The 144,179-nt window shown below is 51.0% G+C and overlaps 1 protein-coding gene across 1 annotated transcript; it reads right to left on the bottom strand.

The window, feature by feature from the left end:
* Positions 1 to 45,224: 45,224 nt before the first annotated feature.
* dpt (dermatopontin) lies at positions 45,225 to 120,897 on the bottom strand. Its single transcript, XM_072513814.1, has 4 exons — positions 120,552 to 120,897; positions 91,136 to 91,261; positions 58,407 to 58,514; positions 45,225 to 47,179 (listed from the first exon to the last, which is right to left on the bottom strand). The coding sequence occupies exons 1-4, from the start codon at positions 120,872 to 120,874 to the stop codon at positions 47,113 to 47,115; spliced, it is 624 nt and encodes a 207-aa protein (XP_072369915.1). The 5' UTR covers positions 120,875 to 120,897; the 3' UTR covers positions 45,225 to 47,112.
* Between the last annotated feature and the right edge of the window lie 23,282 nt (positions 120,898 to 144,179).

Here is a 144,179-nt window from a genome sequence, read left to right on the forward strand (position 1 = left end):
CGCAGGGAGAGACACAAGACGGGCAGCGGAATTCACGGACTGAGGAAGTTGACCCTATTTGAGGAGACCCAGAAGGAAAAACTAGTAAAATGAGGAAATAAGAAAACTAGTCCGAATCATTTTGTCCTTCTGGGGAGAGCCAAGGAGCTCACAGGGGAGGACCAGGGGTGGGCCTGCACAGATACTAGTCTGCGAAAGAAAAGTGAGTAGCCACTACACCTTCATCCAAATGGCCAGTCTCAAGTGAGAATTTTGTTGTACAAACCCTTGTCCAGGCCATGCACTAAAACCATGTCCCTTGACTTGCAGGAACAATCAACATATGAGCCTCGGCCATCAACCAGCAGTGCCCCCATGGCTACCCTCAACACCACCTCGGAGATCTCCAAGGAGGACATGGATGACACGTTCCAGCCATCACCCGCACCATCTACCATTGCAAAGTCAAGCATCTCGGTGGGCAAACCTAGTAGACAGGATTCTGGGTCGCTATCTGGTGAGCACCACACTGCTTCTGATGCACATCTGGGATCAGACAGTTCGAGGTCTTCTGGATCCAGGACTTAGCTGTGCCTCTGGACACATTCATCCTTCAGCTGCTGGAGGTGCAAAGGCAGAGCCGGGAATACCTGGACGGGTTGTCACTGACATTCCTGTGACTGCAAGGCCGAATGGAGGAGCCCCAAAGCCTTCAGTTACAGGAGATGTTGTCAGTGTTGTGTAGCACCCAGGCCAACAGTGCAAGGGTAGCACCTGAAGTGAAAGCCTGGGGCAAGACATCAGCGCCATGAATGTAGAGCTCCAAAGCATGGCTCAGTTCCTGAGGACCATGGCTGAGGGGTTCAACATCATGGAGCAACCAGGACTGGCAGCACTAGGTGACATTAAGGCTTCTGGAGCTCACTCCAGCTGCTCTTCTGTCCCATGGAGTAACCCAGGGGGCCACAAACAACCAGAGAGAGGAGGAACTGGTGGAGGGCTGGAGAGCCTGGGAGTTACCAGCCCTTCTAAATCCCTCTTCCTGATACTGGCGCATCTCAGGCGCAATAGATGTGGCAACAACAGTGCCACTCGAAAGTTGACCGGGGCCCCCTAGGTCCCAACCCTTCAGGGGGCATCCGCCAAGGGCATCTCAGGAAATAGGGGAAGGAATTAAATACAGTTGCCTCACATCCTTGAGGTCTCACTCTTTTTGTATGTATGGCACAGCAGACCATGACGATGCAGGAGACCCTCTAGGGACTGTGCAGCGGGACTCCACCAGCCCTGTCGAGGCAGCAGCGCACATCTTAAGCAGCCCACGCACCACTCAGTCACAAACCTGGGGCACTGTGAGCCTCGTTATAATAATAATCTTTATTAGTGTTACAAGTAGGCTTACATTAACACTGCAATGAAGTTACTGTGAAAAGCAGGCTGCCTTCACTTATGATGTACAGCTTGGGAATGCATTGAGACGTAGTGGGAGGGTTCAAAAGAGTAAGAAATTGTAGGGGCACAGAGTGGGCATGGGTGAAGTTAGGCAGAGATAGTTGGAGGTCATAATGAAGTGTCACAATTACACTTGTCACCTTAATAAAACCTCTTGTTATTCACATTCTTGAGGTCTCACTCTTTTTGACTCTCCTGCCACTGTGATAGGTTTTCACCCCACCTTGATGTGGTTTTACTCACAGGCCCTCAATATAAAAGGGGAATGGTTAGGCCCACTCACACCCAGCGTAGCAGACATCCTGGAAGAACTCTGGCATCAATCAGTCAACTCTCTACCCTCGCCCTAATCTACCACTAGTGCTGCGTGACAAAGGGATGCAGGCCCACCTGAACGTCACTTGCACATGAGCCAGGGAGGCAGTGTGATGCTAGCAGGCAGATAGGAGTCAGATATAAAGCTGAGGAGCATCAGAGTTTTGTCATTGCAAGTTGTCAACGCCCTCCTGCCTTGACTGTGTGAAGCGGTAAGCAATGAGGGCATCCCTGGTCCTCCTGGTGAAGCAAACCCTCACGCCCAGCTGGCCTCCGTCCTCCGGCTTCTCTTTGGCCTCTCCCTTCACTCCATCCTGGACTTCCTTCCCATCAGAGAACATGTTCCGCACCTCCTTGTTATCATCAAGCACATCGCCCCTCTGCTAAGCCAAGGTATGTATGGCACAGCAGACCATGACGATGCAGGAGACCCTCTAGGGACTGTACTGCGGGATTCCACCAGCCCTGTCGAGGCAGCAGCGCACATCGTAAGCAGCCCATGCACCCTCAATCACAAACCTGGGGTACTGTGAGCCTCGTTATAATAATAATCTTTATTAGTGTCACAAGTAGGTTTACATTAACACTGCAATGAAGCTACTGTGAACATCCCCTAGTCGCCACACTCGAGCAACTGTTCGGGTACACAGAGGGAGAATTCAGAATGTCCAATTCACCTAACAAGCACATCTTTCGTGACTTGTGGAAGGAAACCGGAGCACCCGGAGGAAACCCATGCAGACACTGGGAGAACGTGCAGACTCCGCACAGGTAGTGACCAAAGCCGGGAATCAAACCCGGGACCCTGGCTCTGTGAAGCAACAGTGCTAACTACTGTGCTACCGTGTACCGGTCCTCCGCATAAGGCACAGGCCTCTGCACTGGCATCATCAGCCAAGACCTCAATGGTATCCATTGTCCCCAACGAGCCAACCCTGCAACATGGGGGCGACCCTTGAATAACCCAGGGATTTGCGATTGCCCAAGGATAAAGCTATCATGCATGCTCCCTGGAAGGTGTGCACGCACAGACATGATCATCTGATGGTCACAGACCATCTGGACATTAAGGGAGTGGAACCCTTTTCCTGCTAATAAACAGGACTCCCTAATGCCATGGAACGTGTAGAGACACATGAGTGCCATCGATGGTCCCCCACACCTGTGGCATGCTAGCTATGGTCCCAAATCCCACAGACCTCTCGCCCTGGTGTGCCTGATCCAGATCAAAATGAATGTAGTTCGATACCCTGGCATAGAGAGTATCCATGACCTCATGGATGTATTTTTTAAAAATTCGTTTATGGGATGTTGGTGTTGCTGGTTACTTCATTGAGGTCACAGTAACTTAATTGCAGTGTTGATGTAAGCCTACTTAGAACATAGAACATAGAACAATACAGCGCAGTACAGGCCCTTCGGCCCACAATGTTGCACCAAAACAAAAGCTATCTAACCTACACTATGCCATTATCATCCATATGTTTATCCAATAAACTTTTAAATGCCCTCAATGTTGGCGAGTTCACTACTGTAGCAGGTAGGGCATTCCACGGCCTCACTACTCTTTGCGTAAAGAACCTACCTCTGACCTCTGTCCTATATCTATTAACCCTCAGTTTAAAGTTATGTCCCCTCGTGCCAGCCATATCCATCCGCGGGAGAAGGCTCTCACTGTCCACCCTATCCAACCCCCTGATCATTTTGTATGCCTCTATTAAGTCTCCTCTTAACCTTCTTCTCTCCAACGAAAACAACCTCAAGTCCATCAGCCTTTCCTCATAAGATTTTCCCTCCATACCAGGCAACATCCTGGTAAATCTCCTCTGCACCCGTTCCAAAGCCTCCACGTCCTTCCTATAATGCGGTGACCAGAACTGTACGCAATACTCCAAATGCGGCCGTACCAGAGTTCTGTACAGCTGCAACATGACCTCCCGACTCCGGAACTCAATCCCTCTACCAATAAAGGCCAACACTCTATAGGCCTTCTTCACAACCCTATCAACCTGGGTGGCAACTTTCAGGGATCTATGTACATGGACACCTAGATCCCGCTGCTCATCCACACTTTCAAGAACTTTACCATTAGCCAAATATTCCGCATTCCTGTTATTCCTTCCAAAGTGAATCACCTCACACTTCTCTACATTAAACTCCATTTGCCACCTCTCAGCCCAGCTCTGCAGCTTATCTATATCCCTCTGTAACCTGCTACATCCTTCCACACTATCGACAACACCACCGACTTTAGTATCGTCTGCAAATTTACTCACCCACCCTTCTGCGCCTTCCTCTAGGTCATTGATAAAAATGACAAACAGCAACGGCCCCAGAACAGATCCTTGTGGTACTCCACTTGTGACTGTACTCCATTCTGAACATTTCCCATCAACCACCACCCTCTGTCTTCTTTCAGCTAGCCAATTTCTGATCCACATCTCTAAATCACCCTCAATCCCCAGCCTCCGTATTTTCTGCAATAGCCTACCGTGGGGAACCTTATCAAACGCTTTGCTGAAATCCATATACAGCACATCAACTGCTCTACCCTCAACTACATGTTCAGTCACCTTCTCAAAGAACTCAATAAGGTTTGTGAGGCATGACCTACCCTTCACAAAGCCATGCTGACTATCCCTGATCATATTATTCCTATCTAGATGATTATAAATCTTGTCTCTTATAATCCCCTCCAAGACTTTACCCACTACAGACGTGAGGCTCACCGGTCTATAGTTGCCGGGGTTGTCTCTGCTCCCCTTTTTGAACAAAGGGACCACATTTGCTGTCCTCCAGTCCTCTGGCACTATTCCTGTAGCCAATGATGACATAAAAATCAAAGCCAAAGGTCCAGCAATCTCTTCCCTGGCCTCCGAGAGAATCCTAGGATAAATCCCATCAGGTCCCGGGGACTTATCAATTTTAAGCCTGTCCAGAATTGCCAACACCTCTTCCCTACGTACCTCAATGCCATCTATTCTATTTACCTGGGGCTCAGCATTCTCCTCCACAACATTATCTTTTTCCCGAGTGAATACTGACGAAAAATATTCATTTAGTATCTCGCCTATCTCTTCAGACTCCACACACAATTTCCCATCCCTGTCCTTGACTGGTCCTACTCTTTCCCTAGTCATTCGCTTATTCCTGACATACCTATAGAAAGCTTTTGGGTTTTCCTTGATCCTTCCTGCCAAATACTTCTCATGTCCCCTCCTTGCTCGTCTTAGCTCTCTCTTTAGATCCTTCCTCGCTACCTTGTAACTATCCATCGCCCCAACTGAAACTTCACACCTCATCTTCACATAGGCCTCCTTCTTCCTCTTAACAAGAGATTCCACTTCCTTGGTAAACCACGGTTCCCTCGCTCGACGCCTTCCTCCCTGTCTGACCGGTACATACTTATCAAGAACACGCAGTAGCTGATCCTTGAACAAGCCCCACTTATCCAGTGTGCCCAACACTTGCAGCCTACTTCTACACCTTATCCCCCCCCAAGTCACGTCTAATGGCATCATAATTGCCCTTCCCCCAGCTATAACTCTTGCCCTGCGGTGTATACTTATCCCTTTCCATCATTAACGTAAACGTCACCGAATTGTGGTCACTGTCCCCAAAGTGCTCTCCTACCTCCAAATCCAACACCTGGCCTGGTTCATTACCCAAAACCAAATCCAACGTGGCCTCGCCTCTTGTTGGCCTGTCAACATATTGTTTCAGGAAACCCTCCTGCACACACTGTACAAAAAACGACCCATCTATTGTACTCGAACTATATATTTTCCAGTCAATATTTGGAAAGTTAAAGTCTCCCATAATAACTACCCTGTTACTTTCGCTCTTATCCAGGATCATCTTCGCCATCCTTTCCTCTACATCCCTAGAACTATTAGGAGGCCTATAAAAAACTCCCAACAGGGTGACCTCTCCTTTCCTGTTTCTAACTTCAGCCCATACTACCTCGGAAGAAGAGTCCCCATCTAGCATCCTCTCCGCCACCGTAATACTGCTCTTGACTAGCAGCGCCACACCTCCCCCTCTTTTGCCTCCTTCTCTGTGCTTACTAAAACACCTAAACCCCGGAACCTGCAACATCTATTCCTGTCCCTGCTCTATCCATGTCTCCGAAATGGCCACAACATCGAAGTCCCAGGTACCAACCCATGCTGCCAGTTCCCCTACCTTGTTTCGTATACTCCTGGCATTGAAGTAGACACACTTCAAACCACCTACCTGAACACTGGCCCCCTCCTGCGACGTCAAATCTGTGCTCCTGACCTCTATACTCTCATTCTCCCTTACCCTAAAACTACAATCCAGGTTCCCATGCCCCTGCTGCATTAGTTTAAACCCCCCCAAAGAGCACTAACAAATCTCCCCCCCCAGGATATTTGTGCCCCTCAGGTTCAGATGTAGACCATCCTGTCTGTAGAGGTCCCACCTTCCCCAGAAAGAGCCCCAGTTATCCAAAAATCTGAATCCCTCCCGCCTGCACCATCCCTGTAGCCACGTGTTTAAATGCTCTCTCTCCCTAATCCTCATCTCACTATCACGTGGCACGGGCAACAACCCAGAGATAACAACTCTGTTTGTTCTAGTTCTGAGCTTCCATCCTAGCTCCCTGAAAGCCTGCCTGACATCCTTGTCCCCTTTCCTACCTATGTCGTTAGTGCCAATGTGGACCACGACTTGGGGCTGCTCCCCCTCCCCCCTAAGGACCCGGAAAACACGATCCGAGACATCACGTACCCTTGCACCTGGGAGGCAACATACCAAACGTGAGTCTCTCACGCTCCCACAAAATCTCCTATCTGTGCCCCTGACTATAGAGTCCCCAATTACTAATGCTCTGCTCCTCTCCCCCCTTCCCTTCTGAGCAACAGGGACAGACTCCGTGCCAGAGGCCCGTACCCCATGGCTTACCCCTGGTAAGTCCCCCCCCCCACAAGTATCCAAAGCGGTATACTTGTTTCTCAGGGGAACGACCGCAGGGGATCCCTGCACAGACTGCTTTTTCCCAGTCCCTCTTACAGTTACCCACCTATCTCCAATCTTTGGTGTAACTAATTCCCTGAAGCTGCTATCTATGACCCTTTCTGCCTCCCGAATGATCCGAAGTTCTTCCAACCCCAGCTCCAGTTCCCTAACTCGGTCTTGGAGGAGCTGGAGATGGCAGCACTTCCTGCAGGTAAAATCAGCAGGGACACTAACTGCATCCCTCACCTCAAACATCCTGCAGGAGGAACATTGCACTACTTGTGACACTAATAAAGATTATTTTATTATTATCTGCTGCTCTTGTCTTTCTAGATGGTAGTGGTTGTGGGTTTGGAAGGTATTGCCAAAGGAACCTTGGCGCATTAATGCAGTGTATCTTGTAGATGGTACTCACGACTGTCAGGTTTGTCGGTGGTGGAGGGTTTGAATGTTTGTGGAAGGAGGAGCAATCGAGTGGGCTGCTTTGTCCTGGATAGTGTTGAGCTTCTTGAGTGTTTTTGGAGCTGCACTCATCCAGGCAAGTGGAGAGTATTCCATTACACTCCTGACTTGTGGCTTGTAGATTGTGGACATGTTTGGGGGGAGGGGGCGGGGGTGCAGTCAGGAGGTGAGTTACTCACAGTAGGATTCCTAGCCTTTGACCTGCTCTGGTAGCCACAGTATTAATGTGGCTAGTCCAGTTCAGTTTTGATCAATGGTAACCCCCAGGATGTTGATTGTGGGGGATTTAGCAATGGTAATGCCATTGAATGTTAAGGGACAATGATCAGATTTTCCCTTGTAGGAGATGGTCATTGCCTGGCACTTGTGTGGGATGGATGTAACTTGCCACTTGTCAGCCAAGCCTGGATATTGTCCAGGGCTTGCTGCATTTGGACAAAGACTGCTTCATTATCTGAGGAGATGCGAATGGTGCTGAAAATTGTGCAGTCGTCTGAAAACATCCTACTTCTGACCTTATGATGGAAGGGAGGTCATTGATGAAGCAGCTGAAGATGGTTGGGCTTAAGACACTACCCTGAGGAACTCCTGCAGTAATGTCTTGGAGCTGAGATGATTGACCTCCAACCACCACAACCATCTTCCCTTTTGCCAGGTATGACTTCAATCAGCGGAGAGTTTCCCCCCTGATTCCCATTGACTCCAGTTTAGCTAGGGCTACTTGAGGCCATACTCGGTCAAATGCTGCCTTGATATCAAGGGCAATCACTCTCACCTCTGGCATTCAGCTCTTTTGTCCATTATTATTATTATTATGTTTGAACCAAAGTTGTAATGAGGTCAGGAGCTGAGTGACCCATGCGGAACCCAAACTGAGCATCTGTGAGCAGGTTATTTCTTGATAGCACTGTTGATGACTCCTTCCATCAGTTTGCTAATGATGGCGCGTAGACCGACAGGGCGGTAATGGGCTGGGTTAGGCTTGTCGTGTTTCATGTGTACAGGACACACCTGGGCAATTTTCCACATTACCAGATAGGTGCCAGTGTTGTAGCTGTACTGGTACAGATTGGCCAGGGGTGCGGCATGTTCTGGCGCACAAGTCTTCAGTTCTATTTCCGGAATATTGCATAGTCTTTGCAGTATCCACAAGTGCCTTCAGGCATTTCTTGATATCAAGTGGAATGAATCATTTTGGCTGAAGACAGACATCTGTGATGCTGGGGACCCCCGGAGGAGACCGAGATGGATTATCCACTCGGCACTTCTGGCTGAAGATTGTTACAAATGCCTCAGCCTTGTCTTTTGCACATATGTGCTGGGCTCCTCCATCATTGAGGATGGGGATATTTGTGGAACCTCCTCCTCCAGTGAGTTGTTTAATTGTCCACCACCATTCATGGCTGGATGTGGCAGGACTGCAGAGCTTAGATCTGATGCGTTTGTTGTGCTTAACTCTGTCTATTACTTGCTGCTAATGCTGTTTGGCACACAAGTAGTCTTGTGTTGTAGCTTCATCAGGTTGACACCTCATTTTTAGGTATGCCTGATGTTGCTCCTGGCATGTTCTCCTGCATTGTTTATTGAACCACGGTTTATCCCCTGGCTCGATGGTAATGGTCGAGTGGGGGATATGCCGGGCTATGAGATTGCAGATTGTGGTTGAGTACAATTGTGAGTACACGGTGGTAGTGCCACACAACACAATGGACAGTATCCTCAATGTGAAGACGGGACTTTGTCTCCAAAAGGTTTGTGCGGTGGTCACTTCTGCCGATACTGTCATGGACAGATGCATCTGTGGCAAGCAGGTTGGTGGGGCTGAAGTCAAGTATGTTTCTCCCTCTTGTTGGTTCCCGCACCACCTGCTGCAGTCCCAGTCTAGCAGCTATGTCCTTTAGGACCCGGCTAGCTTGGTCTGTGGTGGTACTGCTGAGCCACTCTTGGTGATGGACATTGAAGTCCCCCATACAGAATATATTCTGCGCCCTTACCACCCTCAGTGCTTCCTCCAAGTGGTATCCAACATGGAGGCGTACTGATTCATCAGCTGATGGTGGCCGGTACGTGGTAATCAGCAGGAGGTTTTCTTGCCTATGTTTAACCAGAAGCCAAGAGATTTCATGGGGTCCAGAGTCAATATTGACGACTCCCAGGGCAACTCCCTCCTGACTGTATACCAGAGAGCTGGATTTGCCATTATCGTTTCCGGTGTCTGGGTTGATGCCGGGTCGTCTGTCCGATTTCATTCCCTTGTCGTGTTTTTGTAGCAGTTGAATACAACGGAGTAACTTACTAGGCCATTTCAGAGGGCATTTAAGTGACAACCGCATTGCTGTAGATCTGGAGTCACATGTAGGCCAGACCATGTAAGGGTGGCAGATTTCCATTCCCTGAAGCACATTAGTGAACCAGATGGGTTTTTATGACAATCATCAATGGTTTCATGGTCATCATTAGTCTTTTACTTACTGATATTTTATTGAGTTTAAATTCTATTACCTGCCGTGGTGGGATTCGAACCCAGGTCCCCAGATCATTACCTTGGTGTCATGATATTTAGATCAACATATCATGGTGCAATCACACACTGATGGACATGCAGTAGGACCAACCAACACACACACAACATCGCAGCCAATCACCAGTGAGAGCACACGCACTATAAAAACAGGGGACACTACAGTTCCCGCTCATTCCAGCAGCAGCCAGCTCAGAGCACCGAGCTCAGAGCCTGCCACTCAGACATTCACCATGTGCTGAGTGCCTCACCCAGATAGTGATAGGACAGGGTCCACAGATTAGCTGGCAATGCACGTACCCAAGTTAGCAGTGAGCTGTTACAGTTGAGTAGTTAATAAAATTGAGTTACACCATCTCCAGCCGTGTTGGATCGTTTGTACATCAGAACACCCAACACGACACTTGGGTCTTTGGATTATTAGTCCAGTAATGGGTGGATGATTGTGAGATGCCATATAGGCCACACATTGAGCCTTGGAACAATCCTATGGTGTAGAAGTTTAGGACCAAAAGGACCGGGTGCCATTGTCCTCCCTGTGGCGTCAAGTTGGCAAGAATGTTGTATACATGCCGCACTTGTTGAAGGTGAGTCTCCTGTGGCACATAGTGTTCAACAACTCCATGAAAGACACTCAGATCTTGTAAACCCTCTCTCTTTCTTTGCCTTTGAGCCCTCTGTTTGGCTTGTGCTGCATCTGGCCCTTGAGCCTGCCCTGCAACCCCTCTGGCCTCCTGGCACTGGGTTTTCCCTGGTGTGACTGTTCATTGCTGCTGGAGTCTGTGCTCCTCCAGCGTTGTTATAAGCGGAATTTCCAGCACCACTGGAGCCATCTCAAAATCTCTTGGAAAGCTTTTGGAAAACAGTATTTACTGTTGAGAAAGGCACGAATGTTAGGGAAATTGGAGAAATAAAAAGTGATGTCTTGAGGAGTGCACATATTACAGAGAAGGAGGTACTGGAGGTATTAAAGCACATCAAGATAGATAAATCCCCAGGACCTGATGAAATGTATCCCAGGATGTTGTGGGAGGCTAGGAAGCAAATTGCCAGCACCCAGCTGAGGTATTTGAATCATTGACAGCCACAGGAGAGATGCCTGAAGATTGGAAGGTAGCAAAGTTTGCGCCCTTGTTTAAGAAGGGCTGTAGGGATAAGCCTGGGGATTACAAACCGGTTAGCCTTACTTCTGTAGTGGGTAAATTGTTAGAAGGTATTCCAAGGGACAGGATCTACAGGCATTTAGACAGGCAAGGGCTAATTAGGGAAAGTCAGCATGGCTTTGTAAGGGAAAAGTCATGTCTCATCAATTTGATTGAGTTTTTTGAAGGGGTAACCAAGAAGGTAGTTAACTTTACCAAAGCCCTTGACAAGGTACCGCATGGTAGGTTGGTGCAAAAGGTTAAATATCACAGAATCCAGGGTGAGGTAGTCAATTGGATACAAAATTGGCTTGGTGACCAAAACCAAAGGGTGGTTGTGGAGGGTTGTTTTTCAAACTGGAGGCCTGTGACCAGCGGTGTGCCTCAGGGATCGGTGCTGGGTCCACTGTTATTTGTTATATATATTAATGATTTGGATGAGAATGTAGGAGACCAGGGGCGTCATTCTCCGACCCCCCAGAGGGTCGGAGAATGGCTGTTGGCCGCCGTGAATCCCGTCCCCGCCGGTTGCCGAAGTCTCCGAAGGGAGAAAAGTCGGCGGGGCGTTGATGTCGCCGCTGCCGTCGGAGAATGTCACGGGTCTGCGCAAGGCAGCCGATTTTCGGCCTGCCGATATTCTCCCTTCCGGATGGGCCGAAGTCCCGTCGACGTGATGACCGTTCACGTCGACGTAAATTAAACCTCCTTTTCATCGGCGTGACCCTGTGCTCCAGGTTCACGCCGACCAGCGTGGAGGTGAGTGACGGCCTGGGGGGTTGGCTCTGGGCAGGCGATGGCGTGGCCGCAGTCTGAATGTGTTAGGAGAGGTGTGGACCCCGGGGGAGTGCCGGGAGGGGGGTCCGTGCCGGGGAGGGGGATGGGGAGTTCCGTGCCGGGGAGGGGGATGCGAGGTTCGTGCCGGGGAGGAGGTTGGGGTCCGTGCCGGGGAGGAGGTTGGGGTCCGTGCCGGGGAGGAGGTTGGGGTCCATGCCGGGGAGGAGGTTGGGGGGGGGGGGGGTCCGTGCCGGGGAGGGGGATGGGGGGTCCGTGCCGGGGAGGGGGATGGGGGGTCCGTGCCGGGGTGGCGGTTGGGGGGGGTCCGTGCCGGGGAGGGGGATGTGGGGTCCGTGCCGGGGAGGAGGTTGGGGGCCATGCTAGGGAGGAGGTTGGGGTCCGTGCCGGGGTGGAGGTTGAGGGGGGGTCCGTGCCGGGGAGGGGGATGGGGGGGTGTCCGTGCCGGGGTGGAGGTTGGAGGGGGTCCGTGCCGGGGAGGGGGATGGGGGGTCCGTGCCAGGGAGGAGGTTGGGGGGGGGGTCCGTGCCGGGGAGGGGGATGGGGGGGGTCCATGCCGGGGTGGAGGTTGGGGGGGGGGTCCGTGCCGGGGAGGGGGAAGGAGGGTCCGTGCCGGGGAGGGAGATGGGGGGTCCGTGCCGGGGAGGAGGTTGGGGTCCGTGCCGGGGTGGAGGTTGCGGGGGGGGTCCGTGCCGGGGAGGGGGATGCGAGGTCCGTGCCGGGGAGGAGGTTGGGGTCCGTGCCGGGGAGGAGGTTGGGGTCCGTGCCGGGGAGGAGGTTGGGGTCCATGCCGGGTAGGAGGTTGGGGGGGGGGTCCGTGCCGGGGGGGGGATGGGGGGTCCGTGCCGGGGAGGGGGATGGGGGGTCCGTGCCGGGGTGGCGGTTGGGGGGGTCCGTGCCGGGGAGGGGGATGTGGGGTCCGTGCCGGGGAGGAGGTTGGGGGCCATGCTGGGGAGGAGGTTGGGGTCCGTGCCGGGGAGGAGGTTGGGGGGGGGGGGTTCCGTGCCGGGGAGGGGGATGGGGGGTCCGTGCCGGGGAGGAGGTTGGGGTCCGTGCCGGGGAGGAGGTTGGGGGGGGGTCCGTGCCGGGGAGGGGGATGGGGGGTCCGTGCCGGGGTGGAGTTTGGGGGGGTTGCGTGCCGGGGAGGGGGATGGGGGGCCCGTGCCGGGGAGGGGGATGGGGGGTCCGTGCCGGGGTGGCAGTTGGGGGGGGTCCGTGCCGGGGAGGGGGATGTGGGGTCCGTGCCGGGGAGGAGGTTGGGGTCCGTGCTGGGGAGGAGGTTGGGGTCCGTGCCGGGGAGGAAGTTGGGGGGGGGGTTCCGTGCCGGGGAGGGGGATGGGGTCCGTGCCGGGGAGGAAGTTGGGGGGGGGGGGGTTCCGTGCCGGGGAGGGGGATGGGGGGTCCGTGCCGGGAAGGAGGTTGGGGTCCGTGCCGGGGAGGAGGTTGAGGGGGGGTCCGTGCCGGGGAGGGGGATGGGGGGTCCGTGCCGGGGTGGCAGTTGGGGGGAGTCCGTGCCGGGGAGGGGGATGTGGGGGATGTGGGGTCCGTGCCGGGGAGGAGGTTGGGGTCCGTGCTGGGGAGGAGGTTGGGGTCCGTGCCGGGGAGGAAGTTGGGGGGGGGGGTTCCGTGCCGGGGAGGGGGATGGGGGGTCCGTGCCGGGAAGGAGGTTGGGGTCCGTGCCGGGGAGGAGGTTGAGGGGGGGTCCGTGCCGGGGAGGGGGACGGGGGGGTCCGTGCCGGGGAGGGGGATGGGGGGGGGACCGTGCTGGGGAGGAGGATGGGGGGTGGGTCCGTGCCGGGGAGGGGAATGGGGGGGTCCATGCCGGGGATGGGGATGGGGGGGGTCCGTGCCGGGGAGGAGGATGGGGGGGGGTCCGTGCCGGGGAGCAGGATGGGGGGGGGGGTCCCGTGCCGGGGAGGTGGATGGGGGGGTCCGTGCCGGGGAGGAGGATGGGGGGGGTCCGTGCCGGGGAGGAGGATGGGGGGGTCCGTGCCGGGGAGGAGGATGGGGGGGCGTCCATGCCGGGGAGGGGGATGCGAGGGCAAGTGAGTTGGTCCACCTGGCCAGGTGCCAGCCTCCAACAGTTGGACCCATGCGGTCCATGCCACCTGGCTGGGGGGAAGGAGGGGATATGGGCAATGATGACATGTCGCCCCCCCCCCCCCCCCCCCCCGTCCCCCCCCCCCGTCCCCCCCCCCCGCACCAGGACGCCATGCTTTCCGGTCAGCCAGCGTGTTGGCCGCCGTGGCGGCATCCGCTAATGTCTATGTTGCCCTGGATGAGGAGGAGAAGGAGGAGCGTGCCAGAGAGGCGGCGCAGGCTGCCGCAGAGGGGCAGGCAGCAGTCGCCCAGGCTGGAGGGACACCTGACTGACAGGACGAGGAGGGGGTGGAGGACGTCGCGTCCACGGCAACGGAGGCACCCGAGGGCGCCCCATGTGTACCGGCCCCGGCAGTCATACCAGGACCTCACGGACCGGGAATGCAGGAGGAGACTCCGGATGAGGCGGGAAACCGTGGCACACATCTGCCACCTGCTGGCATACCTGTCACCGCGTGGCACTGGCGGGGGACACCCTCTCCCCGTGTCCGTCAAGGTTACGGTGGCCCTGAACTTTTATGCAACGGGGTCATTCCAGGCACCGAGTGGGGACCTGTCCGGCATATCGCAGACATCGGTGCATCGGTGCATCCGGGCAGTGACAGATGCCCTATATGCCATGGCGCACCACTACATCCGCTTCCCTGTGGACCGGGCCAGCCAAGATGCCCGGGCCGTGGGCTTCTCTGCCGTGGCCGGGTTCCCCATGGTCCAGGGCGCGATTGATGGGATGCACGTCGCCGTGCGGCCACCTGCAGATAACAGGGCCGTGTTCACCAATAGGAAGGGGACCTATTCGATGAACATACAGGTGGTCTGCGACCACCGCATGATGATCCTGCACGTCTGCGCCCGTTACCCGGGCAGTGTACACGACTCATACGTGTTGTCGCGGTCATCCATCCCCGGCATGTACGAGGGACGCCATCGCCGGCTGAGGGGTTGGTTGCTGGGCGACAGGGGCTACCCATTGCGATCGTGGCTGATGACGCCTATACGGAGGCCACACAATGAGGCGGAGAACCGCTACAGTGATGCCCATGTAGCGACAAGGGGAGTGATAGAGAGGTGCTTTGGCGTGCTGAAGATGCGTTTCAGGTGCCTGGACCTCTCTGGGGGCGCCCTCCAGTATCGGTCAGATAGGGTCGGCCGCATCATTGTGGTGTGCTGCGTCCTGCACAACATAGCCCAACAGAGGGTCGATGTGCCGCAGGCAGGGGAGGGTGGAGTGGAGGAGCAGCAGGAAGAGGAGCAGTGCTCCCCAGATGAGGGGGATGGGGGTAATGGTCAGGGCAGACGGGCTAGACACAGGCGGGTGGCTGTCCACTGTTACCGGCTGGCCCAGCGGGCACGGGACAGACTGATAGCCGCCCACTTCACTGACTAGATGGGCGTGGGAATCGGGTAGTGTGGCCACAGACCGCACACCATGGCAACAGCCAACCACCCACACCCCCCACCCATCCACCCACCCAGCACCCTCACCCCCCTACCCAACCCCACCCACCCCACCCGCATGCACACCACCCCCCCATTGCCGATCCACCTACGGCACAATGGCCGGGCTCACACAGTTGCGGGTGGACGCGTGTCTATTGCAGGCCATGGAGGATGATGACAACCCGCCCTGCGATGAGCTCCTGGCTCCACATCGTTGGACTATGTCTGACCCATGGCCACAGTACCACCATCCACCCGGACCATCCCTGCATGCGGCTGTGACACTGCAGCGCACGGTCCCGTCCTCTGCCCGGGGGGATGTTGATGGCGGCCTAGGGGGAAGGGGGCAGACTCACCTGAGGCTGAGGTAAGACCACCCCTCACACACACACTTGCGCTCAACGTACATGACACCCCCGCACGCTTTGGACAGAGCACAAAGGCAGCTTCTGTAGGTGTAACATTGACTTTAATAACCAAAGGAGTTCATGCACGTGCCCTAGCCCCTAAAACTCATCTGTGCCCTGCACCCGTGCCAACTTACTCAGTGTCTAATTGTTTGGCCTTACGGGCCCTTTGACTACGTCTTTCCCCAGAAGGTACAGCAGAACTGGAGGTGGACTCCTGTGATTCCTGCATTCTGACAAAGGATACCTTTTTGCGGCCGTTTCCTGGGGCGTCCTGGCCTAGATGGGCCAGGCTGCGGCCCGGGCGACTGGGATGGCGAGCTGCCAGCCTGTCCTGCCCGTTGCCCACCCGATGCACCTGGGACGGAAGGGGGGGGAGTCCGAGGTGTCGCGGAGTTCCGGGACCTCCCCTACAGGGGGAGCCGGGATGGACTACACCACCTCCTCCTCCCTCGGGGTGCCCGATGGCCCCCAGGCCTCTACATGGGTGGGGGATGCGAACAGACTGGCCATCCGACGCCCCCCCCGACATCTGGCGCTGCCAGTCCTGGAAGCCCGTGCTGGTATCGACAGGGGTCTGCAGGTTTGCAGCGATGGAGCCCAGGGGGTTGGCAAACCCCGTCTGTGACTGTGCGACGCCGGCTCGCACATGGCCACTGGCGCCGATGCCCTTAGCGATGGCCTGCTGAGACTGGGCCATGGGGGGGGGGGGGGTGGTGGCAGCGGTAAATGGCAACAGTGTTAGGCAGGTATATGAATGCACGCCATCGGTTGCGCGTGTATTGCAGAGGTTAAGGTTAGGGCTGGATTCACTTGGGGATATGGGGGAGGGGGGATTTGGGGGAGGGGGGATATGGGGGAGGGGGGATATGGGGAGGGGGGATATGGGGGAGGGGGGAATATGGGGGAGGGGGGATATGGGGGAGGGGGGATATGGGGGAGGGGGGATATGGGGGAGGGGGGATATGGGGGAGAGGGGTATGGGGGAGAGGGATATGGGGGAGGGGGCGATATGGGGGAGGGGGGATATGGGGATATGGATATCGGGCGGGGGAGGGGGAGCCTCACCCTGCCTGCTCTGACGAGGTCGTTCACCTTCTTGTGGCACTGGGTGCCTGTCCGTGGTGTCAGGGCCGCAGCGGTGACGGCCTCTGCCACCTCCCTCCACAGACGCTGGCTGTGGCGTGGGGCAACTCTGCGGCTGTGCCCGGGATACTGGGCCTCCCTCCTCTGCTCCACCGCGTCCAGGAGCGCCTCCACATCCCGTGACTGGAACCTCGGGGCTGAGCGGCGGCCAGCCATCCAGTCGGGTGTTCCGGCCGGGTGTTCCGGTCGGGTGGGGGGAAGCAGCGCGTCCTTATGAGCCGTCACGCCGTGCGGCATGTTTGACGCTGCACAGCGTGAACCATGTGCGCAAGCGCGGATCCCATCATGTCGCTGCTAGCCCATTTCGGGCCGGAGACTTTGCAACGATTTTTCCGGCGTGACGCAAGTCAGATTTGCGCCGTTTTTTGCGCCGATCGGCGGACTTTGCGCCGATAACGGAGAATTTCGCCCCACATTCATAGAACATAGAACATAGAACATTACAGCGCAGTACAGGCCCTTCAGCCCTCGATGTTGCGCCGACCTGTGAAACCACTCTAAAGCCCATTTACACTATTCCCTTATCGTCCATATGTCTATCCAGTGACCATTTGAATACCCTTAGTGTTGGCGAGTCCACTACTGTTGCAGGCAGGGCATTCCACACCCTTACTACTCTCTGAGTAAAGAACCTACCTCTGATGTCTGTCATATCTATCTCCCCTCAATTTAAAGCTATGTCCCCTCGTGCTAGACATCACCATCCGAGGAAAAAGGCTCTCACTGTCCACCCTATCCAATCCTCTGATCATCTTGTATGCCTCAATTAAGTCACCTCTTAACCTTCTCTCTAACGAAAACAGCCTCAAGTCCCTCAACCTTTCCTCATAAGATCTTCACTCCATACCAGGCAACATTCTGGTAAATCTCCTCTGCACTCTTTCCAATGCTTCCACATCCTTCCTATAATGCGGCGACCAGAATTGCACGCAATACTCCAAATGCGGCCACACCAGAGTTTTGTACAGCTGCAACATGACCTCATGGCTCCGAAACTCAATCCCTCTACCAATAAAAGCTAACACACCGTACGCCTTCTCAACAACCCTCTCAACCTGAGTGGCAACTTTCAGGGATCTCTGTATATGGACACCGAGATCTCTCTGCTCATCCACACTGCCAAGAATCTTACCATTAGCCCAGTACTCTGTCTTCCTGTTATTCCTTCCAAAATAAATCACCTCACACTTTTCTGCATTAAACTCCATTTGCCACCTCTCAGCCCAGCGCTGCAGCTTATCTATGTCCTTCTGTAACTTGTAACATCCTTCCGCACTGTCCACAACTCCACCGACTTTAGTGTCATCTGCAAATTTACTCACCCATCCTTCTACGCCCTCCTCCAGATCATTTATAAAAATGACAAACAGCAGTGGCCCCAAAACAGATCCTTGTGGTACACCACTAGTAACTGGACTCCAGTCTGAACACTTCCCATCAACCACCACCCTTTGTCTTCTTCCAGCTAGCCAATTCCTGATCCAAACTGCTAAAACTCCCTGAATCCCATGCTTCCGTATTTTCTGCAGTAGCCTATCGTGGGGAACCTTATCAAACGCTTTACTGAAATCCATATACACCACATCAACTGCTCTACCCTCATCCACCTGTTTGGTCACCTTCTCAAAGAACTCAATAAGTTTTGTGAGGCACGACCTACCCTTCACGAAACCGTGTTGACTATGTCTAATCAAATTATTCCTTTCCAGATGATTATACACCCTATCTCTTATAAACCTTTCCAAGAGTTTGCCCACAACAGAAGTAAGGCTCACTGGTCTATAGTTACCGGGGTTGTCTCTACTCCCCTTCTTGAACAAGGGGACAACATTTGCTATCCTCCAGTCTTCTGGCACTATTCCTGTTGACAAAGATGACTTAAAGATCAAAGCCAAAGGCTCAGCAATCTCCTCCCTAGCTTCCCAAAGAATCCTAGGATAAGTCCCATCCGGCCCAGGGGACTTATCTATTTTCACCCTTTCCAGAATTGTTAACACCTCCTCCTTATGAACCTCAAGCCCTTCTAGTCTGGTAGCCTGAATCTCAGTATTCTCCTCGATAACATTGTCTTTTTCCTGTGTGAATACTGACGAAAAATATTCATTTAGCACCTCTCCTATCTCCTCGGACTCCAAATACAACTTCCCACTACTGTCCTTGACTGGCCCGACTCTTACCTTAGTCATTCTTTTATTCCTGACATATCTATAGAAAGCTTTAGGGTTATCCTTGATCCTACCTGCCAAAGACTTCTCATGTCCCCTTATGCTCTTCTTAGCTCTCTCTTTAGGTCCTTCCTAGCTAACGTGTAACTCTCGAGCGCCCTTCTGAACCTTCATGTCTCATCTTTACATAAGCCTCCTTCTTCCTCTTGACAAGTGTTTTGACTGCCTTAGTAAACCACGGTTCCCTTGCTCGACCGCTTCCTCCCTTCCTGACAGGCACATACTTATCAAGGACACGCAGTAGCTGTTCCTTGAAAAAGCTCCACATTTCCATTGTGCCCATCCCCTGCAGTTTCCTTTCCGATTGCTTTGAGAAAGTGGTGGTGAGTTGCATTCTTGAACCATAGCAGTCTTAAAACCACCCACAATGTTTTTAAGAAAGGAGTTCCAGGATTCTGATCCAGCAACAGTGAAAAAATTGTGATTGTTTTCCAAGTTAGGATGGTATGTAATTTGGAGGGGAGATTGGAGGTGGTTGGGCCAGATATTTGTAGAAGAGGCGCGCAGGTCAAGTTGGGAAACTTCCTTGGAGTACAGGTATCAATTTATTAAATCTACTCTGCGTTCCCTCCAAGGTCAATCTATCCATCCCCATTGTGTGGAGCCCAGAACTGTGCTCCAAGTGTGTTTGGATTTGGATTTGTTTATTGTCACGTGTACCGAGGTACAGAGAAAAGTATTTTTCTGCGAGCAACTCAAACGATCATTTAGTACATGAAAAGAAAATAAAGTAAAAAGAAAATACATAATAGGGCAACACAAAGTACACAATGTAAATACATAGACACCGGCATCGGGTGAAGCATACAGGAGTGTAGTATTAATCAGATCAGTCCATAAGAGGGTTGTTTAGGAGTCGTAACAGCGGGGAAGAAGCTGTTTTTGAATCTGTTCGTGCATGTTCTCAGACTTTTGTATCTCCTGCCCGATGGAAGAAGTTGGAAGAGTGAGTAAGCCGGGTGGGAGGGGTCTTTGATTATGCTGCCCGCTTTCCCCAGGCAGCGGGAGGTGTGGATGGAGTCAATGGATGGGAGGCAGGTCCGTGTGATGAACTGGGCTGTGTTCACGACTCTCTGAAGTTTCTTGCGGTCTTGGGCCGAGCAGTTGCCTTACCAGGCTGTGATGCAGCCAGATAGGATGCTTTCTATGGTGCATCTGTAAAAGTTGGTAAGAGTCAATGTGAACATGCCGAATTTCCTTAGTTTCCTGAGAATGTATAGGCGCTGTTGTGCTTTCTTGGTCGCAGCGTCGACGTGGGTGGACCAGGACAGATTGTTAGTGATGTGCACACCTCGGAATTTGAAGCTGTCAACCATCTCCACCTCGGCCTTGTTGATGCAGACAGGGGTGTGTACAATATTTTGCTTCCTGAAGCTCTTTAGTTTGAGGGAGAGATTGTTGTTGCTACACCACTCCACTAGGTTCTCTGTCTCCTTCCTGTATTCTGACTTATCGTTGTTCGAGATCTGATCCATTACAGTCGTGTCGTCAGCAAACTTGTAGATGGAGTTGGAGCCAAAGGGAAGCCATCCCTGAGGTATCCATCAGGTTTTGCATGCCCTGGACCGTGCACTGGCAGGCTTCCTGTTTTGTGTAAATAAAATTGCAGCTTTTGCAAAAATGATTGTTTCTGAGAGAGTTCCTGGCTGTGTATTTGATATGGTTTATCACCAGCTCACGGAGACATAACCCGCTGTCTCCTGAAACAGGTGAGTAATTACTGTAAACTGTGAGGAGGCAAAACAGAAGGCATGTGGTACAAGTGAAAGATTGTGCACTGTTATACAGAAAACATACAATTATGTTGCATTTCTGAGATTGGAGATATCTTAAAAGCTCTGGTGCACATTGGTGAGTTTTTTATTTGTTTGTACTATAAGTAATCAAAGTGACTTGGGTCCGGCATGCTCTATAAAAAGAATCATCTCAATGTGAGTTCCTATTGTTATGATATCTTGTACAGCAATCTATAGTCATAATAAAATGTAACATCAGGGGTGGGATTCTCCCCTACCTGGTGGGGCGGAGGGTTCCGCACCTTTAGGGGCCAAGCCCTCACGTTGAGGGGCTAGGCCCACGCCGGAGTGGTTTCCGCTCTGCCGGCTGGCGGGAAAGGCCTTTGGCGCCACGCCAGCCGGCGCCGAAAGGTCTTCGCCGGGCGACGCATGCGCGGGAGCATCAGCATCAGCATGCGCAGGGGAGGGGGTCTCTTCCACCTCTGCCATAGTGAAGACCATGGCGAAGGCGGAAGAAAAAGAGTGCCCCCACGGCACAGGGCCGCCCGCGGATTGGTGGGCCCCGATCGCGGGCCAGGCCACCATGGGGGCACCCCCCGGGGCCAGATCGCCCCGCGCCCCCCCCCCAGGACCCCGAAGCCTGCCCGCGTCGCCTTGTCCCGCTGTTCAAAAGGTGGTTTAATCCACGCTGGCGGGACAGGCATTCCAGCAGCGGGACTTCGGCCCATCGCGGGCCAGAGAATCGGCGGGGGTGGGCCCGCCGACTGGCACAGTGCGATTCCCGACCCCGCCGAATCTCTGGTGGCGGAGACTTCGGGACACAGCAGGGGCGGGATTCACGCCACCCGGCGATTCTCCGACCCGGCGGGGGGTCGGAGAATCCCGCCCCTCAGAAAATATTTATGCATCAGAGTAACACCATTGGCTGGTGTAATATCATGTCTTATGCAATTACATCATTGGAGTGTTTTGCGGGCTTTTGTGGAGTTCACTATTGTACTTTGTCTGAGCAGCACCTTGTAAATAAACCCCTTTCACTATGTTATACGAACTTGAAGTGTACTACCTCTGGGGCGAGATTCTCCGATCCCCCGCCGGGTCGCAGAATCGCCGTGGGCTGGCGTGAATCCCGTCCCCGCCGGTTGCCGAAGTCTCCGGCACAGGAGATTCGGCGGGAATCGCGCCACGCCGGTTGGCGGGCCCCGCACGATTCTCCGGCCCGGATGGGCCGAAGTCACGCCGCTAAAATGCCTGTCCCGCTGGCGTGGATTAAACCACCTACCTTACCGGCGGGACAAGGCGGCGCGGGCGGGCTCCCCGGGGTCCTGGGGGGGGAGCGGGGCGATCTGGCCCCGTGGGTGCCCCCACGGTGGCCTGGCCCGCGATCGGGGCCCACCGATCCGCGGGCGGGCCTGTGCTGTGGGGGCACTCTTTCCCTTCCGCCTCCGCCACAGTCTCCACCATGGCGGAGGCAGAAGAGACTCCCTCCACTGCGCATGCGCGGGAATGCCGTCAGCGGCCGCTAACGCTCCCGCGCATGCACCGCCCGGAGATGTCATTTCCGCGCCAGCTGCCGGGGCACCAAAGGCCTTTTCCGCCAGCTGGCGGGACGGAAATTCGTCCGGCGCCGACCTAGCCCCTTAAGGTTGGGGCTCGGCCCCCAAAGATGCAGAGCATTCCGCACCTTTGGGGCAGCGCGATGCCCGTCTGATTTACGCCGTTTTGGGCGACAGTCGGCAGACATCGCGCCGCTTCCGGAGAATTTCGCCCCTGATTCTTTCTCTTTGCGACAACAACAAAGAACATTACAAAAGAAAAACTGGCGACACGATCTGGGCGGTAAAACAAAACGATCTGGGCGGTGAAAAACAACTTTCGATGACAATTTTGTGAGCCAGAAGAAAGAATAATCCACCGAGAGCCGGATCCATACACCAGCGGGAGTGAGGTCGGGAGAAATCTCGTCGACTTCCAAGGCTAAATCATTGTTGTGGCAAGTAAAAATAACTCTTCAGTAAATCTTTGGGCACTGTACAGTTTTTAGCGGGACATCGGCAAATCATTTGGTCGTTCGCAACAGCTGCTAGCGCAAACAAAGTTTTTTTTTAAAGAATGCAATCGGAACTCTGCGAGCTACTGGAGGCTTACTTCAAATGGAGGATCGAAGTTTCCACTATATTTACCGTTATAGTGCACAGAGCAGCGGAGGCTGCATGCAAGGCACTCAAACGGGAAGCGGGAACGGGGCTGCTGACTCTACGATTTACTACCCAGGAATCGATAGTGAGGCACAGAAACAGTTAGTCTGCTTGTGCATTGTGAGTTTGCCTGAAACTGAGAAAATAAATGGCAGGGGAGAGAGGCTGAAGGTTGAGTAACGTAGATCAGGGAGCTGCAATTCAAAAATGACTGGAAGAAAAGGAACCATGGATGAGTTTGAGGAGGAGGAGACATGGAACTCCTATGGGGAATGGTTCCAGTCATTCCCGAAAGCCAATCAGATGCCAGCACACCTGCAAACTGCGACCTTTCTCAGCTCATTTGGGAAGAAAACATTCATGTTGCTACAGAATTTAGTACACCCAGCTAAACCTGGAGACAAATCATATGGTGAGTTAATGACTGTCTTGCAAGAACATTTCTCCCCCCGTCCACTAGTAACAGCTGAAAGATTCCATTTTCACCATCGTGCACAGGAGGAAGGGGAAAACATTTCACAATTTGTTGCATCACTGCAAAAGCTTGCAAAGTATTGCAAATCTGGCCAGACTCTGGATGATACACTCTGCGACTGATTAGCCTGTGGCCTCAGGAATGAAGCTATCCAAAGGAAATTGTTGACTGAGGGTGCATTAACCCTAAAATCTGCTCTAGAAATCTGCACATCGATGGAACTTTCTGCGAAAGAAGCCTCAACGATTGGAGTTCAAGCGAAAGTCCATGGGAAGCAGATCCACCAAGAACCTACCTTGTCATTGCTGCAACCAAATGGGACATATGTCTGGAGATTGTTGGGGCAAGGAGAACAAATGGAAAAATTGTGGTAAGGTTGGTCACATTGCCAAGGCATGTTGGTCACGCCAACCTTCAACAGCACAAGAGAAGTGTACCAAGAAAAATACTGCACAGTCTACAGGGCGAGTTTAACCGTTAAGTAATCCAACTGAAGATTCACCGAGTACCAAAATGTCAAGTCAGCTTAAGGAATTTAAGCTTGCTGTTCGTGCTGTACAGGGAAACCAGCAATGATGTTTGGTCTATCCAACATTAAATGGGACACTATTGCGATGTAAGTGGATATGGCGCTGCAGTATCATTCATACCCAAATCGATATGCCACCAGAAATTTAAGTGATACCATTACAACCATCTGATATGGTCTTGAGGAAATATACTGAGGAGGTTGTGCTGCTGAAGGACTTCATCAAGGTGACTGTGGAAGTTAGCAAGCAGAAAGTGGAGTTGCCTCTTCACATTGTTCAAGGAAACTTTCCAGCATTGTTTGGGAGATTTTGGTTAAGGAAGATTAAGCTAAACTAGGCAGTCGTGAACCAACTTGTTGATTCTATGAATGATCTTCAACCACTTCTGAGAAAATATGCAAACGTATTCGTGGAATCATTTGGGTCAATGACTGGGGTTGAAGTGAAACTCAAGATAAAGGCAGGCAGCGTGCCTAAGTGTTTGAAAACGCATACCGCACCCTATAATATTTGCTCTAAAGTGGAAGAAGAACTCGAGAGGTTATTGAAGACAGGAGTCATTGAGCCTGTTACCACCAGCGATTGGGAAACCCCAATCATCCTTGTCTAATAGAAGGATGATTCAGTTTGAATATGCAAGGATTTCAAAATGGTTATCAACTCTGTGTGGGATTTACTGGCTGTTCACGCCGGTGGGAAATTCTGGTTCCATGCCGGTGCACGGGTTTCCCGGCATTGAGGGGTGCTGTCACCGGGAAATCCCATTGACAACAGCGGGGTTGGTAGATCCCGCTGGCGGGTCGCCTCCGCCGCCAAGAAACACGCGGCGAGGTCGTTGGTGATTCCCGCCCCTGTATTATGTGCTGATCAGTACCCTCTACAACTTATTGAAGATCTTTTTGCAGGTCCCTCAGGCGGCCAAAATTTAGTAAAACTGATCTCTCCCAAGCTTATCTGCAAATGAACGTAGCTATTGAGTCTTACCCTTTACTGACCATAGTAACTCATAGTCGTCTGTTTAAGTATCAAAGTCTTCCATTTGAGATAATATCAGTACCGGCTCTCTTCCAACAATCTATGAATCAGATCTTGAGTGGGCTATCCAGTGTGTAATGCAACCTAGATGACATTTTGATTACAGTTGGGAATGATGTAGAGCATGGAAAGAACCTAGAAGCTACTCTTGCAAGACTGAAACAACATAATCTCAGGATCAAGAAAGAGAAGCGCGACTTTAGAAAATCTTCTATTCACTATCTTGGACACATCATCAACCAAGACAGTCTTCACAAAGAACCTAAGAATATGTAGAAGATCCTGGATGATCCACGACCATAGAACGTGATTCAGTTAAGGTCATTTGGGCAGCACGGTAGCATTGTGGATAGCACAATTGATTCACAGCTCCAGGGTCCCAGGTTCGATTCCGGCTTGGGTCACTGTCTGTGCGGAGTCTGCACATCCTTCCCGTGTGTGCGTGGGTTTCCTCCGGGTGCTCCGGTTTCCTCCCACAGTCCAAAGATGTGCGGGTTAGGTGGATTGGCCATGCAAAATTGCCCATAGTGTCCAAAATTGCATGAGCACGGAAGGAATCCAGACCTTAAACCCTACTTTACCAGGCATCTTGAGTTGACAGTACAAAATTGTTGTGGGGTATTAGAGTAATTATTTCACCATGTCTACGAAATAGAATCCTGGAATAGCTGCACGATGGACATCCCGGTGAAGTTAGAATGAAGGATTTGGTAAGAAACTACCTCTGGTGGCCCAGGTTGGATGTCCAATTAGAGGAGAAGGTGGGGTTATGCCTACCCTACGCTGTGTTAAGAAATGTACTTCCACTGCAACTTTTGCATCCATGGGAATGGCCTACCAGGCCATGGCAAAGAATCTATGTTGATTATATGGGACCAGTCAAATGCACAAATGTTTGGTCATAGTTGATGCTTATTCGAAGTGGCTAGAGGTTGCCATCATGAAATCGAGAACTATGGAACAGACCATAGAAAGGCTTGATGAGGTATTTGCAAGATTCAGGCGATCTGAACACCTCGGGAGCGATAACGGTACTCACTTCACATCAGCCGAATTCGATGACTACTTGGAGGGATATGGCATCCACCATATCAAATCTGCCCCCTACCATCCAGCTACCAACGGCTTTGCTGAACATTTCGTACAATCACTCAAACATGCAGTGAAGGTTTTGAGGGATAAAGCCTCTCTACCTAAACCTATCAATAGCTTTCTTATGACATATAGAAATACTGCACATTCAGCAACACCAGGTTCACCGGCTATACTGATGGTAAAAAGGAAACTATGTACACACTTCGACCTTTTGACTCCTCCTTCAACTTCAGAGATAGCCAGACAGCAATATCAGACACAAGTGGCTAGAAGGGAACAGCGTTCTAAAAGCAGAATCTTTGACCATGGGGAATGTGTCCTTGTGACAAATTGCACCTCAGGTGAAAAATGGATCCCAACAATTGTACTAACCAAAATGGGTCTGATTTCATATCCTGTACAATCTGACAATAAACAAATTTGGCAGTGGCATGCTGACCAATTAATGGCTGCACGTATTGAGAGTATGGAATCTGTACCAGATGTTTTCACCACAGAGAGTATGGGCATTGACATGCCAGACTGAGGACTATAACTGCTGAAATTACAGAATCTGTTATGACAGAATAATCCATACAACCAGAGACAGTTCCTGAGTTGGTTCCGCCAGATGTAATACTGAGCAGTGTACAGGAAGACACTCCTCATGCCCTAAGAGTCAAATTCCTGAATGTTGTGTTCTGCAAAAAAGAGACAAATGACCACCCAAGAGACTGTATTACTAATGTGTGCATATATCCATAACATAACGTGTTAGTTATGGCATAATGTGCTAAATCTGTGTTAAAGTGTTTGATTAAGTAAAAATACTGGGGACACGAAAGGAGTAAAGAGGAAGGGGTGTTGTATATCAGAGTAACACCATTGGCTGGTGTAATGTCCCATGTTATGCAACAACATCATCAGTGTTTTGCAGGCTTTAGTGGAGTCCACCATTGTATCCTGTTTGAACAGCATCTTGTAAATATACCCATTTCACGATGTTATATGATTGCGACGTGTGCCACCTCTGATTGTTTCTCTTTCCGACTACAACAAAGAATAATACAATATAGAGATGATTTTTATGCTTAAAATCCATCTATAGAAATTGCAGATCATTATTCTGTAAAGTCTTTCACAGATTTGTGCTTTAGTGCCTGTGCCTGCCTGACACACATAGAAAAGCATGAATTAAAGGATATTCTGTGCAAATTACAATATTTTTTATTTCAAAAGGGGGATGAAATCACCTTGTGTGATATTAGCGTATGGATTTCATGCAACAGTAATTGATAAGAGTCAGGGCAAAATTCAGCTTGTCTGCCAATGCCCTTCAAGCAAATTTTTTGATTGTGGCAACTTCAATATCAACATTCTAAATTTGAAAATAATATCACTACAAAATCATAAACATTACTGATGGAGAGGACGTGAGAATATGATACATTTTCCATTACTTCTAACTGCTATGCACACAGTTTGGATTGTAAATAATGGAAATCCTGGGTGGGATTCTCTCAGCCCGGGGCCGGGCCGGAGAATCCCCGCCACCAGCGCGAATCGCGCCATGCCACCCCGAAGCGAGCACGCGATTCTCCGCTCTGCGGAGAATCGGCGCCATTGGCGCCAGCGTGGTTGGCACGTCGCTGGTCGCGGGCCGCTCTATGCGGCTGTCCCGCCGATTCTCGGCCCGGGATGGGCCGAGCGGCCGTCGTGAAAACGCCGAATCCCGTGGGCGCCGTCCACACCTGCTCTCAACCGACGGGACCTCGGCGTGGAAGGGTCGGGGGGGGGGTGGCCTGTGGGGTCGGAGGAGGGTCGGGCCTCCGATGTGGTTGGCCTGCGATCGTGGCCCACCGATCGGCGGGCCGGCCTCAATGGCTGGGGCCTCCTTTCCTACACGCCGGCCCCTGTAGTCCTGTGCCATGTTGCGGCGTGGCCGGCACGTTGAAGGAAACCAATGCCTTAATGAAGGTAAGTGGCGCGATGGCGCCGGCGCCACTGCGCATGTGCGTATCCCGCAGTGCCCAGTTCGCGGCGGGATTAGCAGCTGGATTTTAACTTACCCGCATGTTGAGCAGGGCATCAGTCAAATTGGAAGCCAATATTCGACAGGGTACAAAGTGAATCAGTCTCAGTCTCATTTTCACTGGCTAGGTTAGGGTGGAATCAGTATTTTTAAAACATTAGCTTGTGTTTTTATATCAGTTGTATTTTTACAAATTATTCCTTCGAGAAAATTGTGAAGGTTCTAAACTGGTATGGTAATTTAGCTATTGGAGTACCTTTATTGCTCCATCCTAGATATGTGCGAAGGCATTTGTTATAACCCCACGAGACACAGGGACAACCCAATTAATCTCCCAATGAGCCATGTCAAGTACAAACTCCCCTGCTAATGGGCGGAGGCTCATCAGCGGGCTAGTTAACTCATAAATACTTTACTTTTGGTAATAAACTATTCTTTTGACTCTTGTGATGATTTGAAGATTTTAAGGAAAATTGGATTCTAATTGTATTGGGCAATTTAAGGGTTAAGAGCCTGGAGTTAGAATGTGTTTTATAGTAATGGTCATGTCTTTTTAAAGGAGAGTTCTGTTCTACAGGGTATGGGTAGTTTTAGCAGCCAGCATATGAAATTGAGTAAGGAATGTGTTTATCAGTCTCCGCTAATGCCTAGTGGTTTGCCGAGGGAAGACCCTGGGGAGTCAAAGTGCTTTGCAGCCTGCAGAGAGAATTTGTTTTTTTTGCTTGGGATGATGAGGTCATTGCTGGGTGGAGCAAAGGAATGGCGAGAGACATTGAGAAGCTGTGGAGAGAGGCAGTTTTGGAGAAAGCTATGGAGAGACACAGGCCGGGATTAGAATCCCAGGGGAGGCGCGAATCCCGCCCCGCCGTCCCAACGCCGGCATCTCTATTCTACACCGCCGTTTTTCGGGGGCTGGCGGGATTCCCGCCACACCGGCCGGGGGCCGTAGGCAGCGGCCGCCTTGGCGATTCTCCGGGCCCCGATGGGCCGACATGTTTTGCACAGTCCCGCGGGCATGAATTAATCACCTCACACACGGCGGGACCTGGCAGGTAAGTGTGCAGGGGCCGTCCTGGAGGGTGGGGGTGGATCCGACCCTTGGAGGGGGGGGACCACAGTGTCCTGGCCCGCGATCGGGGCCTACCGATCGGTGGGTGGGCTGGTTCCATGGGGGCCTTCTTTCCTCCGCGCCGGGCCCCTGTTGGGCTCCGCCATATTGCCCGGGGGCCGGCGCAGAGAAGGGAACACACGCGCATGCTCGGAAATACGGCGGCCATTCTGCGCATGCGTGGAAATACGCTGGCCGATCCGCGCATGCGCGAACTCGTGCCGGCCCTTCGGCATCGGCAAAACTGCCACCAACCACTCTGGCGTCAACCTAGCCCCCTAGAACATAAGAACTAGGAACAGGAGTAGGCCATCTGGCCCCTCAAGCCTGCTCCGCCATTTAATGAGATCATAGCTGATCCTTGTGGACTCAGCTCCACTCTCCGGCCCGTACACCATATCCCCAAATCCCTTTATTCTTTAGAAAGGCATCTATCTTTTTCTTAAAAACGTTTAAAGAAGGAGCCTCAACTGCTTCACTGGGCAAGGAATTCCAGAGATTCACAACCGTTTGGGTTGTGAGACTTCCTCACTTTCGAGGACCGTTGACGCCAGAGTGGTTGGCGCTGGTTTTCACGCCAGCGTGGGGACATCCCGCCCACAGAGTTTTGGAGAAAGGGTTTTTGGATGTGAAGTCTGATCTGGCAACCCTTGTGTTTTTTTAGACCACATATAAAGGCAGTTTTCTTTCCCAGTAGTATCGGGGAATAATAGTAATACTAGTTTAAAAGAAGAGAATCCTTGTCTGAAGACAAGGAAGAGGCGGAAATAACCACGTTGAGGCAGCTATTTGAAGATATTCAGCCATAGTCTGAAGCAGTTCTAACAAGAGCTAGAATTTGTTCTGTGCCACAAGTGTTGCTAACTTTAGTTGGCTCTTAATTCGTTGCCCGTTGGGTCTTTACTGAATTTGCTCTGTTTCTATAACCTTTGCTCTAGAGTCGCCAGGTATCTTTATGATACCGCCACGAGGTTCAAGTTCAAGTACTGATCAATAACTCAACACACCAATTAGTAAGATTCAAATCAAAACACATTTATTATACACAGTAAATCACTACTCATGCATAAACTCTACTTTCTAGACTATTCTCTATCACTAAAAGGCCTATACTTAGCTTCGGAATTGGCCCACCAGGTCAGGGGAACAAATGGCCTTTTGTTTGATCTGAGTCTGCAGGATTCAAAAGCTGGTATGGACTGGTAGCTAGGAGCGCCTATCTCGTAGCGTGTGTTGACTGGAGACTTACTTGGTTGATGCGGCAGCTTAGGCAGTTCACTCTCAAGAGTTGATTCGAGTTGCTGAGTGACCCTGCCAAGAAGGACAATTTGAACTTGGGAACTCTATTTTATAGTCCCCAGGGGCTTCCCGCCATTCGGGGCGGACCCCGTATCTGGTTCCAAGTGATTGGACTACGTTCCGATCACTTGGATCGATTTCTCCAATACTGGAGTTGTTCCCTGATCACTGGGTGGTCCCGAGGTGTCCGTTGGCCTTCCTTTGTCTTGGCTCCTGCTGGCACCAAGGAGTCTGGCTTGGCCTTATTCGCCTTAAATGTTTTGATTGTTCCCGGGGATTGCTCAGTAGTATGCAGATGGCTGTGAGTTTCAGTGCTGTCTGGGCTTTTGCAAGTTCTAATACACAGGATTTTTGCACTTGTTAGTTTCTGCCTGTGTTGGCTGAATTTCCCTGTAGTCTTTGCGGAACTCCATTTTAAGTCGGGAAGTGGCCAACCCAGGTGGCTACACTCCCTCCTTGTGATCCCTAAAGCGAAACGTGAAGGATCACATAACTGCGTTGTCTTCACTTCCTGACCCAGCGAGCACTCTTCCATGGCCTCTACACTGACCATAACTATACAATGAAAATTTTAACTAACAATTCTAAGTGGCTCTATGTCAGACAGGGACATGCATTACAACAACAAAAAAACGGTACCTCTAACTATCCTCAATAAACTATTCTCACTCAAACAATCAAAAATAATCTACAACACTTTAAATGTACAAATAGCAGCAACACAAGTTTGTCTGGCTTGGCAGTCAAGCACAGAGGTGTACAATATTACCGCTGTAAACAAAACACATTTCTTTATTTGCAAAAGATGCAACACAAATGTTCTTTATTGTAGCTCAAGGGGTTCGGGGTCCTGGTGATAACCGAAAATAAGGGATCTTACCCTGTATACCGGGGTGCGAGAGTGGTAGGCTCTCCTTCGCCATTTCCTCATGCGGATAGTCTGCATGATTCTGCAGAGTATCGCCAATACTAGAAGGGATTCAATTACGTATGATAGTGAATACCAGGTTATAAACCTATCACACCATGATTGTGTGTCGGTGACTATCTCGGGGTTAACTATTTCAGGGTGTAGTGTATGGTAGGGGTGGGAATCATTCATGGCCTGTATGGTAGGGGTCAGGGGGTTCGCATTCACCCGGAACCGGATACGAATTACAATAACGACGAAAAATACGTATGACGTCATCATTGTTGTCTTCTTTCCTTTTCGTCTCTTCCTTTCTGTTTCTTCTCTCTTCCTGGAGCTTCTGGAATTCTGTGGATCAAGCATAGTTTCTGATACTATCTTGGTTAATATCTCATGCGTTAGCATGTCTGTCTTGTAGTGCCAATTTCCCTTTATAATTTGTCACCATGTGTGACTCCCTCATTTTTCTTTTTAAATCGAATAGTCAGGACAAGGCGCACTTAAAAAAAAATACTGAAACAGTGCGAGCCGTCTCGCAGGCTGTGCGATTTACCATCCAAATGTTTGAGGATGTAAATAGCAGAGGGATGGCAACCGAAGGGTTGCCCGAAAACATAACAAAACGTTTTGAACCAAGAGTGCCAAAATGAGGTGCGTATGGGCCGCGAAGGGTAAGATTTGGATGGAATCCCCAGGTAGGACGGTGATCAATGCCGCATGTGCTCTACCCGAGCGTAGTTGACCAGAGGGGGTTTCCTCAGGCAGGGCGGAGACCAGTGCCGTTTCTCCACTGCCTGAGCAACCGGCAAGAACGGGCAAAAATGTAGCCATCGTGGGGGGTTGCGGTAAGGGTTCTACCGTCGAATCAGAAGAGCAGTTATGAACGGGGGCTGGCAAGCTCTCAGCGGTTTCTGCCGATAAGCGTGCCGGCAAGTTTTCACCGGTTTCTGCCGACAAATATGGCGTGTGGCCGTGGAACGTCCGAGTGTACAAACAACACATAACAATAACACTAACAAACAAACATTGAACAACATGCTGCAGGTTCCATCAGAAAGGACACCGTTTCTCCCAAGCGGTTCCTTTTTTAAAACATCATCTGGACACCTCAGTTATCAGTTGCGAACAGGGTCGCAAAGGGGTTCTCGTTTTGGGAGTCAGACTCAAAGTCATCCTCTTCTCCCGGATGCCATACTCTGGAATGGATGAGGGTTGATAAAACTGCATGGTGTGACTTAGGGTCCATCTCGTCGTTTCGGTCGAGCCTGTATGAATTGTCGCGGTGCCAAAAGGTTGTGTCTAATTCTGTGGGGACGGAGTCGGGGTCGTCATTGTAGGGCGGTGGTCTTTGGTGGGGTTTGTTGAGGAATGTGATCAGGAAGGGATTATCATAGATTATCATAGAATTTACACTGCAGAAGGAGGCCATTCAGCCCATCGAATCTGCACCGGCTCTTGGAAAGAGCACCCTATCCAAGATCAACACCTCCACCCTATCCCCATAACCCAGTAACCCCACCCAACACTAAGGAGAATTTTGGACACGAAGGGCAATTTATCATGGCCAGTCCACCTAACCTGCACATCTTTGGACTGTGGGAGCACTCTATCAATCTGAACACTCGAATCTTGTTCAGATTCGCTGGGTGTGGGTCCTGTTGCATGGGGATAATAGGGAGGCGTGCTGTGGCTATTGTCTGTGTCACAGTCGCTGTCTCTGCTGCTGCTGTCTGTGCGTGTTCTGGGGCGGAGTCTAGAGTTCGGGGGTGGAGTCGACGGCGAGTCCGTTAGGTGGGGTGGACGTGTGGGGGGAGGGTAGGGGTACGTTGGCTGTGGGCGGGGTGTGGTATGCTGCGTCGAGCATGACGTGGTGTGAGTGGTTAGACTGCGAGCCACATGCCTTGAGCTGGTTAATATGGAACCACGCAGTCTTCCCGTTGGGGTACTTAATTTTATAGACGGAGGGGCTTACTTTGTCCGCAATGGAGTACGGACCCGAATACTTCGGTGACAGGAATGTGCTGGGGTTGTAAATGGAGACCATGACCTGCTGTCCTACCTCAAACTCAGTCGCATGCACTGTCTTGTCGAGGACAAGCTCAGCTGACTGGAAGGCCTCGGTATTATCCGGCCGGTATGGTTTGCTGATTGGGCAGCATTGGTAGTCCCAGTTCTAAAGCCAGGCAACACTGCCTGTGCAGTGATATAAGTTGACCTTCAACAAAGCCTCCAGTCTGGACAAGTACCCAATGCTGTACACGAAGTAATCTGGGGACCATTCATTTTCCAAGCTCGACATAAACCATGCCGATCTCCAGCAGGAGCTTGACTCTGATTCCCAGCATTAAGTAACGATTAATATGCACAGGGGCCTCTACGAATACACAAGACTGTTTTCTAGAGTGTCATCGGCTTGTGCAATGTTTCAGCACGTTACCCGGTCTCCTGGGTCGGAAATCACCTGGGCGGGATTACTGCAGGTCACACCAAATGTCAGCCTGGCATGGTGGTCCTCACGGTCAACCAAGGATGGAACGCCTTGAGGGAGTTGCCCCCAAAGTCCTTCCAATGTCCACCCTCCCCTCAACAATGCAGTACCTGCCCACCCCTCCTCTACCAACCCCCCCCACCCCCCACCCCCACAAGAGACCCCCTTATTAGGGAGACTCAATGGGACCCCCTAATTGAAGGAACCCCCACATAGACCCCCCAACTGTAGGGACCCCCCAAAGGGATCCCTACCTGAAGGAATCCCCCATAGATACTTCTGAACTAAAGGAACCCCCCACAGAGCTCCCATAACTAGAGGGACCCTCACAGAGAACTTCTAACTAAAGGACACCCCCCACAGAGCTCCCCTAACTAGAGGGACCCTCACAGAGCTCCCCTAACTAATGGAACCCTCCACAGAGATACCCTAACTAGAGGAACCCTCACAGAGCTCCCCTAACTAATGGAACCCCCACAGAGATCCCCTAACTGGAGGGACCCTCACAGAGCTCCCCTAACTAAAAGAACCCCCCACAGAGCTCCCCTAACTAGAGGGACCCTCACAGAGCTCCCCTAACTAAAAGAAACCCCCACAGAGCTCCCCTAACTAGAGGGACCCTCACAGAGAACCTCTAACTAAAGGACACCCCCCACAGAGATCCCCTAACTAGAGGGACCCTCACAGAGAACCTCTAACTAAAGAACACCCCTCACAGAGATCCCCTAACTAGAGGGACCCTCACAGAGCTCCCCTAAATAAAGGAACCCCCCACAGAGCTCCCCTAACTAGAGGGACCCTCACAGATCTCCCCTAACTAAAAGAACCCCCCACTGAGATTCCCTAACTAGAGGGACCCTCCCAGAGAACCCCTAACTAAAGGAACCCCCCACAGAAATTCCCTAGCGAGAGGGATCCCACAGAGACCCCCTAACTAAAGGGCCCCCCCACAAGGAACTCTTGATGAAAGTGAACTTCCCCCCTTCCAGCAACCCCCCCCTCAGAAAAGAGACCCCTGTCTGGAAACTAGAGAGCACTCCAAACAGGAGCATAGAACAAATTACAGCTGAACACGCATCTGGATCTCCATGTGTCCATTCCTGCAAGGAGAACAGCTGTGAGCTGTGTTTAAACCCCTTATCCAATAGCTGCAAGCCATTCATTCATTTTCTGTGGTGGGCTGCGATTGACAAAAAACAGCTGCACCCTTCATTCACATCTCCCTTCATGGATGAGTGACTCTCGGTGCTGAAACCCCAATGTTTACAAACATCAACCACATCTAAGAGTGGTGAGTGCATTGCAATCACACGCTTCCAACCACGTTGTCCTGACACATGGCGTCCTGGGGATTTCGACCCTGTGGGCCTTGACACTGAGATACGAGAGGTGGTACACTCCAACTCTGAGATGGAGACCCAGGCATAAAGTCATAGAGTCATAGATGTTTACAGCATGGAAACAGGCCCATCGGGCCAGCTTGTCCATGCCGCCCAGTTTCTGTCACTAAACTAGCCCCACTTGCCTGCATTTGGCCCTTAGCCCTCTATACCCACCCTGCCCATGTAACTGTTTAACTGCTTTTTAAAGGACAAAATTGTACCCGCCTCTACCACTGCCTCTGGCAACCTGTTCTAAATGCTCACTACCCTCTGTGTGAAGAAATTTCCCCTCTGGTCTCTTTTGTATCGCTCCCCTCTCACCTTAAACCTATGCCCTCTAGTTCTAGACTCCTCTACCTTTGAGAAAAGAGGTCGACTACCTACCTTATCGCTGCTCCTCATTATTTTATAGACCTCTATAAGATCACCCCAAAGCCTCCTGCGCCCCAGGGAAAAAATTCCCAGCCTATCCACCCTCTCCTTATAATTCAGACAATCAAGTCTTGGCAGCATCCTTGTAAGTCTGAGGCTTCTGACGGCAACCTGGCTAGGGATCAGTAGCCAGGGGTTCCCCCCAAGCCGGTCATCGAGGAAACGACGTTGCCTGCCACTCTGCACACGCCCCGGCCCAGCCCTGCAGCCACTGAAAGTGCAGCCGCCGGCAAAGTGGAGCAGGCGCGCTCCTGCTCTCCCTTCTTCAGAGGGACTTACGCACTTCGGGAGGAAGGGATGTTATAACCCCCATGAGACCCATGGGGACGACGTGAATAATCTCGCCGTGAGCCCCGTAGAGAACAAGCTCTCTCACTGAGGGGTGGAGGCCCATCACCGGACTAGTTACCTCAGTGTCTTAAAAACTGGCCCAGGTAGGAGCCAAGCTGTAGATTAGTCCCGGCTGGGATGGATACTTGTAAATACTATACTTTTGGTAATAAACCATTTTTGACTCTCCTTTCTGGACTCCTCCATGTTTACTAAAGCAGTGATGGGCCCTATTTCTGAACCACTATAGTCCTTGTGGAGGTGGTACCCCTTCATATTGTTACATAAGGAGTTTCAGCCATGATGAAGAAATAGCAATGTATATCCCAGCCAGGATAGTGTGCCTTATGGAGGTGATGCTGCTCTCATATTATTATTGTCTTTGTCCATTCTTCAGGTAAAAATTGCAGAGGTGGCAGGTGCTGTTGAGTAATCTGGGTAACTTGCTATAGGGTGCGATTCGCCGGCCTCGTTATGCTCTCGCTTGAGTGAAACAAGGCTGATGAATAGTGGGCCAGGCACGAAACAGTTTGTGTTGCAACAGGCCCACTCTCGTAGGCGAAATCGGTATCTCGCCGTAGCATGGCGAGAAACAAATTTTCACCATTTAAGCCCTCTTTACATAAAATTAACGAGAGTCACCCCATATCCAACGGCCTCCTAGCATTCATCAGCCTCCCCAACAAGTGATCATACAGGTCCCAATTAGTACTCCTTTTGAAAAACATGAGCTTGGCATAAGGGCTGCTGTGGGGAGCTGAGGGGGTGAATAGCCACCTTTGCTCACAGGGAAAGAACCCGGGGGTGCTGGGCTTGCCACCCCAGTGCTCGACGGGGAGTGGGGGACCCTCCGCAGGGGTGGGTCACCATGGGAATTTGGGGGGAAGGCGCTGGGGAGCAACTTGGGGGTGACCACGTGCTGGGACCCCGCTGGGTCCTGAGATCCAGCAGACCTCAGACTGGTGTGGATGACCCTCCAGGACCCTTGGAGGAACAGGACATCCCTCCTGGCCTCCACTGCACCTAGGTGCCTGGCCAGATCTGCATCCCTGAATCTTAGGGCTGGTCTCCTGGGTGCCATGGCTGCGAGCTGGCTGGGGTTGGCTGTGCAAGAGCTGTTTAAGTGCTGCTCTACCTTGTTAACGAGGGGCTGACGAGTGCGGTGCTGGTGAATCAGCTGGCGAGACTTCATTTGTTGCAAGAAGCCTGCGGGGCCTCTTTAGTGGACTAATTAACGCTGAATAGTGTTGCCAGCCTTGCTGGGCCAAGCGCTGGGAAGCTCGAGGCAGTTCCTGCTCGCTACCACACTTAGATATCTTTCCGGAGAATCCCGCTCATAGTGCTTGCTGTAAATAGTATACACTGCAGCTGCAGTGTACCAGTGGTGAGAGTGAATAATGGGGCAGTGCAGGGATAATGATTAAGTCATCTGCTTTGCCCCGTGAGTGGATGAGCTGCTTTGAGTGTTATTGCACCAGCGCCCATCCAAGTGAGTGTTGAGTGTGCCACCACTCTCCTGACCTGAGACTTGTAGATGCTAGAGAGGCTTTGATGGCTTAAGAGGTGAGTCACGCATTGCAGAGTACCTAGCCTCTGCAACCTCTTGTAACCATAGTAGGTATGGTTAGTCCATTTAAGTTTCTGATCAGTGTGATCCCCAAAACATTGATGCTGGGTGACTCAGCAGTGATGGTAATGTTGACGATCGGGGAGAGATAGTTGGGTTTCTTGTCGAAGATGGTCATTATCTGACAGGCGATCCAAATATTATGTACCACTTGTCAGCCCAAGACTGAAAGTAATACTGAAGACTGATCTAAACTGTTGCATTATTGGAGGAGTTGTAAATGAACACTTCAAAATCATCAGAAAACAATCCCACTAATCACTTCATAATGTCCTCAGACTTTGGGTGAATGTTCCCTGACAATCATGATCACCTCCCTGCAGAGTTTTCTTCTTATGTGATGAGGGCCAGAATTCTCCAGTCGTCGGGATTAAATGTTCCCGCCGGCAGCAGAACCCCAGCAGCGGGATCCAGGCGGTGTTGGGGTGGCTTCAATGGGAAATCCCATTGACAAGTGGCAGGGAGACAGAATCGTGCAGCCAGCGAATGGCACGCTGCTGAGAAATGGCTGGGGGACCGGAGAACCCAGAGGTGTGAAGCTGACTGGATATGTGGTAATCTGGCCTAGATTCAATGAGCAGTTAATGGTGAATAGCTGTCCCTTGGGTGCACAATTTATGACTCTTTGTATCACCTTATTGATGCTTTGGAGGGTACATGAATTATTGGCTTTTTTTGTTTTAGATTCCTTATTTAAGGAAGGATATAAAAGTGTTGGAGGCGGTCAGAGGAGGTTATCTAGATTGATACCTGGAGTGAGCAGGTTGTCTTATCAGGAAAGGTTACTCTGACTGGGCCTTTTTCCACTGGCGTTTAGAAGAATAAGGAGTGACTTGATTGAAAATGTAAGATCTGTGGTGATATGCCTGTAAGCAATATCATAGATGGATGGATGCGACCTCCAATCAGCAGGTGGTCATGTGACCAGGGACGCCCATATAAAGGGAGACACATCCGGCCATCACCAGATGGTTGCAGGAGATGATAGTAAGACACACAGTTGAACAGTCGTGCTAGGTGTAGTTCCAGAGGAGTACAAAGAAACTCCATGATAACGTGTTCTGTAACTGATTGCTATCTTACCACGTCCGATTCAATAAAGATACTGGATTGGACAAGTCAAGGTGTTTGGTGGATTCCTTTGCAAGGCATAGAAGACCAAACACAAAAGATCCTGAATGGTATTGACAATATATATCACTCGATGGATGGAGTAGTGATAGATTGCAACACAGCTTCAAGTTACAGCACTATGGTTAGTTCCAACTCCCTTAGAGTTGAAGGTGCCTACAGCAATGTGATTATCCTTAAAAATAATAACCGCCAAGTTATAGGAATGGTGCTCAGATTTTAAATGAGGCAAAATCTATAGCCACTTAAAATCTCCTCTAAAAATATAATGGCTTGTTTGCCGCAGGCGCAAATCCCGTTATGACCACTAAATCTCACGAGAGGGCCAAAACAGGATTTTCGCTTGCGAGGTCTCGGTTTGAGATCTTCTCAGCCCCACCAATGATATGATCAGCTATAGGCTCAGAAAAGGCTGAAACCTGCAGATTTCAATTGGAATTAATTGGAATTAATTTAAATGTACTTAGCATCTACCCACGATGGATCCTCTCCCCTGGTGATAAGACGTCACACTGGCACGAATCAATACTTGTTTTCAAAATAGAAAGCCAGTCATGATGACCATGCTGTGGTGCAGAGGTACTTGGGGCAACAAGGATTGAGGGCCAAGGCTGGGCATTGCCTCTAGCAGTGCCAAGTGGGCACTACCAGGGGGTAACCCTCCTCCACTGGGGGGCCGAAGGGGAGATTCCCCTTACGTGTGGTGGGGGCCGGGGGGAGCCCTGATGACAGCGCAGGGGGACGGGAGAGTGCCCCGATACTTCCATGGTGGCCCTATCAGGCCCCGCCCACCAGAGTGATGGTGTAAAACAGGCCCTCAGACTTTCTGTGCACTGAGTGAAGTCTGGTTTGAAAACTCAGCAGTGTTTCTGGAGAGAGACCATAAGACCATAAGACATAGGAGCGGAAGTAAGGCCATTCGGCCCATCAAGTCCACTCCTCCATTCAATCATGGCTGATTTCAACTCCATTTACCCGCTCTCTCCCCATAGCCCTTAATTCCTCGAGAAATCAAGAATTTATCAACATCTGTCTTAAAGACACTCAACGTGCCGGCCTCCACCGCGCTCTGTGGCAATGAATTCCACAGACCCACCACTCTCTGGCTAAAGAAATTTCTCCTCTTCTCTGTTCTAAAGTGACTCCCTTTTATTCTAAGGCTGTGCCCCCGGGTCCTAGTCTCCCCTGCTAATGGAAACAACTTCCCTACGTCACACCGGTTTAAGTCAGAGCCTGACACTCTGACACACTTTGGGGAAATTCTGTCCATTGTATCAGAAAATTAGACCCAAGTTCTGTTTTCATACAAATTATGTAAGTGCTGCATTCTCTTCTTCTTTGGTAGTTTATTGCGATTGAGGATGAATTGCTTCCACTCTGTGTTGAGTGGTCTGAGATGGCCTTATGTCCAATTTGTAATTGCAGATTCTGCCATATGTCAGGCAGATAGTGCTTGAAGAATCAGACAGGTGAGGATTTTGGAGGTTTGACTTCACCTTTGCATGCTCCTGACAATCAATGTCTCTTGATGTGGTCATTGCCTTTCCAAATGAGTCTTCTTCATTTTGATTGGTCGCAAGGCAGAGGGTGTCATGAGTTGGCAGGAATGTTTGAAATTTTCTGGGATGCTATAAGGGAATCCCTAAAGTGTGTCCGCTGTCCTCTTGGGAGTTTCCTGCCGTGAGTTCCGACTAGAAAAGTTATTTTGGGAGTCTGGTGACAACATAGGAGTGACATGCCTCACCCAGCAGAGCTGGTTTTGAATGCTGGAAAGGTTGGCGCAGGAGAGGATACTGCTGTTGACCACCTTTCTTGCCACTGGATTTGAGGATCTTATGAAGGCACCACTGATTGTACTCTCCAGTGATTTGAGGTTCCTGCAGTGGGATGTCCAAGTCTCCGAAGCATATGGGAATGTGAGGATCACCCAGTAAACCATAACCTTCATCTCGAATTTGAGATCCTGAGCCTTAAATGCCCCTTAGTCTGCCAAAGCAGATTCTGTTGGCATATTGCAGGCGTTAATGAAGTGCTGTGTACAAACATAAAGGCTCACCTGATATTCCAGTGAATGAATACTCTGTCTGGTCCCAGGAATTACGCCATGCAGGCCTGGTTTAGCCCAGTTTCGGTCCCTGGTGTGTGTTTAGGTACTCTCAGTTGTCATGGTAATAGAGATCCTAAAATTGGCTTCAGTGCTTTTGGCTCAAAAGAGGAAATCAAGTAAAATTCCCACTCCTACCCGTTATCAGTAAGTCTGTTGGAAAGTGCAAGATCAATCTTAGCGTTATGGCTTATTAATTGATGAGGCTCACATACTAAAATGAAGTGAAGTAGAGAAAGGCTGCTGGTGGTCATGACATCTGTAACAGTCACTGTTTTAATCACCAGGCTGCAGAATGATTGCCATATGTTAATGTTTTACTTTACCAAATGCAAATTATATACTAGAATGGAAAATGCTGGGAACACTCGACAAGTCAGCGGTATTTGTGGACGAGAACAGATTTAGGGATGGATTCTCCAATTTTGCGGCCATGTCCGGAGGAAGCGTCTGGTCTTATGACTAAAATGTCGGCTGTGCCCCCGCACCGATGCTCCACCTGGTGGGGGGGCTAGTAGCCACGCCATGTAAAGCCCCTGGCTTTACCTGCAGATACGGACGCAGAATGGCTGGGTCCGTGGCCATGCATGCACATGGTGGCGGCCTGCCGCAGCTGTGCTGTACAACATGGCGCCGGCCACGTGCGGACCCCGCCTGACAGATAGTGCCCCCCTGTAACCCCCCTCGCCACCCCCGAACAGCCCCACCCAGCAGTACCCCTAGCCCCCGCCGAACCCCCCCCCCCTCCGATTGTGGCGGTGCAGGACACAGTCCGCAGCCGCCGCGCCAGGTTCATAAAATTTGAGAGGACTCGTGTCCCACGCTGTCGTGAAGTCGGCCCATCGGGGGTGGAGCATCGGGAGAAGGCCTCGGGTGACATTTTTGAGGGGGCGGAGAATCCGAAAAACGGCACCGCTCCCCGATTTCGGCATCAAAAAAAGAAGGTTTCGGGCCGATCGCCGAACGCAATTTCAAGGTATTTTCAATCATGGATTGGTTTCCTTTAATATTTTCAAGCTATGTGAACCTGCCAGTTTTTAATTCCTTCTAACCACCCTGCAGCCCATGCCCCATCCTTTTAGCTCTTCAACATTGAATTATGCCTTTAATTTCTTTGATTTCTCTCATTATGGTCTGGACTTTCATCTCTGAGCAGCTGTGGGGAAAGTTCAGCCTTCCCAACTTGAGAGAATGTGGCCACAAAGACAGGACCTTCACTGCCAGGACATGGGTTTGAACTGCAATTGGGTCAGCAAGGAAAGAGCTCGGAGGCAGCCAAAGCCACTCCAACCTGGCCAGTTCCATTGTGGGGATAGGCATGTCCAATTCTTTTGCAGTTGTGCCACTGAGTCATAGCCCCAGCATCTAAGAGGTGTCATGAACTACCATCAAGGGAATTTTTGAAAGGTAATTTCAAAAGGTTCTCCTCATGTCAAACCATGCCCCTTCATGTCCCCCCCAACCCCAGCCCCACTTTCCAAGCCTAATTATGTATTCTTGGGTGAGAGCCAATGGGCGAGATTCTCCACTCCCGCGCCGGTTGGGAGAATCGCCTGGGCCGCCAAAATTTCCCGGGACGCCGGTCCGACGCCCTCCCGCGATTCTCCCAAGCGGCAGGAACGGCCCCGTCGAGTTCCGTGGGCCGCAGGCCGGAGAATCGGCGGAGACACCCAAAATGGCGATTCTCCGGCACCCCCGCTATTCTCAGGCCCGGATGGGCCGAGCGGCCAGGCCAAAACGGCGGGTTCCCCCCGGCGCCGTCCACACCTGGTCGCTGCCGTCGGGAACTTCGTGGGAACGCTGGGGGGGCGGCCTGCGGGGGTGGGAGGGGGGATCCTGCACCGGGGGGTATCTCAAATGTGGCATGGCCCACGATCGGCGCCCACCAATCATCGGGCCGTCCTCTCTGAAGGAGGACCTCCTTCCTTCCGATGGCGGCCCCGCAAGATCCGTCCGCCAGCTTCTTGCGGCGCGGACTCCGAGAGGACGGCAACCACGCATGCGTGGGTTGGCGACGGCCAACCCGCGCATGCGCGGGTGATGCCAGTTATGCGGCGCCGGTCACGTCATCTATGCAGCACCGCCTTTACGCGGCGAGAAGGCCTGGCGCATGTAGATGATGCGGCCCTAATCCTAGCCCATTGTCGGGGCCTGAATCGGTCGGGATCGGCGCTGTTTCGCGCCGTTGTGAACCTCGACGGCGTTCCCGACGGCATGGGCACTTCGGCGTGGGAGTGGAGAATCCCGCCCAATATATCCATTATTCTAATGAAAAGCTGAGTTCAGGGAAAACATTGCTGAATTGTCCGCTCTGGCTCTCTGATCTCTGCTGTCAATTACACAATGTTTATTCACACAAGTTTAAAGGGTTTTACATCTTGTAGTTTCTGTTTCTGGTACCTGAAAGAGTCCGAATGATTGACACTGTTATTGCATTGACGTGAAAGGGTTTGTTAAAAAAAAACCTAGTGGAAAATAATGAACAAAAAGCTGATTTTAAAAATATTTTTTCACACATCCTATTGTCACTCTTGGGTTCATTTATATTGTACAGTGGGTGAATGAGCATGCAAGCACCACAGTTTGGCATAGGAGGTGTGAGGAGGCAGAGGAAGTCGGTGGGGACCATAATGTAGCATGGGGGGGGGGGCATGAGGACCTTTTGAAACCCCGACTCTTTAAAAACCTGGCCCAAATCTACTAAAAAATTGTGGAAGGCTCGGATATGCCTATCCCCTCAATGGAGCCAGACAGGTGCGGGCTTTTGAATCCAATCAATCTGCATCCTATTTTTTAGGGGCGACCCTAGACCTGGAATGTTTCAGTCCCCCAATCAAGCCTAACCCCCTGAGGAATCCCCCCCTCCCCCAAGCACTGGGCAAGGAGCTCCAGTGCCCTTGAGCTGCATGTCCGAAAATTGAAATGGCTATTCACCTCCTCAATTTCCCTCAACAGCCGTTGCACCAACAGTGTCCATGTAAATATCTCGCTGAGGAGCTGGTTAGTTCCTGGGAGGCCATTACACTTGACTTCAAATTCGCTAATGAGATTGATATTAATGCAAATTGGGGTTAATGATATGCTCGCCATTTGTGGGAGAGATCATTGAACTCACAATCAGGAGCGGGCTGGTTAGATAGCACGCTGATTCACTCCCAGCGCAAGGCTCGATTTTGGCCTTTCCTGCAATGTAACTGGCGCGTCCAGGTCTGCACCTGGCGCAAAGCGGTGATTAAATCACGGCCATAAAAACTGTCACCATGTGCAAACTCAAGTATTAATTCAAAAACCGACTCAATAAATAATGCAAACAACATTAGAACTAATTGCAATTGTGCATTCCTTTAGTGCCTGTCTTCTGTGCAACGTGAGCTTTCCTTTTGCTCCTGTGAGACTGCAGTATAGCAGGTTGGAAGCTGCTGTCTTTCAGTGGGAAGACTGCTGCTGACCTTGGAGGATGAATGCAAGCAGCCCTGAGCCTAGAGGGCCTGGATTCAGATGCATCATCTGGGCTGCAGTCTAGCTTGCAACTTGCTTAAAACCTTCCCTAGCATTTGTTTCTAATTTTTCTTTTAGGCCTTGTTGCTGTTTCAATACTCTAGAAAAAAATTATTATGATTTTCTTTCCAGGATCAAAGTTCTTTTTTAAAAATATATATTTTAATTTTTCCAATTTTGGGGCAATTTAGCGTGGCTAATCCACCTACCCTGCATATCTTTGGGTTGTGGGGGTGAAACCCACAGAGACACGGGGAGAATGTGCAAACTCCACATGGACAGTGACCTGGGTCCTGGATTGAATCCATGTCTTCGGCGCCTCGGCGCCATGAGGTAGCAGTGCTAACCACTGCGCCGCCGTGCTGCACCGCCAGGATCAAAGTTTAATGGAAGAAATATCTGTTCGTAGATGATAGAGGCAGTTAAACAATTTTGGCTGCTGTTGTTTTTGGTTTGTTTTCTGTTGTCCTATCCTGTAGATCAGGTTGAATATGTGCTGTTATTGTGGTCTTTCGATCCTGGAACATGGTGACTTTGGAACATTACATAATTGCTGAAGCTGAAATAAGTGTGGTATCATTTGATGGCATATTGCATAATTCTATTGCTCATCAAATTAACAAAAAGCAACAAAATATTTAATTTGTCGGTTAAACAAATAACTCTTTCATAAACGTTTGGCGACTGGTTGTCTATTCAAGCAGATGGATGTAATTACTTGGCAAAAAGTTTAATTCCGAACCCACCCTGGTAATGAATGCATAGCCAGAAAATTATTGGAATAATGAGTGGGTCATCATGATGAGGCCTCACAAACCTATTATAATTAGTGCTCCTTTTCTGAGAAAAGAATGAATGTACACTGAGAAACAAATACCTTTAATTTTATTTAATTGAGCAGAATAAAGCAAACTTCAGAGAACTATAGGATACATGTGAACTACAGCCAAAAATAAGTTTTAACAAAGTTGTAATTTTCTTGTTCGTTTAAACGTCACTTAAATGAGAATACTACGTGAGTAACTACTATATATATATATATGTATATATTTGCAATTGCTGGTGAGTGCATATAATTTAGGGAGTGCATGTGGAATAAGTTGTTAACGTCACTTTGAATTCTAAAAGGTCATAATTAGAAATCTATTGGGTTTGAATTTCCCATTGGCCTCCTCCGCAAGCTGAAGTGCAACAAAACCCTCCAGAACCAACACCCTGGATCCCATCCCAGAATGCCATTCCTGAGGACAGACTGGACAGAATTCTTACAGACATTTTGCTTTGACTTAAAGGGGAAAAGGTCCATTCACAGGCCCTTCCATTAGAAAATCACACTCTATGCCATGGAAACACAACAAAAAATACAGTTTCCACCTAATTTTATGTGAAGGCCCCTTGGAATTTTGCCTTGGCCACAATTGTAATTTAAGGCCACTGAATTTCTTGAGCAAGGCTTGAGGCAGCTATGGAAATTCTTTGATTAACAATGTGTGTTAAAAAAGTTACTAAATCAAATGCCTAACAAACCACTGGCTATGCCAATGATGATATCATTCTTCCCATATTAAAAACTGGATTGACTTTTGACTCCGATAATAATTTTGGATGATATTGTGCAACATGACATTAGGATAATAAGTCTGGAGAAATTTATTTTGCTCATTATATTTCTAGAGGTTAATTCAATTTTTTAGGTTAACTATCTTTAAAATCACTGGAGAGAAATTCAACACAAATGGGTACATTACTAATGTCACAGATCACGTGATATTTTGCTATCATATGCAGCCTACTTGAGGCGTATGCACCTGCCCTGCTCCGAATGTTTGGACAGTCCAATTTAAAGGGAAGATTATTGTTTCACCAAGGCGGTAAGAAGCCCTCCTAGTCTACTCTAATCTGCAGCTAAAAGCAACAGCAGTTTCCAGTGAGGTTATTTTTATGCAATGTAAGCTATGCAGTCTTGATGCATCCTTATCAAAGCTGACTTTTCAAGGTCAAGGCTGTTTATTGTAGATGTGTATTTGAGTTTGATTTATCTTTGGGACAGTGAGGAGCAATGATAACGTTTCCATATATTTTTTTCAGGAGATAGCAAAGGCACATAACATTGTTTAAAATCTAGAAAGATAACATTATTGAACAGATTATACCGGGTTTACAGTTCATGACCATCAATTGAATGGCTTCATGCAGACAGTTTATTTACATAATACATTTCTGGTTTCAACAAAAAATTCATAGCTACAATGTACCATTGGCAAAACAAACTTTGAGCCTTCATAATCAGTAAAGTGGTAGATATAGATGTACGAGGGGAGATTTTCCTATGCTTGCACCCAGTTACGTTGTATTGCTTGTGCACAACAAATATCAGAAAAAAGAGCATGCATTTGTCAAGCAGCCTACTCCATTTTCTTTCATTTCAACTAATGGAGAACTGGGTGGATTTCTTTACAGATGTGTGCTTTGACCTGTCAGATTCTCCAATGTTCAGTGTGCTCTTCAATCAGTATGCTAGGAAAACCTTCCCTGTATTTTCTAGTTAAAGGATGATCATGTTCAAACAACAATCGCAGGCCAACTACATTCATGCCAGAAATTACTTTATTTTACCATGGTGCTTCTCATACATTCTGCACTTTGTATTTTAAATAAACTATGTATAGTTTACAGAGCAGAAAAGATTATTTTTAACAGGAGACATCTCAGCTAAACATATCCTTGTTCGAGAGCCAGTGTCAAGGTTTGACTCATGACTCCTACAGATTGTCATAATCACAGTCATAATCTGTCATCCTGCAGATTATATATTTCCACTGACGGTCCCTGAAAATAATAAGTAAAAAGTGTGTATAAATGTGATGCTGCTTTATTAAAGGAAAAAAAACAATTAGAACAGAGAAGAAAGTTAGTGCACAGAACACTGGTTAATAATAATCTTTATTGTCACAAGTAGGCTTACATTAACACTGCAATTAAGTTACTGTGAAAAGCACTTAGTCACCACATTCCGGAGCCTGTTCGGGTGCATGGAGGGAGAATTCAGAATGTCCAAATGATCTAACAGCACGTCTTTTGGGACTTGCGGGAGGAAACCGGAGTACCCAGAGGAAACCCACGCAGACACGGGGAGAACATACAGACTCCACACAGACAGTGTCCCAAGCCGGGAATCAAACCTGGGACCCTGCCGCTGTGAAGCAACAGTGCTAATCATTGTGCTACCGCGCTGCAAACATCAGTATGTACGCAATTAATATTGTAGGATCAATTAATTTGGTTTGCTCTCCCAACACTGTGAATACCAGACTTACTTTGTTTGTCTTCAAGCAAATAGTGCAGAAATAACTGGAAAAGAAACTTGTTCAGTGCAGAATTAAAAACTATTGAAGTCTCAGCAATGTATGGAATGGTGCAAAACAAGTACAACACAAAAACTGGGCATGAACCATGTTGGTGCTGAACATACTGGTATCAAGTCTGGCCCCTATATTAGTACTGCACAGATAAATCAAATATATACTCAACTGCAAGGCAATTGCAGACCTAGCCTAGCCCATAAATTGTTCCACAGGTTACAATGCGTCCAGCAGCTTAATTGAATGGTGTTAAACTCCCAAGGGCCTAGAGGATAAACATCAATGTAGTATAAATATATACAGACCACAAGGTCTCAGATTCAGTTCATGGTCATTGCTGGGTCAACTGGAGAAGAAAGTGAGGTGCTATCATTGTCCCTTGGTTAGGGAGGAGCAAGTGAGTCAGAGTTCCCTTTCCTAATTCATATTCATTGTGCGAATGTCAGAATTGAGCTCAATTTTAATGTCCTCCAAAGTTGATTAACCTGCCAGGAGTCTCTATTTAGAACCATGCTGCCTTTTAATTTGCATGATGTAGTATTCAGCCAAACATAACCTGCACTGCTGACTTCAACAGGTGGTCCAGCAGAATGTATGGCCCTCTTATGTTTTTGATAGTTTGCTTCTCTATAAGGCATCTTGCCCTTCATAAAAAGGAGCTGCACCCATTGAAACAAGCTGTTGCTTAATCTCTCTAATGGCTGCAGTTAAAAGCTGAATAATTAGAGCATCAGGGAAGAGAGAGGGATCAGAAGTTATGGGTATGGTGCTGGAGGTCTTAGGGGTGGAGCCGACAAGAGGAATGAGACCATGGGCTGGATGCTCCTATTCTCAGGCTATGTCCTATGCCGGCATGGAAACGGTGGCATTTTATGACCGGAAATTTGGCGCAAAACGGCCACCGATCCTCCATTTGGTTGGGAGCTAGCAGGAAGGCAGCGTAGAGCACCCGATCTAGCTTCCATCACAGCCCGGAGATTTGCCGTGTCCGTGTCCACGCATGCGCACGGCGACGGTCGGCAGCGGCTGCGCTGTGCAACATGCGCTGGCCGCGCCTAGACCAAGACTGCAAAACAGCGCCCCCCCTTTGGCCGGCTCATGAGCCGCAGCCCACCCCCAACAGTGCCCCCGGCCCCTGGCAAAGTTCCCCCTGCCCACGGATCGGCCCTCCCCCGACTGTGGTGGTGCTGGACTGAGTCCGCAGCCACCACGTCGAGTTCCCGAAGGTTGATAGCACACGCGACCGATGCCGCCGGGAACTTGGATGGTTGGGGGCGGAGCATCTGGGGGTGGGCCTCAGGCAATGTCCTGAGGCCGTCAATACAGCGCGCGGCGTACTTTGCAAGTACACCGTTTTGGAGGGGGCAGAGCATCGCGAAAGCAGCGCCGCCCCCGATTTGGTCAGAAACAGGTATTTTCCGGCCAATCACCAAACGCGATTTTGGTGTCGCCAACCAGAGAATCCCGCACCACGTTTCCATGGGGGACCAGAAAGCTCTCAAGAAACATCCTCCAAAGGGAACAGGAGCATTGATGGCAACAGGTCAATTCCTGGAATCACACCCCAAGGTCCCAGCGGCAATGCCGCAAAATGTTCAATTACCTCATGTGCGCCAAGATCAGTGAATGCACCTTGACATAACATTCCATCCCCATTTCACTACCAGCTTTCAAATGTCCCTAGCAGTCAGAACTCAGTCAAAAATTAAGTTACTGTACCTCATCCTCACACACCTATATAGCCAGCCTCACAGTCACCCCTCACAATCTCCGTATACTTTGAGTTAATCAGCTATGGCAGGTACATCACTGCAGCACAGTCACTAATGTTCTTCCCTCTCACATGCACACAAAGCCATGCACAATCACAGAGAGGAGAGTAAAATGGACAGGTACACCTTCATCACTGCTGCCTCACAGTTTCAGAGTCCTGGGTTTGATTCTGGCCTCGGCAACTTTCTGTGTGGAGTTTGCACACTCCTCGGGCGGAATTGTCCCCCCCACGCTGGGTGGGAAAATCGCTGGGACGCCGCGCGTCTCCTGCCACGCCGCCCCGGTGCCCGCACGCAATTCTCCCACCCACCCGAAACCGGCGCGGCGAGAATCACGGCTGGCCGCTAGGAGAATCGCCGCTTGCTGTTTGCAATGGGCGAGCTGCGATTCTCCAGCCTGGATGGGCCGAGCGGCCTGCCCAATACGACGGGTTCCCGCCGGCGCCGTTCACACCTGGTCGTTGCCGGCGGGAATGCTGGGGGGGCGGCTTGTGGGGGGGAGGGGGGTTCCTGCACTGGGGGGGCCTCAAATGGGGTCTGGCCCGCGATCGGTGCCCACCGATCTGCGGGCCAGCCTCTCTAAAGGAGGACCTCCTTTCCTCCACCGCCCCGCAAGATCCATCCGACATCTTTTTGCGGGGCGGCCTCGGGGAGGACGGCAACCGCGCATGCGCGGGTTGGTGCCGGCCAACCCATGCATGCACGGGTGATGTCATTTACGCACTGCCGGCCGTGTCATTTCGCGGCGCCGCTTTTACGCGGCACCAAGGCGCGTAAATGAGTCGACGTCGCTCCTAGCCCCCCGGGGGCGGGAGAATAGGGGGCTGGGAGCGGGCTCCGACTCTGGAGTGAAACGCTCCGGTTTTCACTCCGGCGTCGGCACTTAGACTCCTGATGGGAGAATTGCGCCCCACATGTCTGCATGTGTTTCCTCCGGGTGCTCTGGTTTCCTCCCCATGTCTGCGTGTGTTTCCTCCGGGTGCTCCGGTTTCCTCCCCATGTCTGCGTGTGTTTCCTCCGGGTGCTCTGGTTTCCTCCCCATGTCTGCGTGTGTTTCCTCCGGGTGCTCCGGTTTCCTCCCACAGTCCAAAGATGTGCTGGTTAGATGGAGTGGCTATACTAAAGTGCCACTAGGTGTGGTTATGGGGATAGGGTTGGGGATTGGGCCTAGGTAGGGTTCTCTTTCCGAGGGCCAGTGTAGACTCATTGGGCCGAATGGCCTCCTTCTGCACTGTAGGAATTCTATGATTCTCTCTGCTGCAGCCACGCCTGTTGCATCTGTTGTTGCCAAGAACAATGAGAATGATGATCTGTCCCTACTTAATGTCCCTTCTCAACTCCTACCTTACCCTTGTCCTGTGATTCAGTTCTCTGGGTGAGAACCTGATCAGGCCAGCACAGCAGGCCGGGAGAGTCATTATGAGTTTGACGCCTGGCAAGAATCTTTTTTTGGCACTCACACCCAATTTAATGATCAATCATGAATCCCACCTGGAGCTAGCAGCCCCGGAGAATCATGGCCATGTATTAAGAGAGAAGGCAGCTCTCACAGATCTGCTAGAAGCATTTGGCTTTAGAAGGCTAAAGAAGGAACATCTCTCTCAGCCTTGCTAGAAGAAAAGCCATCTTATGAAGTAATGTCTAAGAAAACAGATGTGGGAAAACTAAAGTCCAGCTAGTTAAGGAAAATAGAGAAATGAAGAGAAGTGTCCAAGAAGTCTAGAGCTAAGTAAACAGAGAACAAGATATAGTCCAGAAGAATTCAGAGAAGAGTAAACAAAGTGTTCTGAATGAAAGAAACAATTGTAGTAACCAGATTTAAAGTTGGACAGCAGCCTTCAAAGGTAAAACAAACATCTGATGCCATTTTAATACAATCTGGGAATCGAGAGCTAAAGCGATTATGAACAATTTCTACAGCAGTCAAGGTAAAGAATTCCTAAAGAAGTTGGTGTGAAATCCTGGACTGAATTTGCTGTTAAAAGTAGAGTGGAAGCTTCATTTAAAGAGTCATTTGGAAAACCTCGTCTGGATTCCGGAGTACAAATTGACAAAGGAAAGTATAATTATGAGAGAAGATTTTAAAGCATGTTTTTCGGAGTGGAATTTGGAAACTCTTACGTGCCAATCATCTGGGGAAACCTCGCGAGATTTACCAGCTTTGTCACACCTCACGAGATCGATCTCGCTAGGCATCGCGATCTAGATCCCACCCATAATGGGAGGGATCCAGATTTGCATATTCATGAGAGCAGTTAGGCTCACTTGAATATGTCTGTACTAGAGTTACTCAAGACACAGGATCTAACAGCCTCACCTCGCAGACCTTGAGTGGACGCCGTTTAGGACTGGTTTCCACAAATGTGAATCAGGTGATTGAGGGTTCCTGGGTGGTTGGACTCGGGGCAGGGTGGTACCCTGGCAGCCCAATGCCACTAAGGCACCATGACACTGATAACCTGGTACAATGGCACTGCCAGCTGCACACCCTGGCAGTGCCACCTGGGTGCCACACTGGCAATGTCAGTGACCCAGGCGTTACTGCCATGCTGGCAGGGGTGCTGCCAGGGTGCCAGCATATCAGTGCCAAGATGCCGAGGTGGCATATTTCCCGTGCCGGGGATCGGGTCCAGGGATGCACTGCCCTAATGAGGTGGGACATGGGGGTCTTGAAGACCCCTTAATTAGTAAGTTGGCGCATTGGGGGGGGGGGGGGGAGGGGTCCAGAGGTTGCGATGGGGAGATCAGAGATCAAAATGGCACTGATGAGCTGAGCTCATTGGTGCAGGAAATGAGCCTAAATGCGGCCTTGGCAGGCGTTCCTCACCGAGGTCCAGAAAAAATGTAGAGACATACGAAACGCACAAAAGCCACACAGAAACTAACTGCCATCTTCTGTGGAGATAATGGGAGCTGATTATCCTCTCAGGAAGGATGATATCCTGTGAGCAAAGTCCTATACCAGTTTGTGGATTATCATCATGCAGGATTATACAAAGACTATGATGAAAAGCCAATTGCAAAACTTGGTCAGTGTCAACAGGGTGCTGGTTGTGTCAGTGTGTGACACAGGAGGAAAGACAGCAGCAGAGCCCTGCAATTTCTCACATAACTCTCTCTCTCTGATTGCTGCAGCAAACCAAGTTAGCAAGGCTACATCAGTAAAGGAAACAGGGCTGCTTCCCAGACAAACTGCAGCAGAACACTGGAATCTCAAACCGACAATCCACCTGCTGAAGTCAGAGCTGCTGGAATCACGAATTGTGACGTCCACAAATTTCCTCCATCTACTCTTCATGGAAAAGTCAAAGAAGGATTTGTATTTTTTTTAACTTACTTTTGGACTCAATTCTCATTTCTAAACTGTGTGAATGTTTATGCATGTGCATTTATCAGTTTTCTCGCCGTTAGTAGTTACTCTTTTTTAACTCAAGAAAGCCTGGTTACATTGGCTCCTTTTAAAACTTAAATATTGAAAAAGGTATCTATGCAGGAAGGGATCCTTTTAAAATTAATCTTGTTGCGACCAACTGAGGGAGTTGAATAAAGAAAGGGAAACAGTTTATCCCTCCTCTCCCAGGATAAGAAATTTGGGAAACTTTGCCCAGGGTCCGATTGCAGCAGCCTGAAACATACTCCTAGAACATAGAACATAGAAAAATACAGCACAGAACAGGCCCTTCGGCCCACGATGTTGTGCCGAACCTTTGCCCTAGATTAATCATAGATTATCATAGAATTTACAGTGCAGAAGGAGGCCATTCAGCCCATTGAGTCTGCACCGGCTCTTGGAAAGAGCACCCTACCCAAGGTCAACACCTCCACCCAACACTAAGGGCAATTTTGGACACTAAGGGCAATTTATCATGGCCAATCCACCTAACCTGCACATCTTTGGACTGTGGGAGGAAACCGGAGCACCTGGAGGAAACCCACGCACACACGGGGAGGATGGGCAGACTCCGCACAGACAGTGACCCAAGCCGGAATCGAACCTGGGACCCTGGAGCTGTGAAGCAATTGTGCTATCCACAATGCTACCGTGCTGCCCTTAAGAACAAATTAATCTACACTATATCATTCTACCGTAATCCATGTACCTATCCAATAGCTGCTTGAAGGTCCCTAATGTTTCCGACTCAACTACTTCCACAGGCAGTGCATTCCATGCCCCCACTACTCTCTGGGTAAAGAACCTACCTCTGACATCCCCCTATATCTTCCACCATTCACCTTAAATTTATGTCCCCTTGTAATGCTTTGTTCCACCTGGGGAAAACGTCTCTGACTGTCTACTCTATCTATTCCCCTGATCATCTTATAAACCTCTATCAAGTCGCCACTCATCCTTCTCCGTTCTAATGAGAAAAGGCCTAGCACCCTCAACCTTTCCTCATAAGACCTACTCTCCATTCCAGGCAAAATCCTGGTAAATCTCCTTTGCACCTTTCCAATGCTTCCACATCCTTCCTAAAATGAGGCGACCAGAACTGTACACAGTACTCCAAATGTGGCCTTACCAAAGTTTTGTACAGCTGCATCATCACCTCACTGCTCTTAAATTCAATCCCTCTGTTAATGAACGCTAGCACACCATAGGCCTTCTTCACAGCTCTATCCACTTGAGTGGCAACTTTCAAAGATGTATGAACATAGACCCCAAGATCTCTCTGCTCCTCCACATTGCCAAGAACTCTACCGTTAACCCTGTATTCCGCATTCATATTTGTCCTTCCAAAATGGACAACCTCACACTTTTCAGGGTTAAACTCCATCTGCCACTTCTCAGCCCAGCTCTGCATCCTATCTATGTCTCTTTGCAGCCGACAACAGCCCTCCTCACTATCCACAACTCCACCAATCTTCGTATCGTCTGCAAATTTACTGACCCAGCCTTCAACGCCCTCATCCAAGTCATTAATGAAAATCACAAACAGCAGAGGACCCAGAACTGATCCCTGCGGTACGCCACTGGTAACTGGGATCCAGGCTGAATATTTGCCATCCACCACCACTCTCTGACTTCTATCGGTTAGCCAGTTCGTTATCCAACTGGCCAAACTTCCCACTATCCCATGCCTCCTTACTTTCTGCAGAAGCCTACCATGGGGAACCTTATCAAATGGCTTACTAAAATCCATGTACACTACATCCACTGCTTTACCTTCATCCACATGCCTGGTCACCTCCTCAAAGAATTCAATAAGACTTGTAAGGCAAGACCTACCCCTCACAAATCTGTGCTGACTATCCCTAATCAAGCAGTGTCTTTCCAGATGCTCAGAAATCCTATCCTTCAGTACTCTTTCCATTACTTTGCCTACCACTGAAGTAAGACTAACTGGCCTGTAATTCCCAGGGTTATCCCTAGTCCCTTTTTTGAACAGGGGCACGACATTCGCCACTCTCCAATCCCCTGGTACCACCCCTGTTGACAGTGAGGATGAAAAGATCATTGCCAACGGCTCTGCAATTTCATCTCTTGCTTCCCATAGAATCCTTGGATATATCCCGTCAGGCCCGGGGGACTTGTCTATCCTCAAGTTTTTCAAAATGCCCAACACATCTTCCTTCCTAACAAGTATTTCCTCGAGCTTACCAGTCTGTTTCACACTGTCCTCTCCAACAATATGGCCCCTCTCATTTGTAAATACAGAAGAAAAGTACTCGTTCAAGACCTCTCCTATCTCTTCAGACTCAATACACAATCTCCCGCTACTGTCCTTGATCGGACCTACCCTCGCTCTAGTCATTCTCATATTTCTCACATATGTGTAAAAGGCCTTGGGGTTTTCCTTGATCCTACCCGCCAAAGATTGTTCATGCCCTCTTTTAGCTCTCCTAATCCCTTTCTTCAGTTCCCTCCTGGCTATCTTGTATCCCTCCAGCGCCCTGTCTGAACCTTGTTTCCTCAGCCTTACATAAGTCTCCTTTTTCCTCTTAACAAGACATTCAACCTCTCTTGTCAACCATGGTTCCCTCACTCGATCATCTCTTCCCTGCCTGACAGGGACATACACATCAAGGACACGTAGTACCTGTTCCTTGAACAAGTTCCACATTTAATTTGTGTCCTTCCCTGACAGCCGATGTTCCCAACTTATGCACTTCAATTCTTGTCTGACAACATCGTATTTACCCTTCCCCCAATTGTAAACCTTACCCTGTTGCACGCACCTATCCCTCTCCATTACTAAAGTGAAAGTCACAGAATTGTGGTCGCTATCTCCAAAATGGTCCCCCACTAACAAATCTATCACTTGCCCTGGTTCATTACCAAGTACCAAATCCAATATTGCCTCCCCTCTGGTCGGACAATCTACATACTGTGTTAGAAAAGCTTCCTGGACACACTGCACAAACATCACCCCATCCAAACTATTTGATCTAAAGAGTTTCCACTCAATGTTTGGGAAGTTGAAGTCACCCATGACTACTACCCTGTGACTTCTGCACCTTTCCAAAATCTGTTTCCCAATCTGTTCCTCCACATCTCTGCTACTATTGGGGGGCCTATAGAAAACTCCTAACAAGGTGACTGCTTCTTTCCTATTTCTGACTTCAACCCATCCTACCTCAGTAGGCAGATTCTCCTCGAACTGCCTTTCTGCAGCTGTTATACTATCTCTAATTAACAATGCTACCCCCCCCACCTCTTTTACGACCCTCCCTAATCTTATTGAAACATCTATAACCAGGGACCTCCAACAACCATTTCTGCCCCTCTTCTATCCAAGTTTCTGTGATGGCCACCACATCGTAGCCCCAAGTACCGATCCATGCCTTAAGTTCACCCACCTTATTCCTAATGCTTCTTGCGTTGAAATATACACACTTCAACCCATCTCCGTGCCTGCAAGTACTCTCCTTTGTCAGTGTTCCCTTCCCCACTGCCTCATTACACGCTTTGGCGTCCTGAATATCGGCTACCTTAGCTGCTGGACTACAAATCCGGTTCCCATTCCCCTGCCAAATTAGTTTAAACCCTCCCGAAGAGTACTAGAAAACCTCCCTCCCAGGATATTGGTGCCCCTCTGGTTCAGATGCAACCCGTCCTGCTTGTACATGTCCCACATTCCCCAGAATGCGCTCCAATTATCCAAATACCTGAAGCCCTCCCTCCTACACCATTCCTGCAGCCACGTGTTCAGCTGCACTCTCTCCCTAGTCCAAGCCTCGCTATCACGTGGCACCGACAACAAACCAGAGATGACAACTCTGTCTGTCCTGGCTTTTAACTTCCAGCCTAACTCCCTAAACTCGTTTATTACCTCCACACCCTTTTTCCTACTTACGTCGTTGGTACCAATGTGCACCACGACTTCTGGCTGCTCCCCCTCCCCCTTAAGGATCCTGAAGACACGATCCGAGACATCCCTGGCCCTGGCACCCGGGAGGCAACATACCTTCCGAGAGTCTCGCACGCGACCACAGAATCTCCTATCTATTCCCCTAACCATTGAATCTCCTGCTACTATTGCTTTTCTATTTTCCCCCCTTCCCTTCTGAGCGCCAGAGCCAGACTCAGTGCCAGAGACCTGGCCGCTAGGGCCTTCCCCCGGTAGGTCATCCCCCCCCAACAGCATCCAAAACGGTATACTTGTTTTGAAGGGGAACGGCCACGAGGGATCCCTGCACTGCCTGCCTGTTTGTTTTCTTTCCCCTGACTGTAACCCAGCTACTCTTGTCCTGTACCTTGGGTGTGGTTACCTCCCTGCAACTCTTCTCTATCACCCCCTCTGCCTCCCGGATGATCCGAAGTTCATCCAGCTTCAGCTCCAGTTCCCTAACACGGTCTTTGAGGAGCTGGAGTTGGGTGCACTTCCCGCAGGTATAGTCAGCGGGGACACCGGTGGTATCCCTCACCACCCACATCCTACAGGAGGAGCATGCAACTGGCCTAGCCTCCATCCCCTCTTACCTTACAGAATATAGCTGCCCTGTGGACCAACTGGACCTCCGCCCTCCGACTCTGCTCCCAGTCAGCTGCACTCTCTGCAAACTTCCGGCTCCCTTCACCCTCTTTGAGGAAATGTAGGAAATGGAAATGAAAGGAGCACCTTACTCCCTCCTCACCTAACTCCCTCAGTCACCAAACTCTCACTATAGCACTCAAATGCACTAAATTCAGCACTCCCTCAGTCACCAAACTCTCACTATAGTACTCAAATGCACCCAAATTCAGCACTCAATGCAAACAAAGTCTGCACTGTAGTGGATCACTTTTATACTGTGAATCTAGCCTCTGAAAACTGGCCTAATCCAATTAACTAATTAACAAGCTCCAGCTGCAAGTACCTACAAGTAGAACCTTTGTTTAAAGCTGATTGAAAATTCACCTTCTTCTAAACCAAACAGCAACTTTTAAGTTAATTAACTAAGTAAAAGAAAGACTAGACTTTAGATAAAAATGAAGCCTTATACTCCCTCAGTCACCAAACTCTCACTATAGTACTCAAATGCACCAAATTCAGCACTCAGTGCAAACCTACTCCAAGGACTTATCCTGGTGTATGGTTCCAAAGCACATAGCACAAGCAGTGTTGTCAAAGTGATCAATTTTCTATCATATATGAACCTAGACTATGTCAGTCGCCTATTTTATCATGGGGAAAATCACACGACTGCAATCCTGCTCTCTCCTAACCTTCATTCATGCTTAGTTTCTGATTCCTCGATAGTGATCAAGATTATGGGTCTCAACTAATTGCCTCCTTTCATATCTCACAAAATATTGACTATTTGTGGCATCTCTAGTGTCCCAGCATTGAGTAGAAAAGGAACATGTGGTGGCAGAATTTCCACAGAATTTTTCCTATCTGCTGCCATAACTTTCATATTAAATTGGAAGAAAAAAGGCAATTCACAAGGTTATGGTGGAAGATCAGGAAATAATTTTTAGAAATATCTAATAATACCAACCTTTGGACACCACTAAAGGTGGTGCTAGCTCCTCTGATGAAAAAACCGTAGTTCTGCATCACGAAATGTCCCTCTTCTTCATACTGCTCAGGAACATCAGTTGTCAACCTTCAAAACACACAAAGAAATAGATTACTAATGACAATGAATAATTAGCACCTTTAACATAATTAAACGCCCCCAGGAACTCTACAGGAGCACTATAAAACAAAGTATGATATTCTGAGCCTTATTAGGCAGTATTGAGCGAGATTTTGCTCCCTCTTTGTGGCATGCCCTGCTGCGGTGGAGGGCAGTTCGCTCGTGACGGGTGGCAGGATCTTCTGGTCCCATCTTGTCAATGGTATTTCCTGTTGAACGCACCCCTCGCCACCAGGAAACCCCCGGTTTCGTCGAAGAGGTAGATTTTAAGAAATGCCTTAAAAGAGGCCAGTGAGGTAGAGAGCTGTAGAGGTGTGGGATGGGAATTCCAGAGCATGGAGCCTAGAAAAATTAAGGCACAGCCACCAATAGTGGATCAGTAATGTTCAAGAATGCACAAAAGGCCAGAATTAGGGGTGCACAGGTGCCTGGGAGGATTCCGGGGCTTGAGGAGAATACAGAGATAGTACATTGGAGGGAAAGAAAGTACAATGGATACTGTCATTGAGAATCATTAAACAAAGCAAAAAAAAAGCCTCAAATTGATGGAAACACCTGATCCAACCTGTCAAGGTCATCAAATGGAAATTTGTTCTCAGTGAAGACGTTAATTAGCTCTGTCCTGTATCTCAGCCACAAAGTGAAGTTTTAGCTCAGTGTTCCTAGTTCCATCTCACCACTAGGAAATAAAACAATCTGGTCATAATGGTACCGATCAAAACCGGGGGCAATTTCAGAAAGGCTCAGGTATGTGGTTTTATTCAGCCCTCAGTTTTCTTGAGACAATAGGCTCCAATGGTCTCTGAGGCTCCCGGCCTGGTCATCATGTCTGGTCTCCGGTGCTGGAGACAAGTAGTGACCCCTGCTGCGCCAGCGGAAGGGGAGAGGGGGGGACAGTGGGAGACTACCAGGAGCCAGGAGAAGCCGGCTTTAAACTGACAAATGCTTATTTAAATATGCTAATCTTGCACATGCCCAGCGAGGGCATGAACCAGACTACATCACCTGTGGTGGGCTGTTTGGCACCCGGCGTGAACTCCATTTAGGTGCTCTCCCGCTATTCACCCAGCATAGGGGGATGTGCACCGGGCGCAATGTGGCCTGAGAACCGCCCCCAATATGCATATAACCCACCTCCCATCTATTGACTCCATCTACACCTCCCGCTGCCTGGGGAAAGCGGGCAGCATAATCAAAGACCCCTCCCACCTGGCTTACTCACTCTTCCAACTTCGTCCATCGGGCAGGAGATACAAAAGTCTGAGAACACGCACAAACAGATTCAAAAACAGCTTCTTCCCCGCTTTTACCAGACTTCTAAATGACCCTCTTCTGGACTGATCTGATTAATACTGCACTCCTGTGTGCTTCACCCAATGCGGGTCTCCATGTATTTATATTGTGTACCTTGTGATTCCCTATTACGTATTTTCTTTTCATGTACTAAATGATCTGTTTGAGCTGCACGCAGAAAAATACTTTTCACTGTAAACGTGACAATAAACAAATCCAATCCAATCCAATCCAATATGATGACCATCAGTCTCTTCATTTCTTTTAAAGATATGGGGCGTCATTCTCCGACCCCCCGCCGGGTCGGAGAATGGCCGTTGGCCGCCGTGAATCCCGCCCCCGCCCCCGCCGAAGTCTCCGAAGGGAGAAAAGTTGGCGGGGCGTTAATGGCGCCGCTGCCGCGGAGAATGTCACAGGTCTGCGCAAGGCAGCCGATTTTCGGCCTGCCGATATTCTCCCTTCCGGATGGGCCGAAGTCCCGTCGACGTGATGACCGTTCACGTCGACGTGAATCAAACCTCCTTTTCATCGGCGTGACCCGGTGCTCCAGGCTCACGCCGACCAGCGAGGAGGTGAGTGACGGCCTGGGGGGTTGGCTCTGGGCAGGAAATGGCGTGGCCGCAGACTGATTGCCTGAGGAGAGGTGTGTCTCGGCTTGTGTGTGTGTGTGTGCGGCCGTGGGGGGGGGGGAGGGGGGGGGGGTGGTTAGAGTAGGTTGGGCTCCGGGGGAGTGCCGGGAGGGGGTCCGTGCCGGGGTGGAGGTTGGGGGGGGGGGGGTCCGTGCCGGGGTGGAGGTTGGGGGTTGGGGGGGGGGGGTCCGTGCTGGGGTGGAGGTTGGGGAGGGGGTCCGTGCCGGGATGGAGGTTGGGGGTTGGGGGGGGGGTCCGTGCTGGGGTGGAGGTTGGGGAGGGGGTCCGTGCCGGGATGGAGGTTGGGGGTTGGGGGGGGGTCCGTGCTGGGGTGGAGGTTGGGGAGGGGGTCCGTGCCGGGATGGAGGTTGGGGGTTGGGGGGGGTCCGTGCTGGGGTGGAGGTTGGGGAGGGGGTCCGTGCCGGGGTGGAGGTTGGGGGTTGGGGGTGGGTCCGTGCTGGGGTGGAGGTTGGGGAGGGGGTCCGTGCCGGGATGGAGGTTGGGGGTTGGGGGGGGGGTCCGTGCTGGGGTGGAGGTTGGGGAGGGGGTCCGTGCCGGGGTGGAGGTTGGGGAGGGGGTCCGTGCCGGGGTGGAGGTTGGGGGGGGGCGTGCCGGGGTGGAGGTTGGGGGGGGGTCCGTGCTGGGGTGGAGGTTGGGGAGGGGGTCCGTGCCGGGATGGAGGTTGGGGGTTGGGGGGGGGGTCCGTGCTGGGGTGGAGGTTGGGGAGGGGGTCCGTGCCGGGGTGGAGGTTGGGGAGGGGGTCCGTGCCGGGGTGGAGGTTGGGGGGGGGCGTGCCGGGGTGGAGGTTGGGGAGGGGGTCCGTGCCGGGGTGGAGGTTGGGGGGGGGGGGTCCGTGCCGGGGTGGAGGTTGGGGGGGGGGGTCCGTGCCGGGGTGGAGGTTGGGGGTTGGGGAGGGGGTCCGTGCCGGGGTGGAGGTTGGGGAGGGGGTCCGTGCCGGGGTGGAGGTTGGGGGTTGGGGGGGGTGTCCGTGCTGGGGTGGAGGTTGGGGAGGGGGTCCGTGCCGGGGTGGAGGTTGGGGGTTGGGGGGGGGGTCCGTACTGGGGTGGAGGTTGGGGAGGGGGTCCGTGCCGGGATGGAGGTTGGGGGTTGGGGGGGGGGGGGTCCGTGCTGGGGGAGGAGGTTGGGGAGGGGGTCCGTGCCGGGGTGGAGGTTGGGGGTTGGTCCGTGCTGGGGTGGGTGATGGGAGGGCAAATGAGTTGGTCCACCTGGCGAGGTGCCAGCCTCCAACAGTTGGACCCATGCGGTCCATGCCACCTGGCTGGGGGGAGGAGGGGATATGGGCAATGATGACATGTCGTCGTTCCCCTCCCCCCCACCAGGCCGTCATGTTTTCAGACCATCCAGCGATGTTGGCCGCCGTGGTGGCAGCCGCTCATGTCTATGTTGCCCTGGATGAGGAGGAGGAGGAGGAGGAGCGTGCCAGAGAGGCGGCGCAGGCTGCCGCAGAGGGGCAGGCGGCAGCCGCCCAGGCTGGAGGGACACCTGACCGACAGGACGAGGAGGGGGAGGAGGACGTCGCGGCCCCACGGCAACGGAGGCACCCGAGGGCGCCCCGTGTGTACCGGCCCCGGCAGTCATACCAGGACCTCACGGACCGGGAATGCAGGAGGAGACTCCGGATGAGCCGGGAAACCGTGGCACACATCTGCCACCTGCTGGCAGACCTGTCACCGCGTGGCACTGGCGGGGGACACCCTCTCCCCGTGTCCGTCAAGGTTACGGTGGCCCTGAACTTTTATGCAACGGGGTCATTCCAGGCACCGAGTGGGGACCTGTCCGGCATATCGCAGACATCGGTGCATCGGTGCATCCGGGCAGTGACAGATGCCCTTTATGCCATGGCGCACCGCTACATCCGCTTCCCCGTGGACCGGGCCAGCCAAGATGCCCGGGCCGTGGGCTTCTCTGCCATTGCCGGGTTCCCCATGGTCCAGAGCGCGATCGATGGGATGCACGTCGCCGTGCGGCCACCTGCAGATAACAGGGCCGTGTTCACCAATAGGAAGGGGACCTATTCGATGAACGTACAGGTGGTCTGCGACCACCGCATGATAATCCTGCACGTCTGCGCCCGTCACCCAGGCAGTGTACACGACTCATTCGTGTTGTCGCGGTCATCCATCCCCGGCATGTACGAGGGACGCCATCCCCGGCTGAGGGGCTGGTTGCTGGGCGACAGGGGCTACCCATTGCGATCGTGGCTGATGACGCCTATACGGAGGCCACGCAATGAGGCGGAGAACCGCTACAATGATGCCCATGTAGCGACAAGGGGAGTGATCGAGAGGTGCTTTGGCGTGCTGAAGATGCGTTTCAGGTGCCTGGACCTCTCTGGGGGCGCCCTCCAGTATCGGTCAGATAGGGTCGGCCGCATCATTGTGGTGTGCTGCGTCCTGCACAACATAGCCCAGCAGAGGGGCGATGTGCCGCAGGCAGAGGAGGGCGGAGTGGAGGAGCAGCAGGAAGAGGCCCAGTCCTCCCAGATGAGGGGGATGGGGGCAATGGTCAGGGCAGACGGGGTAGACACAGACGGGTGGCTGTCCACCGTTACCGGCTGGCCCAGCGGGCACGGGACAGACTGATAGCCGCCCGCTTCACTGACTAGATGGGCGTGGGAATCGGGTAGTATGGCCACAGACCGCACACCATGACAACAGCCGACCACCCACACCCCCCACCCATCCACCCACCCAGCACCCTCACCCCCCTCCCCAACCCCACACACCCCACCCGCATGCACACCACCCCCCCACCCCCAATTGCCGATCCACCGGCGGCACAACGGGCCGGGCTCACCCAGTTGCGGGTGGACGCGTGTCTATCGCAGGCCATGGAGAATGATGACAACCCGCCTCCGATGAGCTCCTGGCTCTACATCGTTGGACTATGTCTGACCCATGGCCACAGTACCACCATCCACCCGGACCATCCCTGCATGCGGCTGTGACACTGCAGCGCACGGTCCCGTCCTCTGCCCGGGGGATGTTGATGGCGGCCCAGGGGGAAGGGGGCAGACTCACCTGGGGCTGAGGTAAGACCACCCCTCACACACACACTTGCGCTCAACGTACATGACACCCCCCGCACACTTTGGACAGAGCACAAAGGCAGCTTCGGTAGGTGTAACATTGACTTTAATAACCAAAGGAGTTCATGCACGTGCCCTAGCGCCTAAAACTCATCTGTGCCCTGCACCCGTGCCAACTTACTCAGTGTCTAATTGTTTGGCCTTACGGGCCCTTTGACTACGTCTACGTGGTTCCCCAGACGGTACAGCAGAACTGGAGGTGGACTCCTGTGATTCCTGTCCTCTGACACTGGATCCCTTTGGCGGCCGTTTCCTGGGGCGTCCTGGCCTAGATGGGCCAGGCTGCGGCCCGGGCGACTGGGATGGCGAGCTGCCAGCCTGTCCTGCCCGTTGCCCACCCGATGCACCTGGGACGGAAGGGGGGGAGTCCAAGGTGTCGCGGTGTACCGGGACCTCCCCTACAGAGGGAGCCGGGACGGACCACACCACCTCCTCCTCCCTCGGGGTGCCCGATGGCCCCCAGGCCTCTACATGGGTGGGGGATGCGAACGGACTGGCCATCCGACGCGCCCCCGACATCTGGCGCTGCCAGTCCTGGAGGCCCGTGCTGGTATCGACAGGGGTCTGCAGGTTTGCAGCCATGGAGCCCAGGGGGTTGTCGAACCCTGTCTGCGACAGTGCGACGCCAGCTCGCACATGGCCACTGGCGCCGATGCCCTCAGCGATGGTCTGCAGAGACTGGGCCATGGCCTGCAGAGACTGGGCTATGGCCTGCTGAGACTGGGCCATGGCCTGCTGAGACTGGGCCATGGCCTGCTGAGACTGGGCTATGGCGTGCTGAGACTGGGCTATGGCGTTGAGCGCCTCTGCCATCTGGCGCTGGCACTGGCTCATGGCCTCCTGTGAGAGGGCAGCCATTTCCTGGGCCACAGACGCCGCCTGCACGGAAGGCCCCAGGCCTCGCAAACCGTTCCCCATGTCTGACACCGTCGCACCCATTGCCTCCACCGCGGACGCCACCCGTGCGGTGTCAGCCTGGGTGGCACGCATGACCGGGACCACTCCCAGCTCCTGGACGCGGGTGGACTCCTCCACCTGTGACCGCAGCCGCCGCAAGCCACCCGTCACCCTATTAGCTCGTCTCCGTGTCAGTGGTTGCATCGGATCTATGTGTGGGTGTGGTAACTGCAGGAACCCGGGATCCATCTGGGCGGCAGATGTTCGCTTGGCCTGGGCTGCCCTCCGACCGCCCGGTCCCTCTGCTGCTCCTACCTCCACCTGCTGTACCGGGACGGCTGTGTTGTGCGCACCAGTGAGTGTACCAGACGCCTCATCACTAAAGTGCCCAACCGTGGTGAGTGTTTCTGCGATGGTGGAGGGTGTTGGTGACAGCAGTGGCGTTGTGTCGTGCTCTTCGTCCCACTCTGAGTCCATGGCACTTTGGGGTGGGGGTTCGTCTCCACCCATCCACTCTGAGTCACTGTCCGGTATTTCGTCTTCCCGGGTAGGGGTGTCCTGGGTAGTGCTGTCCCGGGTAGTGCTGTCCCGGGTAGTGCTGTCCCGGGTAGGGGTGTCCTGGGTAGTGGTGTCCCGGGTAGGGGTGTCCTGGATAGTGGTGTCCTGGGTAGTGGTGTCCTGGCTCGGGTGTGACGGGGGCCTGTGGCTGCCCCCCTCATAGCTGGGTGGTCGCTCCCGCACGTGACGGGGGTGTCGTCTCCCTGTTGCTCCAGGTCTCTCCGTCTCCCGTGGTGTGCGAGGGGCAGCCTGCGGGCGTCGCATGCTGGAGGGTGCGGGTCTCTCCGTCTCCCGTGGTCTCCGAGGGGCATCCTGCGGGCGTCGCATGCTGGAGGGTGCGGGTCTCTCCGTCTCCCGTGGTCTCCGAGGGGCATCCTGCGGGCGTCGCATGCTGGAGGGTGCGGGTCTCTCCGTCTCCTGTGGTCTCCGAGGGGCATCCTGCGGCGGTCTGCATCTGCGGGGATGGGTGCCTGGACGTTTGGTCCTGCGATACACAATGAAGCATGCATGGTTAGACATCAGGCAGTGATCAGGTGATACGGGAGAGGGGGATATAGGGGAGGGGGGATATGGGGACGGGCTGTTGGTGGCTCACTTGCTCGTGGGGCCCCGACCTCTGCATCAGCAACCTCCCGGTCCTCAGGTCCGCCAGCCAGTTCCAGGGCCCTTTCCTCGTGTACGGTCAGTGGCCTCTCATCAGCGGGCCCTCCTCCAGTCCTCACATGCTCCCTATTGTTGTGTGCGCGCTTCTCCTGGGGGGGGGGGGGGTGGTGGCAGGGGTAAAAGGCAACAGTGTTAGGCAGGTATATGAATGCACGCCATCGGTTGCGCGTGCATTGCAGAGATTAAGGTTAGGGCTGGATTCACTTGGGGATATGGGGGATATGGGGAGAGGGGATATGGGGGAGGGGGGATATGGGGAGGGGGGATATGGGGGAGGGGGGATATGGGGGATATGGGGAGGGGGGATATGGGGAATATGGGGGAGGGGGATATGGGGGAGGGGGGATATGGGGGGATATGGGGGAGGGGGGATATGGGGGTTATGGGGGAGGGGGGATATGGGGGAGGGGGGAATATGGGGGATATGGGGGAGGGGGGATATGGGGGAGGGGGGAATATGGGGGAGGGGGATATGGGGATATGGGGGAGGTGGGATATGGGGGAGGGGGGATATGGGGGAGGGGGGAATATGGGGGATATGGGGGAGGGGGGATATGGGGGAGGGGGATATGGGGGAGGGGGAATATGGGGGATATGGGGGAGGGGGGATATGGGGGAGGGGGGATATGGGGGAGGGGGGAATATGGGGGATATGGGGGAGGGGGGATATGGGAGATATGGGGGAGGGGGATATGGGGGAGGGGGGAATATGGGGGATATGGGGGAGGGGGGATATGGGAGATATGGAGGAGGGGGGATATGGGGGAGGGGGGGGATATGGGGGATATGGGGGAGGGGGGATATGGGGGAGGGGGGGATATGGGGGACGGGGGATATGGGGGATATGGGGGAGGGGGGATATGGGAGAGGGAGGAATATGGGGGATATGGGGAGGGGGATATGGGGGATATGGGGGAGGGGGGATATGGGGGAGGGGGGATATGGGGGAGGGGGGAATATGGGGGCTATGGGGGAGGGGGGATATGGGGGAGGGGGATATGGGGGAGGGGGAATATGGGGGATATGGGGGAGTGGGGATATGGGGGATATGGGGGAGGGGGGATATGGGGGAGGGGGGAATATGGGGGATATGGGGGAGGGGGGATATGGGAGATATGGGGGAGGGGGATATGGGGGAGGGGGGAATATGGGGGATATGGGGAGGGGGGATATGGGAGATATGGGGGAGGGGGGATATGGGGGAGGGGGGGATATGGGGGATATGGGGGATATGGGGGAGGGGGGATATGGGGGAGGGGGGGATATGGGGGAGGGGGGGATTTGGGGGAGAGGGGATATGGGGGATATGGGGAGGCTCACCCTGCCTGCTCTGACGAGGTCGTTCACCTTCTTGTGGCACTGGGTGCCTGTCCGTGGTGTTAGGGCCACAGCGGTGATGGCCTCAGCCACCTCCCTCCACAGACGCCGGCTGTGGCGTGGGGCAACTCTGCGGCCGTGCCCGGGATACAGGGCGTCCCTCCTCTGCTCCACCGCATCCAGGAGCGCCTCCACATCGCGTGACTCGAACCTCGGGGCTGAGCGACGGCCAGCCATCAAGTCGGGTGTTGCGGTCGGCTGTTCCGGTCGGGTGGGGGGGAGCTGCGCGGCCTTATGAGCCGTCACGCCGTGCAGCGCGTATGACGCTGCATGGCGTGAACCACTGCGCAAGCACGGATCCAGTTACGTCGCTGCTAGCCCATTTCGGGCCGCAGACTATCGGCCCATTTTTATGACGTGACGCAAGTGGGATTTGCGCCGTTTTTTGCGCCGATCGGCGGAGTTTCCGCCGATAACGGAGAATTTCGCCCATGTTCTAATTTGTGATATTAAAACAATCTTGGTGATCTCAGTGCAGGGAAATTCTACACAACTATAATTACTGTTGCTTATTTGAATATTTTAATTAGTAGGAAATAATGATTACATTAGAATGATTAGTAGGCAATAATCTAATTGATTATTTAGATATTACAATTTAAGAATAAACATCTATAAACATTATTACTGCCATAAATCAGTCAATGATGTCTTTGTTTCTTGCATTACTTATATAAAGTCCAAAGTTTTCATTTCTTAAAATACATTTGTTCCATTTTGTTCAGCAACAGCTCCTAGTGCAGATGTTAACAACCAGTGGATGTGTTTGGATACCCGTACAAAAATGGAGATGTGTCATTTGATTGGAAGCTGGTACGCTGACTGAGATGAAGTGAGCTCCACTTGGAGGGGGGCGGGGGGGGAAGAGACCTGTAAACTCTAGTGATTGAAAAGAAATAGACTCCCTCCACCCCCAGCCCCTTCCCACCTTTTGCACCTCACATAGAGAGCTGAAATAACATTGCATGTGGTTGAGTAGTCGATTGGGTAACAATCCCTTCCAAAGACAGAGACTGAATTTCCAAGCTGCACGGGATGGGCAGGTGGCAGAAATGTGCCATTCATGCCATGGGCTCCTGCCAGCCTTAGCAAATGAAGTGCCCTCCAACTGACTGAAATATTCCAGTAGTGTCAGTAACAGTCTGCTCAAATCGGCTTGCACTTGGAATTATTGTTCAGACCATGACTCATGAATTTCCTTAAAGGCAGCAACTTGTGTTGGGATATCACAGCTGATCAGTATTCATCCAAATCAGTGATTAAATCATTTTTCAGATATGGGTTAAGACATCAATAGTGAGTGAATTGTTTATTTAGTGACCAGGCCACTTGAGGGGCGTAAAGAAATCGACTTTTATTGTAAGGTAACTATTTACACAATGAACTTCAGGTCCCAGCCGGGACTACTCTGTTCAGCTCCCATTTGGGCTGAGCTTTTATACATAGGGTCCATTACTCCGCTGATGGGATTGAGAAACTGCGACTCACATTTAGCACACAGTCCCCCAGAGGTGTTTGTTACTGTCAACGGCATGCCATTTACTAGCGAAGTGTTCGGAGGTTTCATGAAGTCAAATGCGGTGTGACACATCCGCATGGCCCCGTACCACCCGTCCTCAAATGGGCTGGCCAGAAGTGCGGTGCTAACTTTTAAGTGAGGCTTGAGGAGCCTCAGGATCCCTCGCCACACACCTGGCCAGATTCTTTTTTTTAATAAAATAATTTTTATTAAAGTTTTCACAAAATATCAACAACAAAATGTAAAAGGAACCCAATAGAATTAAATACAAAACAAAACAAAACAACCCCGTGCCCCCCTCCCCCCTAAACATAAATAATATGTTAACAACCGCCGAAACACATAGCAAATATCTACACCCCCTCAGATCCCCCAGTATAGACAAACAAAAATAAAATAGAAACCCCCCCCCACCCCCCCGGGCTGCTGCTGCCACTGGCCATTGTCTACCGTTCTGCAGGAAGTCCAAGAACGGTTGCCACCGCCTGAAGAACCCTTGCACCGATCCACTTAAGGCAAATTTCACCCTCTCCAATTTAATGAACCCCGCCACATCGTTGATCCAGGATTCCACGCTTGGGGGCCTCGCATCCTTCCACTGAAGAAGAATCCTTCGCCGGGCTACTAGGGACGCAAAGGCCAGAATACCGGCCTCTTTCACCTCCTGCACTTCCGGCTCCTCTGCAACCCCAAATATTGCAAGCCCCCAGCCCGGTTTGACCCTGGATCCTACCATCCTCGATACCGTCCTTGCTACGCCCTTCCAAAACTCCTCCAGCGCTGGGCATGCCCAGAACATATGGGTGTGGTTTGCTGGGCTCCCTGAGCACCTAACACACCTGTCCTCACCCTCAAAAAAACGGCTCATCCTTGTCCCGGTCATATGTGCCCTGTGCAGCACCTTAAACTGTATGAGGCTGAGCCTCGCGCACGAAGAGGAAGAGTTCACCCTCCCTAGGGCATCTGTCCACGTCCCCTCCTCGATCTCCTCCCCCAACTCCTGCTCCCAGTTACCTTTCAGCACCTCCGTCGAGGCCTCCTCCTCCTCCTGCATCACCTGGTATGTTGCCGAGATCTTCCCCTCTCCAACCCACCCCCCCGAGAGCATCCTGTCCTGTACCGTGCGTGGTGGCAGCAACGCGAATGCCACCACTTGCCGCCTGGCAAACGCCCTTACCTGTAGATACCTAAAGGTATTTCCCGGGGGGGGAGCCCGTACATCTCCAGCTCACCCAGGCTTGCGAACTTCCCATCCACAAACAGGTCCCCCAACCTTCTTATCCCTGCCCTGTGCCACCCCAAAAGCCCTCCATCTATTCTCCCTGGGACAAACCGGTGGTTCCCCCACATCGGGGTCCACACCGAGGCCCCCACTTCCCCCCTGTGCCGCCTCCATTACCCCCAGATTTTGAGGGCAGCCGCCACCACCGGGCTCGTGGTATACCTCATTGGAGGGAGCGGCAGCGGCGCCGTTGCCAGCGCCTCCAGACTCGTACCCTCACAAGGCGCCGTCTCCAGACGCTTTAATGCCGCCCCTCCCCCTCCATCATCCACTTGCGCACCATCGCCATATTGGCGGCCCAGTAGTACCCAGAGAGGGTGGGCAGCGCCAGACCCCCCCATCCCTACTCCACTCCAGGAACACCCTTCTCACCCTCGGAGTCCCTCGCGCCCACACAAACCCCGTTATGCTCCTGTTGACCCGCCTAAAGAAGGCCTTCGGGATAAGAATGGGGAGGCACTGGAACAGGAACAAAAGCCTTGGGAGCACTGTCATCTTGACCAGGCCAGATTCTTATTCTGTTACTGTACCACCCCACATGCCGCGACCGGCATAGCACCAGCAGAACTTTTAATGGGGGTGGCATGGTGATGCAGTCGTTAGCGCCGGTGCCTCACACACCGAGAACCCGGGTTCGATTCCGGCCCTGGGTCACTGTCCGTGTGGAGTTTGCCCATTCCCCCCCCGTGTCTGCGTGGGTTTCAACCCCCCAACCCAAAAAGATGTGCAGGGTAGGTGGATTGGCCATGCCAAATTGCCCCTTAATTGGATAAAAATAATTGGGCACTTATTTATCAAAAGAAAGAACTTTAATGTGCTGGAGACTTTGCACCCACCTCAGCTTTGCATTCCGGGTATATCTGGGTGATGCACTATCAATTACGACGAGACGAGAGTAAAATGTAATCGAGGCTTTATTACACAGAGATGTGTGGCCTCCTACAGCAACTTACAAAATGGCTGCTGTTCGGAGAGCACACACATTTATACTCCACCTCCTGGGGGGAGCCAGCAGGCAGAGATCTACCCCCGTACCTGTAGTACAGGGGCCTTACCGTAATACCCATATATACAATATAATACAACAGTGGTGACTACCACACTGGGAACACTCAAATGTTCATGTTCCGTTGTTCCTGTGGCCAATATGTCATCCAAAAAACCACCACATGGGTAGGCCCCACAGAATGTTATCCATAACACGTTGGAAAATGGTGCAAGCCGACAATAGTCTGAAAGTCTGTCTCGTATACTCAAAGAAGCCCCTGTGGGTATTTATGGTCACATATTGTCTTGATTTGGAGTCCAACTCCAGTTGGAAGTATGCGTGTCTCATGTCGAGTTTTGTGAATGAGTAGCCTCCAGCCAATTTTGCATTTAAGTCTTCAAACTTAAGGCTATGACAGGTGAGGACCTTGAGAGGATTGATATCACCAAGGAGGTAGTGATGGGCAAGCTAATGGGGCTAAAGGTAGACAAGTCTCCTGGCCCTGATGGGATGCATCCCAGAGTGCTAAAAGAGATGGCTAGGGAAATTGCAAATGCACTAGTGATAATTTACCAAAATTCACTAGACTCTGGGGTGGTCCCGGCGGATTGGAAATTAGCAAACGTGACACCACTGTTTAAAAAAGGAGGTAGGCAGAAAGTGGGTAATTATAGGCCAGTGAGCTTAACTTCGGTAGTAGGGAAGATGCTGGAATCTATCATCAAGGAAGAAATAGCGAGGCATCTGGATGGAAATTGTCCCATTGGACAGACGCAGCATGGGTTCATAAAGGGCAGGTCGTGCCTAACTAATTTAGTGGAATTTTTTGAGGACATTACCAGTGCGGTAGATAACGGGGAGCCAATGGATGTGGTATATCTGGATTTCCAGAAAGCCTTTGACAAGGTGCCACACAAAAGGTTGTTGCATGAGATAAAGATGCATGGCATTAAGGGTAAAGTAGTAGCATGGATAGAGGATTGGTTAATTAATAGAAAGCAAAGAGTGGGGATTAATAGGTGTTTCTCTGGTTGGCAATCAGTAGCTAGTGGTGTCCCTCAGGGATCAGTGTTGGGCCCACAACTGTTCACAAGTTACATAGATGATTTGGAGTTGGGGACCAAGGGCAATGTGTCCAAGTTTGCAGACGACACTAAGATAAGTGGTAAAGCAAAAAGTGCAGAGGATACTGGAAGTCTGCAGACGGATTTGGATAGGCTAAGTGAATGGGCTAGGGTCTGGCAGATGGAATACAATGTTGACAAATGTGAGGTTATCCATTTTGGTCGGAATAACAGCAAAAGGGATTATTATTTAAATGATAAAATATTAAAACATGCTACTGTGCAGAGAGACTTGGGTGTGCTAGTGCATGAGTCGCAGAAAGTTGGTTTTCAGGTGCAACAGGTGATTAAGAAGGCAAATGGAATTTTGTCCTTCATTGCTAGAGGGATGGAGTTTAAGACTAGGGAGGTTATGCTGCAATTGTATAAGGTGTTAGTGAGGCCACACCTGGAGTATTGTGTTCAGTTTTGGTCTCCTTACTTGAGAAAGGACGTACTGGCACTGGAGGGTGTGCAGAGGAGATTCACTAGGTTAATCCCAGAGCTGAAGGGGTTGGATTACGAGGAGAGGTTGAGTAGACTGGGACTGTACTCGTTGGAATTTAGAAGGATGAGGGGGGATCTTATAGAAACATATAAGATTATGAAGGGAATAGATAGGATAGATGCAGGCAGGTTGTTTCCACTGGCGGGTGAAAGCAGAACTAGGGGGCATAGCCTCAAAATAAGGGGAAGTAGATTTAGGACTGAGTTTAGGAGGAACTTCTTCACCCAAAGGCTTGTGAATCTATGGAATTCCTTGCCCAGTGAAGCAGTAGAGGCTCCTTCATTAAATGTTTTTAAGATAAAGATAGATAGTTTTTTGAAGAATAAAGGGATTAAGGGTTATGGTGTTCGGGCCGGAAAGTGGAGCTGAGTCCACAAAAGATCAGCCATGATCTCATTGAATGGTGGAGCAGGCTCGAGGGGCCAGATGGCCTACTCCTGCTCCTAGTTCTTATGTTCTAAACCGCGGCAATGGATATCTGTCCAATCTGGAGGCCCTATTCACTGTCAACATATAGTCGCCACAAAGTGGAACAGGTTTATCTGGTTTAAGGCGAGGACTACTGGTCCTGCCCAGTCGGCGAATTGAACCGGCCTGATGATCCCAAAGTCCTCTAATTGCCCGAACTCTGTAACCTTTGCTAGTATCGCGTAGGAAACTGGGCGGGTTCAAATGTATTTAGGCTGTGCCTCAGGGTCTATGTGAAATTTAGCCATGGCTCCTTGATGTCCCCAACCCAGTCTGGAAAACCTTTGGGTATTTCCCCAGTACCTCATCCGGAGCCCATCTGGAAAATCCACTGCCAATCAAGTTGAAGATGCTGCAGCCTGGCTTGCTACACAATAGGGTATTTTCTTTGGATACTTTAGACACAAAAGAATCTCCAAGGTGGCCAAGATTGGTTCTTGAGCTGTAATAATAACTTGTCGCTTCCTTTAACCCAAGACGTCATCTTGGTGATAGGTTTTAAGTGCACACTTAGAGTGACCACCCAAGGTTCTTATGGCCTATCCTGACTGAATAAAGGTACTACATTGTGCCACATTTGTGCAGTGAGTGATGGGGATGCTTGTGGTTGAGTAATACGTATATTTATTGTGTCGATTATTTCAACTGAAATTTACCCTTTTAGTTAAGTATCATTTGCCTGTAAATTCATTTTTAATTTATATCGGTTCTGATTCATGCAAAAGTAAAATCTCCAAAAAGTGGAATCTTGTTTATCAATTCTTTATTTTTTAGTCATTCAGTAAACATAGTATTTTTGGCTCGTGATTTCTCCACAGGGATCCTAATACCAAGGATTAATTAATAATGAACAATTAGACCCAACATTGCAGGATTAAATCAATTTTTAAAACAGAAATGTATTAATAGTACCACACCCACCCAGTGCCTGTTTTCACCATTTCCCCAGAATGACTCCAATGCTTTTACCGAGCCATTGAAAGATAATTTATGCTCCAACAGACAGTTTTAAAAATGAAAATGTTCAAACAAAGATCAGTCTGTCTGACCTTGTGAGCTAGAACACAGCTAACAGATAAATAGTATTTATTGCCACTAATGTGCAGAGCTCTGATACTGAAAGACAGACCAGAAAACCTTCATTGTTCAGCTCAGTTTAACCTTTCTCATGGTAACAATGTTTTCTAGCTGGTACCACTTGGGATAAACAGTGAGACTAGCACATGTGCTAAATGGCATTGTTCAGACACACTCAGAGGATGAAGCCATGGTGCCAGAGATTATTGGCCGGGATTCTCCCCTACCCGGCGGGGCGGGGGAATCCGGCGTAATGGCGAGACGGGAATCACTCCGGCGTCGCGCCACCCCAAAGGTGCAGAATTCTCCGCACCTTTAGGGGCCAAGCCCTTACCTTGAGGGGCTAGGCCCGCGCCGGAGTGATTTCCGCCCCGCCGGCTGGCGGGAAAGGCCTTTGGTGCCATGCCAGCCGGCAGCGAAACGACTTTGCCGGGCGACACAGCGCGGGAGCATCAGAGGACGGACACAGCATCCCCGCGCATGCGCAGTGGAGGGGGTCCCTTCTGCCTCCGCCATAGTGGAGACCATGGCGAAGGCAGAAGAAAAAGAGTGCCCCTAGGGCACAGGCCCGCCCGCCGATCGGTGGGCCCCGATCGCGGGCCAGTCCACCGCGGGGGCAGCCCCTGGGGCCAGATTGGCCCGCGCCCCCCCCCCCCCCCAGGACTCTAGAGCCCGCCCGCGCTGTCTGCTCCCGCCGGTACGGTAGATGGTTCAATCCACGCCGGCTGGCGAGGGTTGACATCGGCGGGACTTCGGCCCATCGCGGTGCGGAGAATCGCCGGGGGGTGCCCGCCGACCAGGTCGGCGCGATTCCCGCCCCCGCCAATTCTCTGGTGGCGGAGAATTCGGGACACGGCGGGGCGGGATTCACGCCAGCCCCTGGCGATTCTCTGACCCGGCGGGGGGTCAGAGAATCACGCCCAATCACTTTTTTACAGACCGAAACGGGGCGACATTCTCCGACCCCCCGTCGGGTCGGAGAATCGCCAGGGGCTGGCGTGAATCCCGCCCCCGCCGGTTGCCGAAGTCTCCGGCACCGGAGATTCGGCGGGGGCGGGAATCGCGCTGCGCCGGTTGGCGGGCCCCCCCACTCGATTCTCCGGCCCAGATGGGCCGAAGTCCCGCCGATAAATTGCCTGTCCCGCCGGCGTAAATTGAACCACCTACCTTACCGGCGGGACAAGGCGGCATGGGCGGGCTCCGGGGTCCTGGGGGGAGCACGGGACGATCTGGCCCCGGGGGGTGCCCCCACGGTGGCCTGGCCCGCGATCGGGGCCCACTGATCCGCGGGCCTGTGCCGTGGGGGCACTCATTCCCTTCCGCCTCCGCCACGGTCTCCACCATGGCGGAGGCGGAAGAGACTCCCTCCACTGCGCATGCGCGGGAATGCCGTCAGCGGCCGCTAACGCTCCCGCGCATGCGCTGCCCGGCGATGTCATTTCCGCGCCAGCTGGCGGGGCAACAAAGGCCTTTTCCGCCAGCTGGCGGGGCGGAAATTCCTCCGGCGTCGGCCTAGCCCCTCAATGTTGGGGCTCGGCCCCCAAAGATGCGGAGCATTCCGCACCTTTGGGGCGGCGCGATGCCCGTCTGATTGGCGCCGTTTTGGGCGCCAGTCGGCGGACTTCGCGCCGTTTCCGGAGAATTTCGCCCCAGAAGAGGGCTTGTTTTACTTCATGAGCCAGCTGATGAGATTACAAAACTATGCGTTAGAACATTGAACTATGAGATTACAGCTTTGTTGATGCTTATTAATTGGGGGAATAAAACACGCATGCTTGATTGTTTTGTTCATTAAAGAGGAATTTCACTCCAAATGTTGCTTGTCCAACATTGCAGCATTCTTGCTCTTGGCGTCCTTACGCTAAGAAAGAAGTACATTAGCCAGGGCTTGATGTGGTGGGTGCTCTGGATCCATGGAACACATACAGGCCACCAACACAATGTTAGATTAAACTAAAGACCTATGCCTGTCCTAACCAGTCTATGCACTCAGCACATGGTGAAGATCTGTGCTGTAAGCTGTGAGCTCTGTCCTTCTGAGAGGCTGCATCTCGAATGAGCGGGAACTCTGATGCCCCCTGTCTATATAGTGCGTGTGCTCTAACCGGTGATTGGCTGCGGTGTTGTGTGTGTTGATTGGTCTTGCTGTGTGTCCATCAGTGTGTGTGTATCTGCACCATGATATACTGGTGTATATTATGACATCCCCCCTTTTATAAAAAAATGTATGTTTGTGGCAATAAATAATGTATGGTGATAATGTTCCTAACTACGTGTGGGGTGCCAAGACATATTTACAGGACTACATACATGTGAACTAAGCTATTTACATAGGAAGGTGCCTCGTGCAGAGAAGCAGTATGCAACAAGAATAACGAGATCAACACTATATACAAACAAGGGAAACGATCAAACAAAACAACAAAACAATTCAGAGAGTCCATAAATTCGAAAAGTTCATAAATCTAGGGCGTCATTCTCCGCCGGCGGGAGTCTCCATTTTGCCGGCGCCCGGGGGTTTCCCGACGGCGTGGGGCTGCCCCACAATGGGAAACCCCATTGACCGGCCGGTGTAACGGAGCATCCCACCGGCGGGTCGGGGCAGAAATGTGGCGGGGCAGGATGGAGAATTTCGCTCCTAGTCTCTGAGGTGGGCGACGAATTCTGGTTTACCGCCTCAAGGGTGGGTCGAGAGCCGCCGGTTCAGGAGCGGGCTGGACTGCGTCAGAGTCAGGGGAGGCAGAGTGACAGGGAGCTCTGCAAAGTCCGTGGCACGGTCAGCAGGAGGGCGAGGCGACACTGGAGGATCACGTGGCGAGCGTGGAACGAGACGAAGGGCGCATTCAATTGCGGCGCAGAATAGAGCCATCCGGTAGACGAACCAGGAACGAGCGGGGGGGGGCACCTGCCGAAGGACAACAGCGGTTGCAGACCAAGCACCATCCGGAAGATGGACGCGGACGTTGTCATCTGGAGCCAGAGCAGGGAGATCAGCTGCACGGGAGTCATGAGCCGCCTTGTGCTGTGCATGAGACAGCTGCATCCGGCTAAGGACCGGAACGTGGTCGAGGTCTGGGACATGGATGGACGGCACCGTCGTCCTCAGGGTGCGACTAATGAGTAACTGGGCTGGTGACATGCCAGTGGACAGTGGGGCGGAGCGATAGGCCAGCAAGGCAAGGTAGAAATCAGACCCAGCATCGTCAGCCTTGCATAGGAGCCGTTTGACGATATGTACTCCCTTCTCTGCTTTGCCATTGGATTGGGGGTACAGGGGACTGGACGTCACATGGGCAAAATTGTACCGCCTGGCAAAGCTGGACCATTCTTGGCTGGCGAAGCAGGGGCCATTGTCCGACATAACCGTGAGCGGGATGCCGTGTCGAGCAAATGTTTCTTTACATGCACGAATGACTGCAGACGAGGTGAGGTCGTGCACCCGTATCACCTCCGGGTAATTCAAAAAGTAGTCCACGATCAGGACATAGTCTCTACCCAGCGCTTGGAACAGGTCGATGCTCACCTTGGTCCATGGTGACGTGACCAACTCATGGGGCTGCAGGGTCTCACGTGGCTGGGCCGGCCGGAAGCGCTGACAAGTGGGGCAGTTGAGCACTGTGTTGGCTATGACCTCATTAATGCCGGGCCAGTACACTGCCTCTCGGGCCCGTCGGCGGCACTTTTCCACGCCAAGGTGGCCCTCATGTAGTTGTTCCAGGACAAGCTGGCACATGCTATGCGGGATGACAATGCGGTCCAGTTTTAGAAGAACCCCGTCTACTACTGCCAGATCATCTCTGACATTATAGAACTGAGGGCATTGGCCCTTGAGCCACCCGTCCGTTAGGTGGCGCATGACACGCTGTTGCAACGGGTCACCCGCCGTCTCGCGGCAAATTTAGACGAGACGTTCATCCGAGGAAGGTAATTGGAGGCCACGAATGCCACATGGGCGTCAACCTGGCAGACAAATCCCGCTGGGTCACATGGAGTGTTGCCTGCCCTGGAGAGAGCGTCAGCAATGATGAGGTCCTTGCCTGGGGTGTATACCAGCTGGAAGTCGTATCGCTGGAGCTTGAGAAGAATACGCTGGAGGCGAGGTGTCATGTCGTTCAAGTCTTTCTGTATTATATTGACCAGCGGGCGATGGTCGGTCTCGACGGTGAATTGAGGAAGTTCGTAGACATAATCGTGAAACTTAACAACACCGATCAGAAGGCCCAGGCACTCCTTTTCTATCTTCGCGTAGTGCTGCTCCGTGGGGGTCATCGCACGTGACGCATATTCAATGGAGGCCCATGATGAGGCCTCATCACGTTGAAGGAGCACTGCCCCAATGCCGGATTGACTGGCATCGGTCGAAATTCTGGTCTCCTTTGCTGGATCAAAGAAAGCTAAGACCGGGGCCGTGGTCAGTTTTGCCTTGAGTTCTCTCCATTCGCACTCGTGGGCAGGGAGCCATTGGAAGTCTGTCGTCTTCCTGACCAGGTTCCTGAGAGCCGTGGTACGAGAGGCGATGTTAGGGATGAATTTCCCTAAAAAATTGACCATGCCCAGAAATCGGAGGACCGCCTTCTTGTCCTCTGGTGTTTTCATAGCTGTGATGACAGCTACCTTGTCCGCATCCGGCTGCACACCTAATTGGGAGATGTGGTCCCCGAGGAACTTAAGTTCTGTCTGACCAAAAGAGCATTTGGCCCTGTTGAGGCGGAGGCCATGCTCATGAATACGTCTGAATACGCGCTGGAGGCAACTAACATGCTCCTGCGGGGTGGTGGACCAAATGATTATGTCATCGACATAGACGCAAACACCTTCAATACCTTCCATCATTTGTTCCATAATCCTATGGAACATGGCATCCCAAACGGCATCCTGTTGTAACAATATCTTCCAAAGTGGGTGTTAAATGTGCAGAGTTTCCTGCTGGATTTATCGAGCTGGATTTGCCAGAATCCTTTTGAGGCGTCGAGTTTGGTAAAGAGCTTGGCGCGAGCCATCTCACATGTGAGCTCTTCGCGCTTGGGAATCGGATAGTGCTCCCTCATAATATTGCGATTTAGAACCTTGGGATCAATGCAAATTCTTAATTCGGCGGAAGTTTTTTTTACACATACCATGGAACTGACCCAGTCGGTCAGTTCCGTGACTTTGGAAATCACTCCTTGGTTCTGGAGATCCTGCAGCTGCTGCTTGAGGTGATCCTTAAGGGGTGCTGGGACCCTGCGAGGTGCGTGCACCACAGGCGTGGCATTCGGTTTTAATAAAATCTTGTAGGTGCATGGGACCATGCCCATGCCCTCGAAGACGTTGTGGTATTGGTTGATAATGGCGTCGAGCTGCGCCCTGAAGTCAGTGTCCTGAAAGTCAGACGCGTCAGCAGGAGAGAGAGAGTGAACTCTCTGAACTAGGTTCAACAGCTTGCACGCCTGCGCGCCAAGAAGGGAGGCTTTCGAGGAGCCCATGATTTCAAAGGGAAGGATGGCTTTGCATGACCTGTGCACACTTCAAGTTGGCATGAGCCGCTGGCAGCAATGGCATTGCCATTATAATCTAATAGCTGACAGGCTGATGGCAGGATGGCTGGTTTGACACAAAGGCTTTGGAGGTCAGACCGCGCAATGAGATTGGCGGAGGCACCAGTGTCCAGGCGGAATCGTATTTGGGACCGGTTGACCGTAAGGGTGGCACACCACTCATCGTCTGGATCGATGCTGTATACCAACAGAGGCTGGATTCTTTGCTTCGGGGACACCCTGTTTTTTGTAATGATACCGACTCGAAAAGGCGCCTTCGGATCCTCGGTGTCAATATCGGGTAGCAGGTCCGAATCGGGCTCGGTGACCGTGGGTTGAATGGCCCGGACATTCCTGTGAGGCTGGCTGGAGCGACGAGAGTTGGCAGGCTGAGCTGATCTGCACAAAGCAGCATAGTGGCCAAGTTTGCCACATCGCAGGCATCGTCGGGATTCGGCAGGACATTACCGCTTTAAGTGGGCGGAGCCACAGTTGCCGCACGTTGTAGCGTCAATACGTTCGCTGCGCCACCCGCATGCGCAGTGCAGTTGTACGTGGTGCGCGCCTGCACAGTACGTTCGGCGGCGTCGCCGTCCCCTCGTTCGGTGCGCACAAGCGCGGGAGTCCGCAAAAAGCGTGCAAAATGGCCGCCCTCATCCAGGCTGAGGCCCTGGAGTTGCTCGATTGCTTGGACCCGTTCTGCCTCGTGGGAACCTTTTCAGCCGCTTGGATGTGGGAATGCCGACTAGTGGCGAGTTCATGTAGCACGCAGGTCTCGATGGCAATCGCTAGGGTGAGCTGCTTTACCTTGAGGAGCTGCTGGTGTAGGGGGTCCGACTGAACACTGAAAACGATCTGGTCGCGTATCATGGAGTCGGAGGTGGGCCCGTAATTACAGGACTGCGCAAGGATGCGGAGGTGTGTGAGAAGGGACTGGAAAGGTTCATCCTTACCCTGCAAACGCTGTTGGAATACATAGCGCTCGAAACTTTCATTCACCTCTATGCTGCAGTGAGTGTCAAACTTAAGGAGAACCGTCTTGAATTTTGATTTATCTTCACCATCAGCAAAGGTGAGAGAATTGAAAATGTGGATGGCATGTTCCCCGGCCGTTGATAGGAAGAGAGCGATCTTCCTGTTGTCTGAGGCAGCTTCCCGGTCTGTGGCTTCCAGGTAGAGCTGGTAACGTTGTTTGAATATCTTCCTGTTGGCCCCTAGGTTACCGGAGATGTGGAGCGGCGGCGGCGGGCGGACGCTGTCCATTTTGCAGGATGGCTGTATGCTGGTGGAAGGCAGATCACTTGCAGATGGGTCTAAGAAGTTCTAACATCCCTCAACTACTGGTACCATGATGTGTTGGGTGCTCTGGATCCGTGGAACACATACAGGCCACCAACACTTAAAATAGTGCAACACTATGTTATTAAGTTAGAAACTGTTGAACATACTTTCACTGTGGGTTAACACGATGTTAGATTAAACTAAAGACCTATGCCTGTCCTAACCAGTCTATGCACTCAGCACATGGTGAAGATCTGTGCTGTAAGCTGTAAGCTCTGTCCTTCTGAGAAGCTGCATCCCGAATGAGCGGGAACTCTGATGCCCTCTGTCTATACTGTCTAACTGGTGATTGGCTGCGGTGTTGTGTGTGTTGATTGGTCTTGCTGTGTGTCCGTTAGTGTGTGTGTCTGCACCATGATATACTGCTGTATATTATGACAGGGCTGTGTCCTCTCTTCTTCCCAATAGCCACCAGTAGCAGGAAACCTGATTGACTTTTACCCTGTCTAATTGAGAGATGTTGAAACTAATTGTACCATCACAGTCACTGGACCAGCTAAGAGAGGATCAAATCTGAGCAATTTTAGTATGCTTCATGCACACTGTTTATTCATCCTCTAATCAGTGGAGCTAACTAGGGACAACCAGTCACTCTCCAGGCTACTAACCCACAATATTTACACAAAGTGAATGGATACAACATAAGCATAGGAATCGTGCTAGTTATGGTGTTCCTGCTTCATACAGGCGAATGACCTGGTTACATCTCTATTATTAGGGGTTTGTCTTTGGATTTCGTGGTTTCTTATTCTGAAAGAGATCTTGCTGGAGGAAATGATCTTTCTTTCAAAATACCTTTATTTACTTACAAGGTTATAAAACAACAGAACATAGCTACAGCTCCTCTCTGAAGTACTTTTCACAGTGACAAACATCAGTAAGATATAGCTCCTTACGCACATGCTCAGTAGATATTATTAAAGTTAACCCTTTAATCTCCCCGCAAGTGTTTGTCTCCATAAGATATATACATCTTCCTACACCTCCCCCTCGATTCTCTGCTTTTAAAGGCATAGATTCCATGGTGCTTTCATCCTTCGTCTTCCTGAACAATTTCAGAGTTCTTTCTGAGGTAATTGGGCATCCTTTCACTCTGAAGTCAGTTCCTTAGTTTATATGCCTAGTTCCCCTCATTTGCAGTTCTGCAGATGTGATGTTCTCCTGAGGATCAGGGCATGCAGCCCATCCAGCTAATGGTTTTCTGTCCATTCAAATCAAGACAGTTCCTCCATTCCCTCGAATGATGCCTGACTGTGTCTGGATCAGATAGTCTGGGTCAGATACAATCTCAGTTGCTGTAAGTTTCACTGTTACAGTACCTTCTTGCTGCTGGTCTCTAACCCATACCGTCTTTCTCCTTTTGAGAGTGGGAAGGTCGTGAGCCCTGCGTCTTCTTTTAAAAATACAGCTTGACTTCTTCTGTGAGTTTCTTCCCTTTTTCTAGCCTGACCATGGTCTTCTCCCATGGCATTTTCTACCAACATGTGGGGAAGGGAAGGAAGCTTGGTTCTTAGAAGCTCACATAAGACAAACCATTCTGCAAAGATATCTGAGCGATAACTGAGCAGAGCCAGCTCAAAGTTGTCTTTCTTCCTTAGTAAGACTTTTATGTCATGTTCTCCTCTTTCAGCCTCTTCATTAGTCTGATGGTACTTCAGCCAGGGGGAGGCAGTGGCACAGTGGTATCGTCCTGAGACTCCAATTCTCTGGGGACCTGGGTTCGAAACCTACCACAGCAGATGGTGAGATTTGGATTCTGGATTCTGAATTAACCCTAATGAGATGATTGTCATAAAAACCCAAAATGCTGGACAATCTCAGCAGGTCTGACAGCATGTGTGGAGAGAAAAGGGAGCTAACATTTTGAGTCCGGATGACTCTTTGTCAGAACTCCAGTATTTTCTGTTTTTGTTTCAGATTCCAGCATCCGCAGTAATTTGATATTGTTATAAAACCCCATCATGTTCACTAATAGCCTGGTCCGGTCTACATGTGACTCCAGATCCACAGCAATGCGGTTAACTCTGAAACGTCCTCTGAAATGGCTACGCAAGCCACTCCGTTGAAGGGAAATTAGGGATGGACAATAGATGTTGGCCCAGCCATCATTGCTCACATAGAATGAATTAAAAATAAACTTATGAGGTGGACACATTATCTTGAGAAGGATTGGAAACACATTGATGAATTGTGGCCCACTGTCAGAAATCTGGAAATGTGTGAAAAACATCTTCTTCAGGTAGGTAACAACTACTTAATAAGTGTAGCCTTTGCACCTATATCCAGGGGAATAATAGTCTATTCCTATGAGAAATAAATTTAAATTCAAACAAGTCCATGCCAAGACGTTCTCAAGGTGTGGATGGGAAGGTGGAAGGCAACAGTGGCTCTTTGTGCTCCTGTCTTTGAATAGTGCAGATGACACAGTTCGGGTCCATCTCTTCATCCGGGGGCCAGATTCTCCGATTCTGAGGCGAAGTGCGGAAGATCCATGGAGCTTTACGTGGAAAAATTCAGCGGCGCCCCCTCACCGATGCTGGGACTGGTGAGGGACTAGCAGCCACGCCACGTAAAACTCCCGCTTCCACGGCCGGAGAATGGCCGGGGCCATGGCCGCGCTGGAGGACGGCAACGACCTGCAGCGGTTGCGCTGTACAACATGGCACGTACGGGTGCGGACCTGACCTGCCAGATAGTGTGTCCCCCTGGCCACCCCCCACCAGTCCCCCCAGCCCTCACGGATGCCCCCCTCCCCCCGGGCCAGCAGCACGGTTCACACCTGACTATGGCGGCGCTGGATACAGTCTGCAGCCACCACGCCGGATTCCCGCACGGCTGGGACCACACCATCGTGAACTCGGCCCATCGGGGGGGGGGGGGGGGTGGGGTGGCGGAGTATCGGGGGAGGGCCTTCGGGTGATGTCCTGTGGCCGTCCCAACTGCTTGCGCCGTAATGACGCTGTTTCAGAGGGGGCAGTGCATGCAAAACCTGCTTCAACAGGCGCCACCTCCGATTCCATCATTAAAAGAGATTCTGCGTCCGATCGCTGATTATGAAATTCCCGTCGGGGCCCTGTGGTGCTCTCGCTCAATAGTCACTAATACCAAGATATTCACAGTGAATCTTCTGGAGGACCTCCAGACAGAGAGCTTCTTCTACCACCAATCGTCCAAGGGGTCATTGACAATGCTAATGTGGTGACATTTCTCAAAGCATTGTCTCAAGACTGGGTTGCTTGGAATACACTGTGACCATCCATCCATGCAGTATATGCAAACATGGATGTACTCTTCCTCCTGCTTTTGAGCCTCATGAAATTCTTGACATTTCTGCTCTGTTGCTGGCTAGCATTGAGTGGTTAAGGTCATGAAGGCTTCAACCTCCTCCTTGAATATTTTATCTTCCTATGGGGTGGCACAGTAGCACAGTGGTTAGCACTGTTGCTTCATAGTGCCAGGTTCCCAAGTTCGATTCCCGGCTTGGGTGGAGGCTATGAGGAGTCTGCACGTTCTCCCCGTGTCTGCGTGAGTTTCTTCCGGGCGCTCCGGTTTCCTCCCACAAGTCCCGAAAGACGTGCTTTAGGTGAATTGGACATTCTGAATTCTCGCTCAGTGTACCTGAACAGATGCCAAAATGTGGCGATGAGGGGATTTTCACAGTAACTTCATTGCAGTGGGTTTTTCTCATTGCAGTGTTAATGTAAGTCTGCTTGCGACAATAATAAAGATTATTATTATTGAGTAATCGGCAGGTATTGGTGAAGGACTAGGGGCTATTCAACGGAAAAAAATCTTTGTCCAGTTTTGGGCGGGTTTAGAGGGGTGTTTCTCGGTGGCTGCGATGCCAAGAAGTAACAGCCTCCCCGAACAGGTGCCGGAATGTGGCGACTCGGGGCTTTTCACAGTAACTTCATTTGAAGCCTACTTGTGACAATAAGCGATTTTAATTTTCATTTCATTTTCAAGTTTCTCCCCGCCGAGACGGTACTTGAATAATTTTCTGCTAGCGAGCCCAGCAGGAAAGACTCCTCGCAGATCGGGACACCATTTTGTCTGGCTGCCCCAATCTTCCCTCCCCTCTTCAGCCACCCCTTCTTCCCCCAACTTCAGGGAGGTACCCTGGAACACCTGCTCATTCCTCTCCATATGGAAAGGCCTCCCCCAGGCCCAATCCCTGGCAGTGCCAACCAGGCACCCAGCGCCTGGACACCCTGGCGCTGCAGAGGGCTAGGACCTTTGAGGATGTTAACATAATTTTAATTTGTTAAAATGATTGCTCCTGATGCTTGACCCAGCACCATGCCTGGTCTTCATTTATCTGGGCTAACTGAGATAGGAATGAATCAAGTTGGTTGAACATAAACCTTAATAATTTAGTAATATTCATGGATGACGTGACTTCTTTTATAGCTTTTGTCTTCCTTGGATATGCAATAATTTCAGTTGCCTGTATGATATGACCTAGAAACCTGTCTGTGGGCTGAAAAAAACTCATATTTGTCATTGTGTGTCAAGGCAGAATCTTGCTGTGTCAGTAAGACTTTCCTGATCCATATGTCATGTTCTTCTTTCGTTAAGCCATGACATCAAAATGTCATTGATGCGGCATACGATACCTTCAATGCCCTCTAGCATGTTGGACATCATCCTTTGAAAAACTTCCAGGATGAATGTGGTGTCAAAGAGCAGACAATTGGAATAGTCATCCAAAGGGCATTCTGAACATGGTTAAGAGTTTTGGGCCTCAGATCCAAAATCCACTAATAGTGTGAGTTTGTGAAGATTCAACCTTTCATAGGTTTGGCCAAGTTCTCATCGACTGGTACCATTGGATGTATTTCCCATTCCATTGCCTTGTTCAGGTATGTCAGGTCAACACAGATTAGATTGAAGCCATTTGGTTTTAGTTTGGGTACCAAACAGAGCACCAGTAGTTGGTTCAGTGACTAGTGAAAGGACCCCTTGTTGAGGCATCACCTCTATCTCACTCCTGAAGTTACAGATGCAGGTGTGGGACTTTGCTGGGTGTAAGTAGACAGATGGGTTTTGCATCTGTCTTGAATGTGATATTGTGTTCAATTTAGCCAAGGCCCTGATGAGTGTGGGGAATTCCTTTCTAAATTCATTGACGTAATCAACTTTAATAAGTAGGTTCAGCGCTAGGCAGGCTTTTCAACAACGTGGATGCTTGATTCTGAATGACATTTGTTTCAGAAATTGTCCTATCTTTGTACTTTCATGTTGCATCAAGGTGACCTTAGCATTTAGTCTAGTTCCATCTGGACCTTGGAGTTTAGTAGAAATTAATTTGTTCAGCCATGCATATCAGTCAGATAAGAATTCCAGCTCCTGAATCCAATTTAAATTCAATAGGACGTCCATTAACTTCAATGTTAGCATTCCAATATTGACATTTATTTTCCTTTATTTCTCCAAGGCAGATGATTTCTTGGTTGCCAGGGTCTTGATTTTCTTGAATGGAGATTCTTTTAAAAGATTTCTCCTCTGCCTTGTAAACTCATAGGGCTGAATTCTCCGATCCTGCGGCTACGTCTTCGGACCAGAAAGACGGCGCCGCCCCCGCACCGATCCTCCGTCCGGCGGGGGGCTAGCAGTCACGCAGCGTAAAGCCCCCGGCAACATTGCGCCGGCCATGCGCGGACCCGGCCTGTCAAAAAACGCCCCCTTGTAACCCTTCCCGCCACCCCAGACCATCCTCCACCAGTCCCCCCAGACCCCGCCGAAGCCCCCCACTACCAGCGGATCATACAGGAAATTGCAACTGATATTTTGAAACCACAGTGAGAATTATGACCAGTTAGTCTGTTCGTTGAGACAGAGAGGCTGGCCCAACACCAGGAGAATTCCCTTCTGTTCCTAAAAGGGTGGGCAGGATTCTCCATTTGAGAAACTAAGGGCTGGGTTCACCGATTTGGAGGCTAAGTGCCGACGCCAGCGTGGAACTCTGGCATTTTACAATGGAAAAACCGGCGGCGAACCCTCACCAATCCTGTGACCGGTGAGGGGCTAGCAGCCGCGCCAAGTAAAACCCCCGGCTCCCACGACAAAAACATCTGGAGAATGGCCGGGTCCATGGCCGCGCATGCGCACGACGATGACCTGCAGCGGTCGCGCCGTAAAACATGGCACCGGCCATGCGTGGACCCGATCTGACAGATAGTGCCACCCTGGCCATCCCCACCAGTCCCCCCAGCTCTCGCGGAAGCCCCCCCCTCGCCCCCCCGCCCCCGGCCAGCAGCATGGACCCCGGCCGACTATGGTGGCGCTGGACAAAGTCCGCAGCCGCCACGCCGGGTTCCCGACCACTGAGACCGCAAGTGAACCGCGCTGTCGGGAACTCGGCCCATCGGTGGCGGTGAATTGCAGAGGCCCCGGAGAATAGAGTGTCAGGCCCGCTAATGATATGCCAACGGTGCTTAAACGCCGCGTGGTGAGCGACGCATTTACGGCATTTTCAGGGTGCCGGAGGTTCCCGATTTGGCGTCAAACTGGAGCCAACCACGATTCTCGCATCGGAGGCTATTCTTCACCCAATCACGTTTTGCGATTTTGGCGTCGGCCGACAGTGAATCCGCCCTAAGTGCTGACGCCAGGACTGAATGGAGGGTGCTTCACGGTCCCAGTGGGAATGTGACTGCCGGAGCCATTCAGGACATGCTAATGGGCCAGCACTCGCGGCACGTGGAACCAGTGCAATTCCATCGAACGCCTGTGTGATTTGCACTCGAGAGCCTGACAAGCTGAAGCTGCATATAAGCCCCACACACTCTCATTCCAGTCAAGAAGATGGCACCCAGAGAGCAGCACCGAGGTCCGCGGACGTAGAACTCGAGATATTGCTGGATGCCATGGATGAGAGGCGGGAATCTCCAGATTGGGAAGGAGGCTATGATACTCCGAACTCAACCAGGCCTGAGCGGAGGTGACAGAGGCCGTGAGCACCGTGGGCCCAACCCGAAGACTGGACAGCAAGGCCGCAACAAGCTGCATGACCTCCTCAGGGTGGCCCGAGTGAATCACCAGCCCAGTGCCCCGGCACCACCTCAGTCCCACACAGCCAACACCCATCACCTCCCCCCATCCCCTGCGGGCCCCAGCAGGTGGACCAGAAGGCAGTGCTGGGTGAAGAAGGTCAATCCCCAGGCCAGCCAGGGTGAGACACCACCACCACCAAGTCTCTGGTACCACCCCGGTCCCACACTCCAGTAACCCACCCCCTCCTAAAGGGTGATCGAACCCCACCTGCCGGCAGTCCATGTGCACCCCACCCTGCATCACATGCCAATACCTATGCTGCCCTCCATGGCCGGGTGCCCTGCACACACAGGCCACTAGCCATGGACCCCCCGTGCTGCCCGCATCCGAATGTGTCACACTGCATTATCTCTCTCCCCAGGAGAAGTCAGCCCACATCCGCTGGGAGCAGGAGAAGACCAGATGGGGCCCACCGGACCTCCGGCCCCTCACTGTTGTAGAGTAGAGGGCGATGGACCTGGTCAGCGGGTGGGATAACGGGCAGTCGCAGAGGCGGAGGTCAGCATGGTATAAACAAGTAAGCCCCCAATGGGTTACGATGTCCCTCTGGCATGTGAGTAATTCCTCCCCTCCACATCACACCTACCCGCCATCTCACCATGCGTCTTATCTTGTCGGGGGTATCACTCGCCCCCAGCTGCAACACCGCAACTCACCTGGCGACGAGGCAGGTCCTTCCCAGCCCGGGAAACAGGGTGTCCCATCGCTTCTCCATGGCATCCAGCAATATCATGAACTTCACCCCTAGCTGCAACCCCGCAACACCCCGGAGCACCAGTCCGAGTACAACACAGACATCTCATCACTGCTGTCACCAACACCCTGCACCATCCCAGAGACTCTCACCTCGGTTGGGCACTTTAGTGAAGAGACTCCTGGGGCACTATCTGATGCGCACGACACACATGCTGCAGTACATCAGGTGGAGGTAGGAACCCCCGAGGGGATGGACATTTGGAGGGTGACCCGACCCCAGGGACTAACTGCTGTCCAAACCGGTCTCGGTAAATTCTATATTCTATGTTCTGGAAAGGACGGACCCATCAATGCTGGAGATGCAGATACAGAGCTGGGGACTACATGAGGGGTGTTAGCTACCATCCAGTGTCTGCAGGTGCAACTGGAGGTGTCCAACCACCTGCAGGGGCAGGAGGCGGTGCCAACAATGTGTGATACCCAGGCCAACACCGAACAGGTGGCGTAAGCGTTGGAAACCTTGGGTGCAAGGGTTACAGCCATGGGTTGGAATGTCGAAGATCTGGGGCACAGTGTGTGGGCAGTGGCTGAGGTACAGGACAGAGCAGCCATATCACGGGCAGCCATATACCAGGGAGACATGGACATTGCTGCGGCACTCCAGAGCATAACTCAGTCACAATGGGTCATGGCTGCGGGTGTCGAGAGCATTGGCTTGGTGCTGGCTGACATGATCCAGTCACAGAGGGACTGGCACGGTCACTGATTGACGTGGCACAGTCCCAGAGGGACAGGCGCAGTCCCAGAGGGACGTGGCATAGTCCCAGAGGGAAATGGCACAGTCCCAGAGGGATGTGGCATAGTTCCTGTGCTCCAAAGCCACAAGCATGGAGACCTGGGCCGAGATAAGAGTGGGCCTGCTGGATTGGCAACGCCAGCTGACAGCGGAGCCCCCGTAGCGCGCTCCGGCCATGCCCCCATCCCAGGGAGTAGCCCAGGGGTCATTGGGCACCCCAAGGGAGTTGAAAGTGATGGGGCCGTGCCGGTGACTCCAGCAGGGGAGGTGCTGGAACACCATAGTGCCTCTGAATCCCTCCCACCTGTCCCTGGCACATCCGATGGGCAACGGGCAGAACAGGCTGGCCCCATGTCACCTGTGACACCCGGAAGACTGCAGGGCCCATCCAGACCTGGTCACTCCAGAGGACGGCTACTGAAAGGGACCCAGGTCACAGAGCAGGATACGCAGCAGGCTGCCTCCACATCCGCTGCACCGCCTGGGATCCCAACTAGATGGAGCATTAGGCCACGTAAGGTTAGAAAGGTAGACACCAGTTAAGTTTGCAACACATAGGATGGCATTTGGGGCTGGGACACATTCATTGTAGATCAGACAGCAACTAATAAAGACCAGTTCACCGACATTCCGAACTGCCTTGGTCTTCTATCCGAAGGGTGTGAGAGATGGGCTGGGCTGGGTGCAGAGGGTGTGCCAAGTGGGGGGTGGTGGGGCATGCGGGAGGCCGGTGATGTGGGGTGCGGATGTTGGAGGTCGGCACGGGCCAGATCCCCTAAGACAGTCGAGGTACCCCCCAGGGGTTGCTCTCAGGGGTGACAGGGGACTGGGCCAAAGATGTGGGGCACCATATGGTACAGCCTACCCAGTGGGTGGTCCATCACCGCTTACAGCCCCCAGGAGCCCCTCCCCCTCCTGCCCTCACTGGCTGGTGCCTGCTCCTCTGGGTAGGCTCCTGTTCTGCAGGGCCCTCCCTCAGTGCATCGGCAAGGGCTGCTGAGGCCAGGCAGATGCCAATCATTCCTGGTTGGATTCCAAAATCCATTGTCTTCAGGGGGTTAAGGGCGGAGAAGTTAGCATGGTGAGTACTCCAAGTGCCTACCCAGGTTCAATAGGCCCCTAGTCCTGGCATATGCCCTCCAACCAGTGGCACAAATGTCCGCCTATCATTGTTCATTTGGAAACTTTTCCTACCTCCGTTCTCTCTCTCAGCAGCCATGACATCCGGTCCCTGTTTTTAAATGCCACAAGTGAACCACGCCAGCATCACTTCTGCCTGGCAGAGGAGGAGCATCACGGGAGGCAGGAGACTACCAGGTCATGCCCGTTTATGATACGTTAATGAGTGCTACTGTACATTTTTGTATGTCCACACCGGCGCGGGGCATGGAACGTGTCCAGGCCGCCATCGAGGTTCGGAGCATGGCGTTCTGTTTGGTGCCCGGCGGCGAGCTCATTTTTCAGTCGATGCCCGATTCTCCACCTGATTGCGATTTGCAATTCTGGCATCGCTGGGCGGAGAATCCTGTCCGATATCTCAGGATCTTTAATATCCATCTAACACAGTGATGATAACAGCAGGAATAACATATCTTCGGAAGGACACATAGAAAAGCTCTATATTATACAAATTTAGAGATGAGAATATTAAAATAAACACAGAATTTGCATACGTTTGGGAACTTTATTTCAAATAATGACTGTCAACTAACCAGCATCCATATGGACATCTTCTGCTGTATTTGCAGCAGTAGAACTGCCATTCTCGATCCAGAACAGCGTCAAAGTATTGGCTTTGTATTCCTGCTACGATACCATTGTTTGAGCAAGTTTGATACCTGAAAATAAACAACGATCAAATGTTCATTATTTTCAAAGCATGCTTTAAGTAAGTGAGCGCAGGTTATTTGAGCATCAGCTTAAGAGCACTTTTGTCACCATTATACGTAGTTCCACCAATTTAATGGCTTTCGGCTGGCAAACACTACTGATGTGCACCCCTTGATTGTGATGCCTTATAGTCCATAATACACACAGGACAATAGCATCACATCCAAATAAAAGGTTAATAAAACTTCATTAGCTGTTTGAATCGTCCGCATTATATTATCGATGAAAATGAACCAATACTTCCGGTGGCGGCTATGAAGGAGTAGGTCCCAGATTTGGTGGCTCCCGCTCAGGTCGGAACTTTGGACCTTTTTCCACGATTTTCTGTCAGATCTAAAGTGGAAAATTGATGTTGGATGCAACTGTGACGAGGAATCCCTACGTCAGTGCATGGAGAAGTGGACCAGGAGTGCTCGCAAAGGAAGAAATAGGCGAACAGAGAAGGCTTGGGCTGAGGCTGCAAAGGGAGAAAGCATGGCGGACGTCCGGAGTTCTGGCTCGACGACCCAGCGGTCGACGGAGCAGTTGATGCAGTTTATACAGGAGGGCTTCGCCAAGCAGAAACAGGAATGCTTGGACCCGATTAAGGAGTCGATTGCGCGGCTAGAACTCAGACTGGATGCTCAAGATCGGGCGATCCAGAAAGTGGAGAAGGCACTGACTGAGCAGGAGGAGCACCGAGCTGCAGTGGAGTTGGAGGTGGGAATGTTGAGAGACCAGCAGAAAAGGCTCCAGGAGAAGGTGGCGGATCTAGAGAACAGGTCCCGCAGGCAGAATCTGAGAATCGTGGGTCTCCCGGAGGGATCTGAAGGAACGGACGCAGGGGCATACATAGTGGGTATGTTTGAGAAGCTACTGGGGGAGGGGACGTTCACCCGACCCTTGGAGGTAGACACTGCGTACAGAGCGCTAGCGAGGAAGCCGCGTGTAGGTGACCCCCCCGAAAGCAATGGTGGTGAGATTCACAGGTACCTGGACAGGGAGTGCATTCTACGGTGGGCCAGGCAGACACAGAGCTGTAAATGGGAGAACAGCGTCTTGCGTACATATCAGGATCTGAGCGCGGACGTGGCCAGGAGAAGAGCAGGGTTCAACCAGATAAAATCGACCCTTTTTAAGAAGAAGGTAAAGTTTGGATTACTGTATCCGGCCCATCTCTGGGTTACCCACGAAGAGCAACATTTCTATTTCGAGTCGCCCGAGGAAGCGATGGACTACGCAAGAAGGAAAGGGCTGGTAGCGGACCGAGGTGTTTGGACTGATCTTTGCTGCAGTGTTCATGGTTTTTGTTTTGTTATTGTTTCTTTTTTGTTATATTTTTTTTAAAAAGAGAAAGAAAAGTTTTTGTCTTTGGACGTTACTTGTAATGCCTTCTGTATTGACTTGGGGTCTGCGGACGAGCTTCTTTTGCATTTACACTGGTGGGGGATGGAAATGTGAATGCTAGATGTTGGATCTTCTTTCCGATTTTCTTTGTGTTTCTTTTGGGCAATTGGGTTGGGATTGTTTACGTTTGCATATGTGTGGGTCCGAGCGGGGGAGGGGGGGAGGGAACAATAGGTGGGAAAATGTCTAGCATCATAGGCGGGGGCCACCAAGCTAGCTGGGCGGGCTAACTCACAGAAGCGCAGTGGGGGGTGAGCAGATGTTATGCTTGTTGAAGGGGGCTGTTTGTATAGTGCTGTTACTGGCGGGGGAGGAAATATTCTGCTGACGGCAGAGGGACTTTTGCTGTGGGACAATAGGGAGGTCGGGGATGGAGGCTGCCTGGGGGACAGGCCCAAGAAAGGTGATGGCTGATTGGCAGAGGGTGGGGTGGCGGGGCAAGAAACTGATCAACCAGGCTGATCACATGGAATGCAAGAGGGTTAAATGGCCAGTTAAGAGGGCACGCGCGTTTTGGCATTTGAGGAGACTGAAGGCGGACATGGCAATGTTGCAGGAGACGCGCCTTAGAGTAACTGACCAGGTCAGACTAAGGAAGGGATGGGTTGGACAGATTTTCCACTCACGGCTGGACTCTAAGAGTAAAGGGGCTGCGATCCTGATTAATAAGAGAGTGTCATTCAAAGTGGGAAGAATAGTTGCGGACGTGGGGGGTCGGTACATTATGGTCAGTGGGACGCTGGAGGGCTGCCGGTGGTACTCATGAATGTGTCTGCGCCGAATTGGGATAATGTGGAGTTCATAAGGAGGATGTTGGGGAAGATATCGGATCTGGATTCGCATAAGCTGGCCATGAGGGGGGGGGGGGGGATATCAACACAGTCATTAATCCAGGGCTAGACTGATCTAGCTCAAGGGCAGGCAGGATGCCGGCAATGGCAAAGGAGCTAAAGAGGTTTATGGAGCAGTTTGGGGGGGGGCGGGGTGAGTAGAATGCTTGCGCAGCAGCTTAGAAAGCGGGAGGCAGCTAAGGAGATTGGGAAAGTAAGGGACAGGGATGGGAACCTGGTCAGAGATTCAGCTGGGGTCAATAAGGCGTTCGAGGAATTCTACCGCAGGTTGTATGAGTCGGAACCCCCAGCTGTGCGAGAGGGGATGAGGCAATTATAGGGAGGCTGAAGTTCCTGAAGGTTGACGAAGGCTTGGTAGAGGGCTGAGGGCCCTGATCGGGTTGAAAGCCTTGGCAGATGGGCTGAAAGCCACGCAGCCGGGTAAAGCCCCGGGACCGGATGGGTACCCCGTAGAGTTTTACAAACGTTCTCTGGGATGCTGGGGTCACTGCTGATGAGGACATTCAATGAGGCAAGGGAGAGAGGGGGGCTTCCCCCGACGATGTCACAGGCCACTATCTCATTGATCCTGAAGCGGGATAAGGACCCGGAGTTACGCGGGTCCTATAGACCGATCTCCCTACTAAATGTAGATGCCAAATTGCTGGCTAAGATCTTTCCTCAAGGATTGAAGACTGCATCCCGGACGTGATTGGGGAGAACCAGATGGGATTTGTTAAGGGGAGACAGTTGGCGGCCAACGTAAGAAGGCTGTTGAATGTTATCATGATGCCCCCAGAGGGTAGGGACGTAGAGGTAGTGGTCGCAATGGACGCAGAGAAGGAATTTGACCGGGTGGAATGGGGCTATCTGTGGGAGGTACTGTGGTGGTTTGGATTTGGGCGGGGCTTCATTGACTGGGTCAGGCTGCTGTATCAGGTGCCCGTGGCAAGTGTTCGGATGAACAGGCTGACATCGGGCTATTTTCGGCTACACTGGGGGATGAGGCAGGGATGCCCCCTCTTCCCGCTGTTGTTCGCATTGGCCATAGAACCGCTGGCAATTGCGTTGAGAGCCTCAAAGGGCTGGAGGGGACTGATCCGCGCGGGGGTGGGGTGGGGGTGGGGGGGCGGTGGGGGGGTGGAACGCAGAGTCTCGCTATACGCGGACGATCTGCTCTTATATGTGTCGGATCCATTGGAAGGGATGGAAGAAATTATGGGGATTCTGGGGGATTTTGGCTGGTTTTCGGGCTACAAATTGAACATGGGGAAAAGCAAGATGTTTGCAATCAAGGCAAGGGGGCAAGAGAGGCGATTGGGGGAGCTGCCGTTTAAAGTAGTAGGGGGAAGCTTTCAGCACCTAGGCATCCAGGTGGTGCGGGAATGGGAACGGCTGCACAAGCTAAATCTGGCCCGACTAGTAGACCAAATGAAAGATGGATTTTCGGAGGTGGGATGTGCTCCCGCTGTCACTGGCTGGGAGGGTACAGACAGTGAAAATGACGGTTCTCCCGAGATTCCTGTTTCTGTTTCAGTGCCTCCCCATCTTTATTTCTCGGTCCTTTTTTAAACAGGTCAACAAGGTGATTTTGGGCTTTGTATGGGTGGGTAAGACCCCGCGAGTTAAAAAGGGGATGTTGGAGCGCAGCCGGGGGGACGGCGGGCTGTCACTCCCGAACTTTAGTAATTATTACTGGGCGGGCAATATAGCCATGATTAGGAAGTGGGTGGTGGGGGGGGCTCGGTGTGGGAGCGAGTAGAGGCGGCATCTTGTAAGGGCACTAGTTTGGGGGCGTTGGTAACAGCTACTCTGTCATTCCCGCCGGCACGCTACTCCACCAGCCCCGTGGTGGTCACGGCTCTGAGAATCTGGGGCAATGGAGGAGACATGTGGGAGCAGAGGGAGCATCGGTCTGGTCTCCAATTTGCAACAATCACCGGTTTTCCCCGGGGAGGTTAGATGGAGGGTTTCGGAGATGGCAGAGAGCAGGGATCGAGAGGATGGGCGTTATGTTTATGGAAGGGAGCTTTCCCAGCCTGAGGGAACTGGAGGTGAAATTTGAACTGACGGGAAGGAATGAATTTAGGTACCTGCAGGCGTGAGACTTCCTACGCAGGCATGTCTCAACCTTCCCACTCCTACCACCAAGGGGGGGATACAGGATAGGGTAGTTTACAGAGTGTGGGTGGGAGAAGGGAAGCTTTCGGACAGTTATAAGGAGCTTACGGGGTCAGAGGAAACACAGACCGAGGAGCTGAAACACAAATGGGAAGAAGAGTTAGGAGAAGAGTTTGAGGATGGTCTCTGGGCGGATGCTTGGAGCAGAGTCAACACGTCCACAACTTGTGCCAGGCTCAGCCTGATACAGTTTAAGGTCATTCACCGGGCTCACATGACAGTGGCCTGGATGAGCGGGTTCTTTGGGGTGGAAGACAGGTGCGCAAGGTGTACGGGAGGACCAGCGAACCATGTTCACATGTTTTGGGCATGTCCAAAGCTTAGGGGATTCTGGCAGGGGTTTGCTGATGTCATGTCCAAGGTGTTGAAAACAAGGGTGGAGCCAAGTCCAGAGGTGGCGATTTTTGGAGTGTCGGAAGATCCGAGATTCCAGGAGGAGAAAGAGGCAGACGTTCTGGCCGTTGCCGCTCTGGTAGCCCGGAGACGGATATTATTAGCTTAGAGGGACTCAAAGCCCCCGAAGTCGGAGACCTGGCTTACTGACATGGCTAGCTTTCTCTCTCTGGAGAAAATCAAGTTCGCCCTGAGAGGGTCAATGTTAGGGTTCGCCCGGAGGTGGCAGCCGTTCGTCGAGTTCTTTAGGGAAAATTAACCGTCAGCGGAAAGGGGTGGGGTGGGGCTGTGGGGCTAGTTTAGTGTAGAGTAGGGGGTTAGAAAAGGTGGGACCTGTGAGAGAGGAAGGCGGCTTTTGCACTGTTTATATTTGTATGTGCACTGTTTCTTCTGTTACTGTTATAAAACCATAAATACCTCAATAAAATGTTTATAAAAAAAAAGAAAATGAACCAACATGCCAAAGATCTGATACGATCACGCAGATCTAAACTGTAATTTTTGCAGTTAATTGTGTGTATGGGAATGTGTCTTGTGTTTGTACCAATTAAAGCCCACAGCATTGTCCGCACACAATGAATATTGGAAACTCTGAATAATGTGCACACCTCAAAATGCATGACTTTCTACTCATCTAAGTTAATAGAGGGAAATTGAGAATTTCCTTCACTGGTAGTTCATGCTTGCCGTATAAATAAAGGACATGCAATGGCCGTTATATTTATGAATTCTCAGAAAATTTTGAGAAGGTGCAATACAAGAAGCCTGCCGAAAAATACAAATGCATGATACGAATAGGATTAAAGGGAGGCTGTTAAAGGAAATTGAGCAGTGACAATTCATTAGAGTTACATCTAGAATGAAAGATTATAATAAGAAAAGTTCGAAGAATTAGCAGGAATGCAGGAAGTTAGGGGGATCTCATAGAGGTTGTGAAAGATTTTGAGGGGGTGAGCAATGAATAAGGAGAATCAGGTGGGAAGGACAACAGACACGGAACAAAGCCTGTCTGATTTCCCATCCATTAATTTGAATGGGTAGAAAAAAAATCAAGATGGCTCCATTATTGTTACAATGTCCACCGTGCAATTTTCATCCATAAGAAGTTAATATGTCCGGAAACATCATTCTGATTGTTTCTACTGGTTGACGGATTGGCAACAAAGCACAGCAACTCAAGATTATTACTAGAATGAAGGGGGTAGTTAGAAGTAATTTACACAGGATGCACAGTTTTCAGATGGCGGCTCAATTGGCTGTTAAATGACAGTGGGTAGACTCTCCACAGACTCTTTTGCCAAGGGGGAGGGGGGGGGGGGTGCTGGGAGGGAGGGGGGGGGGGGGGGGGGGGGGAGTGGGATTGATGGCGTCCAGTGAAATCCAGCCCATGGATTCCTTCACTACTTATGATTATTGAGACAGAAATTGGAACATACTTAAAAATGGAATTTGATAAGCATTTGAAAAGTAAAACTATAAAAGATTTAACGAAAGGATAGAGAAATGGGATTAGAATAACAAAAACCCGAGCTGATGAGCTAACACCATCATAAACATTATGTGCGGTATTTATGACACCCCCCCTGTGGAAGGTTTGAAGGTGGGGAGGGCATTTAATCAGGCTGGATGAGGGCAAATGGGGACCTCTCCACCTTACTGTCTCTTGCCCCGATCAGATCCGTGATGGTAAGGCCATCCATGGTGCAACACCAATTGACGCAACATCCACTTATTGAACCAGTGGCAGGCAAGTTTGTCACTATGCGAGCTGCTTGTGGTCTCCTGTGGTAAAGGGTGGTGGGGGTTGGAGTGCGGTGGTGCCTCATTCAAAGGCACTCAGTACATTATTGAGGGACCAGGCACCGGGAAGGCATGGCACTGAGAGCACAGCCCCTGCCCTTGCTGTCAATCCCTGTATTCCCCCCTGAGCCACAAAACCCCTCCTGCCGTCACTTACTGCTGACCAGGGTTTCTTTGCAATCTACGGCCTCCAGTGGCACTGCTGAGCAAATAAGCTTCCAGCCTCTGTCAGTAGGAAGGACCCATCAGGGTCCTCATCCCGTGGAAGGCCCACTGACGATTTGTTAGTTGCCTGATTGGCTCATAATTCAATGGGCCTTCCGCAAAAGAGGCAATGCGGGTCTCTTGTCAGCTCTACAGCTGGCAGCTGAGACGTCTGTCACCTCCCTACAGGCTGAATGGCCCTTGCTGAGACAGGAGTAAACAAGAGAAAAATAAAATAAAAATGGATTGTGAACCATTTCAGAGCATAGGAATATTATCACATGTGCTAGCAATATCTATAGGTGATTTTATATTGAACATGCAGCCCTGCAAGAATAGTTTTCACTCAGAAGTCATGAGCTCCATTCCTCATGCTCCTTGTTTGTATTTGTTGACAGCAATTTATGGAAAAAACAGCCTTCGAAAGATGATTAAGATTCTGACAGCAGCTTGTGAAACCCAGATATTTTAATTTCTAATGCAAGAGATTGCCAGCTTAATGTTTGCCCATGCCACTGATAGAGGAGAGTTGTGTGCTTGCCATGGGCCCCCAGCAATGGCCGCAGGTAGGTGCCGGGTGGCGCGGCATACTCAAAGAGTACGCTGCTTTTCGGGGGCTGGAGAATCGAGGAACTGCCGGCAGTCCCGATTTTGTGCGGCAAAATGGATTCTCCGCCCCGGCCAGTGCCGTGGCGCAGAGAATCTATCCCGTGATGCACAATTGCTCTGTGTGACCTCCCACAGCAGCTGGCGAAATAGCTGCTGAATGGAGGACACGCAAATTTATACTCCGCCTACTGGGCGGAGCCAGCAGGCAGGGACTACCGGCGAACCTGTAGTACAGGTCCTACGTTACATCACCTAATATAGGTGCAACAGTGGTTTACCACATTCACCCCCTGTTAAAATTGAGTCTGGCGGGGGTGATGGAGAATTATATACAGCAATATTTATAGTATTTGAGCAGAAAAAAATGTCTTTTGAAGTCCGTCGGACTAGTTAGAGGTTTAACCGGTCCGGTGCCTTGATGTTCCGCTGGGAGCAACGTAGTGGTGGCGGCGATGTCGATGCTGGCCCGATGTTCGGTGACTCCGGGAGCGTGCCGAAATCCTCTTCATCCTCGGGCGTGGGCGGAGGAAGGACAGATGGTACTGGTGGGGTTAATGCTGGGAGCGCTGGGGGAGGGGAGGGGAAGGTGGCGCCGGGCCGGAGGGGTGTGTGTGTCTGGAACCTCTTGTGCCAGGTCCCTGAGGGAGACAGTATCCTGGCGGCCGTCGGGGTACGCCACGTAGACATACTGGGGGTTTGCATGGAGCAATTGCACCCTCTCCACCAACAGGTCCGCCTTGTGGAGGCGGACATGCCTACTGAGCGGGACTGGTCCTGGAGCCGCGAGCCGAGTCGGGAGCAACACCCCGGATGTGGACTTCCTGGGGAAGGCAAAAAGATGTTCATGGGGTGTGTTGTTTGTGGCGGTGCATAGTAGCGACCGAATGGAGTGGAGTACATCAGGGAGAACCTCCTGCCAGCGAGAGGCCGGGAGGTTCCTGCACCGTAGGGCCAGTTGGATGGCCCTCCATACCATCCCGTTCTCCCTCTCTAACTGCCCGTTTCCCCGGGGATTATAGCTGGTCGTCCTGCTGGAGGCGATACCCCTGCTGAGCAGGAACCGACGCAGCTCCTCGCTCATGAATGAGGATCCCTGTCACTGTGGATGTAGGCGGGGAAACCGAATTGAGCGAAGATTGTGTTTAGGGCTTTGTTGACGGTGGCAGATGTCATATTGGGCCTTGGGATGGCGAAGGGGAATCTGGAGGACTCATCGACCACACTGAGAATATACGTGTTTCGGTTGGTGGACGGGCGGGGCCCTTTGAAATCCACGCTGAGGCGTTCAAAGGGGCGGGAGGCCTTCACCAGGTGCGCACGGTCCGGCCGGTAGAAGTGCGGCTTGCACTCTGCACAGAGCTGGCAGTCCCTGGTGATTGTCCGTACTTCCTGGACGGAGTAGGGCAGATTGCGGGCCTTGACAAAATGGTACAACCGTGTGACTCCCGGGTGACAAAGGCAGTCGTGCAGGGCCCGGAGTCGGTCTACTTGTGCGCTGGCACATGTACCTCGAGATAGGGCGCCTGCTGGGGCGATACAAAATCTCGTAATTATAGGTGGAGAGCTCGATCCTCCATCGCAAGATTTTATCGTTTTTGATCTTGCCCCGCTGTGTGTTATTGAACATGAAGGCTACCGACCGTTGGTCAGTGAGGAGGGTGAATCTCCTGCCAGCCAGGTAATGCCTCCAATGCCGCACAGCCTCAACAATAGCTTGGGCCTCTTTTTTGATGGATGAGTGCCAAATTTCTGAGGCATGAAGTGTGCGGGAGAAGAATCCCACTGGTCTGCCTGCCTGATTGAGGGTGGCGGCTAGGGTGATGTCCGATGCGTCGCTCTCTACTTGAAACGGCAGTGTCTCGTCTACTGCGTGCATCCCGGCCTTGGCGATATCGGCTCTGATAAGGGCGAAGGCCTGTTGTGCCTCAGCCGCCAGGGGAAAGTGTGTGGACTGTATGAGTGGGCGGGCCTTGTCTGCATAGTTTGGGACCCACTGGGCGTAGTATGAGAAGAACCCCAGGCAGCGTTTGAGGGCCTTGGGGCAGTGGGGAAGGGGGAGCTCTGTGAAGGGGCGCATGCGGTCGGGATCGGGCCCTAGAACTCTGTTCTGGACCACATAGCCGAGTATGGCTAAGCGGGTCGTGCTAAACACGCACATCTCCTTGTTGTAGGTGTGGTTGAGGAGAGTGGCAGTGTGGAGGAATTTGGCAAGGTTGGCATCATGGTCCTGCTGGTCATGGCCGCAGATGGTGACGTTGTCTAGGTACGGGAAGGTGGCCCGCAAACCGTACCAGTCGACCATTCGGTCCATCTCCCTTTGGAAGACCGAGATCCCGTTCGTGACGCCGAAGGGAACCCTGAGGAAGTCATAGAGACGACCATCCACCTCAAAAGCAGTGTATGGACGGTCCGATTTACGAAGGGGGAGCTGGTGGTAGATGGATTTGAGGTCTACTGTTGAGAAGACCCGGTATTGTGCAATCTGATTGACCATATCAGATACGCGTGGGAGGGGGTACGTGTCGAGCTGCGTGTACCGATTGATGGTCTGGCTGTAGTCCACATCCATTCTGTGTTTCTCCCCAGATTTAGATTTAACGACTACCACTTGGGCTCTCCAGGGGCTGTTGCTGGCCTCGATGATGCCTTCCCGAAGCAGCCGCTGGACCTCGTACCTGATGAAGGTACTGTCCTGGGTGCTGTACCGTCTGCTCCTGGTGGCGACAGGTTTGCAATCCGGGGTTAGATTTGTGAATAGAGAAGGCGGATCGACCTTTAGGATCACGAGGCCGCACACAGCGAGGGGTGGTAGGGGCCCGCCGAATTTGAGGGAGGCTCTGGAGATTGCACTGGAAGTCCGGGCCTAGTAGGAGAGCAGCGCAGAGGTTAGGGAGGACGTAGAGGCGAAAGCCGCCGAATTCTACGCCCTGGACCATGAGTGTGACCATACAGTACCCCCGGATCGCGACGGAATGAGATCCGGAGGTCCATCTTTTAGGAAATCTTAGAGCAATAAATTGATGCACGATCAATTGAACAAAGACTAGAGTTGGATACAACTGAGGCTTTACTGCTTTAAGATGTGTGGCCTCCCACAGCAGCTGGCGAAATGGCTGCTGAATGGAGGACACGCATATTTATACTCTGCCTACTGGGCGGAGCCAGCAGGCAGGGACTACCGGCGAACCTGTAGTACAGATCCTACCTTACATCACCTAATATAGGTGCAACAGTGGTTTACCACAGCCCGTTTCCAACTGTGATTAAATATATTCCTGGAAATTTCATAACATGACTTGACCCACAGCTTCAGCCATCACATCCACCTTGTGATGCACTGTTTTCCCCCGCCAATTGGAAAGCAAAAAGACTCATTACTCAGATGGTTTGACTGCCAGCCTAACAGCCTTTTTTCCCCATTTTCAATACTTTTGTATCTTCTCAAGAGAAAATGACAAAGAAAATAATATTTTTTTCATGTCCCAATTATTTCCCTCCAGGGTTGCACACAGTCATTTACAATTCCTGGAGACTCCATAGGAATCCATTGGCTGGGGCCAGGCAAAGCAGGCCTGGTGATCAGGGTATGGAGTTATCACTGAGCACTTGTGCTACCTCTACCCCTGTCCAGCTGCATCCCTCACACCAGCCATGAGAGTACTATATGCAGATCTCATATCTAAGTTATCCTTCATATGCAGTTCAGTATCTGAGCTGTGGTGGCAAGAAAGTGGGTAACAGATTTCTTCTTCATTGTCTTCCTGCACTTCTACAATTAGCCGGCCAGTTTGCTGTTCTTTCCTATCTGAAAGGAGAAAGACTCAATGGGTGGATTGTGATGAATGCAGGGAGCTGGTGGGGTGTGTGTGTGTGTGTGGGGGGGGGGGAACAGAGTGTATGCTGACATCCAACTTGTAAATCATGGTGCAATAGCTGGCAGTGTGGAAGCTGTGGGATATGAGTGTGAGACTTGTAGCAGAGCTAAGCGTGAGGGTAAATTGTAGCGATGAATGTGAAGTGTGGTTGTAATTGAGAGAGATTGCTGGTAGGTGAGTGATGTAGGTGCAGTGCATTGAGCAGTTTAGCGAGGCTAGCGCTACAGTTGATGGGATATTGCATTGGGAGATACATCCACTGAGCTTGACCACTCGTGACGTTATTGAACTTTTTCTGGCAGTGCATCCAGGTCCTCTGACTTGGCTTCTGGCATTGGCCGCCACGCCAATTGTTCTCACTGCCTTCACAAAGTTTGTTTGCAGAAACTCCTGACCTACTGTGAATAGATGGCATCTCTCCTCCTCTCTACCACTGGAACCTCCAGTGCAGCGGAAAATCTCAGAGCTTTCTCTTTGTCAAATTGATTCAGTTTACCCCACGAATTAAAGCTAGTCTGCACTTTTCAAGGGTAGGGGCATTCTGCCAGAGTGATTTTTCTTCCCCTGCTCAAGCATGTGGCCATTCAACTGTGCCATTAGCTCTGACTGCATGCTACATCATTTAAATTAGCAAGCAGCACAACGTTTGCACGCTATATACATTAGAAGCAACAGGCTCAGGTTAATCACACATCAACTTCCCAATACCCGTTTTCAGGGATTAATGTATTTTGCAGTGTATATGTGTCGCAATGTGGGCGAAGTTACGGTTTGTTCAAACACCGGTCCATTTTCCACTGCCGGATGTCTGGTTTACACCACTCTTGTTTGGCAGCCAACAGCTGTTACCTCCGTTGGAAAGACGGTAAGAAAGATGGCATGTGAGGTTTCTTGTTGCAAGTCTATCCCAACGCTCCATTAACGGTGTGTTTATATAGCAGAATTGTTTCCACTGGTTGCAGGTGTATGTCAGTTTTAGAGGTCACACATTGTGACACTTTGTGTTGCTGCTTCTATATAGTCCTTTATTTCTCAAGCCATCACCTTTTCACATTCCTGGAAATTTACACCGAACAAACCCTGAAAATATTTAAATACTCAGATAAACTCCCTGAATGCTGGGTATGTAAATGGTTGGCAATGTCACGGTTCCACATCCATCCCTCCTCAGCCTCACTAAAACAAATGTTTTGCTCTTATTCATCTTTTATCTTCCCTGCACACACAGGACTACTGAAAATAAAATGGTGTGGAAGACAGGGGGCTGTCACATGCATTCCCTGTTCACGTGTCTTAGCACAAAGCTTGTTTAAGTCATTATTATTCTTCACAATGAATTTGAAGAAAACTATCTGATTCAGTGATTGTCAAACTAGGTTCCATTTAAAAGAATGCTCAGACAACACCAAACTCATTCGAGTATTGCCCACTGTTGTTGTTTCTCCAGCACCCAAGTGTATATTTACCTCCCCAGTCTCCACACACCCCCTCCCTCCCCCCCCACAAACAGTTGCTCACTTATGTGTTGTAAATAATTTTGCCAGTTGTACAGAGTTGCTGCTGTTGAGCTGGTGCACAATACCCTACCAGTTATTCTATTTTATTTTTTATTATTACTTTTTTTTTGATATGTTTGGTGTGTATAAATGTGTATATTTGTATAAATATATTTGTATAAATATATATTTCTTATTCTGTGTACATAACGGTAATTATACTTTGTTCAAAAACCCAATAAAAAAACATTTATAAAAAAAAATAAAAGAATGCTCATCTTCCTCCATTGACCCAGCTAAAGACACTTGAAATGAAATGAAATGAATGAGAACCGCTTATTGTCACAAGTAGGCTTCAAATGAAGTTACTGTGAAAAACCCCTAGTCGCCACATTCCGACGTCTGTTCAGGGAGGCTGGTACCACTTGTAGTGGTGCATCTGCAAAACATGTCTAACATTTTCATTTTTTGCTGTGGTTTATTGACACTTTCTTCTCTTTCTTGTCACTCACTGTCTTCCACTGTTTCTCCCTCTCCTCATTCACAGATAGTAATTTTGGTTGGGGCGGTTTCAGTGCTGTGGGATGTGTGGAAATCTGATTAGAGGAATGCAAACAATGTAACTTCCGAGCTCCAGGGTGTCATGTTTGGGGGGGACCCCAAAGATGAGCTGGGAACCAACCCCCCACCACCACCACCACCCTGCCCCCAAATCTCGGAGATTGCCAGGTTAGGTTCGCAATTGCCCTGCACTGGGAACTGATGCACGATCAATTGCACAAAGACTAAAGTTGGGTACAACTGTGGCTTTATTACAGTCAGATGCGTGGCCTCCTGCTGCAGCTGATGAAATGGCAGGGCACTGGAGGTCATGCATTTTTATACAGTTCTCCGTGGGCGGAGCCAGCCGGCAGGAGCTACCGGCGAACCTGTAGTGCAGGTCCTACCTTACATCTCCTGTTACAGTGGTTCACCACAGGAACCATCAGAAAATTGTGATTTAAATCGCAAACTTCTGATAGTTCTGACTGTCTTACCCAGTAAGCTACCCAGAAAAAGTTAAAAGAATTAAAACCACTTCTAGTTCCTGGGTAATTATTATACAGCCCCAGGCCAAACCCTCACAGGACTTCCCCCAACACCCCCAAACCTCCAGGGGCTCCTCCCATCCTCAAATTACTCTCCCCTCTCATAGGACAAATATCCCAGACTACAACATTCCACCTTCCCACAGGACTCCTCTCTCCACAGGACACCCCCACCACCCTCCCAATCCCCAGTCCCACCACCCCTCCAAGGTCTGACCTGACCCCCACCCAGGCTGACTCAATTCAACCTCTTCCAATGTCAGAATGTGGCCTCCTCCCTCCAAGGCCCAACTCATTCCTGATTTCCCTAATTTGTGGTTATGTAGGTGCGACATTCTCTTGAGGTTCAGGATGCTCTCTGCCCATGCTCTTGATGGTTTTCTGTCTATTGAAATTAGGTTAAATCTGTCTCTTTGAATGGTGCTTGACTGTGTCTTCACCGGATGCTGTAGCTTCTCAATTACCGTATCAGCACGGTTTTGATCTCTGATCCATACTTTCTCTCCCCTTCCAAGAATCAGAGGGTCTTGAGCCCTAAGCCTCTGGTTAAACATTCGAGTTTGACTCACTTAGTAGGCTTCTTCCATCTTCCTAGTTCGACCATGGTTTTCCACCATGGTAACGAGGTGTGGGGCAGGAATGAGGCTTGTATGGGGAAAGCCCATTATGTAACAGCGTGGAGCGAAAACTAAGCAGAACAAGATCAAAATTATCATTCTTCTTCAGTAGAGTATTTCTAGGCCAAGCTCCTCGCTCAGCTTCCCTGTCAGACTGAGGCCAGGAATTTACGGCCCTGCTATGGCATGTCTCTCCCCAGCAGATATAGGAGGGGCCCTGAAATCCTGGCCTGAGGGTATTTTGCGGAGCTTGTGGCATGAACAAATCCATAAAATGCTGTGAAGGATTGAACGCACTCATTGGAAAATTGTGGTCCACTATCAGAGATGACAATGCATGGAATGCCATGTGTGGAGAACATTTTCTTCAAGAAGGCAATAAAGGCTTTTGCACCTCTATCTAGCGGGAATAATAGTTTACTATGATAAGAAGTATCTTCCCTTTATAGTGAAAAAAGCCCATGTCAAGGCGATCGCAAGGCCTTGACGGGAAGGAAGAATGAATAAGTGGCTCTTTTTGCTCCTGTCTGTGAATGGTGTAAGTGATGAAATTGGAGAACATCCCTTCAACAGTGTGTGAAATTCCTGGCCACCATACTGAATGCTGTCTCCTGGCTCAACACTTGGTTAAACCTAGATACCCTTGGTGGATCTGCTGGAGGAATTCCAGGCAGAGGGTTTGGGATATCACCACTGCTGCATTGTATAACATGAGATCATCTACAATGCTGAACTGGTGATGCTGTTTGAAATATTTCCTCAAGATGGAGTTGCTTGGTATGTACTGTGGCCATCCGTCTGGCACTACGTGCAAATCTGGATGCGTCCTTCATCTTGTCTTTGGGCTGCACAAAACGCATGCAACCTCTGATCTGTTGCCGGCAAGTATTTGGTAGTCAAGTCTGTGAAGGCTTCAACTTCGGTTATGAAGGTTTTAAATTCCAGTACTCGGTAAGTGGCGGATGTCTTGGACATTGGATTGGCCATAATCTGATATTTATCCTGCATGTACTCTGTAGTAGCATCCTATTGCATGAGCCTAACTCGGAATAGCTGAACCTTGGGTGGTATCTTTGCGATTTAATTTGTGTTCAGCAGGGTTACTGATGGCTTATGATCAGTCCCAATCTTAAATTACAGGCCCAGTACAAAATCAGAGAATTTCTCACATGCCCAAGTTGCTGCAAAGGCTTCCTTTTCGATAATCACACAGCTCTGTTAGTCCCAGTGACCTGGATGCTCAGTGAACAAGTCTTCAGTTGCCTTCACTTTTGACCTGGAATAGCACAGCAGCCAGTCCCATTGCAAATGTATCACCTTCCACAATTGTGGGAAGTTAGGGTCATAGTGGACCAGGACCTCTGAGGGTGTTAGCATCATTTTGCTTTGTTGAGTTCAGCATCGTGCCTGGTCCTGTTGTAAAATATTTCTTGGAGTTAGTTTATCTGGGTCAGGTGAGGCAAAAATTGACATTGCTGGTTGACCATACCCATAAACCTTTGTAGCTCCATTACATTATAGGTGGTGGGAGTTCTTGTATTGCCTTTGTTTTCTGTTGGTCTGTGGCAATTCCAGTTACCTATATAATGTGCCCCAGGAATTTTTAGTGTGGGCCTTAAAAGCTCTCACTTTTCATCGAGCGTAAGGCAACATCTTGCAGCGTTAGTGAGACTTCCCTGACAGGTTTGTCATGTTCCCATTTCGCCGATCCAGATGTTATCCATGTGACACATGACACCTTCCATGCCCTGCAGTACATGGACATTGCCTTTTGAAATATTTCAGTAACTGACCTGATGCTAAATGGCAGACAGTTAAAGCAGCACCTTTCAAAGGGTGTACTGAAAGTAGTTAGGATTTTGACTCCTGATTCAGTGGTAACTGTCAGAATCCAGTGTTAGCATCTTTGGTGAAGATTGTGCTTTTTGAAAGTTTGGCCAAATTCTTATCTACCGATGTCATTAGATTTATTTCTCTTTCCATTACCTTGTTGAGGTGTGTTAATCATTGCAGATTCAAATGGAGCCATGAGGCTTTGGGACCGTAACAGAGCCCCGGTCACTCTATGACTGGAGAAATTATCCTTTGTTGCAGCATCGCCTCTATCTCACGCCTGGCTCTTTTCAGGAGTGTGTGTGAGACCTTCCTGGGTGCAAATAGACAAATGGGTTTAGCATCTGACTTGAGTGCATTGTGCCACACAGGGCTGGATTCTCCGATTCGGCGGCTATGTCCGCAATATCATTTTGGTCTTACGACCAAAAGGTCAGCGCCGCCTCCGCACCGATGAGCCGCCCGGTGAGGGGCTAGCAGCCGCGCCACGTAAAGCCACTACCGATATGAACGCAGAATGGGCAGGTCCGTGGTCGCGCATGCAGGGACCCTGCCTGCCAAAGATTGCCCGCCTGTAACTCCCCTGGCCACCCCCTGGCTACCCCTCACCAGTTCCCCCAGCCCCTGCCGAAGCCCCCCTGCCAGCAGAATGGCTCCCCCCCCCCCCCCCCCCCCCCCCCCCGACTGTGGCGGCGCTCGGTACAGTCCGCAGCTGCCATGCGAGTTTCCTGAAAAGTGAGAGGACATGCGCCCTACGCCGTTGGGGACTCGCCCATCGGGGGCAGAGCAACAGGACGTCACCTGAGGCCCTCCCAACGGCGTGAGGCACACAGCTCGAGTATGCTGTTTTTGATGGGGCGGAGCATCAGAAAAACGGAACCGACCCCGATTCCGGCGTAAAAATGGATTCTCCAGCCGATCGCCGAACGTGATTTCAGCGTCGGCGATCAGAGAATCCAGCCCATAGTCTTCAGTTTAAACCTTTAAAGAGTGTGCGGGATTTCCCTCCAAATTCTATCTTGTGTTTTTGCGTTGACTTCTCCAATTTTCCAAAGCAGGTTCAGAGCTATACTTTTCTGAACAACAAAGAGCATTCTTGATTCCTGATAATGTGCAATGCTTCAGAAATTTCTCTATCTTTGTGTTTTAGTGTTGTATCTACCTGGCCTTGAACATTTAACTTGATTCCTCCCGGGGCCGTGGAGTTGAAGGGAGAATAGTTGTAGCGTCACTTTATTCAGCCGTGAACCTTTGTCAGGTGACACTGAGACACCTGCTCTGGTGTCTAGCTTGAATTCAGTCGGATGCCCATTTATAGCAACGTCAGCACTCCAATCCTGGTTTTCAATTTCCTTTATTTCTCTTGAATGCGCTTTCTGAGTTGTCGAGGTCCTGAATTTCTTGAATGGAGGTTCTTTTAACAAATTTTTCCTTAAAATGGCTTAACTTGCCACAGCCATGGCACTGCACAATTCTGGTGGGAGATTCTTCCTGCCTGCGGACCTCCTTTCCACCACAGCGGGAACATTGGAAAATTGCATCTGTTGCCTTTGCAGGACATTTCCCTGGTTGCTGCCTTGGCTGTATTTTCATTTCACAACCCACAAATTGAACAACTTCATTGCATTGTTCCTAGGAAATTTCCCTCACAATCCTGACAAAAGCCTTATTCTGCCTCCGCTCTTTAGTCTGTCCGGCCAGTTATATGGCTTTACTTAAATTTAAATCTTCACGAGATTGTAAGAAATGAGAGAGATTCTCATCTAAAACACCAATGATTATTCTACCACTGACCAGGTTCTCTTTTAGTGCTCCAAATCTCAATTTTCAGCCAGGTTGAAAGGAATCAATCCCTTCACCCTGTTCGTGATTGCGCTGATTAAATTTTGCCCTCTTTGTAACAGTATTTTTACAAAGACTGAAGTAAAAGACTCCAATTTCATTCTCATCGGAGACTGTGTGCGTTCACCTCCTGTCTGGTCAGCATCATCTATTATGCTCCCAACAGCATAAAACAAAGTGCTAACTTGATCATTATTCTCTTCACTCACAAGACCTGAGACGTTATGATATTGAGTAAAACATCTTCGCCAATTTTACCATTGCTCAATCTGCCTGGGGCTCCCTATATCTTGAAATGATACTATTAAGGACAAAGTAGTAGCCATTTTTCACCCTTGTCCACCGTTGTCTTTTCCCACACTGCTCATCTTGCCAGTTGCTGGGTTTCCCTCTTTATTTTGTCATCTCCTGTGTGGTTGCTGGAGTGGCTTTGAAGATCTTCAGTAGTACTGTCAGAATGTTGTCTGGGCTCTTCGCCTTTGCGAAATCCAGTGCCTTCAGCTATTTAATTGATATCACATGGCTTGAATTGAATTGACTGAATACTGGCATCTGTGATGATGGCGACTTCAGGAGGAGACTTCAGGATCACCTACTCAGCACTTCTGGCTGAAGATGCCTCATTCATCTTTTGCTCTGGTGAGCTGGATTCCTCCAAGATTGGAGGATGGGAATATTGGTGGAGCCTCCGCCTTCAGTGAGTTATTTAATTGTCCATTCATAACTGGATGTGACAGGGCTTCAGAGCTTAGATCTGATGGGAACGCTTCGCTCTGTCTAACACATGCCACTTCTGTTTGGCATGCAATCCTGTGTCGTAGCTTCACAAGGCTGGCACCTCGGGCCAGATTCTCTCAGCCCAGGCCGATTCTCCGCCGATTCTCGGAGAGCGGAGAATCGGAGCCATTGGAGCCAGTGCGGTCGGCACGGCGCCAGTTGGGGACTGCTCTACAGGGCCTCCCCAGCGATTCTCGGCCCGGGGTGGACTGAGCGGCTGTACAAAAAAACCCGAGTCCCGCCGGCGACATTCACACCTGGTCTTACCCAGCGGGACCTCGGCGTTAATGGATCCGTGGGCGGCGTGGCGGGGGTGTCCCTGACCCCTGGGGGGGGGGGGGAGCATCCGCTGTGGCCTGGCCCATGATCGGGGCCTACCGATCGGCGGGCCAGCCTCTTGGGCCTGGCGGCCTCTTTTGTTCCACGCCGGTCCCTGTAGCCCTACGCCATGTCGCGTCGGGCCGGCGTGAAGAAAGGAGCCACCGTGCATGCGCGCAATCGCGCCGGTTCCACTGCGCATGCGCGCATTGGTGCCGGCCCCACGGCGCATGCGCAGACCCGCGGCGCACATCTTGTCACCGGGGATCGGCAGCTGGAGCGCGTGGGTCGCTCCAGTGCCGTGCTGGCCCCCTGTAGGGGTCAGAATCGCTGATCCTGAGGCCATGTTGACGCCGTCGAAAACGCGCCGGCGTTTATGGCAGCATCAACACTTAGCCTCAGGATCAGAGAATCCCGCCCCTCATTTTTTGGATATGTCTGCAGCTGCTCCTAGCATGCCCTCCTACATTCTTCATTAAACCAGGTTGATCCTCTGGTTAATTGATTTGATTGAATATATTTCTAATGGATTTCATTCTCATTGGGTAAAAACCATCTCAATATGACTATTTTAGTAAGCAAATAAAATGACTCAAATAAAGTTTGGTCTGGGCATAGATATTACCAAGGTGTGGTAGTCACCACTGTTGTATATATCATATACGAGATGTAATACTGTAAGGCTCCTGTACTACAGGTACGGGGGTCGATCCTTAACTGCTGGCTCCGCCCAGTAGGCGGAGTATAAATGTGTGTGCTCACCGAGAGCAGCCATTTCGGCAGCAGCTGCAGGACGCTACACATCTCTGCTTAATAAAGCCTCGATTACTCTCTACTCTTGTCTCGTCGTAATTGATAGTGCATCAATTTATTACGCAGAGATTTTACAACGATGGATCTCCGCATCAAGCCAGATCGCCTGCAGCTGCACCCTCAAGCAGACAACGCTAAGTCAGCCTTCCCACACTGGCTAGCTTGCTTTGAACCCTACATCGGATCTGCGACAGAACCACCCTCAAAAGCACAGATGCTCCAGATCCTGTATACACGGCTGAGCTCCGATATCGTTCCCCTCATCCGGAACGCACCTACCTACGCTGAGGCCATGGCGCTACTGAAAGAGAACTACACTCAGCAGACCAACATGCTCTACGCCAGGCACCTCCTGTCCATGTGGCATCAACTCCCCGGTGAGTCTGTGGAAGATTTCTGGCGTGCCCTGCACGCCCTGGCGAGGGACTGCGATTGCCAGGCTGTTTCGGCCGTTGAACATTCTGAACTCCTAATTATGGACGCTTTCGTTGCAGGCATAGGGTCGGCATACATCCGCCAGCACCTCTTAGAAGAGGCTACCCTCGACCTTGCGGCAACCAAGAAACTCGCAATCTCACTAATGGTCGCCTGCCCAAATGTACAAGCGTATGCCCCCGACCGCACGGCGCCCCCTCCTGGACATCGTGGACCTCACCAGCGAACACCCCATCGTGGACCCCGCCAGCAACCACCCCCAACCAACCCCAAGCCTGCACCGCGCGGCAGCCAGCCAACCCCGGGGGACCCAAGTGTACTTCTGCAGACAGACAAAGCACCCCCGGCAGCGCTGCCCGGCGCGGGGTGCACTCTGCAAGGCCTGCGGGAAGAAAGGACATTTCGCTGCTGTGTGCCAGGCCCGCTCAATCGGCGCTGTAACCAGGCCCATTGCCAGGCCCATTGTTCTTGCACCCTCCACGTGCGACCCGCGGGCGCCGCCATTTTCGCCCCCGCAACCCATGTGCGGCCCGTTGGCGCCGCCATCTTCCTCGCCTCAGACCACGTGCGGCCCGTGGGCACCGCCATCTTGTTTGTCTCAGGACACGTGCGACCCGTGGGCGCCGCCATCTTCCCCCCATCAGGCCTCGTGTGGACCATGGGCGCCGCCATCTGTAACACCGCCCTCCACGTGCGCCCCTTGGGCGCTGCCATCTTCCCCGCCTCAGGACCCCTGCTCGTCGGGCACCTCATTGGGCCGCTCATCGCCTGCCGACCAGCCAGGGGCCTTCCAACACCAGCTACAGCTCGCCTCCACCACGATCGACCAGTCCCGGCCGCACAACCTCGCAACCGCGTCGACGACGGTAAAGGTCGATGGGCACAAGACATCATGCCTTCTGGACTCCGGGAGCACTGAGAGCTTCATCCACCCCGATACGGTAAGGCGCTGCTCCCTCGCGGTGCACCCCATTAACCAGAGAATCTCCCTGGTCTCCGGATCCCACTCCGTGGAGATCCGGGGGTACTGCACCGCCACCCTCACCATCCAGGGCATAGAGTTCAGCGACTTCCAGCTCTACGTCCTCCCCAACCTCTGCGCTGCCTTGTTACTCGGCCTGGACTTTCAGTGCAACCTCCAAAGTCTAACCCTGAAATTTGGCGGGCCACTACCACCCCTTACTGTATGCGGTCTCACGACCCTTAAGGTCGACCCGCCTTCTCTGTTTGCAAACCTCACCCCAGATTGCAAAACTCGTCACCACCAGGAGCAGACGGTACAGCGCCCAGGACAGGACCTTCATCAGGTCGGACGTCCAGCGGCTGCTATGGGAAGGTATTATTGAGGCCAGCAAAAGCCCCTGGAGAGCCCAAGTGGTAGTGGTGAAAACGGGGGAGAAAAACAGGATGGTCGTTGACTACAGTCAGACCATCAATCGGTACACGCAGATCGACACGTACCCCCTCCCACACATATCTGATATGGTCAATCAGATTGCACAGTACCGGGTCTTCTCGACAGTGGACCTGAAATCTGCCTACCACCAGCTCCCCATTCGCAAGGCGGACCGCCCGTACACCGCGTTTGAAGCTGACGGCCGCCTTTACCACTTCCTTTGGGTTCCCTTCGGCGTCACTAATGGGGTCTCGGTCTTCCAACGGGAGATGGACCGAATGGTTGACCGGTACGGACTGCGGGCCACCTTCCCGTACCTGGACAACGTCACCATCTGCGGCCATGACCAGCAGGACCACGACGCTAACCTTTCCAAATTCCTCCACACCGCCAAACTCCTCAACCTAATGTACAACAAGGAAAAGTGCATGTTCAGTACCAACCGCTTAGCCATCCTCAGCTATGTGGTTCAGAACGGAGTTCTAAGGCCCGACCCCGATCGCATGCGCCCCCTCATGGAACGCCTCATCCTCCACTGCCCCAAGGCCCTCAAACGATGCCTGGGGTTCTTCACATACTTCGCCCAGTGGGTCCCTAACTATGCGGACAAGGCCCGCCACTCATTCAATCCACCATTTTCCCCCAGACGGCCGAGGCTCACCAGGCCTTTAACCATATCAAGGCCGACATCGCCAAGGCCGCAATGCACGCAGTCAACGAGACGCTCCCCTTCCAAGTCGAGAGCGATGCATCAGACGTCGCTCTGGCCACCACCCTCAACCAGGCAGGCAGGCCCGTGGCATTCTTTTCACGCACCCTCAATGCCTCTGAAATTTGGCACTCCTCCATCGAGAAGGAGGCCCCAGCCATCATAGAAGCTGTGCGACATTGGAGGCATTACCTGGCTGGCAGGAGATTCACTCTCCTCACTGACCAACAGTCGGTTGCCTTCATGTTCAATAACACACAGTGGGGCAAGATCAAAAATGATAAAATCTTGAGATGGAGGATCGAGCTCTCCACCTCCAATTACAAGATTTTGTATCGCTCCGGTCAGCTCAACGAGCCTCCCGATGCCCTATCCCGAGGTACATGTGCCAGCGCACTAGTGGACCGACTCCAGACCCTACACGACGTTCTCTGTCACCCGGGGTCACCCGGTTCCTTCACTTCATGAAGGCCCGCAACCTGCCCTACTCCATTGAGGAGGTAAGGGCTATCGCCAGAGACTGCCAGGTCTGCGCGGAGTGCAAACCGCACTTCTACCTGCCAGACCGCACGCATCTAGTGAAGGCCTCCCACCCCTTTGAATGCCTCAGCGTGGATTTCAAAGGGCCCCTCCCCTCCACCGACCGAAACACGTACTTCCTTAACGTGGTCGACGAATACTCCAGATTCCCCTTCGCTGTCCCATGCCCCGATATGACGTCTGCCACCGTCATCAAAGCACTCAACACCATCTTCGCCCTGTTCGGTTTCTCCGCCTACATCCACAGCGACTGGGGATCCTCCTTTATGAGTGATGAGCAGCGTCAGTACCTGCTCAGCAAGGGCATCGCCTCAAGCAGGGCGACCAGCTGCAACCCCCGGAGAAATGGGCAGGTGGGGCGGGAGAATGGGACGGTCTGGAAGGCCGTCCAGCTGGCCCTACGGTCCAAAAATCTCCCGGTCTCCTGCTGGCAGGAGGTCCTCCCCGACGCCCTTCACTCCATCCGATTGCTACTTTGCACGGCGACTAATGCAACCCCCCATGAACGTCTCCTTGCCTTCCCCAGGAAATCCACCTCCGGGTTTTCGCTCCCAACGTGGCTGGCAGCTCCAGGACCCGTTCTCCTCCACAAGCACGCGCGGCTCCACAACGCGGATCCGTTGGTCGAGAGGGTACAACTACTCCATGCAAACCCGCAGTACGCCTGCCGATGGCCGCCAAGACACAGTCTCCCTCGGGGACCTGGCACCAGCTGGGTCGCCCCCCCCCCCCCCGCCCTGGCGCCACCCTTCCTCCCCAGGACAGCCCCCGCTCCAGGACAATCCGCCCTCCCCTTGGGCCCACCCGGGGATGAAGATGAGGTCTACACACTCCCGGAATCACCGGCGACTGAGCCGACGCCTGCATCACCACCAGCACTGCGGCGCTCACAACGGAGGATCAAGGCACCCGATCGGCTGAATTTGTGAACTTCCCCCAAAATGTTAATCTTAAAATGCATGTAAATAGTTTTCCACCGCCCCCGCTAGCTCTTTTAAACAGAGGGTGAATGTGGTAGTCACCACTGTTGTATATATCACATACGAGATGTAATACGGTAAGGTACGGGGGTAGATCCCTGCCTGCTGGCTCCGCCCAGTAGGTGGAGTATAAATGTGTGTGCTCATCGAGCTGCAGCCATTTCGGCAGCAGCTGCGGGAGGCTACACATCTCTGCGTAATAAAGTCTCGATTACTCTCTACTCACGTCTCGTCGTAATTGATAGTGCATCACAAGGCAATTGCTGCAATGTCAAAGGAAGAAGGATGAAGTGGAACAAGCTATCTCATCTGTGACCAGGAACGCAATAGTTAAACGAGCAGAACATAATGCAAAACAGATTCTTCACTTTACTGCCAATTTCTCATTTCTACAGGCTTGAATTCCTCAGTTTATGCAATCCAATTTGAAATATTTTGCGAGAAATACACAAAATATGAATCACAAAAACATGTTTCTTTCTCACTGATTTGTTAACTAATTGCCACACAAGACACTGGCATTTCCAAAAGACGTTTTGCGCAGAATGTAATTACAGGAATGTTTACAATAATGTTCTTGTGAGAAGTGGCATTTAAAGTGAAAATGACATACGCATTGCATTTCATATAGCCACCATTAGCAATGACATTAGATGCTAATACCCACTGGCATTCATCAGCTGTCAAACTCTACTGTTTTTCAGGTAGCTTCTAAGTGTCTGGTCGTGTCCTATGAGCACTTTCCATATCTGAAGCAACTGGTAAAGTGATTCACTTCTGCTGTGGAATAGATTCCCCAAAGTGAGAAGTAATTGTTCTGTCAAGCAAGAGAAATTATTGTACATTGAGCAAGCACTGTACGGTAAGGATTTTAAGACTGGTTCCATGGGAGCAGTACTTCTCACAATACCAATTGTGATCGCTAAACTCTTAGATTTATCTACAAGCAAGGGTGGAACTTTTGAGGTGTGACACATGAGAGCATGGGAACCAGAGGAGCCAGGAAAGGATGTGCCGATATGAGTGTGACATTTATTGGGGATGAATACACGCGTTTTAGTGTTTTGAAAGAGTTGGAAGCCTGTGGGGGTTTATGTCTGGGAATTAATTCTCGCGATGCCGGAGAATCTAAGTGATAAAGTCATGGGGTGGGATTCTCCGACCCCCCGCCGGGTCGGAGAATTCGCCGGGGGCTGGCGTGAATCCCGTTCCTGCATGCCGGCAAATTCTCCGGCACCGGATATTCGGCAGGGGGCAGGAATCGCGCCGTGCCGGTTGGCGGGCCGCCCCCGGCGATTCTCCGGCCCGCGATGGGCCGAAGTCCCGCTGCTGTCATGCCAGTCCCGCCGGCGTGAATCAAACCACCTACCTTACTGGCAGGACTGGCGACGTGGGCGGGGCTCCGGGGTCCTGGTGGGGGGCGCGGGGTGATCTGGCCCCGTGGGGGGTGCCCCCACAGTGGCCTGTCCCGCGATCGGGGCCCACCGATCCGCGGGTGGGCCTGTGCCGTGGGGGCACTCTTTTCCCTCCGCCTCGGCCATAACATTCACCGTGGCCGACGCGGAAGAGACCCCCCCCCCCCGCTGCGCATGCGCGGGGATGACATCAGCAGCTGCTGACGCTCCCGCACATGCGCGGACTTCCACCGGCAGGCAAAGTCCTTTCGGCCCCAGCTGGCGTGGCGCCAAAGGCCTTCCACGCCAGCAGGTGGAGCGGAAACCACTCCGGCGCAGGCCTAGCCCCTCACGGTGAGGGCTTGGCCCCTAAAGGTGCGGAGAAATCCGCATCTTTGGGGCAGCCCGACGCCGGAGTGGTTCCCGCCACTCCATCCCGCCGGGACCCCCCCGCCCCGCCGGGTAGGGGAGAATCCTGGCCATGAAGTGGAGTTTCAGCCACAGAATGGAAGAAGTAAGGACAGGGCAATAAGGGAAGCATAGCAGCACTAAAGTAGGTTTTGTAACAAAGTGGGTGTAGATTTAGTATCAAACAGAACACGGAGGTTACATTACACTTCAGCAATCAGGGGAACTAGGATTAAAAACATGGAGGTGAATGGCTTCAACACTGTGGGTGTCAACTGGAATTTGTTTTCATCCATTCAACTTGTGGCCTCTATATCAAATAGGGAAGTTGAGACTGGGGCAACCATCTTTGTTTCAGCGGAAGAGGCATCGATGTAGACTTGGGCATATCGACACATAACTCAAAGCTGATCAGACTTTGAAATGTTACCGAGCGGCAAAGTATAGATAATGAATGCTGGTCTAGAATGTGATTTGAGTTTGTGAAAGGGATTCTTCTAAAACAACATGATTTCCTTAAACAGTGATTTTTCCAAAGAATTGGAAGTGATAGAATGAAGAATTATTAATGTTGTCAAAAGTAAAATTTAATCGCCTAACTTGTTTACAGTCTCACAAGTTTTAATTGAATTTGCCATTAAAAAATCGCATATTATTTTAAATTTACAGTACACAATATTACATCTGCATGGGACTTTGTTGCAAACATTGGTGCATCAATGCATGGCATACTGAACAGCATTCTCCACATGATCCTCCGCACCATGAGTTTGCCTAGCCAGGCTGCTAAGATAAGTAAATATGCCTCACTGCAGGGGGCTGGGGTGCTCACATCTATCTTCTTATCAGAAGAGGTCTGGACAAAAGCCAGCTGCCCTCACTCAGTGCCTGATTGATGTTGAATGTGGGGGGGAACTTGGGGGTGGGGTAAAGGTTGGTGGAGAAAAAGAAGGTAACTTAACACTGTAACATTAAAAGTCTGGATTTTGACTATGTTAAAAGTTATTATATCCTACATAGGATGAGAACTAATGGCCTGTGATTTTACATTTGCAAATTAGGGCTGCTCCTGTTCTGCACATGCGTAAAATCCAGTGTGATGACATTGGGTCCTGAACCCGACATTGGCACACGGTTTCCCATTAATCATCAAGCCTCCTGGCATGTTAAAATAAAATCATTAATCAGCAATTGAGCTTGTCAACAAGTTAATTGATCTAAATATTATGCCATAATGCAGTCGAGAGGGGGGGCGTCCATTTTTTAATCCTCTGAGGTGCAAACATGGGAGGGTGGGGGTGCATGCTCTGGCAGGGTGGCCCGTGGGCATCAGGGGCAAGAGCCCCACAATGATACCCCCTTTGTGTCTCCCCACCCCCTCGTCAGTCCCACCCTCCCTTGAGTGCCTCGTCCTCGCCGGAAGGTTTATTTGAGTCGGGATCCATTGCTGTGTTTAGATTAGCCAGCAACATCAAGAGTGGGACTTCTTCCACTGAGGAGTGGAAGCCTCACTCTCTGCTTCTTTAGGCCACCGCCAGTTTGTTATCACCGCAGGGCGGCCATTTAAAGTCAGTCGATTTACAATACGCCACCCCCTTTCACCAGGAAAACAGTCCATGAAACGTAAACCCCCCACCTTGTCAGACCACTTAATCCATACACTGATTAAACCACAGTTTCAGGTCTTTGCCTCTTGTAAATTATCATCTCAAAATGTGGGTAAATGAATAAAACCATCAATGCCTTGAAACATTAAAATACACAAAATTAAGTTAGTTAATTGCATCCGTTCTCTAATTGTCTAAGTTGGTGTTATTAATTTATTGCTGATTGCATGTATCAGTGTTAAACCTATATTATCATGCAGAATGCCTTCAACATTACCTAAAGGGAAGAATTTCACTGACCTACACAAGTACCAGATCAAGGTGTGAGGTTGGAGTGAAATTAGTGGGAGCCATGCTAGTTTGTGCTAGGTTGGGTCATTTTAATTTTACTGATGGGAGGACCAGTTTTGGACATGCTTCCATCCATAAGGAGGATGGAAGCAAATTCAAATATCCTATTCAGGGTCATTTTACCAGACCATCAGCATTTTGCTAACAGCAGATCAACCTCTTGACAGGGGTGGGGCAAGGTCACCAACTGTACACAGGCAGCCTCCCAACGGTGTCCTGGGAGGAAGCAACGTTTTATTCAAAGGTGAGGGTGGGGGCGGGAGCGAGGCAGAGAAAGCAGCCCTGAGACCCTAATGATCACATCAGAAAGGTTTCACCTCTAGTAATATTTTTATGCTTTAAAAAAATGTCTTGTATTGGCTACTGGGCTCGTAGCATGATCAACATCCCAGGTGAGGCAGCTAAGGTTGCTGAGCTGCAGGCCCAATCAAATGGCTGGCATCTCTAAGGGTCCTTCACAGGACAGCACAGCATCCGTGGCAAGCAGCATATTCAGGAGCCTTTGTGAATTATTTTCTTTCGCTGTAATTCTTCCCTGTCTCTCTGGTTAGCACAGTGGGCTAAGACAGCTGGCTTGTAATGCAGAACAAGACCAGCAGCACGGGTTCAATTCCTGTACCGGCCTTCCCGAACAGGGGCCGGAATGTGGCGATTAGGGGCTTTTCACAGTAACTTCATTGAAGCCAACTTGTGACAATAAGTGATTATTATTATATTATTATTTCTAGATCTGCTCAGTTAGCATGTATCTTTCTGAGGATCTTTTTTACTCTTTCGGCTCTCTGTCCTTGCATGTTTCTGAGCATAAAATATGTTCTTTCTTCATCGGTATCAGTACTATTCATGTATACTGCATTTTACTTGAGTTAACATTTAAACCATTAAAAGTGTTCATAAAAGGTTAAACTGCTCATTAAAAATTAAAAATTCCTTTTGAGTGTTGAGGTCAGAAAGGACAAATGTACTTCAAACTTTTCCAGTATTGGCAGAGCTCCATGTGTTATGTAAGTCGCCTTCATTTTACTTGCATAACCCTGGATCGCCGAACAGGATGAAACCTGCCACTACCTGTGAGACCAGGGCACAAGACCCTTGCATAAAATGTCTGATTTGCATGGCTGTCTAATCTTTTTAAGAGTATTTAATGCCAGGAAATTCAGTGCAGACTTGCCACCTGCCCCTAAGCCGAAGTTCATCAGTTTCATTCAGTAGAATGACTGGCCCGGGTTCCACAGCAGGCTGAGAACTATCTGATTATTTTAAGGAATTAAGAGCTTAACAAAACACAACTGCAAAAAACCAAACAGGGGTCGTGCAGTGGAAAGCAAAACATTAACAATGCACCCTGTGACCTACCATTCAAGTCCCGCTCGGTTAATATCTTCCCACCAGCATTCTGTCGCCCGTCCCATCCCCGCCGAGGTAGGCATGCATTCGAAACTCCAAAGCCTGTCAGAACCTTCCGATTTCTCGTAGTAACTTTGTATCCCTACCAAAGCTTCCCCTGGATGACACTGGAAGTTGAAGCCTTGCCTATACTGATTGATCCAATACACCTCAGATGGCGGATAATTCTGACCATGAACCACAATGATCAGGGCTATGAGCAAGTAAGCACACTTGAGATGCATTTCTGCAGTCTGGATGCACTCTGTTGTATCCGCTATTTTATATGGCATGTAACATTTGGCAAACAGATGTTTCCAAGCCTGAATCCAAAAGCATTTATGACCTGACATGAAAGTATGTAATATGCTTTAAATCTAATACCCAGATTGTGAAACTGATGATATTCTTTTTAAGGTGGACTTTTAAGGAAATTTTCATTTTCTGTAACAAAGACAAAGGGGTAAATTCTCGGCTGGCCACCGCCAGTAGCAGGTTTTCAGATGTTGCAGCGAATCGAGCGTCTGCCGATAACGGGATCCGTGTTGGGCGCCATTCCTGTTCCAATGTTCCTGTCTCTTACAGGTGGCGGCAGTGAGCTACACGCCCCTCCCCGGCAGCGCCATGCGAAACCGCGATCTGCACGGATTTCAATATGATTTACAGGCTGGAAGTCCGATACTCCAGTCCTCCACGATGCTCCAGCCCTCTCAGCCAGGAAGTAGTGCTAGTATTTACGAGTGGGATCCAGGTGTCATGGCCATTGGCTTTGCAAACTTTTGCTGGGGGGTATATGCCTGGACCTCAGGGAATCGTGAGGAACGACTCGGTGGCAAGTGTGTGGACTCGAGCTGTTGCTATATTTACTCACTATAAATATGGCAGTCAATAAGGTTGCCCTTCTTTTGTCTAGATATTGATATTACATTGCTTTCAGAGTCGCCAGGTATCAAATGATACCACCACAAGGTTCAACCGGATATCGATCAAAGACCCAACAACTTGTTAGTTAGTTCAAGTTCAATAATACTTTATTTACACACAAGATAAACTTATACATGCAACATAAATACTACGAGGTAAATTACACCTAACACTCTGACAACCTGTACTTAACTTCAGGCACCCGGCTTAGGTCAGACGAACAGTGGCCTTTGTTCGAATCTGGATCTGCTGGATCTGGAGAAGTAACTGTGGTTCAGCTAGGCTCATCCATCTGGTAGCAAGCGTTGAACTTGGACTTGCTTCTGGTCATGGTGCTAAAGTTGGAGATTAACGTTGCCGGAGCACCAGGTCCAAAAGAGATCGAACACATGGCAGTGTCTCTCTTTATCCTTGGGGGCTTTCGCGCTCTTTTGGGCGGTCCTTAGGTTTGGACCCAATAATTCGGCATACTTCGATCACTGCCTTCGATCTGAGCCAATAAAGGGGCGGGTGCCTTGATGGCTGGGCATGTTCTAAGAGGTCATTGACCTTGCTGTTTATGCTTCCTGAGTAAAGGGAGTGGCGCCGATGTGTCTGGAATTGTATCGGATACCTGAGTACCAGTCCTTTGTCTTAGGGAAATGGGTCATTAGAATGCAAATCAGCTGGGGGTTTCGATACTGTCTGGTTCTCTGCTTACAAATATACATTTAGGCTCTGAGTCAGCCTGAATCTGGTATTGGCCATATTTCCCTTGAGTCTTTGCAAATGTCCATGTTTCTTTGTAAGTGGCCATCCCAGATGGCTACAGAGCTGTCCCCCTCAAGAACGGGGTGCTCTGTCTGAGACCCCATTGCTGCAATACAATTATTTAAACCCACCCCCTAATTGCAACTTACAGGCTCCTGGTTGTTGAGGCTTCTGACTGCTCACAGAACCCTCCATATGCTCAGAGGGCCTCTGGTCATGTGAATCCAGACCCAGCAGTATCACCAAGACGATGGGCATGGCCATGCTCAATCGCCGGCCCACCAGGTGCTGGCACTCCTCAGTGCACTACTTAGAAATGTAGTCCCAAAGCAGAGTCAGCAGGGATTAACAGAGCTCACCCAAATAAAGGAAACATGCACCGGTGCCACTAGAGCCCTCCGTGGCACACAGGCCCCCTCAGAGTAAAAGCCTCACCAGTGACACCATCAGCTAGCTTGCCCCTGAGGATCACGAGCTGCTTCCAAACTCTGCTTGTCCACTGCATCCCTGATCCCGTCTATCCTGCCCCACCCAGGAAACCTGACCAGCTCCCTGTCACAACCTGAAAATGAAATGAAATGAAAATTGCTTATTGTCACAAGTAGGCTTCAAATGAAGTTACTGTGAAAAGCCCCTAGTCGCCACATTCCGGCGCCTGTTCGGGGAGGCTGGTACGGGAATTGAACCGTGCTGCTGGCCTGCCTTGGTCTGCTTTAAAAGCCAGCGATTTAGCCCAGTGTGCTAAACCAGCCCCTAAACCTGTGCGTAAACCCAGGCTCCACAGAACTGTAGCTAAGGTCCCAACAGATGCACACATCTCTTGCTCACCCTCATCTGTTATACCTGCCAACACACTAGGCTCTTAGCATGGCGATGAATGGTTGTACAGTGTGAACATCTCCACCACACAACCAGTTGCTAGTCTCTTGGTGGGCAGCACTAGGTTCACTCAGTAAGGAGACCCACGGTAAACCTCACTGTAAGAAACAGGACAGGGTCCACAGAGCTAACACCGGTTACACAGCCACCAGTACCTCTGTTGGCAGGGATGGGTGGTGAGGACAGAGGCTCCCACATCACAAATCAGGCGTCAGTCACTGATGGAGAATGTGGTGAAGTGTGGACCACATCATCTCTAAGGGGCTGGGGTGAGGTTGGGGGGGGGAACATGTTGAGCGTGCCGGCAGCAGTACAATTCAGGGTGAGCATGTAATCTGTTGGCATTGGATAGTCATTGGAATCTTCATCTTGCTCCCATTCTCTTTCTCTTCCCCCTCCACCCTCAAAGACATGGGCCTGGAATTGGCAGGGCAGTCCGAACCGGCGCGGCGCGATCCAATCTGGCGTCGGGCCACCCGGAAGTTGCGGAATCCTCCGCACTTCCGGGGGCTAGGCCGGCGCTGGAGGGGTTGGCGCCGCACTAACCAGCGCTGAAGGGCTGCTGCCGGCTGGCGCGAGTTGGCACATGCGCAGGACTGACAGCCTGTTCTGGCGCATGCGCAGAACCACCGGCGTGTTTCCTGCGCATGCGCAGGGTGTTTCTTCTCCGCGCCGGCAATGGCGGAGCCTTATAGAGGCCGGCACGGAGGGAAAGAGTCCCCCCACGGCACAGGCCCGCCCACAGATCGGTGGGCCCCGATCGCAGACCAAGCCACCGTGGGGCCCACCCCAGGGCTGGATGCCCCCATGCCCCCCCTGAGGACCCCGCTAACCGTCCTCCAAGCCAGGTCCTGCCGGGAAGGACCATGGCCATTTCACGCCGGCGGGTCTGGTCGAAAACGGGTGGCTGTTTGGCCCATCGGGGACCGGGGTATTGCCGGGGGGGGGGGGGGGGGTGCCGTTGCCAACGGCCTCCGACCGGAGCGGCACGATCCCCGTCCCAGCCCGAAAACCGGCGCCGGAGAATTCAGCAGCCGGCGGCGGGGCGGGATTCACGCCCCCCCCCCCTCCCCCCCCACCCCCACCCCGGCGATTCTCCAACCCGGCGGGGGGTCGGAGAATCCCGCCCATGGATTTCGGTATGCAGCTAGCTATGCTCGCTATCTACTTGGCCGCTGCTCTGGTGTGGATGCATGGTGGTGAAAGTGCCAGGGCCAGCCCACGGAGGACCTTGCACAAGAGGAGCTTGCTCCAGAACAGTAGGAGCCAGCCGGTGAGGCTGATGTGCCAGCATCCAACAGGCCGAGGTGGAGGTGTGAAGGAGACGCAACAACAGGCCAGGTGTATGCAGTTGGCACCTGTCCTTATAGAAGCTGCCGGACAGCATGTGCCACCGCCGACTCCAGCTCACCAGTGAGACCATGCGTCTCCTGTGCCAGATGTGCCACAACTGGCACAACTAGGGCAGCACAGTTGCACAGTGGTTAGCACTGTGGCTTCACAGAACCAGGGTCCCAGGGCCCTTTCCTCAAGGGGGTGTGGACCTGAATATCTGTGGTGCCTCCTCCAGTCTTCTGCAGCTCCTGGTAATTATGGGCAGCTTTATCCTTGTGGAAAGGACATAGTGAGACGCTGGGAGGCGAGTTTTATGGGGGTCTGCAGCTGGTGGCATATGTGTGTGCAAGGCTCCTGGCCAAAAAGGACAACACTTTATGTGTTGAGATTTGGTGAAGGGTAGCTTGTAAGGAAGGTGAAGGCAGGTGGGGTTCTGTTGGCCTCTAGGGAATTAGGGACTGATGTGAGGAGTGTGGGATGGGAGTAATGCCAGGGGCACAGAGGAGGTGACTCACCCAAACTGCCCTAAGGATGTCTTTCATCTTCTTTCAGCATTGCGTGCCTGTCTTCCGAGTGAGGCTGGCAGCACCAACAGCCTCTGCCACCTCATCCCAGGCATTGTTGAGAATGGTGGGCTTGAGGTTTCGCCCCATCCTGGGGAAGAGGGTGTCCCTCCTTTTCTCAATGGCATCCAGCATTCTGTCCATCTCTGACACCTGGAACCTTGGAGCAGGTCTTCGTGCAGACATCTTCTTGGCTGGAATGACAGTCTGTAGTGGAGCTCTTAAAAGCCGCTGAAACTTGTCAGGCTATTAACACGATTCCTGATCCCAGTGAATCAGATGCCAGCTGAGGGGTTGTCTGCCTCATTGTCAGGTTTCTGTTACTGCATTTAATCTGATCTGCAGTATTGTTACGACTAACATTTAATAAACACAATCTTTAAAACCCAAAGGTTTCCGACTCCCCAGAGCGGTGGTATATATACCAGGGCAAAAGTGACTGCAACTGAGATGTTTCCTATTGGATGGAGAGTCTAGAACCAGGGGGACACTGTATCAGAATAGGCAGTCGGTAGTATTAGCAAACAAAATCTACTAAATGAATATTTTTCGTCAGTATTCACTCAGGAAAAAGATAATGTTGTGGAGGAGAATGCTGAGCCCCAGGCTAATAGAATAGATGGCATTGAGGTACGTAGGGAAGAGGTGTTGGCAATTCTGGACAGGCTGAAAATAGATAAGTCCCCGGGACCTGATGGGATTTATCCTAGGATTCTCTGGGAGGCCAGGGAAGAGATTGCTGGACCTTTGGCTTTGATTTTTATGTCATCATTGGCTACAGGAATAGTGCCAGAGGACTGGAGGACAGCAAATGTGGTCCCTTTGTTCAAAAAGGGGAGCAGAGACAACCCCGGCAACTATAGACCGGTGAGCCTCACGTCTGTAGTGGGTAAAGTCTTGGAGGGGATTATAAGAGACAAGATTTATAATCATTTAGATAGGAATAATATGATCATGGATAGTCAGCATGGCTTTGTGAAGGGTAGGTCATGCCTCACAAACCTTATTGAGTTCTTTGAGAAGGTGACTGAACAGGTAGACGAGGGTAGAGCAGTTGATGTGGTGTATATGGATTTCAGCAAAGCGTTTGATAAGGTTCCCCACGGTAGGCTATTGTAAAAAATACGGAGGCTGGGGATTGAGGGTGATTTAGAGATGTGGATCAGAAATTGGCTAGCTGAAAGAAGACAGAGGGTGGTGGTTGATGGGAAATGTTCAGAATGGAGTACAGTCACAAGTGGAGTACCATAAGGATCTGTTCTGGGGCCGTTACTGTTTGTCATTTTTATCAATGACCTAGAGGAAGGCGCAGAAGGGTGGGTGAGTAAATTTGCAGATGATACTAAAGTCGGTGGTGTTGTCGATAGTGTGGAAGGATGTAGCAGGTTACAGAGGGATATAGATAAGCTGCAGAGCTGGGCTGAGAGGTGGCAAATGGAGTTTAATGTAGAGAAGTGTGAGGTGATTCACTTTGGAAGGAATAACAGGAATGCGGAATATTTGGCTAATGGTAAAGTTCTTGAAAGTGTGGATGAGCAGAGGGATCTAGGTGTCCATGTACATAGATCCCTGAAAGTTGCCACCCAGGTTGATAGGGTTGTGAAGAAGGCCTATGGAGTGTTGGCCTTTATTGGTAGAGGGATTGAGTTCCGGAGTCGGGAGGTCATGTTGCAGCTGTACAGAACTCTGGTACGGCCGCATTTGGAGTATTGCGTACAGTTCTGGTCACCGCATTATAGGAAGGACGTGGAGGCTTTGGAGCGGGTGCAGAGGAGATTTACCAGGATGTTGCCTGGTATGGAGGGAAAATCTTATGAGGAAAGGCTGATGGACTTGAGGTTGTTTTCGTTGGAGAGAAGAAGGTTAAGAGGAGACTTAATAGAGGCATACAAAATGATCAGGGGGTTAGATAGGGTGGACAGTGAGAGCCTTCTCCCGCGGATGGAAATGGCTGGCACGAGGGAACATAACTTTAAACTGAGGGGTAATAGATATAGGACTGAGGTCAGAGGTCAGAGGTAGGTTCTTTACGCAAAGAGTAGTGAGGCCGTGGAATGCCCTACCTGCTACAGTAGTGAACTCGCCAACATTGAGAGCATTTAAAAGTTTATTGGATAAACATATGGATGATAATGGCATAGTGTAGGTTAGATGGCTTTTGTTTTGGTGCAACATCGTGGGCCGAAGGGCCTGTACTGCGCTGTATTGTTCTATGTTCTATGTTCTATATACGTGGCAGGGTGGATTTAGACCAGTCAAATCCTAGGAGGGTATTCACAGTATGCACTATGTAGTGGGAGGACATGAATTAATTGTCCTCCTGCTGTTGAAACACAGTGATAGGAGGGCAAAAGTGACTGCAACTGAGATGTTTCCTATTGGATGGAGAGTCTAGAACCAGGGGGACACTGTATCAGAATAGGCAGTCGGTAGTATTAGCAAACAAAATTTGACACTGGGCCATATTCATGGCCTAAAATTTGTAATCAATGTCAAAGGAATGATGCACGTTCTGACCTCAGTAAAAGATTTAGCAGGCACAATTTCCTCTTTTTTGACAGTAGTTTAAATTTGATTCCTTCTACAGGTGATCGGTGACGTTCAGCAACATGGAAGGCAGCAAGAAAGTTGATCAGACAATCATACTGAATAGTCCTTAAATGCAGCAAAACAAAGAACAAAAGAACAAAGAAATGTACAGCACAGGAACAGGCCGTTCGGCCCTCCAAGCCCGTGCCGACCATGCTGCCCGACTAAACTAAAATCTTCGACACTTCCTGGGTCCGTATCCTTCTATTCCCATCCTATTCATGTATTTGTCAAGATGCCCCTTAAATGTCCCTGCTTCCACCACCTCCTCCGGTAGCGAGTTCCAGGCACCCACTACCCTCTGCGCAAAAAACTTGCCTCGTACATCTACTCTAAACCTTGCCCCTCTCACCTTAAACCTATGCCCCCTAGTAATTGACCCCTCTACCCTGGGGAAAAGCCTCTGACTATCCACTCTGTCTATGCCCCTCATAATTTTGTATACCTCTATCAGGTCTCCCCTCAACCTCCTTCGTTCCAGTGAGAACAAACCGAGTTTATTCAACCGCTCCTCATAGCTAATGCCCTCCATACCAGGCAACATTCTGGTAAATCTCTTCTGCACCCTCTCTAAAGCCTCCACATCCTTCTGGTAGTGTGGCGACCAGAATTGAACACTATACTCCAAGTGTGGCCTAACTATGGTTCTATACAGCTGGAACATGACTTGCCAATTCTTATACTCAATGCCCCGGCCAATGAAGGCAAGCATGCCGTATGCCTTCTTGACTACCTTCTCCACCTGTGTTGCCCCTTTCAGTGACCTGTGGACCTGTACTCCTAGATCTCTTTGACTTTCAATACTCTTGAGGGTTCTACCATTCACCGTATATTCCCTACCTGCATTAGACCTTCCAAAATGCATTACCTCACATTTGTCCGGATTAAACTCCATCTGCCATCTCTCCGCCCAAGTCTCCAAACAATCTAAATCCTGCTGTATCCTCCGACAGTCCTCATCGCTATCCGCAATTCCACCAACCTTTGTGTCGTCTGCAAACTTACTAATCAGACCAGTTACATTTTCCTCCAAATCATTTATATATACTACAAAGAGCAAAGGCCCCAGCACTGATCCCTGTGGAACACCACTGGTCACAGCCCTCCAATTAAAAAAGCATCCTTCCATAGCTACTCTCTGCCTTCTAAGGCCTAGCCAGTTCTGTATCCACCTTGCCAGCTCACCCCTGATCCCGTGTGACTTCACCTTTTGTACTAGTCTACCATGAGGGACCTTGTCAAAGGCCTTACTGAAGTCCATATAGACAACATCCACTGCCCTACCTGCATCAATCATCTTAGTGACCTCCTCGAAAAACTCTATCAAGTTAGTGAGACACGACCTCCCCTTCACAAAACCGTGCTGCCTCTCACTAATACGTCCATTTGCTTCCAAATAGGAGTAGATCCTGTCTCGAAGAATTCTCTCCAGTAATTTCCCTACCACTGAAGTAAGGCTCACCGGCCTGTAGTTCCCGGGATTATCCTTGCTACCCTTCTTAAACAGAGGAACAACATTGGCTATTCTCCAGTCCTCCGGGACATCCCCCGAAGACAGCGAGGATCCAAAGATTTCCGTCAAGGCCTCAGCAATTTCCTCTCCAGCCTCCTTCAGTATTCTGGGGTAGATCCCATCAGGCCCTGGGGACTTATCTACCTTAATATTTTTTAAGACACCCAACACCTCTTCTTTTTGGATCTCAATGTGACCCAGGCTATCTAGACACCCTTCTCCAGACTCAACATCTACCAATTCCTTCTCTTTGGTGAATACTGATGCAAAGTATTCATTTAGTACCTCGCCCATTTCCTCTGGCTCCACACATAGATTCCCTTGCCTATCCTTCAGTGGGCCAACCCTTTCCCTGGCTACCCTTTTGCTTTTTATGTACGTGTAAAAAGCCTTGGGATTTTCCTTAACCCTATTTGCCAATGACTTTTCGTGACCCCTTCTAGCCCTCCTGACTCCTTGCTTAAGTTCCTTCCTACTTTCCTTATATTCCACGCAGGCTTCGTCTGTTCCCAGCCTTTTAGCCCTGATAAATGCCTCCTTTTTCTTTTTGACGAGGCCTACAATATCTCTCGTCATCCAAGGTTCCCGAAAATTGCCGTATTTATCCTTCTTCCTCACAGGAACATGCCAGTCCTGAATCCCTTTCAACTGCCACTTGAAAGCCTCCCACATGTCAGATGTTGATTTGCCCTCAAACATCCACCCCCAATCTATGTTCTTCAGTTCCCGCCTAATATTGTTATAATTAGCCTTCCCCCAATTTAGCACATTCATCCTAGGACCACTCTTATCCTTGTCCACCAGTACTTTAAAACTTACTGAATTGTGGTCACTGTTACCGAAATGCTCCCCTACTGAAACATCTACCACCTGGCCGGGCTCATTCCCCAATACCAGGTCCAGTACCGCCCCTTCTCTAGTTGGACTGTCTACATATTGTTTTAAGAAGCCCTCCTGGATGCTCCTTACAAACTCCGCCCCGTCTAAGCCCCTGACAGGAAGGAGGCTAATAAATTATATTTAAATCTTTGTCTCAAAAGCAAAATAAAGATTGGGACATACATAAATATCAAAGCAAGAAACAAAAATGTTTTTTAGATATAATTTTCATTTGATTAAAAATCCAACATTTCTGAATGTTTGTTCTGAAAGAATGAATCTCCACAAGAGTAAAATTTGGTTTTCTGTGGCCAGAAAAGTTGTTCAGTAAGAATTATGACTTCACTAAATAAATAGTGCAAGGATTCCAATCTGTAATAACCCTCATGAGGCCCATGGGGATACGCTAATCGATCTCCCCATGGGACTCATAGCATATAAGTCTTCCCTGCTAGTGGGCCCGCCCAGCTGGGGCTTGTTACTGGGCTATGTAAATCCAGCCCGGACAGGGACTGGCATTCTGGTAGTCTTGACGGGGACTGATTGTGTGTACGCCGGCGTAGCGGCCGTTTTCTATGACTGCAATAAACTCGTGTTTATTCACCTACAAGGGCCTCCTGGGTCCTCATATAATCCAAGCAACTTTGTTTCCTATCCATTAATCAATTTTTCCATCCATGGTGTCACAAGTCTTGTGTTAGACTGTTCACTGAATACCTTCTGAAAACCTACACAAGTCTTGTGTTAGACTGTTCACTGAATACCTTCTGAAAACCTATGTGCCTATCAATGGCATCTCCTTTATCCATAAAATCAGTCAAAAACAGTTCAAAAACTGTTATTACAATTCCCAAGGTTATTTGCTTTAACTAATCCAGTCTGGCAGATTCTAAATGCAGTACTCACAAATTGGATCTAGTTTTTCCAGTTCTCTTTACTTTGCATGCAAACAAGTCTTTATGTAGTTTTTGCAGTTTAGCTATGACCTTGTTAGCTCTATATGTATTAAACTGACTGAAAATGTTTTCTTCTACAGTCCACGTCCTCACAAATAATTACAATTAAAAGATTCAAGAAGGAAAATTTTGTCTAGTAGCAGTCTATCTTGTGAGTGTGTACATGGATATGTGATTCTGTAAATGGCAGAAGGGTTTAAGGTCACAAAATAGCACAAGGAAAATAGTTTCAAATGCCATTTGATCTCGTTCTTCCATAATGCTAATCAGAAAATAAACTCAAGAGCTTTGTGTGCATGTGAACAAGTATTTTTGTCTGGTGGAGGTAAAGGGTTGTTCTATATTTATACTTGCTTTCCATTTTTCCCCCACTTCTCTTCTGAATCGGTCGGTAATTGTAGGAATACTGTATGTGAAGTGAAACATAAATGGAAAATTCCATCCCTTGAGACTAAGTGCACTGGCGGATGGTTCCGCTGATGCTCATCCTGCTGGCTGGAATGGTGGGAACTCGTGCCCGATTCTATGCCTGGAAGCTCATTTGTTATGCACAGGTGAGTATCGGGCCGAATCACCTGGTGGGTAGGAAGCTGATTCATCCGCCCGCCATCAGCTGGAGCAGTGGAGTTCCATGGGCCATATTTAAACGCTAGTCCAACACGTGCATCTCGCTGTCTCCATCCCAGCTGTCTTCAGGATACACACAGAGATGTATTTCAGCCACCAGAAGAAACCGAAAAGTTCAAGGGAGGGACAACACCCCTGCTTCAACCACTCGTCCCTCAAAGCCTTGATCAGAGAATTGCAGGCACAGAGGCATGTCCTGTATTTCAGTGATGGCTCTAGGGCTCCAGGAAGCATACAAACTGTCATGATATGCGGACACACACATAATGATATACAGACAAGCAGCTCATGGACACAGAGAACAGGACATGACCAATAAGCAGGCAGGACACTCAGGGGTGGAATCTGACTATAAAAGACACGAGGCACTCACACTCCACCTCTCTCCACTGATGAACATCTAGAGAGTCAGTCAAGGGTGTTATTACAATCTCACCCCCCCCACCACGTGGCTAAAAGCTAATCTGGTTCAGTCAGACAGAGTAACCACACTTAAGTTAGCAGAGAGTCGAACTCACAGAGAACTGTGCTAACTATGCTATTAGTTCAATAAACCTGATTGAACTAACTTCAAGGTCTGGAGTATCTTTCTGATCTAAGCTGCATCCAGTTGCAGCCAGTGTTAGATCAGTGTACCTAACACGACATGATACCAGGTGACTACTAATTTAAGGTGGCTTACGTCAGTCTGTTCCGTGACGACCAGCAAATGTATCCTAGCACCATGGAGAAGATTCAAGCTCCTCACCAGCTCAGGACCTCCGGCAATCTCAGTGCCAACTGGCAGATATTCAAGCAAACGTTTCTGCTGTACATCGAAGCTTCAGACCTCGGGGATGCATCTGATGCAAGAAAGATCGCGCTTCTCTCGACAGCAGGTGATCAAGCCATCGAACTCTTCAACTTATTTAACTTCAGACAAAGTTTCAGACCATCCTGGACAAGTTCAATAGTCACTGTGAAGTGGACACCAATGAAATCTTCGAGCGCTACATATTCAAACAACGTCTTCAAGGTAAAGAATCTTTCAGTGCCTTCTTAACTAACCTCCGCCTGCTAGCGCTGTCCTGCAACTTTGGTGATATTGCTGACTCCATGATCAGAGACCAAATCGTGTTTGGAGTACACTCTGATCCCCTGAGAGAGCAGCTCTTAAAAATCAAGCATATGACCCTGCCAGTCGCGATTGAAACATGTACAGTGCATGAGCACGCAAAAAATCGGTATTCCCAATACAAATCGGCTGAAAATGAGAAACTTGCCTCCCACGAGACAGAGAGTGTGCAGGCATCTCCCGGATGCAGCGCCTCAGCATTGAGGACAGCGGCCATCTAGCGCGCTTTTCCCGGAGCCCCACGCATGCACGATGCAAACGGGATAACGAAGCGGCCGACACCCACACTGCGCAGGTGCTGACGTCTACCGACCACACTGCGCATGTGCGACGATGTACACCGCGTCATGACACCGACGTCATGACATGCCCGAACTGTGGCAACGCCCACTTAAAGGGATACTGCCCTGCAAGAGGCAGGCGATGTTTAAACTGCGGGAAGCCTGGACACCATGCAGCCTTGTGCAGGTCTGCACCACCAGTCAGAAGCCAGCATTCCCAATTCCGACGACGGTGCGTCCAGAATGTGCAACGACGACGACAGGATTCTGATCCTGGCAGTACAATGGATCCAGAGGACGAGTGCCTGGAGTCCGCCTACCGAGTGGGCATCATTACCACACGTGAACATGCCACACCTAACTCATCTCACATTCAGTCCATCCTCGCTGTGGATTCGGAGGACGAATGGCGTGCAGTGATGCAGGTCAACCGCTGCTCCATCCCGTTCAAGCTGGACACAGATGCTTCTGCCAACCTCCTCGCACAGGCAGACTTCAAACGCATCAAGAAGCCCCCCACGGTCCTTCCAGTAGCCTGCTAGCTCCTGGACTGTAACGGTAATGCCATCACGGCACTGGGGTCCTGCCATCTACTCGTCTCCAACCGGAGCACCCATGCACAGCTAAGGTTTGAAATTGTCAAGCCGGACAGGGCATCCCTACTGGGCGCGCATGCCTGCAAAAAGCTAAACCTGGTGCAGCGGGTTTATTCAACGACATCCTCCAACGTGGATCTTCAAGCTGGCATTGACGACATCCTCGCTCAGTATCCAGATGTGTTTGACAGGATGGGCACTTTGCCATATCAGTATAAGATCCTACTGCGACCTGATGCCAAGCCAGTGGTCCATGCATCACGCCGGGTCCCGGCTCCGCTGAAGGAGCGCCTGAAGGAACAGCTCAAGGAGCTGCAGCAGCAGGGGATAATTTCCAGGGTAACCGAACCGACTGACTGGGTCAGCTCGAAGGTGGTGGTTAAAAACCCCTCTGGAGACCTGCGCATCTGCATTGATCCCAAGGATCTCAACCAGAATATAATGCATGAATACTACCCCATCCCGAAGCGGGAGGAACTCACCAGTGAGATGGCACATGCAAGGTTTTTCACAAAGTTAGATGCGTCACATGGGTTCTGGCAAATCCAGCTGGATGAGTTCAGCAGAAGGCTCTGCACCTTTAACACACTGTTTGGCAGATACTGCTATAACCGTATGCCGTTCGGCATTGTCTCGGCATCGGAGATATTTCATCGCATCATGGAGCAGATGATGGAAGGCATCGAAGGGGTTTGTGTGTACGTGGACAACATCATCATATGGTTCACGACCCCTGAGGAGCATGTTTCCCATCTCCAGCAGGTATTCCACCGTGTCCACGCCAATGGCCTGAAGCTGAACAGGGCCAAATGTTGCTTTGGCATGTCGACACTCAAGTTCCTAGGAGACCAGATCTCTCAGTAGGGCGTGCGCCCGGACACAGACAAGGTCAAGGCCATCGCAGCCATGAAGGTCCCGGAAGACAAGAAGGCGCTATTGCGCTTCCTGCGCATGGTCAATTTTCTGGGCAAGTTCATCCCAAACATTGCCTCACACACCACGGCCCTACGAAACCTAGTGAAGAAGTCTACTGCCTTTGAGTGGAAGGCGGCCCATCAGGCAGAGTGGTTGGAGCTGAAAGCCAAGCTCACCACTGCACCCGTATTGGCATTTTTCGACCCAGACAAGGAAGCAAAAATCTCGACAGATGCGAGCCAGGATGGCATCGGTGCGGTCCTGCTGCAACGTGATGACACTTCTTCCTGGGCACCGGTTGCCTACGCATCAAGGGCAATGACGCCCACCAAACAAAGGTATGCACAAAGCGAGAAGGAATGCCTGGGCCTTCTCACTGGCATTCTCAAGTTTCACGACTATGTCTACGGCCTGCTGACATTCACCGTTGAGACGAATCACAGGCCCCTCGTCCACATTATCCACAAGGACCTTAATGACATGACGCCTCGGTTGCAGCGCATCCTCCTCAAACTCAGAAGGTACAACTTTGATCTGGTCTACATTCCTGGCAAGGAGTTCATCATTGCCAATACACTGTCCCACTCCATCACCGTGCCTAGTGAATCACTGAACGTCATCCGGCAAATTCAGTCACAGGTTGAGTCACAGGTGCAGCTGTGTTCTAGCACCCTCCCGGCATCTGATGAGAAGGTGATTCGTATCCGTGAGGTGACAGCCAAAGACCCCCTCTTGCAGCGTGTTATGCAACTTCTAGCCAATGGCTGGCAAAAAGGGCAGTGCCTTCAATTTTTCAATGTAAAGGACGACCTGACAGTGGTTGATGGCATCCTCCTCAAACTGGACCGGATTGTAATTCCACACAGTCTCCAGAGCTTGGTGCTCCGTCAAATCCATGAGGGCCACCTGGGTGTGGAAAAGTGCAGACACAGAGCCAGGCAGGCTGTCTACTGGCCCGAGATCAGCCAGGACATCGCGAACATGGTCCTTAACTATGCGACCTATCAACGCTTCCAGCCAGTGCAGAGTAAGGAGACACTTCAGCAGCATGAAATCGAAACCTCTCCGTGGTCCAAGGTTGGCATCGACCTCTTTCATGCAAATAGTCGTGATTACGTGTTAATCATTGATTACTTTTCCAATTACCCTGAAGCCGTGAAACTCTCAGACCTCACACCTCGGACCGTCATCAAGGCCTGTAAGGAGACGTTCTCCAGGCATGGTATCCCACTCACTGTCATGAGTGACAATGGCCTGTGCTTCAGCAGCCATGACTGGTCTCTGTTTGTCAGGTCGTATCAGTTCAAACACGTCACTATCAGCCCACACTATCCGCAGTCAAACGGAAACGTTGAGAAAGGGGTGCACATAGTGAAGCAGCTCATCTGCAAGGCAGCGGATTCTGTGTCTGACATTCACCTTGCGCTGCTTGCGTACAGGGCGACCCCACTGTCCACTGGCATGTCACCGGCTCAACTCCTGATGAACAGGGACCTGCAAATGACACTTCCAGCCATACACGTGCCCAACCTGGATCACCTCCCGGTGCTGCAGAAGGTGCAGCAACTCCGAGACCGGCAAAAACAGGGCTATGATGCTCATGCCACCGATTTGCCAGTGTTATCCCCGTCAGACACTGTTCGGGTCAAGATCCCTGATGGAGGCTCCAGCTGTCGTTGTTCGACAGGCTGCCCCCCGCTCGTATGTTGTGCGTCTGGCTGATGGTTCTGTTGTGCGACAAAACAGACGGGCACTGCGCAAAGTTGGCTGCCCGCAACCACATTCTTCCCTGTTTCCTTCTGTTATTTTGCCACCCCCTGATACCTCGACTCACGAGGCCACCAGTCAGGCTCCAATCCCGCCCATTATGGCGCTGTCGTTCCTACCACCACCTCTCCGGCGGTTGACCAGGATCAGACGCAAGCCACAGACACTGGACTTATGAACATTTGTTCTGTTTGCTATGTTCTGTGTTCTCGCATTAGACAGCTGTTTTCACATGTACATATGTTCACATCCACTGCATGTATATGTGTTAATATTGGCCTATTCTTGTAAATACGTTCACATATGTCATCCAAACATAAAAAAAAGTGGGAGATGTCATGATATGCGGACACACACATAATGATATACAGACAAGCAGCTAATGGACACAGAGAACAGGACATGACCACTAAGCAGGCAGGACACTCAGGAGTGGGATCTGACTATAAAAGACACGAGGCACTCACACTCCGCCTCTCTCCACTGATGAACATCTAGAGAGTCAGTCAAGGGTGTTGTTACAATCTCACCCCACCACCACGTGGCTAAGAGCTAGTCTGGTTCAGTCAGACAGAGTAACCACACTTAAGTTAGCAGAGAGTCGAACTCACAGAGAACTGTGCTATTAGTTCAATAAACCTGATTGAACTAACTTCAAGATCTGGAGTATCTTTTTGATCTATGCTGCATCCAGTTTCAGCCAGTGTTATACCAGTGTACCTAACACGACACAAACCATTGTTTGTATGCTTTCTGGGCAGGCATAATTGGGCAGGCATCTATCAACACTCATTATCTCAAAGAAACTTTCACTTCAAAAACATCCCATCTATCATGTTGCTCACACTCTATCCTCTGGCCCTTCTGAGGAGGGCTTACCACACACAGGGGACACACATTTCACCCAACCTCTGCTCCAACCTCTCTGATCACATTGTATCTTCAAACATCCAAATCTGGCACCCAATGAGCCCGAAAGAGTGCAATCCAGCGGTAGGATGCCCGACGTCCTCCTTGTTTATCAGTGTTTCATGTACTCTTGTCAGGCTCCAGCTTCCCATCTTTCAGTCTTCCCTCTGCCCTTCCATTGTTCCTCCTCCTTCTCCATCTCCTTGCCCTCTGCCTTCCATTGTGCCCCTATGGACAGTGGGGTCGCCCTGTACGCAAGCAGCGCAAGGTGACTGTCAGATGTTTTCCCTGTCGCTGGATTCCCCACACCTGCCCGTGGCCTGGATGGGAAACTCTCGCCCAATGAATGTTGGCAGATTGAAGGAGGTCATCACAGTTGAGTCTCCTCTCCAGGCTACAAGTGTATATTTTCCAGCAAGGTCAGTGAATAAATGACTCCCTAATTTGCATTCCGACACCAAAACTTTAACTGAACAAGTCAGAATAATGCTTTTTCAATGAATGTATAACAATAGTGCGTAGGAATCTAGCTGTAGCTTTTTGCCTGTTTAGCAAGCTTTTTCTCAAAAATTAACTTTCAAAAAATGAAAAATTTATGTTACGTTAGTTTTTTTAAAATATTTTTATTCAAGGCTTTTCAACAAAAATATAAATATACAAAATATCAAAAAGACAACCAACGAGCATCAGAAGAACATCACAGCAACCCAACAAACAACCCTGACCCCACACCGACCTCAATCCACGTCTCACCTTCCCCACTTTAACCCTCCCCGCCCCCGCTAAAAGCCCCCCACCACCAACTTGCTGACCCATTCAAACCTACTTGAATAAATCAATGAGCGGTTTCCACCTTGGGGTGAACCCTTCTACCGACTTCTGCAGAGTGAACTTGACTCCCTGCCTTCGGCGGCTCCGAGTCCCCCAACATAACAAAATCTGTCCCCGGGCTATCAGGGAGGCATCGGCCTCTCTCCCCCTCTGTACTCCCGGGTCTTCCGACACACCAAATATCACCACATCCCTCACCCCAGAGCCTTGGACATAACATCCGAGAAGCCCTGCCAGAACCCCCTCAATCTTGGGTACGCCCAGAACATGTGGACATGATTCGCCGGTCCCCTCACGCACCACCCGCACCTATCCTCCACCCCCTCAGAGAACCTGCTCATCCTCGTCACCGTTATGTGAGTCCAATGCACCACTTTAAACTGGATGAGACTTCACCTCACACACGACAGACACATTCACTCTCCCCAAGGCCTCAGCCCGTGCCCCAGCCCCCACTGTCCCTCCCAGCTCCTCCTCCCATTTGTGCTTAATATCCTCCACCAGAGCGCTCTCCCTCTCCATCAGTTCTTTATAAATATCCAACACCTGCCCTTCCCCTATTTCATCCTCCGACAGAAGCTTATCTTGAAGCACTGGAGGTAGCAATTCTGGGAAGCCAGCACCTCCCTCCTCACAAAGTCCCGAACCTGCAGGTACCTAAAACCCATTCCCCGTAGGCAACTCAAACAATTCCTCCAACTCCTCCAGCCCCACAAACTTTCCCCCTATAAACAAGTCCCTGAAGTACTCAATCCCCCACCCGCCCAGCCCCGACCCATTCCAAGAAAGCCCGCTTCACCGCGGGGCCTTCACCGCCCACACAAACCCCGAGATCAACCCATTGACTTTCGTGAAAAACAACTTTGGGACAAAGATAGGGAGGTTCTGAAACATGAACAGAAACCGAGGCAGCATCGTTATTTTTGCCGTCTGCATGCGCCCCGCCAGCAACCACGGCAAAAACATTTCACCTCTTAAAATCCGCCTTCATTCCCTCTACCAATCGGGCTAAGTGCAGCCTATGCAGCTGGGCCCAGCTCTGCGCCGCATGGATACCGAGGTATCTAAAGCTTGTCTTCACCACCCTGAACGGCAGCCCCCCTAACCTCCTTTCCTGCCCCCTAGAATTGATTGGGAACACTCTTTCCCATATTCAATTTATATCCCGAAAACTGGTCAAATTCCCCTAAACTCCCCATAATCCCCCCAATGCAGTCCAACAGGTCCGAAATATAGAATAACAGATCACCTGCGTACAGCGAAACGAACCCTATGGTCGACCCCCCCCCACCCCGCCCCTCCGCTCAATCACTTTCCAATCCCTCAACACCCTGAGCGTCATTGCCAATGTCTCTATCGCCAAAGCGAAAAGCAATGGGGTGAGTGGGCACCCCTGTCTCAATCCGCGGTGTAGCCCAAAGTACCCTGAACTCACTCGGTTCATCCGCACAATCACCACCGGCGCCTTATGCAGCAACCGGACCCAATCCATAGGCCCCTTTCCAAACCCGAACTGCCCCAGCACTTTGAACAAATACATCTACTCCAGCTGACCAAAGGCCTTCTCCGCGTTCATTGCCATCACTACCTCAACCGCCTTCCCGTCCCCACCCCCACAAGGGCATCATAATCACGTTAAGTAAACGGCCCACATTCACCGATAACAGCCTTCCTTTCACAAACCCGTCTGATCCTCCCCAATCAACCCTGGCACAGAGTCCTCAATCCACGATGCATGTACCTTCGCCAATAGTTTGGCATCAACATTCAACAATGATATCGGGCGGTATGACCAACACTGCTCCAGTTCCTTATCTGTTTTAAGAATCAGCAAGATAGAGACTTGCGATAAAGTAGGGGGGAGTACCCCCTCTTCCTCGACTCATTATACGCCCTCACTAGCAATGGCCCTAGCTCCACCCCAAACATTTTATAAAACTCGACTGTGAACCCATCTGGACCCGGGGTATCCCTGATTCTCCTCATGTAAGAGATGCAGTAGGCAATCTGATGGATCCTTGGGGCTCTCAAATCCTGGGTAGGATTCTCTGAGCCTCCGCGCCGAAATCGCGTTCGGCACGGGGGAAGAGAATGGCAGTTTACCCGGAAATCGGGAACGGCGCGGCTGAAGCCAGAGAATCACTTGGGAATCGCTCGTGCGTGATCTACACGCTGCGCGTAGGGGCCATTGATAGAGACTCTCTGCGATTCTCCGCACAAAACTGGCCGAGTTCCGGCTGGTGTGGTTTTAACCACGTATCGGCTGTCGGGAATCTCAGGTGGCAGCTGCGGACTCAGTCTGCAGCCGCCCTGGTGGGGAACGGGGGGAGCGATCACCGGGGGAGGCCTCATGGATGGCCATGGGAGCGATTGGGCGGCACGGATCCGCTGGCACGTACGATCTCGTGGGGCCTACATTTTTGATGACGGTCCACGGTATGAGTCCGCCATGGCACCGGCGCGGCTGCCGCAGGCCACCACCGTGCGCATGCACGGACTCCCGACCAGAGGTGCGAGGCCCCGTATCCACTGCCAGAACTGCGAGAAGCAGTCCGGGGACCTGCCAGCCGTCTGCAGGTAGGAGAATCGCTCAGGACTTTCTTAATGAAAGTCCAGAGTGAAACGCCAGCTGGTGTGGGGACGTAGCCCCATTTTTGGAGAATCCAGCCCCCCCCTGTGTACATTCTTAAAACGATGTATTAAAAAGCCTTGCGTCACTGCTTAAATCTACTTTCAAAATATTTAAATATACCCCAAAAAGCTGAATGAAGCTTTAATTACTTAAAAAAACCACAAGGAAGCTAAATCAAATACTTGAACATCACTTGAAAATAAAAATACTTGAATACGTTAAGAAAGCTCTTCCTGCTCTTTTGTTATGGAGACCGTACCCACTACAAGTAGGCCTAAATGTGTCCTCCCCGAGACATCCTCTGTTAGTGGTGGCTACAGGGCAGTAACTTAGGAAAATGGGGCCCTGCAGCAAACTCCACCATCAACAGGGAGAAATTCCTCAAAGGTTTTCCTCAGTCTCGGAGAATTGATCATAAATAGTCTGTGGAATGAACAAGACGATTAGAAGAAAAAACAGACGATTCTTCTTGCATGTAGTCTTTAATGTTATCTCTGCTAAAATATGTGAATTGGAATGCAGTATAATATGCCTTAGTTATCACTCTCTGTAAACAAGCACAGTTAATTAATTTATCTGTACTATGGTACATTTTTGTTCTCAATCAGATGAAGACTGCTAAAGCTCATTTCACAACCAGCAGACAAAGGACAACTCAATCTGGGCTGGATTGAACCTGAATCCCCAAGGTGAAAAGAAAGTTTTGAAACAACCACACCATTCACTTCCCTGTAACAGTCAATCCATTCTGATCTCCAGCCTCATTTGACGTGGTTAATGTGTATGCTGCCCTTCAATTCCATGTTCACAGTCCAGTGAAATAAATTACTGTACCTGTGTTATAATTTCTCTCAACATTTCAAAACAAAGATTCCTTTGAAATATCATACAGGAGTAGAACCGCTGTGGACTTTGATTACGATCCATTGGATCCATAAAGTGCAGAAGGAGGCCATTCAGCCCATTGAGTCTGCACTGACCCTCTGAAAGAGCACCCTATCTAGGCCTGCTCCCCCGCCCTATCACTGTAATCCAGTAAGCCCATCTAACCTACACATCTTTGGACACTAAGGGACAATTTAGCACATTCAATCCACCTAACCTGCACTGTGGACTGTGGGAGGAAACCGGAACACACGGAGAAAACCCACACAGACAGGAGGAGGACGTGCAAACTCCACAGCCACCCAAGGCCAGAATTGAACCTGGGTTCCTGGCGCTGTGAGGCAGTAGTGCTAACCATGGTGCCAACCGTGCCAACCAAGTTCACTACAAGCCCCAGAAAAACTATATGAATATTTTCTCCACATTTCCAGTCAACCTCCTCCACAGTTACAGTAGGAGATCAGTAAAAGCCCCATGGGACTTCTGTCTACAGGCATTTCAAATACTTTCATGGTCTCATCCCTCTATTTCTGTAACACCCTCCAGCTCTTATAACGCTCGGAAAACTTTGTATTTCTTCAACTCTGTCCTCTTCAGCCTTCCACCTTTCTTCACAACCCTTTCAGCTGTCGAGGCCTTAAGCATGGAAATAATACTGATTACTAACCAAATAAAAATGTCAGTGTAAAAATACAGCTGCCTCATTCTCTGCTGAAAAGTGTAATGAATCATCTTACAGTTATTTGAAATACTGCTGTTAAATAAACCCATGCTTACAATTTGTAACAGCAAATTCCACTGGTGGCTTCCAACAATATTGTGCCAATAATATAGGAAGGGACTATAACTCCAAACAAATCTGTACTTAAACCTAGTCCATGAAATATTACCATGTGAGCACTGTGGTGATATGCATCACTTTAGATACACAAGGGGTTAATGTAGGTACACTACGACTGAATAAACACTAGAGGGAGCACCAGAAACATCATGACACACAGACATTCAACCAATAGGTCAGTAAGATAGGACAGGACCACCTGTCATAATATACACCAGTATATTATGGTGCAGACACACACACTGATGGACACGTCCGCGTCCATCTTCCGGATGGGGGCTGGTCTGCAACCGCTGTTGTCCTTCGGCAGGTGGCCCCCTGCTCGTTCCTGGTTCTTCTACCGGACGGCTCTATTCTGTGCCACAATCGATGCGCCCTTCGTCTCGTTCCACGGCCGCCACGTGATCCTCCAGTGTCGCCTCGCCCTCCTGCTGACCCTGCCACGGACAATGCAGAGCTCCCTGTCACTCTGCCTCCCCTGACTCTGACGCAGTCCAGCCCGCTCCTGAACCGGCGGCTCTCGACCCACCCTTGAGGCGGTCAACCAGAATTCTTCGCCCACCTCAGAGACTAAATTTATGAACTTTTCAAATTTATGGACTCTCTGAATTGTTTTGTTGCTTTGTTTGATCGTTTCCCTGGTTTTTATATAGTGTTGATCTCGTTACTCTTGTTGCATACTGCTTCTCTGCACCAGGCACCTTCCCATGTAAATAGCTTAGTTCTCATGTACATAGTCCTGTAAATATGTCTTCGCACCCCACACGGAACATTATCATTATCACCACACATTATTTATTGCCACAACATACATTTTTTTATAAAAGGGGGGGATGTCATAATATACACCAGTATATGATGGTGCAGACACACACACTGATGGACACACAGCAAGACCAATCAACACACACAACACCGCAGCCAATCACCAGTTAGAGCACACTCACTATAAAGACAGAGGGCATCAGTTTTCCCACTCATTCGGGATGCAGCTTCTCAGAAGGACAGAGCTTGCAGCTTACAGCACAGATCTTCACCATGTGCTGAGTTCATAGACTGGTTAGGACAGGCATAGGTCTTTAGTTTAATCTAACATTGTGTTCACCCACAGTGAAAGTATGTTCAACAGTTTCTTGCTTAATAAAATAGTGTTGTAGTATTTTAAGTGTTGGTAGCCTGTATGTGTTCCACGGATCCAGAGCACCCAACACATCAACACCCAGAGGTGACACTACCACTAGGGGGCTACCCATATAAAAGGACAGGGCACACAATGTCTTTCTCTTTCCATAGACGACACTCAGAGACACAGGGGCAGATCGGAAGCATCACACCCACCGCATGGATTAGAGCAGACTGGTTAGTTAGATTAAGTTACTATAGTAAGATTAGCAGGAGAGTCGAACTCAAGTAGGGGAATTGTTAACTGTTCAATAAATGTGTTCAACCTATCTCCAAGTCTGAACCTTCCTTTGTCAGAGTATACATCAAGGAAGCAGCTTATGCTACATGAAGAAGCATAACACAACATGGTTCCAGGAGTGCCTGTTAAATCTACATAGTTCAACTCAACACATCCGTGACTACCAGCAACAGCACCCAGGGAAGATGTTCGAGGTTCCGGTTCCGCAGCAGCTCAGGTACCACGGCAATCTCAATGCAAACTGGTGTGCGTTCAGGCAGAGATTCGAGATCTACCTGGTAGCATCCGACCTAGATGGCATGGCGGATGCAGAGAAAATAAAGCTTCTGCTCACCATTGCCAGTGAAATGCAGCAGAAATCTTCAAGACCTTCAAGTACACCAAAGGGC

This window comes from Scyliorhinus torazame, chromosome 8 (genome assembly GCF_047496885.1).
Source record: "Scyliorhinus torazame isolate Kashiwa2021f chromosome 8, sScyTor2.1, whole genome shotgun sequence".
NCBI classification, from domain to species: domain Eukaryota; kingdom Metazoa; phylum Chordata; class Chondrichthyes; order Carcharhiniformes; family Scyliorhinidae; genus Scyliorhinus; species Scyliorhinus torazame.

What these genes read in the sequence shown, in the direction of transcription:
- dpt (XM_072513814.1), bottom strand. Translation starts at nt 120,874, where the DNA reads ATGCCATATAAAATAGCGGATACAACAGAGTGCATCCAGACTGCAGAA. An exon ending in AACCGAGCGGGACTTGAATG is followed by an intron (nt 91,262 to 120,551) that starts GTAGGTCACAGG and finishes GTTTATTTTCAG; the next exon opens with GTATCAAACTTGCTCAAACA. An exon ending in ACCTTTAGTGGTGTCCAAAG is followed by an intron (nt 47,180 to 58,406) that starts GTTGGTATTATT and finishes TATTATTTTCAG; the next exon opens with GGACCGTCAGTGGAAATATA.